This window comes from Rhinichthys klamathensis, unplaced genomic scaffold, assembly GCF_029890125.1.
Source record: "Rhinichthys klamathensis goyatoka isolate OS25496 unplaced genomic scaffold, OSU_Roscu_1.1 h1tg000037l_1, whole genome shotgun sequence".
NCBI classification, from domain to species: domain Eukaryota; kingdom Metazoa; phylum Chordata; class Actinopteri; order Cypriniformes; family Leuciscidae; genus Rhinichthys; species Rhinichthys klamathensis.
The window spans coordinates 529,934-674,112 of NW_026606585.1; the positions used below are offsets into that span (position 1 = coordinate 529,934).

General features: G+C 38.7%; 7 protein-coding genes and 1 long non-coding RNA gene across 12 annotated transcripts; 6 read left to right on the plus strand and 2 right to left on the minus strand.

Moving 5' to 3' along the window:
* Positions 1 to 2,979: 2,979 nt before the first annotated feature.
* On the plus strand, positions 2,980 to 4,790 carry zgc:103759 (U8 snoRNA-decapping enzyme). The gene is made up of 4 exons (XM_056246378.1): positions 2,980 to 3,222; positions 3,556 to 3,596; positions 3,707 to 3,938; positions 4,021 to 4,790. Exons 1-4 carry the CDS (start codon positions 3,094 to 3,096, stop codon positions 4,225 to 4,227), a joined length of 609 nt encoding a protein of 202 aa, XP_056102353.1. The 5' UTR covers positions 2,980 to 3,093; the 3' UTR covers positions 4,228 to 4,790.
* A 3,769-nt stretch (positions 4,791 to 8,559) lies between these two features.
* Positions 8,560 to 42,455, plus strand: arhgap4b (Rho GTPase activating protein 4b). Of its 4 annotated transcripts, none has more exons than XM_056246420.1 (24): positions 8,560 to 8,838; positions 17,348 to 17,866; positions 18,640 to 18,811; positions 22,680 to 22,842; positions 22,994 to 23,056; positions 24,585 to 24,758; positions 24,893 to 25,021; positions 25,741 to 25,962; positions 26,735 to 26,836; positions 26,930 to 27,115; positions 27,660 to 27,744; positions 27,976 to 28,003; positions 28,402 to 28,498; positions 33,045 to 33,105; positions 33,368 to 33,445; positions 34,177 to 34,305; positions 36,505 to 36,610; positions 36,710 to 36,940; positions 37,680 to 37,735; positions 37,934 to 38,105; positions 39,446 to 39,541; positions 39,643 to 39,825; positions 40,613 to 40,679; positions 41,070 to 42,455. In XM_056246420.1, exons 2-24 carry the CDS (start codon positions 17,800 to 17,802, stop codon positions 41,274 to 41,276), a joined length of 2,874 nt encoding a protein of 957 aa, XP_056102395.1. In that variant the 5' UTR covers positions 8,560 to 8,838; positions 17,348 to 17,799; the 3' UTR covers positions 41,277 to 42,455. The 4 variants fall into 4 exon arrangements, with proteins under 4 accessions (XP_056102395.1, XP_056102396.1, XP_056102394.1 ...); XM_056246421.1 differs by having other exon boundaries at positions 8,561 to 8,838; positions 37,979 to 38,105; positions 40,613 to 40,694; XM_056246419.1 differs by having other exon boundaries at positions 8,562 to 8,838; positions 40,613 to 40,694.
* A 646-nt stretch (positions 42,456 to 43,101) lies between these two features.
* Positions 43,102 to 46,630, plus strand: cav4b (caveolin 4b). Its single transcript, XM_056246379.1, has 4 exons — positions 43,102 to 43,733; positions 45,132 to 45,322; positions 45,447 to 45,634; positions 46,024 to 46,630. The coding sequence occupies exons 2-4, from the start codon at positions 45,137 to 45,139 to the stop codon at positions 46,172 to 46,174; spliced, it is 525 nt and encodes a 174-aa protein (XP_056102354.1). The 5' UTR covers positions 43,102 to 43,733; positions 45,132 to 45,136; the 3' UTR covers positions 46,175 to 46,630.
* Positions 46,631 to 47,222: 592 nt separating this feature from the next.
* ikbkg (inhibitor of nuclear factor kappa B kinase regulatory subunit gamma) lies at positions 47,223 to 59,020 on the plus strand. 2 transcript variants are annotated; one of them, XM_056246423.1, is made up of 15 exons: positions 47,223 to 47,501; positions 49,082 to 49,269; positions 49,344 to 49,618; positions 49,716 to 49,787; positions 50,015 to 50,194; positions 51,112 to 51,167; positions 51,351 to 51,398; positions 52,357 to 52,459; positions 52,581 to 52,696; positions 52,778 to 52,930; positions 53,036 to 53,126; positions 54,150 to 54,293; positions 54,408 to 54,544; positions 58,108 to 58,181; positions 58,347 to 59,020. In XM_056246423.1, exons 2-15 carry the CDS (start codon positions 49,086 to 49,088, stop codon positions 58,508 to 58,510), a joined length of 1,797 nt encoding a protein of 598 aa, XP_056102398.1. In that variant the 5' UTR covers positions 47,223 to 47,501; positions 49,082 to 49,085; the 3' UTR covers positions 58,511 to 59,020. The 2 variants fall into 2 exon arrangements, with proteins under 2 accessions (XP_056102398.1, XP_056102399.1); XM_056246424.1 differs by lacking the exon at positions 51,351 to 51,398.
* A 1,003-nt stretch (positions 59,021 to 60,023) lies between these two features.
* Positions 60,024 to 62,587, plus strand: ssr4 (signal sequence receptor, delta). The gene is made up of 6 exons (XM_056246380.1): positions 60,024 to 60,194; positions 60,467 to 60,585; positions 60,677 to 60,751; positions 61,445 to 61,534; positions 61,865 to 61,930; positions 62,118 to 62,587. Exons 1-6 carry the CDS (start codon positions 60,143 to 60,145, stop codon positions 62,220 to 62,222), a joined length of 507 nt encoding a protein of 168 aa, XP_056102355.1. The 5' UTR covers positions 60,024 to 60,142; the 3' UTR covers positions 62,223 to 62,587.
* A 3,950-nt stretch (positions 62,588 to 66,537) lies between these two features.
* sephs3 (selenophosphate synthetase 3) lies at positions 66,538 to 72,965 on the plus strand. The gene is made up of 8 exons (XM_056246425.1): positions 66,538 to 66,973; positions 67,874 to 67,977; positions 68,066 to 68,173; positions 68,370 to 68,524; positions 68,705 to 68,795; positions 68,931 to 69,030; positions 71,159 to 71,371; positions 71,858 to 72,965. Exons 1-8 carry the CDS (start codon positions 66,670 to 66,672, stop codon positions 72,130 to 72,132), a joined length of 1,350 nt encoding a protein of 449 aa, XP_056102400.1. The 5' UTR covers positions 66,538 to 66,669; the 3' UTR covers positions 72,133 to 72,965.
* On the minus strand, positions 72,520 to 73,212 carry LOC130081709 (uncharacterized). The gene is made up of 2 exons (XR_008806715.1): positions 72,916 to 73,212; positions 72,520 to 72,873 (listed from the first exon to the last, which is right to left on the minus strand). It is a non-coding gene; the product is annotated as an uncharacterized LOC130081709 (long non-coding RNA).
* An 8,166-nt stretch (positions 73,213 to 81,378) lies between these two features.
* On the minus strand, positions 81,379 to 104,755 carry avpr2ab (arginine vasopressin receptor 2a, duplicate b). The gene is made up of 6 exons (XM_056246426.1): positions 104,431 to 104,755; positions 88,503 to 88,886; positions 87,191 to 87,436; positions 86,960 to 87,106; positions 84,436 to 85,069; positions 81,379 to 82,465 (listed from the first exon to the last, which is right to left on the minus strand). Exons 2-6 carry the CDS (start codon positions 88,881 to 88,883, stop codon positions 82,263 to 82,265), a joined length of 1,611 nt encoding a protein of 536 aa, XP_056102401.1. The 5' UTR covers positions 88,884 to 88,886; positions 104,431 to 104,755; the 3' UTR covers positions 81,379 to 82,262.
* Positions 104,756 to 144,179: the final 39,424 nt, after the last annotated feature.

A 144,179-nucleotide genomic window follows, 5' to 3' on the forward strand; every position in this document is an offset into this window, starting at 1 on the left:
CAATGCTCAGCCTCTCTGGCTTATCACTTTAGAATGTTTAACTGCTATAAATTTACAGTGATTGAAGTGATAAAATGAGTGTGTGTGTGTGATGAATGGTGACCATGTGCAAACCCACATAACCTCACTTTATCTCTCCATCTATCTCATTGTCTCTTAACATTCTCAGCATAAGCTTCTGCTATCATATTTAGTATTTAAATAGTACATATAACCGGCAATTAAAATTCCCAGCCCCACTTAAATACACCTGCACATCTCCACATTCATTTTATCCTACCATGGGATAATAGAAACCTTGACAGATTGGAATGGGAAGTGGATATGGGTTAATTCAGTCAGAATCCCATGCAGTATATTGCTATGTAAAATGTCTCTTAACAATTCAAAAGCCCAGGGTCCGTATTCATAAAGATTCTAAGAATCCTCTCAGAAAACTCTTAATTTAGCTTAAAAACCTTTACGTAGGAGTCTTAGCTTAAGAGCGATTCGGGAACAATCTGAGAGCAACTCTGAGTGAGGAAAAGACAAAAACTCTCATCTTAGTGAGGAGGCGGGGCTGACCCCGTTGCTATGTATGACACAATCTTTTGAAGACTGTGATTGGTTGGTTGTCCAAGAAGGAAAAAAAAGAGCCATTTTAAGTATAGAGTTTATTCACACACACACGCACATTATATTTATGTATATAAATCCTTTTTTTGGCTTGCTGTTAATTTCCTAAGGTATTTGATTGGCTTAGAATGATACAAATTGTTCCACTCTTTCCAATTACACTGATTGCTGTCTATTTAAGTTGTGGTTTGAATGTTTGTTTTAATATAGCAAACATGGATTAAAAAACAAGAAAGACGAGAAAGCCCGACTGGTCAGAAGAACCGTGTTTACTGGTAGCCCAGTTAGTGGATGAACACTAGGCCATCATTAAAGGAAAATTCGGGCCGGGTGTCACAGGATGGAGCGAGAAGCGGACGTGGGAGCTTATAGCGCAAATGATTAACGGTTCATTCCCCTGCTTGTGCGCACCAGGGAACCCTGCTATTCATAACTGCAGTTTTTTTGAGCCTGCAAGGTGGGAATGTCCAGTGGAAACTAAATGAACTGCGACACAATAAGAGGTTCTGAAAGTGCTGTAATGTTTGTGTGATCACTGCTTACAGAAGGTTGTGACAGACCCAAATCACTGCTGCTTTATTGCATTTTCCCATTTGCCAAATATCTTAATGTGGTGATTACTTTCATTTCTGGCGTTATGGCATTCCTGCGCTGTGTCGGAGATATTAGCGTGTCTCTAATAAGATCAGTCACAAACATGATCCCTGCACGATCTCATCTATAGCGTCTTATTAACTCACTGTCATCTATTGTCTGCATCACATTTCTTGTCATTTTCTCCTCTGCTAAAGAAACTCTTAAGCCTCTTAAAAGTCCTCATCCATACTCCTAACAATTTTGACCTTAAGACTTTTTAAGGGTTAAGATGCTTTCTGAATGACTTTTTTCTTTACTAGGATTTTTTCTTTAATTTTAAGAGTAAACGCCCACATTTCTAAGAATTTTCTTAGAATTTTCGTCACTAGGAGCTACTCTATGCATTAAGATTCTTTATGAATACGGGCCCAGGGATTTATGGAAACATCCACATGGCTGACTCAGAAAACCCACATTAGCCTTATCCAACACGGAAACAACTGCTGGAGAACGTACACACAGGAATATATACCCACAATTCCCTTATAGTTAGTGAATCTGTTAGCGGTGTTTACTGTAGTATAAATGTTGATTTTTGTTGTTGTTTAGTTGTTTATAAATGTTTCCATGTATAAACTTTCTGTATAAACTTGATTATATCATTCTATATTATTTAATACATCATGTTTTCATGTCCCGCTATGTCCAACTGGCACAAAGGGAGTGGTTGTGAAACAAAATATTTCCGCCAGTCATCACCTTGCTTGCAATGGCGATCAGGTCAGAGAGATGGTAGTAGCATCATAGTTTAACTTTAAGCCCCTTTAAGGCGGCTGAAGAATCCTGGCAAGTGCTGTATGGCATGAACAGTGCAGTCATACATTTGTTTTTGTCACAAAGCCCTTTTCCTGATACATGGAAATGTTATGTGAGGGCCACAGCAATTCACTGGTTCTTTACAAACTAATTGGGCATTATGAGACAAAGTCAGTGCATGCGTGAGGAATTAAAAATTGTGGCAGCTTTGCTTTTAAAGCCACACTAGTTTTAGATATAAGAGGTTATTTCTAGTGCTATGCACAGGTGGCATAGATTAAGAGTGACACAAGAGAGAAGGGGAACCACTGTATCTATATTCACTTTATCTTTCTCCTCATGGCTTCTTTCTTTCTTTCTTTCTTTCTTTCTTTCTTTCTTTCTTTCTTTCTTTCTTTCTTTCTTTCTTTCTTTCTTTCTTTCTTTCTTTCTTTCTTTCTTTCTTTAGGAGCAAAATTTAGTTGCTACTGCCATCTATAGGACAACAGACATAGTCAAAGAAGTGACTTAAAAGCTACGCAATGAATTCTTGATGTACATTATATTATGCAATACTGTAATGAACTATAGGCTAAGTATTAATATATTATTAAAAATAAATTATAAATGATTTAGGCTAATAAAAATAAATGATTGTGTCCAAGTCCAACCTTACAAACAATGCCATGGTAACAATGGTTTGGGAGGCGAAATGGGCTAATGCAATTATTATTGCATCTTTAGAATAATTGTGAAATAATTTGGAATCTCTTTCGAACATTTTAAGAAGGTTTCAGACTTTTTATTTATTTAATTATTATTATTTTTTGACAGATGTGGTAAATACAAAAATGTGCACAGTTTTATTATGTTAACTTGTGTTTTATATGGTTTATTGCATAGACATAACAAATAATATGTCTTATTGTCCTGACTAGCTGCGTTCTCAGTGGACTAGTATTTTGAAATGGTCAACGTCAGCTGATTATATGGCACGTTGTTGGTCGCAGTAGTAACAAACACGCACATATTGTTATTGATCTTATCAATACGCGTCATTAAACCTACAGTTAACGGATTTGTTTATTGTTTATCACTCGTCCCGTGATGGCGGAACGGATCACGAGAGAAGATGCGTTGACACGGGAGGGCTTCAGACATGCGTGTCACATTATGCTTTACGGAGACTCTAGTGCCAAACTCTTCGGGAAAATCCCAATCAAACATATAGTTCTGGTAAGAAAGAGTGCGCTTGTTGTGACCTAGGCGACATCTTTTACCTTTATTTGAAGAGTGCGACTACGGATATTCAAATTAAATGACCCATCATAGCCTACCACTGATCAGCTCTACCAAACTTGGATGTCTTTTTCCAGTAATAGCCTAAACAAACACTGTTAAGTTGTTTTGATTGATACTGTGAAGCAGCTTTGATACAATTGTGAAAAGCGCTATATAAATATATTTGACTTGACTTGACTTCACTACGGCAGGTTCCAAAGCAGGAAGTTTTAAAATAACGTGTAAATCAATGAATTTATGAACCTTAATTAAGATTATGTCATTCAGATGCAGATGCGCTTTGATGGCTTGCTGGGTTTCCCAGGGGGGTGAGTTCATCTTTCTGCACGAAAATAAAAAATCAAACTTTAAATGATTTGTCTTAAGTTGTTTATAAATGCACTGTAATTATTCATATATTTTGTTTTTTAATCTGTAGATTGGTGAACCCGTCTAAGGAGACGCTGGAGGCGGGGCTTAGCAGAGAGCTTCACGAGGAGGTGGGCGTGGCTGTGTCGGTGGGCGTGGACGATCACATATCCTCCTGCCTTTCTCAATCTCCATCCTCCCCTCGGCTCATCACACACTTCTACATCAAGAAGATGACAGAGCCAGAGCTGAAAGAGATCGAGAGAGCAGCTGTAACTACAGCCACAGACCATGGTTTAGAGGTAAAAGCTCTGTCTATTCTTTTCATGTGCGTGTAAATGTACTCACAAACTCTTATTATGCAACTTTCTTGTCTGTCCCCAGGTAATGGGTATGGTCCGAGTCCCACTCTACTTCCTTAAGAATGGGGGTGGTCTCCCCTATTTCCTGTCCCACTCGTTCATTTGTAACTCTCGGGCCCAGCTGCTCTCTGCCCTGCACCACTGTAGGCTGCTGTCCCAGGGGGAGCTGGAGAAGGCTGTGAGACAGGCTGAGCAGATGAGACACACACACAGTGATGATCCACACTGACATTAGTTTACACAGCGGTGCCTTTTCACCCCTGGGCCATTACAGCTACATCACAGTAGCCCAACCCCCCAAGTGCCGGTTGAAACACCCTCATGTCCTCACCCTACCTTCAGTTCCTGATTCAGCCTTGTACAGCATGTACTCTCCGTAGATATCCTGTGTCTCAAAGATGCAGACCTGTTTAATAGAACCCTAACCGTTTATCATAATTCCACTAACAATTCATGAGCCCAGGTTCACTTAATAAGATTGTTATTGTTTGATAATAATCTTTTTGCATACGTCAATAGTCCCTGTTCTACAATATTAGAGCATAAATTAAGCAAATTAATGACTCTGAGATGTTGCAATAATTATACCTCAAAAAAATGTAATTTGTTTTTGATCATTTACATATGTAAATTTATTTATGATTTATGCATAGTTGCTTAAGAGAGATGAATGCTATACTTGTGAAGCCATACTGTTTGATGAATTCCTATCAGATCGGTTTATGAGATAGATATATATTTGCAAGATAAATGGTGCATGCTAGTTAGACTAATAAACAGCAGATGACATGTAAGGCTTGTGTCTTTTCCAAATTTGTATCAAAGCTGAGGTTTTAATCGCATCACACTTGCAGTACTTAGAATGGCCACAGAATTGTGCTAGCAGGCTGGCTTATTTGACAGGCTTTTTCACTTTTTCGAGCAAGTCTTTTTCTCTGGTTGTAGGATAAAGCTGCAGTGTGTAATTGTACAAATAATAATAAAAAAAGTATCTGCCATTGGTTAGCAAACAGACAGTCCTGCCCCAAATTCATACCATTGTTTGCACAATACTGCAGACTCAAACAAACAGCAATGTTTCTTTTAATAGAGGTACTTTACACTTTTTTTTCTTTTCTTTTTTTTACTAATGGCTTACTTGTTGTTTTACATAACCTTTAAATTAGTGTTTAAATGTTACCCATCAATAAATGAGAGTGGTGTAACTTTCATTTTAGCTTCCCCTTTTTTTAAGTAGGAAACTGTTTTGCTGAATTCATGACTTTCAGAATTCTCATAATCTTTTAGTCAGAATCTCCATTATTCAGAATTCTTTGTTAACTGACTCATGTGATGGATGCGTTTTCAGTAATTCACTGTTCTATAAAACTATTACGGTAAGATGTGGCAATTTCTTGTGGCATGAAACTTTTTCTGCCTGTTTTCTTTATTTTATTTTATTCTAAACATATACCATGCTATATATTCTGGAAAAATACATCTAACTTCAAGAGAGTCTTCATATACAAGTAAGTGGTCTAAAAGTGTGAAAGTGTTTCCCATTTTTCCCATTTCATTTTATTTTCCCATTTAAATTTTTAATTGCAAATTATTTTATCAGCATCAGAATTGGAGTGAAAGTTGAAATGAAAAATTCCACAGGTTTGTGTGAAACCTGATGTTCATGTTCTCCAGTAGGGTTATTTGAGATGATTCAAAGATTATCTTGAGATTCAATGGCAGCAAGAACATCTGACCCATCTGAATAAAGTCACATGCTGCAAATTTGCTTAAATATTAATTTAAAATATTTCCTATTCATTGAGTTTTTTTGTTTATTTACATTTTTTTCAATAAGCCTCTTTATTTCCAAGTTAAAAAGTGATTTTGAATCTCAGATTTTCAGTGTGATCTATGACTTTTGAACCCTACTTTATGGTCAATACACACGTCTGTGTGTGTCATTGCCATGTTCTACAGTTCATCAGCATCTCCATCTCCGGAGCTTTGTTGATGTGCATAGCAGGTGAAATCAGCTTTGTTATCACCACTCGGCCCTCATTTGCATCGCTGCATGTGCAGTTTTGAGCATGCGAGGCTATGAGTACGTGTTCGAAACCAGAGACATGAAGTAGGTCAAAGCTGTGAGGACTGACTGACCAAGTGGAAACTGAACTGTCCCTAGGGAGGACGGGCCGGGGTAGTACGGGTTGATGCGGGAAGAGGGGAAATTGTAGAAACAATCGTATCAGAGGCATCGCCGACAATGTTGAACTGCATATTGTTACCTGCCGGGACCTGTAAGTCGCTTCTCGTATTGCCCAAATCTGACAACCTGTTATAATGCTCACGTCACATCATGGCTTCCCCCCAGCCACCCTCAAAGTGGAGTCGCCTTTCCAAGCACTCATGGGTGGGGTGATGGTTCCCGTAGACCATTCGTTTGCCACAAGGGAGCTGGAGCATGTGCAACAATCCTTGTATTACATCCATGAGTTTATAAGTCCTTCTTGACCAACAGCACACAGCATCACACATTCATATTGTTTATATGCTCACTGAACGCATGTATAGTTGTGTTGTGAGTGCGCTCTGTTTAATATTGGTGCTGCTGTACTGAATTTCTCTTTAGGGATCAATAATCATCAATCTTTTTATATCTAGTGAGATTGGGCCGCACTGCAGCTGCAGATGTTTCTCTCAGTGTGTGTGTTTCTGTCTGGTTGTATGTGTAATATTGTCTGCGTGTGTGTTTGTGTGTGTGTATGTTTCACATTATAGGATTTAGGGGGGTTTATTTCCCTTTATTTGTCACATCCTGAGGATTTTATAGTGAGAGAAAGAGAGCGAACACAGGCTTAACCCAAGAGAGGAAGGAAACAAGCACAGGAAAGATGGGGGAGGTGAAGGGGTTGAACTTTTCTTTGCGCACTCTTAGACAAAAAAAAAGTTAAATCGGTTTCTACTATAGGGTTCTTGACTCAATTTTAAAGAACTGTTTATGCGAAAAACTATTTGAGTTTTTTTTTTCTGGTGATAAAGTACGTTTACAAGCTGTTCATGAAATGTATTAAAAATAAGTTAAAACAAAATTAATTAAAACTAAATCCATAAAATGATCTTATGATGGGAACCCCTAAAATAATCCATATGATGCACCTGACAGAACCCTTTGACCTTTTTCTTCTAAGAGTGCCTAACTCAGAACAGGAATATTCAATTATTTATTAAATTAAATATTTATTAAATGTTAAATGGTTACATTTACATTGATCTCTCATTTGAGACGTTAAAATTTGGTAAATTTTTTCACACTCTTGTCATTCCAAACCTGTATGACTCTTTCTTTCGTTCTTTTTGTTGGCCACAATGAATCTTTCTTTAGATATTTTAAAAGTTTTTTTTGTTGGCCACAATGAAAGTCAATTCCTAGCCTAGTTTGTTATTTACTTTACCACGTGAGTGCCTTAGTATTTCGTGTACATAAAGAAAGTCATACATGTTTTGAATGACATGAGGATGAGTAAATCTGAGGGAGGGGCTATCGCTTTAAGGTCTTCTCATTTGCATAACTAAAAATGTTCTCATGCATATGCAAATGAAGTAGATATTTTTACAGAAAGATACAAAAATTCATTAAGCCAACAATATTTATGTTTCAACAACTAATGATTGTGGCACATTTACAAGTCAAAACCGACGACCCACACTCAACACTTCTCAGTATCCTTTAGTGGTTGCTGCGATGAGTAAATTGGCGGTTATGTTGGCACCATTTCCTGTTTGGTGCGAACGTATCTAAAAAAAATCGTTATTCACTGCTCTTATTATGCATAACAATAATGGAGCTAATGAGCTACATAAATATGTGCACATCCAGACCAGTGCATACTAGATGGGACAGATAAGCCATTAGCACATGACAGCGCGCGCGTGGTGTCAGCAACAGTAGCCTACGTTCACACAGAAATGTTGCATTTAAGAACGAGACGCAGCGTAGTTGAATAGAAAACAATGACGTTTTAAAAAGTTTAACTTCGACGCTGTAACGGTCAACGGTCCTGCTATGTAAACGGTGCATGTTTACAAAATAAAACAAATAAAACAGCGCAGTGGAGCGGAAAAAACGCATTCTGTGTAAACCGGCCATTACAGTGCCAGCAGCAGGTGTAGTGTATGTGTGTGTGTGTGTGTGTGCACGCGTCGGCCATTGTTTGTTTATCACCCAGCTATAGCTCTTACCCATTCAATCCCTTTTGGATTGGCATTAGCATCAGTTTTATAGCTCATCTGCAAGATCATTAAATAGATTCATGACAGTACATTAATCCTGAACGTGTGTTATGTGTGTGTGTGTGTGTGCAGATAAAGGGGGGCTGGTAGTCCTCGAGCACAATGCAAGGTCATAAGAGAAGCATTTCATGGCCACAGAGAGGGGGAATATTAGGAATGAGAGATGGAACAAAACGGGAGGGGGGAAGTCTAAGAGAACAAGACAGCATATTCATATCCATCCCTGTATTTATAGTAAGCCTGCGGGGAGGGGGCCGAAGAGGGCGTGGCTTCGGTTATGACATTCTCTCTGATTGCCTGAGAGCGGAGGAGACAGAGAGAGAGAGGCTGTGTTTCAGCATGCATGCATGTGTGTGAACCAAAGAAGGGAGCTGTTTTCTAGCATGCGTGCTTGTGTGTGTGCGCATCCACCTTATTTTAAATGCACTCCTGAGAGAGAGAGAGAGAGAGAGGATCATGTGTGTAGAATGTGTTAGAGGGGGTGAAATCAAGCTGGCTGCATGAAATCTGTGTGACTCAAACACAGTGTTCTGTGTGTTCAGCGAGAGACGGACCCTTGGAGAATGAGGTAAGACTGTGCTTTCTTTATTATTTATGACTGTACATTCACTGTGTATTCCTCTCAGCATGACTGGTTGTATGTTTATGTGTTCGCCCTCCATCTCCTCACACACGCAGTGGAGGCTCACTGACATGTTTGTGTGTGTATGACAGCGAGCATTTCTTAGTTGCATGCATTGTCCACTATATAGGATGAGAGTGTGTGCGTGTTGTACGCGTCCACACATAGGCTATTCGTGCTTTTGCATAAATATGTCTGACTGTGCGCATGAATGCCACACATCGAGAGAAAGACACTAACTGACACGGCTGCTTCCTCTTTCAGGGTGTCTCAGTAGCATTGATCGCTATCAGGCAGTCCGTCTCACCTCTTTCCTTCAGTCTTCAACCTCACAACCTCCCCTCTCACCTACTCTACCTCTGTGGTGTTGTTATTTGCCTGAGGGTTTCCCTGTCTCTCTTTCTCTTCCTCTTCCTCTTGCACAATCTCCTGCCTTTCATTTTCACACTTCAAATCACCCTTAAAGAGACAGTACACCTTGAAATGAAAATTCTGTCATTGTTTAGTTACCCTGATGTCTTTCCAAACCTGTATGGCGTGTCTTTCTTTTGTCAAACATGCAAGGAGATGTTTGGCAGAGGGTTCATGCTGCCCTTTTCCATACAATGAAATTAAATAATGACCAGGAGTTTTAAGGCATCAATCACTATAAAAGTATCATAAAAGTAGTCCATATGACTTGTGCACTATATTCCAAGTCATCTTAGCTCATACTACAGCTTTATGTGAGGAATAAACCTACATTTATTGTGCTCTTTGAATAAAATCTTCTCCGCTACCCTCGCTCTCAAATCTCAGTTATGGGATTTAAATATTCAAATATTAAATGCATAAACATATTCAAATCATATAGTCATATTCAAATTTGGCATCTCACGACTGGTTACAAGACACTCAAGATACAGTTACATTTTGCATCACTGGTGTCAAACCTGAACGAAATTTAAATGGATAATTCACCCCAAAATGAAACTTCTGTGATCATCTGTTCACCCTCATATGCCAGTCCAAATCTGAATGGCTTACTTTCTTCTGCAGAACACAAATGAAGATATTTTGAATGTCTTGTCCATGCCATCAAAATTAATGGGGACGAAAACAACTCTGGATTGTACAGCCATAAAAAAGCACTGAGAGATTTTTTCAAATTATCATCTTTTGTGTTCCACGGAAGAAAGTCATGCAGGTTTGAAATGACATGCGGTTGTTGTGAGAGCTAAATAATGACTTAAATTTCTCACAGCTTATAAGACTTGAAAGACACATGAGTCATCATAGGACCACGTTTATAGTGCTTTTTGCCTTTTTTTTATTTTTTAGCTTGACAGACTGGTTATCATTTTCTTTCTTTTCATGAAAAAGAGAAGTATCATCATTCTGATAAACTTCTCCTTTTGTGTATCATGGATTAAAGAAAATCATACAGGTTCAGAACAATGAGAGGATGAGTTCATTTTGGGGTGAACTAAACCTTTAAATGCAGATATGTAGCAGTTGGGATAGATGCTCCCGAAAGGTGGATTGGAAGATAGATGTATGAGTCTTCAGAGGCAAAACTTGGCAGATAAGCAGGGATGAAACGCAGGGAGAGGCGAGATGAGTTCCTTGCACGTCACGATGTCAGACTTCAGGGGAAGTGCAGGAAAGAATACAGTGACTCAAGCTTCTTAATATGGGATCAGAGTGTGTGTGAGAGAGCATGTCCGTGTGTGTTTTCATGTACACATGCTGAAAAGGAGCGACAGTGCAGAAAGGGAATCGTGATTGTCAGATAAGCAGTCTCATATCAGCATGACCTCTCAGCTCCTACATTTACTGCTCTGAGCTATCCCTCAAAGCTCTGCGATCTATCCATCCTGCCCAGAAGAAAATTGTATTTCTCAGAAGTTGCTCTTTCATTGCTCCAGTGAGTTATGGGAAATGAGACAACATGACAATATTGCTGTTTTTATTGTATTTTTGATCAAATAAATGCTGCTTTGGTGAGCATAAAATAATTATTTCAAAAACAATAAATAATCTTACCGAACACAAACTTTTAAACGGTAGTGTATGAACGGTAGTGTATGAGCTGAGACATTAGCTATACTGTATGTTTCCATCCAAAGTGTGATAACTTATGCGCAAAATTGGAATATTGCATAAAACATTTGCGAATAAAGCAGCGTTTCATTCCCACGTGTTCAAGAGAACAAAATCGTCACTTCCTGGGACATTGGTGCAAAATATCTGTATTAAAAATGGAAGTTTGAGATGCTGCACGATGCGATTGGTCCAGTTATCCAATCACATCCACTGCTGAGTAAAGGGTTTCCATCATAGTTTATGTGCATGTCTTCTTATTATATAAAAATAATATGCGCCTTATTTGAGCACATACGTTTTAATGCGCATTCCATCCAGGTTTTTTTATGTGATATCCCAAAATGTGCATACAAATAGGTGGATTGAAAAACATAGCTACTGTTGAGATCTCTTCTGAGTGAGATTACTGGACCTTTTCCTCAGGAGAAAAACGGGAGACTTAATCGCATTGCTGACTAGGAGAAACCATTGAGATTATACAAAGATCTCATTTGTGATATTTCATTCCTATGGGCAGCAATCAGAGCAAGGCATATCTTAATCAACTTAGTCTCAGGCCATATTTGCTAATTGACTTTGCAGAAATGCACTTTATCATAGTCAGTCCACAACATGTATGTTCAGAATAATACTTACTTTATTGGTGCATTTGTGAAGTCATTTACTTGTAGATATTGAACATTTATAAGGTCTGTGGACAGACACACATTTGTAGCTTCAAGAGATCACGAGTGTCAGGACTAACTGTGTCACGGATGTGGTTTGCATTATCACTGGTCACATCACATGAGTTTCTGTGCTGTTGTGTAGGTATGATGTTGTGGTTTACTGTTGTGTAATTAGACAAGTTGGTTTGTTTCCATTTGGACTTTTTTGAGTGTTTAATGTTACGAGTATGTTGCACCTCCTGAGACCCTGCGGCCTCATATGAGGACATTACATTTTTGCCTCTTGACACAATGATTGTCAAATTTGTAAATCTTAGACATGTTGGCCACATTTAGGGGCACTGCCCACACCATCTTGTAGTGATATCATAACATTACACCAATGTCAGTGAGAAGAAAATGACCCTAACCCTAACCCTAACACTTCTACACCAGTTCCCGAAAGAAAAATGACCCAGGTAAAAAATCTATTCAAATGATATGAATGAAACAAATGTATTTATGTACAATACTGTCTCTATCATCATATGGGGATTAAAATTTGACATATTTTAGTAATAGTAGCACTCTAGGACATCAGTAAATATGAAGTACTCTTTTGAGGACATTGGGACTATATTACGTAATCCCCTTAACTGTCACCATCCCACGTGGGACGTTTGCCCATATATATTTAGAACAATAATATCTTAGTAAAAACCTAAAGTAATATTGACAAACTAAATATCATTTGAAAGCTTACAATCTCTAGTTTTCATATTTGGTGGCTGTTTTTTAAAATAAATTACAGAATAGCAGTAATTTATCAATTTGCAACAAGAATATTTCATATTCATTAGGCGTGTTTAGGCCTTTATTTTGAAATAGGAAAAAAAACATGAAAAATCATGAAAGATTGGTAGAAACCTCAGTTTGTTTTCATGCCAAGAGTTCAAAAGATAACACTAATTAAATGTTATGAGAAAAAAAGGTCTGAAAATTTTTAGAATATAAAGAAAAATATTATGAATTCTCGATTTGTGATGCGGCAGCGAGCTATAACGCACATGTGCTCTTTTTATGTTTATTAGAGGTTGAAATCAAATCAAATACTGCCAAAACACCCATACTATTTCTGAATAGGATGTATACTTAATAAATTGTATGAAATTATGGAAAGACATGGTTCAGATCACTCAAAACATATGAAAATGGAGACACCCTTATATGGTCAGTAAGGAAGCTGGTTGTCCATCTAGTGAAAAAGTTTGGTACTACGCCCAAATAAAATCTTACTGAAAGCTAATTTTTTGAGATATCAACCTAAAATTTGGAACACAACTTGTTTAGATTTTTGGCTTTAATTTTCTAGCAGTTTTAGAGTAAAATATATTTTATAATATATATATTTTATATAAAATATAAATAATTATATTTGTACATTCTATATTTTCATAAACTCAAACTTATATAACTTTTTTTCTGTTTCACTTTTATAATTTATTTCACTTCTAAAATAATCTGGCAAATGTCTTCTTAAAAACAAGACCAACCATATGTCTATATTCCAAAGCATTCTTGAATTACAACCATTTTACAACCGCAAGTTTTTTTTTTTATTGCTAGTACTGTGTCCTCACACAAGGGCATCATATGGTAAATCATAGACCCAGTGTCCTCACATGAGGACATCATTTTCTGCAAAAACTACGTTCCTGTACAAAAACAAATTTTAGTTATTATATTTATTAGGTCCTACTTATCCCAAATAGCAAGAACAATCATAAAATGCACACCAGGCAAACTCTCGGGTCTCAGGAGGTTATAGTGTGACTTGAGTGTTGTGTTGGCATATCGTCAGGAAAGAGTTTGTGGGAGCTGCTGGGAATATATTGTGTGTTTTAGCTGTTTGTTTTGTATGTCCACTACCGTTCGAGCATGGATAAATTAAATTTATAAAAAGTGACCATAAAGAGTTTTACATCGGAACTAATGAGATCTCTTTGCTTTCTATTCATCAAAGAATCCTGAAAATAGTATCACGATTTTAAATTGAATAACATTTTTACCGTATTTTTGATTAAATAAATGCAGAGACTTCTTTCAAAAACATAAAATAATCTTTGACCTTAATGTTATTTAAAGGGATAGTTCACCCAAAAACATTTAGTTGTCTTTCTCTCTCAACAATGTGTTTTTTCCCCTTGGAAGACAAAATGAGATGCAGAATGTAGAAGCTACCCTTTTCTATGTAGTCAAAGTTGAAGTCCTCAGGCTCCAAAAAAGACACACGAGGACCATAAAACTAGTCCATACAACTCATTTTCTATTAGCAAAGTCTTTTGAAGCCATACTAAATCTTTGTGTGAGCGGTCTATCTGTCAAGGCAAACATTTTGCCTTGAAAATCATATTTTACAGCCATGGTTACCATTTACAAAAAAGCGCAGCTTAGACATTCAGCTAATTATCTTCTTTTGTGTTCCATTGAAGAAAGAAGGATTTAGAATAAGTGGAAGTAAATGTATTTCTTCCATATTTTGGAAGAAATATTTGGGTGAGCTATCCCTTTAAATAAATTTTTCGTGATGCATTACATTCAGCCTTTAATATTTGTGCCTTTGTCCGTGTGGAAGAACGCATCACTCCATGGCGATGAGAGAACACAGCGGTGTGTGTGTGTGTTTGCCGGGTCCCTGTGGTGCTTTGCTCTGAGAGATAAGACCAGAGCTCAGCTTCTTCCCAGCCTCCACTGGGAGCGTAAAACAGGATTGATCCCATGGATCTCCAATTCCCCTCAGTTTCTTTAACTCAAGTCAATATAGTAGACAGATCAAGTTTAAACGGGCACATTCACTCAGTCAGGACACCGGAGTGGTTTCACACAGGCATTCTACTGCTGGATCAATATATATGCTTGCTTATGTGTAGCTGGCAGATTTCAAGGGGGCCCACAGCAACAACCTGAACCGGGGCCCTGGATACCCCAAATACTGCCCTGCATATAGGGCTATATACGTGATAGATTTGCTTATTTTCTAAATTGCTAAATGCGTTATGCAATCCGATGACTGAACACCATGGTTTATATATATAAACCATGGTGTTCAGTCATCAGATTGCATAACGCATTTAGCGTTATATAGGTATAGGTATTTATATCGGTACAATATATATATAAATATAAATATAAATACCTAACATTATATCGTGATACATTTTTTAGCTATATCGCACAGCCATGCGATATAGCTAAAAAATGTATCACAATATAATGTTTCATATCGTTCTGTATCGATAATTATTGACAATTTTTATAACCTTTTTTTTTTGTAGAAAAGGTTGAATTTAAAGCACTGTTTTTTTTTATCCACATTATTAAGGCAAACAACAAAGTATTTTAGCAGTCAAAAATAAAATGTAAACAAAAATATCTTCTTTATGTCTTATATTAAGATAAAAAAGTGTTACTTTTTTGGGTTTTTATATATATATATATATATATATGTATATAATATATATACACTCACAGAGATAGAGAAATGCAGCCTTGCATTTTTTTGTTTGCCTGAAGTATCAGATTAGAGTTTACTATTTAAAATGCCTCAACTTTTCTCTGCAAAACAGAGAAACCACTGCCAAGAGTATATATCAAAAAAGCACTGGCATGTGCTGGCATACACTAATTCAATAGAATTCAACCCCATTGTGCACAAATCCGATTCAACTCTTGTGAATCAATAATAGCATTATCATAATGAAGTCACTGCTGAGCTCTGATTGGCTGGCTTAGGCTTTTGACCTCTAAACACTGATGGAGGAAGTGAAGAGCAGACTGTCATGACTGCTCAATGACTGAGAATACATGATGTGCCTTTTGCATGGAATCAGTTGATGAGGAAATGTCGCCTAAAAATAATGGTTATACTATTTAAATTATGGGTAAATTGCAATATTTATTTATGTATTGCCATTGTTGCATGAAACGCTTTGTGCTCATGTGACAGCGTTAAAAGAAATTGGTGCTGGATTTAGTTTGAAACAATTTCCACTCAGAAATTGCTAGTAAATTTAACAAATAATTACAAAGAACTAGCAAGTAACAAATTGAATTAAACCTAAAACTTTGAAGTATAGATATTTTTTTTGTAAAATGTTCTCTGTTTTATTTACATGTTGAAAAATCATTTTGTACTGCAAAGCTGCTAGTCAATTTTATTACATGTTTTACATTATATTATTTTATGATGTATATTATTTTTAAATTATTCAAATTTTTTATTATAATGTTATTTTTTAATTAGTTAACTAATCAATCAATTATTATATTGCATCCAAAGTCCTAAATCTGGGGTTTGTAATGAAAAGCTAATCATTTATTAAATGACAACACTGAAGATAAAAGATTAAATATTTTATTTGTTTACTTGAATGTCAAATGACCATTAACAACATCAGAGAACTGCGAACATGCAAATAAAATATTAATTTAAAATCTCAGGGGGTACTTCATTTAACATTTCACGTCAAAGTGATTTGGCTTACAAAAACGTTTATGAATCCCGGACCTAAAACATGTATGCTATATGCGCACCAACACATGCATACATTAAATACATACATTATTATCTTGAGAAGCCCATATATTAAATATACATTAGCTCACAATTTCTTTTTGCATTTCTCAGGTTATACACAAATAAGAAACCCACCTGTACATGTGTGGTACTTTAAATTCTTAATGCACAGTGCTGGAGCAGCACACTCCCCTGGTCTGACTATGACTGTGTGGGTTTGTGCCAAGAGCCATGATGACTCAGGTCCCTCCACCCTCTCATAAGACCAACGGCCATCACTGGCGCAACTCACAGGAACTCCTGCGCAGTTCAGGCTGCCATTCTACAACAAACAATTAGTCACGTAGCTCGTCTAAGACAGAGTCGGAGCTAAGTCAGATCTTTCAAAAAATGCCTCCCTTCCCTTTCTGATGTGTTTAAGGCCTTTAATTTGAGTTATTAGCTCAAGCTTTCGACTAGTGGTTCTCAGCTCAAAAATGGGTCACAGGTTTGTCTTGATTAGATTGCAGACAGCATTGAAGATGCTAAATGCAAAAAGTAAAATGCAACTAACCATATAATTGTTATGATAGCAAAATAAACAGGCTTCCTAATAAAGAAGTAAACAGTTCCTATATTGTTGGTTGTTGATATCAAAGGCTGTGTGTCCAACCAGACTCTATTTGTGTTGCAAACTGATCTGTCATTTGGTGGAAGCAGCCAATTTAGGCACATGCCAACATGGACAGTTTGCATTGTACAAAAATAAGTACAATTTTGGTACTGTGTTTGGGTTGCCACTTGACGTTCATTGTGAAGTACTGTAAAACTGTTGAGAACTTAAGAGGTTGGTTTTTAGAAATAGTAAAATGTGTGGATACTTAACTTAGGATTGACAGGATGTCTTCATATGAGAATCTTTCTGAATCACTCACACTATAGAAGACAAACAGGATGTGGGCAGGTGCATTCTTTTCGCTTAACCGTTTTCGTCTTCTGGAAGTGCCCGTGACACGTCATATTGAAGTAACGTTTTTTTCTCTCTCTTCCTCTCCTGTCTCTCTCTTATCTTGTATTTACTTCCATAATCCATTTATGGTTTGTTTCTGTCTTGTACATTTGTCTTTGTCACACCTTCTTACCAAACTTCTGTGTTTCTCTCTTCCAGGCAAGGACAATCGCATTTAACCACTGTCTCAGGAAACAGAACTAGAAAACTATCAGGCCCCTGCAACGTTCTCTGCTCTGAAAGCTAATCTTTAAATGCACATGCTCAGTGCTGAGAGAGAATTGCTTTGATTGGAACTCCCTCCGTGTTCACAAACACACACACTCACACACAAACATACACATGCACACAGAGACTTCCCTGTTCCGTTTCTGCTGAGGGCACCGATTGAAAGACTGAAAAGATTTTTCTTTAGAAGCCCAGTATGAACTCAAGACCGAACTTGACATGTTTTTCTATAATGGAAATATAAATCATTTTGCAAAATAAAAACACCAATACGGAATTAGAGTATTTTCTTCGTGAAGAGGAAGGAAATCTGTGCGTGATCATCTCAAACTGTGAGCCACTGGGAACAAGTCAACAGGAGCGCTACACCAGCAAAGGAGACCATGACATCACATGGAAAACTGAGAAAGGAAAAGGGGAGTCTGGCGGAGTATGAGACTCAAATCAAAGGTAAAAGAAATTAATTTGATTCTAGAATATTTAGTAAAGATGTTTGTGCAAATCCTTTAACCGCCATCTATGGCATTGTGTGTGGAAAAAAATGAACAGAATACAGAATTGGACTGTATTCTCTGTTGGCAAGGCGCTTACTTTTAACTAATTGGAAACAGTCCTGTCCCCCTTCTTTTAAACAGTGGGCCAGAGATGTTTTACAATTCCTAAGTTGGGAAAAAATAAGACTTAATTTAAGGGGCTCTGGGTCCAAGTTCACTGTCATGTGGCGTCCTTTCTTAATTATCTTCAAAACCAATTATAACTGTAAATGGACGAACTGATGCTGGTGTCAGGTTTTGCTTATGATTTACTGATGTTATTCTTTCTCTTTTAGTCCTTTATATACACATACAATGTAAAATAACAATGTCTGTATGTATGCTGTGTTGTTGGTTGTTTTGATGTGTGAATATGTTTGTTGTGGATTATTGTTTTAACAAATAAAAAATGGGGAGAGAGAGAAAAAAAAAATAACTTTTACTTGGCTAGGTAGTACAGACTAATGTACATCTCAAAATGTAATGTGTGTTCTATGTGTGAGATGTAGGCCTGCACTCACTGTTATGTATTTATAAGCAGTATTAGGGATGCTGTCTTCCCTCATCCAATCAGCTCTGAGCCCCAGGCCAGAGCCACTAGTGCCAGGAGATGCAAATTCATCCTTTCATGGTGCTTTTTGTGCTGAAAATCATCCATACATGATCTCTTTCTCTTCTATCTTTGTTCAGAGGTGCGTGGTCAGCTATCAGAGCAGCTAAAAATCCTAGACGCGCAGCTGGAGGTCAAGACCCAGCAGCTGCAGGATCTAAGCGAGTACCTGCGCAGACGAGGGGAGATTGAGGCAGAATATGCCCGCTCTCTGGAGAAACTCAGCGAGAAGTTCACAGTGAAGACTAAGAGGTACCCACCCTGCTTTTTGCATTGATGGATGGATAGATGGATGGATAAATGGTCGATGGATGGATGGGTGGGTGGATGGAAGTATGGATGAATGGATAGATGGATGGATAAGTGGTCGATGGATGGGTGGATGGATAGGTGGGTGGATGGAAGTATGGATGGATGAATGGATAGGTGGGTGGGTGGTTGGATGGATGGATGGATGGATAGGTGGTGGATGGGTGGATGGATGTATAGATGGATGGATAAGTGGTCGATGGATGGGTGGATGGATAGGTGGATAGGTGGGTGGATGGAAATATGGATGGATGGATAGGTGGTGGATGGATGGATGGATGGATAGTTGGTGGATGGATGGATGGATGGATAGGTGGTGGATGGGTGGATGGATGGATGGATGGATAGGTGGTGGATGGGTGGATGGATGGATGGATGGATAGGTGGTGGATGGATGGATGGATGGATGGATGGATAGGTGGTGGATGGGTGGATGGATGTATAGATGGATGGATAAGTGGTGGATGGGTGGATGGATAGGTGGGTGGATGGAAATATGGATGGATGGGTGGTGGGATGGATGGGTGGTGGATGGATGGATGGATAGGTGGGTGGATGGATGGATGGATAGGTGGGTGGATGGAAATATGGATGGATGGATATGGATAGGTGGGTGGATGGATGGATGGATAGGTGGGTGGATGGATGGATGGATGGATAGTTGGTGGATGGATGGATGGATGGATAGGTGGTGGATGGGTGGATGGATGGATGGATGGATGGATAGGTGGTGGATGGGTGGATGGATGCAGGGGCGTCATGCAAGCCAAAATTCTGGGGGGGCACAATCTGAGACGTTGCAATTGTTTTCTGACGGGTGATATGGATCATGTTAGGAGGGGTCAGGGGGTTTCTCCCCCTGAATTTTTTTTAATTCTGGCTGCGAAACATACTATTTCAATGCAGTTTGGGAGGGACAGAAATACCTTAACGGAGCTAGCAGCAACCCTCCTCTATCTGAGGACTAAGTTAAAGTATATGTGTATATGTGTATCTTATATGTGCATTATAAGATGTTTTGAAGGCCAAAAAAACTCCTAAAGTTGAGCTTTGACTGATAGGCTTTTCATTTTTGTCTGTCAGTGAAGAAAGTAAACATAGGGTCAACTGATAGGTTGATTTATGAATCATTTTCTCAGACGAATTTATTTACTGAAAGCTACTAGGAAAGCTAGGTAGCCTAACTAAGTTAATTAAATTCATTCACAGTACACATTCATTATTGATCTTATGCCTAATACAGGGCCGTAGACAGGGCTTTATAATCACAGTAGAGGTCCTAAATTTGAGGTGGGTAGGGGGTTCAAATTTTTCTGATATGTGCATTTCAAGACGTTTGAAGGCCAAAAAAAGGATAAGAAATAGCTTTAAAACCATGTCAGTGGGCAGATTATTTGTCAATACCTGCTCTCACTTCTTATCCATCACTCTTTGATTCAGTCTCCTGATCTTGCCTTCCCCTCCTAAAGCTGAGCTTTTTTAATTTACTTAAGGCTACAAATTGTACTATATTAATTCTCAATATGTACACATTCATTATTAATCTTGTGCCTAACAATGAAAACGTCTTTTCCCCTCACAATGACAGTAAACTATTAGCCTACATTACGAGTCACGTTACATAGGCCTATTTTCAGTTCACAATGGCGAAATTAGACAAAAGTATATTCGTGTGCCTGATTATTTTTGTCATTCGTTTAACATTTATGAACTAAAAAAACTGTCAAATATGAAATGTTTAGTTTAGCTACTTACATCTCGCACTTGACTGTACACTGAAGCGTCGAGTCTCACTGCTAAAATTCGCGCTCAGCAGCGTCTGTGAACATAAAGCCCGCCTACTTTGATTTGATTCGTCATCTCAAATATTCTGACATTGACGAGCAGTGACAGACCAATGAGGCTCAGATGAACACGCACGCACACACACACACACACACACACCCTGTCCTCTGTTTCTGACGTGCGCTCTGCTCGGCACCGCTGCGGATTGAAGATGAACAACGCGCTGAATCTGATTATAACAAGACTGAAGAAATAAAAAATTATCAGGGAGGAAAAATCTGAGGGGGCACGTGCCCCCTCACTTTGAATGGGCATGACGCCACTGGATGGATGGATGGATAGGTGGTGGATGGGTGAATGGATGGATGGATGGATAGGTGGTGGATGGATGGATGGATAGTTGGTGGATGGATGGATGGATGGATAGGTGGTGGATGGATGGATGGATGGATGGATGGATGGATGGATAGGTGGTGGATAGGTGGATGGATGGATGGATAGGTGGTGGATGGGTGAATGGATGGATGGATGGATAGGTGGTGGATGGATGGATGGATGGATAGGTGGTGGATGGGTGGATGGATGTATAGATGGATGGATAAGTGGTGGATGGGTGGATGGATAGGTGGGTGGATGGAAATATGGATGGATGGGTGGTGGGATGGATGGGTGGTGGATGGATGGATGGATAGGTGGGTGGATGGATGGATGGATGGATAGGTGGGTGGATGGAAATATGGATGGATGGATATGGATGGATGGATGGATGGGTGGTGGATGGATGGATGGATAGGTGGGTGGATGGATGGATGGATAGGTGGGTGGATGGATGGATGGATGGATGGATAGGTGGGTGGATGGATAGGTGGGTTTATAAATCAAATATAATTTTGTAAATTGCATAAACAATCATGAACAAATCAATATCATGTACGTATGCATAGTTGAATACAAAGAGCTGAAGTGCCATTCTCAAAGAGTACATTTTTTGTGTTTAAAAACATGATGCAGTGGAATAGAACCCCCCCCCCCCCCCCCCACAAAGTTGAACTTCTTTTAACATTACATGGCTTTCGAAACATATGGCTCTATTGTGCAATACGCGAGTGCAACAGTCAAAGATAACCATCTTGCCCATGTTTACAGAACGTAATATTTTTGACGTAAACAAGGTCTTCTCCAGCATTGAGCTTTTTTATTTCTGCAATGATTTGAACGAACAAAGCAGCACTGCCGCATCAAGAAGGTTAAACTGGAAAAATCATTAAAACACCAAAAGGCAACACCTCTTACATCATCATCCCATCTCGTGTGCCTCAAATAAGGCTGCCTGAAGCACACCTATAATTTTAATGCACCGTTTTTGCATTTGAATGTGGATTTTTCTTTTAAATTCAACGAATATTCAAAATTCAAATTTTTAATTTGACAGCCCTAATAGGTGGATGATGGATAGACAGAGTGGCTTCACGCAACAGTTTGTTCAAACACATCATTTTATTCAGTAACCAGTGAGTGAGTGAGTCATTGAATCATTTACTCAACCAATTCGTTCAAAAACACTAATCCGTTTAGTAACACCACTACGGTGTTATGGCTCTGAGATGCGCAACTACTGTGACTTCGTTCTGAAATATTTTCATTGGCCAAGCAAAAGTACATAAAGTAACTGGCAATATCATGTCTAAAATGTGAGCTACTCCATATTAACTGTTTAATTGTATTTTATTCATGAAACAGAAGACTTCTCTCTGGTGATATATGCCAGATTTGCAAACTTCTCCAATCATTAGTCTTCTTAAAACCGCTCATTTCTCACAATCAACTGCAAGCTCGCATTCAGAGCTGCCTTCATTCAAACAACAACCGACTGATAGAACCAAGTTCCCGGCATACATTTTTCTTTTCCAGGATTCCGTTTCACACTGAAGTACGTCACAATAAGGATGAAAAGATCTGTTGCTACTTCTATTAGATTGCGACTTTAACCAACTCTTTCATTGTCTCTGCTCCTTTCTCTCTTTAGGAAGGAGCAGTTGGACCTGTCGGTGGCTCAGTGCTGGTCTGTTCTGCTGACCCAGACCAGGCAGGAGAGTAGAGATCACAGTTCACTGAGTGAGCTCTGCGGCAACACACTCACGCAGCGGCTCTCACACTGCATAGAGGACACACACCGCCTGGCTAAGCGGGTACAGAATCCCCACCATATTACCAGCTCAGACATCTAATTTCTTCCTCTTTCTCTTCCTCTTTTATTTACTGACATGAAACACTCCCACACAAAACACAGCCAAAGCATCTTCCTTATTTTTACACACCGACTCTTATTCTCTGTTTCAGAGCAAGGAGGTGGGACTCCAGATGCAGGATGAGCTCTTGAAAGTCACCACAGAGATGCAGACGGTAGGTCGGAGGCTGTTTTGCTGTGAACATGCTAAATTTACACTGAGCAACACGCTCTAGTGAACTGAAATGGAGTCCAAATGGCATCAGCTTTGAATAACATCATCTCGCTGCGGCCAATGACTGCATGATTAAACTTGACTGAATACCACATGATGCACATATTTGCTCATACATTCACGATTGAATGTGCCTGCATGTCTTTCTATAGACCTCAGTGCAATTTGGTCCATCCTGTAGCACAAAAAGCTCACGTGCCCCCCTGCTTTCCAGAGCTCATTTTTGTCGCTGTGCTCGGGTCAGAGCTGCAAGATCAAGCCCACTGACCCCGGCCGACGGCAGCTGTGTGCTCTCTACCCTCCAGTAGACAAACAGCTTGCCTACCACAAGTGTCTTGGCTCAAGGCTCAGTGTTTTTTTTTGTTTGCGTGTATGTCTTTTTGCAGTCTTAGAAGGTATTTAATGTCTCTTAAAATAAATACGCTAAGCTTGATCATAAAAAATAAAAATAGGGACGTATAAGAGTATGTAAAATAGGACGTAATTGAGTATAACACCTTGGCAAGTAGTTTTTTTTTTATCTGGTTTTATTTATAAATCAAATAGTAATCTTAAAATGTATACCCCCGGTTTCACAGACAAGGTTTAAGCCTAGTCTCAGACTAAAATGCATGTTTGAGCTCTTTTAACTGAAAGCAACTTGCACTGATATATCTTAAAATATGTCAGTCTCATTGTTTTGTCTCAAGATGCACATCACTAATGTTTTTTTCTATGGCACTTTTATAAAAGCTACTTATAAAGATTGTCCTAATTGAAGTTTGAACCGAGGCCTAATCCTGGCTTAATCTAAGCCCTGTCTGTGAATCCGGGCCATGGCTTATTATGGTAAGTAATAAAAAGATTAGACCATGGATTAAAAATAAACTTCATATTAATAATAATAATTTATTGTAATTGTATTATTATTATTATAGTTTTATCTAGTTTTATCCATAGATTTAACAATACGCTTCAAATGTCTGCTGTTATTGTTTTTAACATAATAAACCAATTATTTAAATTCAAAATAATGATGAAGATTAATAATAAGAATAATAATAATTAATATTATTTTTGTTGTTTTTGTTATTGTAGCTTTTTTACCTTGTTTTATTTATACATCTAACCATAAGCTTAAAATATCTGGCTTATTATGTTAAAAACAATACAAATTATTAATTTGCCTATGGAGTAAAAATAAACATTTGTAATAATAGTTATAATAATAATAATAGTCATTATTATTATTATTATATTTTTATCTTGTTTTATTCATTAATCTAACAATACACTTTAAATATCTGGATTATTATGTTAAAAACATTAAAATATTTGCACATGGAGTAAAAATAAACTGATTTATTATTATTTAATTAAATCTTAATTTACACCATTTTCTTTCTCAAGTAGGTTTACCTTGTGTTAAAGATGTTTAGATATCACTGATAAACAAGATAAAAATATGAATTTCTGTGCATCTCTTACAGGCTTTGAAGACTTATCATCAGTACCACATCGACTCTCTGGCTGCTGAAGGAAAGCTCAAAGAAGCCACACGACTGGAGGAGAAACAGACGGGCAAGTCATCTGATCTCGGCCTCATCCAATCAGGGGGGCAGAGGCGCAGCTCTGTGAAAAAAATTGAGAGACTGATGGAGAAGGTAAAAGTGGTAGTTTGTGAAAAAAGAAAGATGGTAACATCCGGAGCTTTGCTCTGTGAAGATGGCACAGGAAGAGCAAGATCTCACTTTATCTCTAACCCCCAGTTTCCACTGTACTTGTGTTTTATTTACAGAGACAAGGGAAAGTACAGGAAACTCAGCTGAAGTGCACTAAAGCTCGTAACGACTACTTGCTCAACTTGGCAGCAGCTAATGCCTCCATGAATAAGTACTATCTGGAGGACATTTGCACTCTGATTGATGTGAGTCTAACACACTTCTGTCCCATTACCATCAGTCTAGACACTCTTTAGGATGTAGTTGTTTTAGTTCCCTTTTCATTTTGAATTGACCTCTGACCAACAAATAGCACATACCATTCTATCTAATGTATTTACTGTATGTGTCCATTGAGAGAACACTAGAGAAAACCATCTACACTACCAGTGAAAAGCATGAACACACTTCTTAAACAGCTTTTGATCTGAAGGTTTATTCTTAAATGCTTTAAAAGCTTTATAAGACAAATATGTATAGGGCCTATGTATGAATTTCTTGACACAACTATTTTTAATGAATGAGTAGGATTACAAAGATGAAAGAAAAGAGCCAATCACAGCTTACCTACAGTACTGTTAAAATCCCAGGATGCACCTCACAAAGTCACTAGATAATTCCCACACTTCCATTTGTGTCATTTCATAGTTTCAATGACTTCACTATTGTATTGTTCTACTTTTTGATAGGCAGTGTGCATCTTTTATGGCACTGATATCTTCTTCTGCTCTCAAGTGAGCTCTGAAATGTGTGTGATGGTTTGTTATTCCCATTGCCTGAGGCACGTAGTACAACATGTCACGTCAAAAACATCACAGCAGGTTTAGTCAGTGAGCATGAATCAGAACATTCATGGTTGCTCAAACAATGACTGTATTTTCTTCATTTTGTCTTTATCTTGCCATCTGGCTAATGTTGAACGCAGTGCACAGATCTGGGGTACCACCTGTCTGTGTCTCGGGTTATACGCGGATACCTCTCCAACAGAAACCGAACACTCCAGAACATGAAAAACGGCTTTCAGCAGCTAGACACGGCAGTGACTGGACTCAACCAGAGCCAGGATAGAGATGCTCTGCTTCAGGCCCACAACACTGCATTTTGTCTGCCTTTCCGCTTTCAGTACCAGCCCCATGAAGGAGACCAGGTAACGCATGAGAGAGACTAAATGCTCTCAGTGCAGCTTTCAGTTGCTCTTGAATGAATGAAATCCTTGAAATACTTTGGTGTTATAATGTGTATAATGATAATATATTAAGAAATTAAACTTTTGTAATGTTTTAATATAAAATATATCTTGTGTTTGTATGCACAACCTAGATTTTTAATAGAAATTCATTCTTTTATTCAGCAAGGATGCATTAAATTGATCAAAAGTCACCATAAAGACATTTATAATGTAAACAAAATAAATACTGTTCTTTTGAATTTCCTATCGGTCAGAGTATCCTGGGAAAAAATCAGTTTCCACAAAAACAATGTTTTCAACCTTGATAATAATAAGAAATGTTTCTTGAGCAGCAAATCAGCATATTAGAATGATTTCTGAAGGATAGTAAAATATATTAAAAATAGAAAACTGTTATGTGAATTTATAATATTTCGCAATATTACTTTTTTTACTGTAGCCTTAGTGAGCATAAGAGACTTCTTTCAAAAACATGAAAAATTCTTTCAAAAAAGCTTTTGATTGTAGTATAAATAAATACAAAATGAAAATGTATAAAACTTATATTGTATATAAATAATAGATTTAATATAATTTTAAAGGCATAAGTAAATACATTTTTTTTTTAAAATTGACACCAATTGTTGTCACCCAAGATACAACATGTTACCGAGATAAAATTGTTCTGGTCATGTGGCCATCATGAGGGGCGGGCGTTATGTAGAATTAAAACATCTGGTGTATGTGACAGGTGTGTGAGGTGAGCGCAGAAGGCCAGGTGAGGTATGAGCTTGAGACCAGATTCCAGCAGCTTCAGTCCAGACTGGCATCCGTTACCTTGGAAACTGACGAGGTAAAATCTATGCTGGTGTACTCATCCAGAGATGCTCATAGCAGCACTATACTTCTCTTTTACGCTGTTATTTTTATTTTTCACTGACTACAGGTCAGTAAGACACTTAAGACGACACACTCAAATCTTCTGGAGAGCGTCTGTGATGATGATTGCATCCCCACCCCGGACGCCTCCGCCGCCCCATCAGTGGAGAGCACAGGTGACGGAACAGGAGCCAAACCCAGCCTCGCCAAACGCAGAGCCAATCAACAGGACACAGAGACCTTCTACTTTACAGTAAGAGCTCTTCCCAACATGGATTGATGTGCTATATGACCAAAAATATGTGGAAACGTCCTTCTACTCAGCAAGGATTCATTAAATTGATCAAAAGTGACAGTAAACGTGATTGAATGTTTTTAACGTTCAAATTAATATATATATTTTTTTCATGTTCAAAAAAGAAAAGATTCTATTCATTAGAGAATCCTGAAAAAATATTCCACAATAATATTAAACCGCATAACTGTTTTCAACATTGTTAAAAATAGGAAATGATTCTTGAGCAGCAAATCAGCATATTAGAATGATTGAGTAACATTTTAAAATATATTGCAATAGCAAACAGTGTTGCAATATTACTACAAACTTTTTTTTTTTATCAAATAAGCAGTCTTGGTGAGCATAAGAGACTTCTTTCAAAAAGATTGGTAGTGTACTGTATACCTTTAGCTTTATAATGTTCATGCAAATCATATAGCAGAAAAGTAAATAGCTTAATGACTAAAAATAACATGGTCATTCATATTCATGTATTTTATTTTGTTTATATTCTTTTTAGAAAGTGAAGGAGAATGTAAGCGGCAGCTCTCTGATCTCCAAACTCGAAGCCAAGCATGACCTACTTAAAGAGGCCATACAGAAAGGTAACTAACCACAACTAATCAGCACAACTAAAGACAGTAAATAAAAGAAGAAAGAATGAATCTAAGAAAAGTCACTATGCCCTTATAAAATATAGGGTAAGATGCCTTATCACAATAAAAGTTTCCAGTGTTATTGTGGCAACAGTGACTTTAGTAACTATGTATTCTGGCAAAAAATGATGTGATTGAGAACCTCTCTATCCTCATTCTCCCTCTCTTTCTCTTTTGCAGCCGAGGCCATTGATAGCGATCCCTCCAGGTACGTCTCCCATCCCATCTGTCTCTGTGACTATGAGCTGTTCACACAGTCATGTGCTGACAACATTGGCCGCAATCCAGCAAACATCTGCTCTTGTTTCCTGGCCGACGGCCTTTGCGTGCTCAGCAGAAATTAAGAAGGCTCCATTGAGAAATGTAACGATCAGTTTAAATGACTCGAGTGATCGAACAAAACACAATCAATTTCATAATGAGGCTAAAACATCTCATTGTGGGATAAATAGAGTGCGTATTGACCCCAAACGGTGTGCATGCTCTAGAGTACATTTCTGTTGTGTTGTTGTCTGTTCTGTGTGAATTACTGTTATGTTAGCATGTTTGCATGAGTACACTGATGCCATAGTGTCACAGTGGAGTGCCGGTGTATATATTTCCCAGAATGCAGCCTGGTAGGGCAGTGCGTGTGCGGAAAGCCAGGCCCTGCTCCCAGTACAACCACAAACTCTTCTCTGGAGACATGCTCTCCTTCATTCAGGTATAGCCCTGCGGCTGACAGCCCTCTGCTCTGTTACAGACAGATTTCTGTAATGTTCTTGCTGTGTTCCTCTAACTCCATTCCCTCCATGGCTTCCTTAACACTAGCGCCTCACTCTCATGTGCTTCTGGTCATGTGTGTTGCATTTGTGCAGTTCTGATATGGCTTTGAGCATGGCCTTCCCTTTGTCTGATTATTGCCTCTGGCCTGTTAATGATTACTCGTGAATTTTGGTGTGACCAGTCGGCTTGTAAATCTACAAGGGAATGTTAAATGAGAACATCCATGGAGATAATGTGATCTCTTCATGCTCCCCGAGTAAGGTTGGAGACATTGGCGCGGTTTGCACGATTGTGTTACTGAATCTTATTTGAAATGACATGCTACGTTATTTCCATAAAGTGACATGGCTGCTTATTAAATCGGGTGAGACAGACGCGCGCGCTCACAGTGTTCTCTCCAGGCATCTGTGTGCAGCCTAACAATCCGTGTGCTAAGCAACAGAAACGTGTGTTCACCTGTGTGAGTGCATGCATATTTTTCTGCATGTGTGTGCTTATAAGATCCACTGTGTTGTTCTCTGAATACTGCATCATTTCAACAGTTATCAAAGCCTCTTGCTCAGTTTCTTGATGCTCGTATTTAATGCCTCTTCCATGTTGTGGCCTATAAAAACAATGTGTCTTGCTTTTCATTGAAACTGCTGGCAAAAGTGTTTTTTTAATAGCCTTGGTTCTGGAATTTCTTCCTTGTTTTCTCCATAGGGATTTGAAAAATAAAAACAGGGAACGAACAGTTCAAGGAATTAACTGCAATCCCATAGAGAATTATGAATCCAAAGGCGCAATAATAAACTATTGACACGTTTACATATTTATATGTGTAAATTATAAGTAAATATACGAGTAATATGAGTGTAAATTTAAATAATGAAATTTAAATATTCACTCATTTATTTATTATATAATATTTATATAAGTATAATAAAATTTGTAAATTAAATTATAATTCTATATAATATAATAATAATACATCTATACTATATTTATAATTATTTATAAATACAATTAAATAATTATAGTTAATTAAAATAATATATATTACATTTTTATTATTATATTCATTTCATGTGAGTGGGTTGCTTCTCTTGAGCCCTTTTGTCGCAATTTCTTTTTCCTTGTGATTGGTGAAGATTTCTGTATCTTTGGGTGTTGTAGTTCTTTACTGGGATTGGAATGAAGTTTAAAATGACACTTGTGGCTTCTACAGAAGTATATATTGCTTTTTATGTTGTCTAAAAATCTATATGGAGAAAACGAATGGGATTTTATTAGCATCATATGATACCTCCTTTGGCTAACTCTCATTTGCCTGTTTTAAAAACTTAGATTAAGAGCGGTTTCAAGATGTAGCCCTCTGATAGCACTGGGGAACTACAGACTTCACACTTTCACGTTTTTTTGAGCTTATACCCTAGCTGTTACAATAGAGCTCAAAACGGCTACTGTATAATACCAGCTGAATTCTGGACCGTCTAAGAGCCATCACTCTTGCTTTCTGTCTTATCTGCACTTGATGTCCTTGGCTCTTTAGCAGTGTCCTTAGGAGAACACTGAACCAGACCACCCTGCTGAAAAGACTAGCTTAGACCAGCATGCATTTGTTTGCTTGAAAATAATGTCCATAAACCATTTTATTTATAACTATATAAGAGCAATATATATTTTAGGTATGTTTTTAACCATTTTTAATCAACATTTAGCCTTTTTGTTTTTCGCTTAAATGGATAGTTCACCCTGAAATGAAAATTCTGTCATTATGTTGTTCCAAATCTGTATGAGTTTCTTTCTTCTGTTTAACACAAAAGAAGATATTTTGAAGAATGTTGATATAACCAAGCAGCATAATATATATATATATATATATTTTTACATCAATGGCTACCACCAACTGTTTGGTTACCAACATTCTTCAAAATATCTTCTTTTGTGTTCAACAGATGAAAGAAACGCATACCCTTTAAGTAGTTCTGCAGTGTGACAAATGAATTAATGAACATACAGAAATTCCATCTAGTCTCTCAGTTAATATTAGGCCATAATTACTGCTTGATAATTATCAAGAAATCTAAAAATAGAAAATTGAATATAGAATATCTGCTGTCACTTCCTTTTCTATGCTATTCAAGCGTGATTTATTGTTGGTCTGAGCATAACAAACATTGAACATAGGTCAAATTGGTCAACCAGCATGGTCTTTCTGGTGAAGCTGGTCAGCGAGGGAAATCTGGATGATTATGCTATTTAAGAAGCATATTGGGGAAGCCAGCATCCACCAGACAGCATATGCTGGTGAGCAGTCATGCTAGTGGTTTCAGCAGGGTGCTCCCTATTCTCTGAGATTCCCACCGTGTGTCTCTCTGTCCCTCTCTATTCCTGGGAGCTCAGGCCTGTAGAGCGCTGCTCTGCCATCTGGCTCTCTTGCACCATGAGAAACTACTTCCTTCTTCCACTTCCATTCTCTCACACTTTTATTCTGTTGTGGTGGAGTGTCTAACAGTGTCTGCTACATCCTGCATTAGCAATGGCTGGTGTATCTCTTCATCTTAAGTGGACAGTAAATCTATGAAATGTGCACTCTCGTTACACCGCTAATAATTGGATAATGCAGTCAGGGCCACAGAATTGCTTTGCCAACAACACTTTTTTTGGGGACTTGATTGGTTGATCAATGGGTGCAGCCCAGTAAAATGAAAAAAAAAAACCAAATTCACGTGGATTGAAATCAGATTTAGGAACATTGCTAGCATCGAGCTATGCCAACATGTTGTTTCTGACCCCTATTCCCTTAAGGAGCAGTTTTTTGTCCTATTTTGACGAATTTCCCATTGAAACAAGATGTTTAGGTGAGATATGTCGAAGTAATTGTTCTTTTTTTTATGATAAAGGATTACATGATTAATGATTATAGGCATTATATCTGCTCCTTGAATAATTCTAGATACTTTTTTATATCTGAAATGTTTAGATTTTTAGAATGCACATTAGCTTATTAACCACATCAACCGTTTAAACTACTACAGTGCATACACATTTCAGATTTTTGGATTGGTCTGAACAAAAATAGCAGACAGCTTGAATAAAAAACCACTCTCTGACAGTAGGTGGCGCTTATGGAACGGCTGAATTAGAGCTGTTTCTCTGGTAACCGCTGTACACAAAGCAGCTCTCCGCTTTTAAACACTTCTTCATTAAAGAGGACCTATTATGACTTTTACATTTTCAACTTTCTTTAATGTTGCTGTTTGAGCATGATAAAGGTCTGCAGAGTTAGAAAAGCACAAAGTCACTCCAAAGTCCATCACGGCAAATGATGGACAACTGTTCACATTTCCCGTGATATTAAATTAAGTAGACTATATTAAATAAATGAGTAAATAAAGTGAAAGTGAAAAGTGAAACAAGTAAATTAATAAAAGAGGCGCCAGTGTAAATGTAGGCTACACACAGGTGGCTTGGAAGACGTGGGTAATATGGTTTATATACATTTCGCAACGCGAAGTGAAGATAAAAAAAAGTTTGCCCAATTCAGAATTTGGCTCAAAATCGGACGAAAATCGCACCATGTATGCCCTTAAAAGGGCAAAATATGGCCTCTTTAAGGCCAATTGAGTCTGTTACTAACTTTGCTTAATGCTGGATATTATTTACTGTGAGCTTTTCAAATCATGATAATCAAATACGGTTTTAATGATAATTAAAATATGCAATGGTACTAACCGTCTGGAATTTTATCATGGCTTATCGCCAAACCTTTCTTGCCTAATGATAAATGTCTTTACTGCCACTTTTGATCAGTTGATCAGTTTAATGCATCCATGCCCAAAACACCCCAAACTTTTGACTGGTAGTGTATATACCTACTAAATACCTACTAGTGTATTTTGTCAATGTCCAGGAGTACACTAGCAAATAAATAACAAAACATGGACTAAACTCTCATTTTGATTTTATGCTGCCTTCAAGCCCATTATTATTGTCCAGCCAGTAGGCCTACTACATTAAAACAGAGCATCCCTGACATGTTGCTTTTCATCTAAACTCCTTGTTCTCTGCTTTTGTCTTTCTCCCTTACCCCAATTTTTCTACCCCTTTTCTGACTGCTTTTGCTTTCGTTTGCTTTTATGTCATTCTCTCCCCATTTTTCATGTTACACACTCCTTCTGGTCATGCCAAACAATCTACTCCTCCTTTATATGTCCCTCCTGTCTCTTTCTTTCCTTGCTTGGCTGGCTGTGGCTGTAGAAGGAGGAGGCGGATGTCGAGGACTCAGGTACAGCTGTTTCCCCTGTCATGCATGCATCTGTTTGTGTGGGTAAATGTATTTCTGTGCTCTCTGGACTCTTTGTCTCTCTATTGGCACATTATGTTTACTATTCTTTTTTTTTTTTTTTTTTTTTTTTCATGATTGATTCCAATACAACTCTGTTCCCATCCAGATGTGCATAATTATTATTCCCTTTTTCCCTCCTTTCTCTTTCTAACAGAGCACTGGGCAACAGATCCCCCTGGTGGTGGAGAGCTGCATTCGCTTCATCAACCTGCATGGTAAAATTGTCAATTGCAAGACAATCCCTTATATTTACATTCTGTCATTTTTCCATAATAATAGGTTTTACACATGATGAAACATAATACTTTTTAAAAATATATATATGTTTGAAATGATTTACAATCACAAATGATGAAAACAGTCAAAAAATAGTGCTAATAGTGCATTTACTGTGAGCACCTTTAATAATGTAGGTAGTATTAATGTAAAGGAGTGAGTATTTATGTGTGTGCGAACATAAATGTGATGTTTTAACAGGTCTGCATCATGAAGGCATTTTTAGAGTTCCTGGATCACAGACTGAAGTCAATCATATCAGGGATGCCTTTGAAAGAGGTACGATCATGTTTAAATGGATGAATACAAGGTGTATTAAAATAAGAATGTCGCATGAAGCAATGCACATTTGGCTGGTAATTATCACAAAATAAAATAAATCACTGTGTTTATCACAGTGTTTATATTGCAATAATGACCGACTGAATGTACACTACCGTTCAAAAGTTTGTAGGTTAGTCAAATTTATATATTTTTTTCAGTAAGGATGCATTAAATTGATCAAAAGTGACCGTAAAGACATGTATAATGTTACAAAAGATTTCTGTTTCAAATAAATGGTGTTATTTTTTATTCATCAAAGAATCCTGAAAAAAATCATCACAAAAATATTAAGCAGCACAGCTGTTTTCAACATTAATAATAAGAAATGTTTCTTGAGAAGCAAATCAGCATATTAGAATGATTTCTGAAGGATCAGCTTTGACATCTCTGGAGTAAATTACATTTAGAAATATATTCAAATAAAAGAAAAGATTTTAAATTGTAATACTATTTCACAATGTTACAAGTTTTACTGTATTTTTGATTAAAAAAAATTCAGCTTTGGTGAGCATGAGACCTCTTCCAAAAACATAAAAAAATCTTACCAATCCCAAACTTTGAACAATTGGTAGTGTATATTATATTATATACAATATATTTATATACAAATATGCCTTTTTTGTTCAGTCTCTTGTCTGATTTCTGTTCTCGCTAACTGTTCTTCTCTCTTGTATTTGGTGATGCAGGAGAGGACCCGCTCACGGACAGTGAGAGTGACATTGATTCAGTGGCTGGGGTTCTGAAGCTGTATTTCAGAGGTCTAGAGAAACCTCTGTTCCCCGAGGAGAGCTTTAGCCGTCTCATGGAGTGTGTCCGTAAGATGCCTTTCATGTCTACACATTAATTTGCATCAGATAACGACATATCAAACCTAGTGGCATCTGCATGCAAATGAAGTTAGAGCATTTCTCAGAACTTTAAGTTTGGGGTCAGTAAGCATTTTTGTTAAAGAAAGAAATTACTGTTACTTTTGATAAATTAAATGCATCTTTCCTGAATAAAAGTATTAAAGACATTTGTTATGTTACAAAAATGTTAAAGATGAACTGAACTGAAATTTGAAAAATGGTGATATAACAGATCTATTTTATTTATTATCATTGGTACAATTATTAAAATGGCAGAATTTGTCAAAAGGGATAAAACTGTACGTTGAAAATGTTGTTTTTGTTACACGGGCGCCGCCATGTTGGATTTCAACATTCGGCTACGTCACTGGCATGGTAGGCTACTCCGTTGCCAACCAACACCAGCAGAGCAGCCATAGCATGTAAATAGTCTGAGGCTAGCTGACATGGCTGGGGAAACAGAAACCAACAGGTCTAGGGGGGGTTCATACTGTATTGCCCCTGGCTGTAGTAATGAATTGTATAGGGCTAAGGCAGCTGGGGTTACGATACATTTTCACAGGCTACCTTTGACAAGGAAACCAGCCCTCAAGTCAAGGCTAGCTGCCTTAAAACTGTCTAGCCCTCCGACAGCCCCTGGATTTCGAGTCTGTAGTGAACATTTTTTAGTGACAGACTATTTAGTAGGCCTGTCGCGATAGTCAATAAATAAATTAATCGCACGACAAAAAAAAATAGCTCGATAATTTTTCCGGCCGCGATAATTTCCATTTGCATGCTTGTTTGTTTTCCTCGTCTCTCTCTCTGTCTCTCTCTCTCTCTAGCAAAGAGACTGGATGACAACTCTAGGTTCCTTAGCGTAGGAAGAGTGAACTAGAGCTTATTCTGCCCGAGCGATATTTCCCGACACTATCCTTGAGACGTGCACCCCCAACGCAATAGAGTGCTGCGCGGCACTAGATCTGATGGCCGAGACTCCGAGTGCGAGCGCGGGCGCGGGCGGTAATGCACTCACTCTGTATGTGCGGGTTATAAATAAAACTCCCGCGAACTAGAAATATCTATGAATAAAACATAAAAACTAATAGATTTTTATTCATCTGTTGCAGAAAAGCAACAAGAACAACTAAAACAAAATATAAACGATTTACAGGCCAGAGTTTCTATTCATAACATTCTATTCATAACAACGCTATAACATCGCGTTGAGTGATGTACGTAGCCAATCACAGTTATATGTGTTGCTTCTGATTGGCCATTGCGTTCAAGAAATCATTTAAGATAGACTCCCTTTTTGGTATTTATTCAAGTGCATTTTTTGTAACAGAGACTGTTCTCTGCAACAGATTGACTCGGGTGCAGTGTCCATGCTCCGGCAGCTCACACACCCACACCAGTCTCTTCGCCCCAAACGATCGTGTGCTGTAGGCTATGTGGAGCCTGAAACTTATCCTCCATGTGGTGGTGGTAGTCAGAAACTACTGGACTGTCCCTCACAGGTTCAAATGCGTAACCCATGCCGTTAAAAGTGCTCATTTTCGTCTGTGTATTAGGACCTGCAGCTGTTGCCTATGCACCTTTGCGCGTCCTACCATGCCAGTGACGTCATCGAAACTGCCAGCGTAACAAGCGCAATTTTTGTGTTGCTTAAAAAAAGCTATATTGATATTTTTAATTAAAAATTTTAGTGTAATTTACTTTTAATTGTCATAAACAACACGTTATCAACGTCGATTTTTTTCAGTTCAGTTCATCTTTAAGCAGCAGAGCTGTTTTCAACATGGATAATAATGAGAAATGTATCTTGAGCACCAAATGATCATATTACAATGATTTCTGAAGAATCATGTGACTCTGAAGACTGGAGTAATGATGCTGAAAATTCAGCTTTGACATCACAGGAATAATTTACAATTTAAAATATATTAAAAACACTTATATTAAACTGTATTTATGCTTCACAATATTGCTGTTTTTACTGTATTTGTTGATCAAATAAATGCAGCTTTGCTGAGCAGAAGAGACTTCTTTCAAAATCATTAAAAAAGTCTTACTGGCCCCAACCTTTTGAATGCTAGTGTATATTGCTTTAAAATAGTTAATGTAATAAGTTACTGTTTTTGAAAGTCTTCATTGATTTGACTATTAACTCTGTGTCTCTTTCAGAGATGGAAAACATGACAGAAAAAGTAGTGCAGATTAAGACGATAGTCTCGACCTTCCCCAGACCCGTCATCATAGTGATGCGCTATCTCTTTGCCTTCCTTCATCAGTGAGTCCTGCTTTTCTTAAAGGCCCACGTAATCATTCCAAACCTGATTATGCTGTGCAGTGATGCAGTGTGTAACCGGTTTTGTTTGTGTCTGTTCAGTGTCTCTCAGTACAGTGATGAGAACATGATGCAGCCGTATAACCTGGCCGTGTGCTTCGGCCCCAGTCTGCTCAGAGGGGTGGAGATGGGTGGTGATGAAGTGACCCTGGCACCTCAGATCAATGACCTTGTCAAGACCATGATCCTCCATCACGAGAACATTTACCCAGGGCCATCCGAACTCCCAGGCCCTGTCTATGAGAAATGTATGACTCTGGAGCAGGAGTACTGGTGAGTCTAAGGCCCTTCTTTAAGGGGTACACAGAAGTTTGAAACACCTGAGCAGCGGTATACTGTTAGCAAACATACTGCCCAGAGCAGTGTTTAGATGAATATGTAAATATGGACGGCATGCTTTCCTCTCAATAGCAAAATAAACACAACAAAAATGACCAGAAAACAGCAGTTAAGCAAGCATCTGATCAGAGCGATATCGATATGTTTGCATCAGCTCTGCAATTCAGCACTCCAGTCATGTCACATTTATTTATATGCCACTTTATACAATGAATTGCTTTAAAGCTAGCAGCTTTGCAGTATCAAACATGAAAAACAGTGTCAGTGTTGCTTTCAGTTAGAATTACAACTTTCTACTGTGAAGCAGTGTGTTCATATTTTTACTCGCATCTGACCTTAACGGACTGAACAGAAGAAATGAACCGGGAAAGTTTGCTTTGGTGATTTTGAACTCCAAACGAATTTCGTTGTGACCTGATTTTGTTTAAAATGACATCACACCAGTTTGTTTTTCAATTTCGCTTGAATGAGTATATCGGGGCCTTTGGAGGGATAGTCATCGAAAAATAACAATTCTGTCATCATTTCATAAGCTCATTGTCTTTTAAAACCCTTTGGCTTTTGGGTGTTGTACAAAAAAGATCTTAATTTTTAAAGAATAGTAAGCAATTCTTGCCAGGATAGTGTTGTTGTTGTTTTTTTACTTTTAAATAACACCAACCTCTTTTTCCAGTGAGCCCATCACAGAGGAGTGCGAGGGAGAAGCTGAACATCCTCCCAGTGAAGATGGTAAGAAAGTACAACATACATCATGACAATTTATTTTTAAACCTTTGAAGTTTCAATTAATCTAAATGTGTCCATGTGTGTGTTCTATGTTGGGTTTTTGTGTGCTGTTGTGCATTGTGGACATTCCATGTCGGATTTTGGCATATGTGGCATTTCTGTTGCCATGCTTTGTGTTGTCTGTATGCATTGTATGAGCAGAGTGCGAGGCTGTGGCCATGTTTGATTATGTTGCACGCTCTGCAGCCGAGCTGTCATTCAAGCAGGGTGACCACCTCCTACTACACAGCAAGGTCTCTGCTGATTGGTGGAGAGGGGAACTAGGAGGAGTGAGAGGCCTGATCCCCCATAAGTACATCAGTATGGTAGAGGGGTGAGACCATATTTACCATAAACTATACGAGGTTCCTTCAAACATTGCATTGGTGTTACTATTACAGCTACATATGAACAATAAGACTTATAGAAAGAAAAGTTTAAATTGTCACAAGCGCCGTTTCAAAACTTAGTCGAAGTTTCAAAGCCTTGTTGCTTACTAGTTACAAAGACAGCATCCTGACCCAGTAAGGGATTGATTTATAGCATAATATGCTTTATAGACAGCAACTCTGTGCTCCACACTTGTGTCTCTTGACTGGATTAAATTGTTCAAAAGTGGCAGTAGGGACATTTATAATGTTTCTATTTCAAATAAATGCTGTCTTTTTGAACTTTCTAATGATAAAAAATCCTGAAAAAATGTATCACTGTTTCCACAAAAATATGAAGCAACACAACTGTTTTCAACACTGATGATAATTCAGCAATGGAAAATTCAGCGTTGACATCAAAGGAATAAATTACATTTTATGTATTACATAGAAAACAGGTATTTATTGTAATAATATTTTACAATTCTACTTTATTTTTGGTCAAAAACCTTACCAACTACAAACTTTTGAACGGTAGTGTAAACATAAATATGCAAAAAATACATAGATTATTTTACCCAGTGTTTGTGTGTGCTATTACACTGAACAATTTTTGTCAATATTTTCAGTGTGGAATGCTTTTGAAACGGCTAATGAGCATAATTTGCTAACCAAATTGATTATTAATTATTTGATTAATTAGTTGATTTGTAAATATCTGAGCACTAATTAATCTGCTTTTATATTACCATGTTTAAAACATGACTGATATGAAGCGTAGGAAATCTGTCAGATATGTCACTAATAGACTTTAGTCAGAGTAGATGTCATATTTCATTTGTCATTAACAGACTGTGAGGGACAGTTCATTCAATATGTCATGCTGAAAATAAGGCTCAAGGTCACATCTAATGTTGTATTGGCAGAATGATCGACATCCAGGTACGCAGACATAACAGGCCTCATTCATGAAATGCAAGAAGAACAAACCTTTACATCCAATCTTGCATAATTGTCTCATTCAATGCACTGCAGCCATTTACGTAAGAATGGATTTATGAATGATTTACACAAATTTGTTCCGCTTGTATTGTTTTATGAATGAGACTCATCAAACGGGCTGTAAATGCATCCCTCACAGCCTTGTTTTTGCATTAAATAAAATATGGTGTCTAAACTGATTAAAGTCTATGGAAGCCAATGCAGAGACATAAAGAAACATATTGCTTTTGTTCTAATACAATATCTTGGTAGCCTTAAGATTAGCTTTGGTAACCTCATCTTGTTGTCTTCTCATCCTCAGGGCGGAGCGTAAGGAACGAGGGAAGAAGGATGACAGCAGAGGGGGAAGCACAGGAAACCTATCAGAAGAACAGCAGCAGTCTGAACAGAGCACCAGGTACATTCTCTCAGACCGCTGGTAATAATGCACCATGGGTGCTCTACACAGCCCCACTGAGATCTTACTGTCTCTGCACTGTGTTTGCTGTCGTTCCCCAGGATGAGAGTGAACAGTGACAGCGCTTCTTTGCCCTGCCGGCAGAGGACCAGCAGTGGAGGAAGCAGTGTAGGTGGAGGCAGCAGTGGGAATGTGAGCCCCATACGGAAGCTCACCCTGCAGGTGCCCGAGGGACGACTCATCCTTCCTCCTCAGTCAGCTGCAGCCGCACGCCAATTCTCAGGGTAGGAGAACAGAAGCTGTTGTTTTGATGGTACCAGCTGCTGAAAGGCACATGCATGAGGCGTGATCTGAGTATGTGACCGCCATTAAACACCAATGAGCTTACAGAAATGAGGTTCAAAAGGATAAAAAACAATTTTACATATATATTATTTTATTTTGGAAGGATGCATTCAGTTGATCAAAAGTGACCGTTGAACCATTTATAATGTTACAAAAAGATTTCTATTTCAAATAAATGCTGTTCTTTTGAACTTTCTATTCATCAAAGAATCCAGTCCATTTTAAAATCCATTTTTATTGGCTAGTCCGCAAACAGAAAATGTCAGAGAATGATCCTAGGCTATCTTTGGTCACAAGACCGTGGCAACGGCCGTCTTTGAACCTCTCTCACTGTACGACGTAGGACCACCGTTTAGGAGCCATGACCACAGAAATCGCCACGATTGGTCATCTTTCGTCTGGAACAGCCCAACACCGTACAATGTGTACCGGGCATTAAGCTGCAAATTAGAATGATTTCTGAAGAATCGTGTGATACTGAAGACTGGAGAAATGATTCAGCTTTGCGTCACAGTAATATATAATAAAATATTAAAATAGAAAACGGTTACTTTAAATTGTAAAACTATTCCACAATATTACTGTTTTCCTGTACTTTTTGATCAAATAATTGTAGCCTTGGTTTGAGCATAAGAGACCGATCCCAAACTTTTGAATGGTAGTGTATGTTGTTATAATAAGTCATTGAAAATGTTCCCTTCAATATGCCTTTTTTTTTCTTTTCAGTCATCAAGAGCGCAGACACACTTTGGACAGTCTGAGGCCAGTAGGAGGAGCAGCAGACAGACAGACGGTACATATCGACAAGGTCTGATTCTCATACTGACTGACATTTCACAAAAAGATTTTTATTTATGATAAGCTAACATATATTTTATCAGGTAGAAATTGCTGAGAAATTGTAAAAATCCCCCATGAACTAATACAAAAGGTTTTTGAAACTAGAATCGTGGATTTAGTTGTTAACTATTTTAATATATTTCCACTGTAAATAAAACGGGTTTAAAAACAAGCAGCTTTGTCATTACAGCAGAAGTACCAGAAATATCCTACCTTTGTAAATTACTTGGACAATGGGGGCCTTAGATTTAAATCAGTCGTTCTCAGGCTTTTAGATTCTATGAACATGGAAACCCATATAACAATCCTAATGTTTTAATGACCGATTCTCTCTTCCTCATAGGAGGTCAGTCGCCAGATGAACTCTGTGTTTAGGGAGCTGCTGTCTCGTCAACCTCCTCTGGAAGTCTCGGGTTCGAGCGCTCCCCCCTCCTCTCCCCCTGCATCTGTCCCGTCGGTTGCCTCCGCTGCTGCTCGACCTCCAGTGAAGAAGGGAGGCTTCGGCCTGCGCAGCAGAGGTCTCTTCAAACCCCAAGACCAGCAGGACTGAGGGAGAGGAAGGGATGATATATGAGTGAATCTGAGTATGAGTGTTGGGGGAAGAGCAAACTCATCACAGATATGAATATATTTTTCCAGACATACAGTATATGGTACTCTTTACGCCTTATTAACTATTCGTGTGAGACCAAGTCATTGATCCTAATATTGGTTGTATTTGTGTTTTACTAGCTTTGATAACAGTTAATCTGGTCCTCGGTCAAGAATTTCCTACTCTAATCATTCACCGCAGTGATGTCCAATGTGTCTGACGTTTTTGACTGTAGTGTTGGCTGTGTTCTTTTGGAAAAACATAACTATCTGCTGATGATGTATTCATGGAGCACCATGGAGTCCCTCAAGGCACATAGATTCTGATCGGCAAGTGAATTGTGGGAATGATGTCCATGACAGACAGAGTCCACACTGTAATTTTAAATATAGACGTGTCACTCTGAATGTAGCAAGAGATTTATGAAGGCCACTCAGATGTTTGCGAACCAAGAGATCTACTTCATTATTGGAGTTTTTCTTATTCAGTTTTAAGTGTTTTTTTGTTGCTTTTTGATATTATGCGTAGCTCAAGTAGTTCTAGGTACAACATGATGAATATTAAAATGCTCCAGTGTTTTATTTTTAGATGATTAATTTCTGGGGTTTTTTTTGTATCATTTGCTATTTAATGTTTTTTTTTTTTTAGTTTTAGTTTTTTTTACATTTAATTGCATTACTATTTTTACATTTATTTGCATTACAATGGATTATTGTTTGAAAAGCATTCTGTCGTAAAGGAACCAGCACATATGCATGCAATGTGCTGGGATGGTCTTTCGTGGGAACAGGTGGGACGGCCAAAATAAGCACAGCTCTGTAGCCTTTTTTTATCCCGCCGGCTCCATGTGAAAAAGACAACTGTGAAGATAAGTGCCACAAAGCAGCTCAGGAACTGTCCAACAGAGAAGTGACTGGAGAAAAGAACAAACTGTGAAAAGGCACATGTAGTCACAGGAAGTACAATGGCACTCACTTCCTTTTCGCTGCACATATTAATGCCTCTGGTTACTGGTCTCCCTCGACTTCCACCCCGTCACCCATACCTTCCCCTTAGCAGTGTGTGTCTCTGGTAGATGATGTCATCATTGATATGTGGATTACAATATTATCAAAATAAATTATAGATTCTAAAATACTGCCGACTTGTCAAATATTTCATTCAGAATAATTACTCTTAAAATGTTATATAACTTTTATAATTTATTAATACATTAAACTAGATTTTTTTTTATATATATATTCAGTTTTCATTTTATTTTAAGTTTAAATAGTATGTGTTGTGTTTTTTTGAGTTGGTATTTCTATTTAGCTTTATTCTATTTTTATTTCATATTAAGATATTTTAGTACTTTAACTTAAACCTGTATTTGATCTGTTTTAAATTTCTTATTTTCATATTTGATTTTATTTCAGCTTTATTTCAATGAAAACTATTTTTATTAGTTGAGCAATACATTTGTTACAGTATTTTTCTATCTTTATTTAAATATTTCATGTTAGCCAAAATTAATTAAATAATATTAATAGATACAACTTTTGATTTTAATAATGTAGTAGGCCTAAATGTTGGAATTAACATTAACCAAGATTAATAGATGCTTTAGAAGTATTTTCATTGTTTATGTTAACTAATGAAGTTAATTGATGTTGACATATGGAAACTTATAGAAAAGTGTTACTAGTTTTGCTTTTAGTTTTACACTGTGTAATACAATGACATACATTTTAGGTAACACTTTATTTTCAGTGTCCTTGTTACATATGTTACATGTACTTACCATAGTATTAACAGTAAATGATGCATAATTACATGCAACTAACCCTCAACCAAACCCTAATCCTACCCTAACCCTATAGTAAGTACATGTAGTTGCTTAATATTACTCAGTACTTCAATATATAATTACACTGTAACAATGACACCTTAAAATAAAGTGTAACCCATTTTTAAGTGTCTCTTAACTGTCCAAATATATTTTTAGGGCCACTGTATGTTTCCTAAAAGAAAAAAAGAAAAGATCTAGGCTTAAAATTAGCTAGTATGAGAGGAAACTGTCTGTGAGCGAAGAGGGTTAGCCTGTCCGGTAACCTGATTAGTGGTGCCCTCTCCATTCCTCTCCCCAAAATAACTCTACGCTCAGCCTACTAATTCTTCACTGGGTACACACACTTCCACAAACTAGACTATGGCAAAGAACACAAGGCAGAGAGAGTGAGGTCACGCTGCCTTACTGTAAAACGCTCCGCTCCATTCCTTCTGATGTCCAACAGAATGATATAGGCCATATATTCATCTGATGTGGATGACGAGACAGTTTATGAAGATTTGCAGTGTCTGTCTGACCGATCAAAATAGTCATAAACTACTGACAACTAGAGTTTATTTTTGGACCAGGACTGAATATTGAAAAGGGTAAGTGATAAATATTAAAAATTGCTAAAAAATATATATTTTGCATCCCATTTATATTCCATTTAAAATGCAATGCATGTAGGCCTATGTCAAATCTTTTTTTCTACACATTCTTTTCAAATTGATTAATGAAATGTCCCATTTTGTCATCTATGCTCATATGCCATACAGTACTGGTGGGTTCATGTCATCGCTTCTCAGTCAGACAAGCATGTATGACAGTATGATGCGTAATGAGTATATGTATTAAGCAAGAGTTGTCAGGGTGTGTCTTGTCTGGCTTGGGTTTGTATTTGTCACATGTTGCCTAATTTAGTGGTTGTCAAACGGGGCCTCAGCACACTTCCAAGAGGAGTGCAAGATGGCTCAAAATGATTTAAAATGTAGTAATTACACGTAATTACAAGACTTCAACTTCCAGAGCTTGTACTTGTAAGCTGGGAATTTTCTGTGAGCTACTTGTACCAACTAACCGCTGCAGATTAATTTAGGGCTTAATAGTGTTGCCATAGAAACGCATACTTCCTAGTTCTGAGGACTTGAACAGCTCCGAGTCGAACGTCACGTGTTGTCATCTCGAAATTACAACATGCTGGGAACGCAGTTGGTTCTCATTATTTTGGTTAACCTGGACATAGAGTGTAAGGGGATTTTAAAAGTGTGATTTCTAGACCTGGAAAAGTCTTGGAGTTAATAAAATAATTTTTTATACATGCATGTAGGCCTATACACAAGCTCTATCATATTGCGTAGAAATGGTTATTTGTGAAAAAATAATGTAGGCTATAAAAAAAAAACCTGTGTATAAACTAGAAAAGTTATGCAAATTCAATGGTAATAAAAAAGGAGCAGTTATCGGGATTGTTAGATTTAATTATTTTAATTATTTATAGTTATTTTAATATGATGCTACTACTAGTAGTTTATGTGAATAAAAAGTTTGAGCAGCTTTGTCATCATCTTAGATATCTTATGGGTCTTCAAATAATGTCTTTGACAACCGGGGCCCTGCAGTCAAACACTCTCAGAACCACTGTAGTTTGTGTAGTTTATGAACTAAAATGTTTAATTTAACATGTTTAACCCATGCTAAAAACCTGATCTATTCATATACACTGTAAAAAAATTATTGCTGGTTTAACTTTAAGCAACCTGTGTGACTTAAAAATGTAAGTTCATTGAAATTAAAAAATTTAGTTAATAGAATTGAGATTGGTTTAATCAACAGAAACTCAAAATATCATGTCATCTGAACCACATAAATTATCTAAGTTGATTTGACAAAAGTAAAAAATGTGATAAATCATGAAAATAATTTACTCGGCACTGTACTGTTTGCTGAAATGTTTGTTGAAATTTCACTCAAACAAAGGGTCAAGGGTGTGATCTGCTTTGCAGTCAATATGATGCGAGACGAGTATTTGGTGGAGTGTAATATTGATGATGATGATGATGAAGATGATGAAGAAGAAGACTATGATGTGAAGAAGATCCAGCCGTCTCCGCGTCCTCCACCACAATTCTCCTCCACCCCTTCCCTCGCTCATGTTGAGATCAGGGATCCCTGTGGCGTCAACAAACACTTGAAGGTGAACGCAACGTCACTTCTCATCCTGAGGATGGACATTCAGGATGTTTTACAGTAGCCTACATTAAATAAGAATAACCAGGAATAAAATTCACGTAACTTTCTGTTCATTGTGACACCATCAGGTAGAGTTTAGCGACGTTTTGGCAGAGCCCGCGCCCACACACAGCTACGACCGCGTGTGGGTGTACAGCGGGATCGCCTTCGAGTCCACGCGGCTGTGGGTGTACCGCTGCCTGACTGCGCTGTGTGCGGTTCCCCTCTCCTGCCTCTGCGGCTGCCTCCTTGCCCTGCTGGCCTGTATGCACATCTGGTAGGCTCTTTAAAAAAAAAAAAAAAAAAAAAAAAAAATATATATATATATATATATATATATATATGATTTAAAGTAAAGTTTTTTAAAGGGATATTTACCCAAAAATGAATATTCTGTCATCATTTACTCACCCTCATGTTGTTCCAAACCTGTATAGTTCTTCTGTTGAACACAAAAGAAGAAGTTTTGAAGGTCTGGAGCCAGACAGTTAAAGATAGCCATTGACTAGTATTGAAAAAGAAAAACTTCTTCTTTTGTGTTCAACAGAAGAACGAAACTCATAGGTTTGGAACAACATGAGGGTGAGTAAATGATGACAGAATTTTCATTTTTGGGTGAATATCAAAAATATTGTCACTGCTTCTATTTTCTTCTTCTTGTCATAGGTGTGTGATGCCCTGTATTCAGGTGTGTCATACCTGCCTGCCCTGTGTGAGGTCACTGTGGATAAGTGTAGTTAATATCTTCATCACTCCATTCTGCACATCTGTGGCTCGCTGTTGCAGTGGCATATATGTGACGGTCTCCAAAGAGTGATGAAACACAATTAAGGAGGAATTTGAGGAAGCTTGTTAAACTGCTTTCCGAGTCTAAATTAAAACGACAAAACATGAATCCTTGGAATCCCTGAATGGATTTTTTTTGTTGTTGCTCTTTTGAAGTTACAAAATAAAGCATGTATTCAAAAACAATTTAAAGAAGAGGATTACATGCTATTATAGCCTGTAGATTTTTAATTATATAATAATAATCGTTTTAAATTATCTTAATGTAATAACATTTTTGCATGCCAGAAGATATTTTGTATCTTTCTAAGCATAATACAAAAAAGAGCCTCACACAAAATATCAATAACTTCATTTTTCATATAGTCTGTTCTGTTTATATTTTTCTGTTTGATATGTGTAATTGTCATGTATTATCTATGAAGCAGATGTCTATTTCGATGGTTATCATACATGTATTTGAATAAAACAACCACTTACATTTGTACATTCGAGTTGTCTTATTTATCAAGTTTTCAATAACATTTTTATTATGTGAATATGCAAGTCAAAAGTATTAAAAACTTTTTATTTCGTTTTCTTGTATTTGTGAGGTCAAACTAAAAACGTTTGTATAATGGTTTTCGTAAAAGAAAAGAACACCTATTCAACAATCTTCATTATGACAAGAACAGTCAATATTGGCCTACTTTTCACTTCAATTGCAGCACATCTATCCTATTACAATTTGTTTCCGCACAACAGGTGAAAGTGCTGTAGTGGATTGTGTTAAGGACTGGATCATTTTATAGCCCAAAACAGAGATAATAATTTTGTGATCATTTTGATTGCAAAAGAACTTTGCATAAATGTAATGGCACAAATACAGATCCTTATTATTAGCCTATTAGAAATGTAATAATAATAGCCTAATAATAATTATTATTATTGTTGTTGTTGTTATTGTGTATTCTTTACCAAAAAAACATTTTAAAAATGACCTGAAGACATAAAAAAAGGTTTAAAACCTCATTAATAACAAAAACGCCTCTGGTGAAGAAGTCTCATGTGACTTTTTACTGTCATTTGTCTTCCCATAATTCCTCTACCCGGAAGCAGTGCACAGTGTGATGAAGCGCGGAAGTATCGCGGGGGAATTCCTCGACAGTCTGCACCTGTCTGAGCTTTTCTGGATGTTTTCATCTGATTTACTATATCAGGCTCGATTCTGATTTTCCAGCTCGGTGAGGTTGAAGATGTTGGTCGACCTGACCGTCTGCGGTTGACTATAAACAGGGCCGTGTTTCTTTGGCGGAAGACCGACAGGCAGTGGATCAGTGTTAGCGGTAGACTTATATACTGTAAACGGCTTAAATAAGGTAAGAATTACCTTCCTATTACATCCTACGATATATTTATCAGATAATGTATGTGTATATAATGAGTCAGAATTGTGTTGCTATGTGGTTTTGCATGTTTTAGGGTTTAAATGCACTGATGCTAGTTCGTTAGCTGAACGCGTCTGTAACGAGCCTGTAAACAAAACATTGAGTCTCGCCTTTCAGAAGACGTGAGAAGTTGTTTAAAATAAACCTGTCGATAAGAACTAAATATGAGGTCAATATAAGACTCAACAGCGTCTTTAAGCTATGTGTTTGTCTTCAGCGTGAACACCGCAATGAGAAACAGTGAAATTATCTTTCTTTTTGGGAAAGGAATCATGAGATGACTGTTTTTCTTAATTTCAATATGATTTAGAGTGATTATTTTATTTTAGATTTGGCGTTTTTAAGGGCAGAAGTGTCAGTGAATAGCCTAATTTAATGAGCTGTTTTAGCATTTGTTGTAAAGTGAAACCGAAATTCATCCATTAACTGTTACACTTTACATTAGATGTGAGATTGTAAGATAATTTACATTTAAGTTTGTTAAAACCATTACCATTTAATTGTGCATGAATAAACTGTACCTAACTGTAACTAAACCATGAAATATCAGGGAATGTTAAATGTGTCATTTCCAGCACTGAAAAAGTCTGAAATTAATAACATTGAAAAAAACAAAACTCTTATAAATATTATTGTTATTGTTACAATAGTTTTATTTTAGTTAACTACATTAGGATATGAACTAACAATAACAAATATTTAACAAAGCTATTTATTTATTTATTTGATTTACTAATACATTAGGATTAAAAGTTATATCTGTTAATATTAAATAGATCTGCTCTAATATGAACTAACAATGAACAGTTATATTTGGATTAACTGTATTTTTATTAACTTTTATTGATTATATATAAATCAATAATATGAATAGTTAACTTTAATCATTCACTCTCAAATGAGCAGTGGAACATTTTATAGCCCAAAACAGATTAAAATAAATTTGCGATCATTTTGACACAAAGACGAATAATAATGAATATTCATGACCAAAGTTGAATTTCAAATGTAGTTATGATAAAGTTGTTTTTCTAGGTGCTGTTCCGTTCATTTAACACGTACACATGGTAATTTATTGAAAGGTGAAGAACCACCATCATGCCTTCCATGTCAAACTGTTAAACATATTTCACTGTACTGCACAATTGTTAATGTAGTACAAAAAGACAAACATTTTTACTCAAAGATATGTTTGACTGATGTATTTAAAAAAAAAACCACCTGGAAAAAGAATCATCTTAAATAGTTATTTTGTTAATTGTATTGTTTATTCCCTTTATTGATTGCTGCTGACATGGCGTTAAAAGATCATTTAAAATAAATAAATATAAACTGATATTTAATATCTTTAGCCATGAATCATAAACAACTGGAAAGGTAATGGTGATTCAGAGCTGCCGATGTTTATTATTGGCTTGTCCTCTCTCTCTCTCTCTCTCTCTCTCTCTCTCTCTCTCTCTCTCTCTCTCTCTCTCTCTCTCTCTCTCTCTCTCTCTCTCTCTCTCTCTCAGGATCATGGTCCAGCCGCAGCCGTCAGGTGGTTGCACTCTGCAGTGGGAGCTGACTGGAGAGGAGACTGTGGGTGCTGGAGGTCAAGGGTCACTGATGGCCAGTTCACAGGGGTCTCTGAGGGTCCCTCCTGAATTAGCGGGAAATGAAGTGGTCCATAGGCTCATAACAGATAATCATCAGCTACGAGGTGAGACGATGAGATCTATGCCAGACTCATTGCCTATTGAATACAATGCATAAACAACTGTAATCGTTCCACAGAGGCTCTGAAGCGAAGCAATGATGCCCTCAAAGAGAGATGTGAAGAGATGGAGGGGTGGCAGAGGAGGTCGCGGGAGGAGCGAGAGTTCCTGAGCTGTAGATTTCGTGAGGCCAGATCTTTAGTGCAGCGGCTGGCGCAGGAAAACCAGAGCCTGTTAGGACAGCTCAACCACAGCATCGGTCCATGTGTCGGCATCTCTAAAGAGACTGGAACTCAGGACCAAGAGCTGAAGTGCACCAATGCAAACAAGAATGCCCTCATGGACTCACCAGAAGTAGGTTCTTTTGTTAATCCTCTGTCATAAGGAACTTGCAGAAAGTTCTCAGTTCATTGAAATAAAATGAACATCCCGTTTTTGTTTCATCGCGCAGGTATTAAATGAAGCTGTACTGATAGACCGAGCTGAAGGAGACACTGACAGACACACAATGCCTCAAAGTTTGGTAATTTACCAGAAATCTTATTCTCAAGATGTGAAATGTAACATTGGTTTTTTTTTTGTGTGTGTGTGCAACATCTGCAATCTGCTTTGACTTCTTTTTGGTGTGGTGTGTTTGTCCTCCTTTTCTTTACTGTGTTAAAGTACAGTCCAAACATGGCTAAAAATAATGTAGTTTTTTTAATATAGCCTATTTTTACTTTAATCTTTACAAATCTCTTTACTCTTAAGCCTGCTGAGGGCTCTAATGAATTTCTGAAACTGCTGAAAAGCCACAAAGAGAAGCTGGAGGAAGGGATGAAGGTGCTGAGGAAGAGGAATGAGGAGCTGGAGAAGGAAAAAGCAGAGAGTGAGAAAGAGCGAGTAAATCTCCTTGCCACGGTGGAGCAGTTACACTCCAAACTCACTCAGGTAGAGCATTTTATTTCCACATGTTTATTGCTACAATTAGATGTGTCATATGGTCAGTTGACAAGTAACATGTCCAACCCCTTTTCTGTCATTTACATTGTGTAACCGCTCATTGGAGCGTATTTGGAGTTAGTTCTGCAGTGTCTTATTAAAAACTGCATGTATAATATTTATACAAAAATGTTATTTAAAACAATACTAGATGAAGCTACTGTTAAGTTTGGGGTCAACATTTTTAAAAGTCTCTTATGCTCACCAAGACTGCATTTATTTGATTAAAGTAAAAATAACAATATCGTCAAGTCACATTTATTTATATAGCGCTATTTACAATACAGATTGTTTCAAAGCAGCTTTACAGAGATAACAGGAAAATAATGCAAAAAAGTTTTTTTCCAGAAGAAAATAGCGTCACAGTCCAGATATAAATATATCGTGAAATATTATTAAAATTTAAAGTTATATATTTTAAAATGCAATTTATTCCTGTGATGGCAAAGCTGAATTTACAGCAGCCATTACTCCAGTATCTAATATGCTGATTTGGTGTTCAAGAAACATTTCTTATTATTATCAATGTTGAAAACAGTTGTGCCGCTGCATAATAAAACCATGATACATTTGATACATGATACAATTCTATTAACTGATGAATAGAAAGTTATTTTGAACTGCATTTATTTGAAATGGAAATCTTTTTTAAATTGTAGCCTTTAAAATGTCTTCTCTGTCACTTTTGATCAATTTAATGCATCCTTGCTGTACAAAAAATATCATCTTACTGACCCAAACTTTTGAATAGTAATATAAATGTCACACCACAGGACACTGTTACTGGTCACTGTTCAGAATTTTGGCATACTTTGGTTTAGTTTAGGAACTAATGAACTACTATTGATTCATCCTCTCTTTATCAGAATGTTACAGAAGAGTCAGTCCAGCAGACATGCGCTCTCACCGTTCCTGCAGAAAGGTACTCTCAAATATTCAGTTTACTCTGCTCTCTTTCCCTACAGGTGATAGTGATGCTCCTTTAACTTTGCATGCTTGGATTGGATTGTAATAAATCTCAAGGTGCTTTGCTTCCTTTCTTTTAATGTGAATGGTTTGGAATCTCTCTTCTCTGTCTTCTGTCTCGATTCACGTGTGTGCTTAGCCCTCACTTGGCTAAACTAACTGAGCAGCTTCAGGCTACACAAGGCAGGTGAGGGGAAAACGTATCTCACTGTATGTGTGCATGAGTGTCCTTCCCCCTCATTCGTGTTGCAAGAACATTGTTGTCTGTGACTGGAATGAGACATGCACTGACTAGCATAACTAGTATTAATTCAGGGTCGGGAGGATTGTTTTTTAAGGAAAAAAAAGTAAAACTTTTATTCAGCAAGGATGCATAAAAATGATCAAAAGTGAAAGTAAAGACATTTATAATGGTACAAAAGATTTATATGATCTTTCTATAGATGGAAATGTATAGAAGAAAATATTTTTCTACAAAAATATTAAGCAGCACAGCTGTTTTAAACAATAATAATAAGAAGAAATGTTTCTTGAGCAGCAAATCAGCATGTTAGAATGATTTCTAAAGGATCATGTGACACTGAAGACTGGAGTTATGGCAGATAAATTACATTATTTTGAATTGTTATGTTTCACAAATGACTGTTTTTACGATATATTTGATCAAATAACTGCAGCCTTGGTGAACATAAGAGATTTCTTTCAAAAGCATAAACCCCAAACAATTCATCAGTAGTGTGTGTGTGTGTGTATATATATATTGTTTTATTCATAATTATAGCAATAAAATGTAATATTATACATATTTGTTTTATTTATTTATTGATAGATTTTTAGTTGGACCAAATGGTGAACATAGTAAATGTGGCCCAGCATACATGAGAGCTCAATGTTGTCCTTGCATCTAGGCAAAGGGAAAGTTCTTTGAAGAAGCTAAAATATAAGATTTTGATTAGTTTAACATTTAGTCACTAAATTTCCCCCACACTCTGTTATTTGTTTTGTTAGTTTTCATGACTTTACAAATGTAGAAAATACTGATAATAAGGAATGAATTGATGTGTCCAAATACAAGTGGTAGTACTTTCGGTGGTGAACTGCAGTAAGATGACCGGCGGTGTCTGTCTGTCTTTGCTGGGATGTAGGTACAGGGAGCTCCAGGAGAAGCTGGACTGTCTTCAGAAGAATTCTGCTCAGAGAGACAGAACTGAGGCTCTTCTCAAACAGAAAGAGAAGGACTTTGTTCAGGTACATGAGCAAAGATACAACATTTGATTCCTCAGGCAAATGCCACTTCTTTCTGTGTTGAGTTATGGCAGCATTTGCAGTAATTTGAGATGAGGGATCATCATCATCTTTGTGTTTGTAGCTGACAAAGGATAGTGAAGCTCTGAGAGCTCAAGTCACGTCCCTTCTCGGTGAGTTGAATGAACGACAAAACTGGCTGGAGAAAAGTGAAGCAGAGAGACGGGTATTAGAGGATAAGTGAGTGAATCTCTTCATCCTTGTGCATGTGTTTGATTATGAGAGTCGGCAGCTGTGTACAAGACCTGTTTGATCTCCCAGATTGGGCAAGAAGACAGAACGCCTGCAGACTTTAGAGAGAGACATGGAGCAGCAGAAGAAGCAGCACAGTGTGACAGTGGACAATCTTTTATTGCAGACACAGAACCTAGAAACTGCACTGAAGAACGAGAGGCTCGTCATAGTGGAGGAGAGGTGAGTTCAGCTGGATGGAGAGGCCCTTATCAAAAGCAGCTTCCCTTTTTTCATTGTTACAGTTGTAACAGTAACCCACAATTCCTGTTGCTCTTCCTCGTCTAGGAGGAAGCTGGCCCAGCTCCAGCATGCATACACATGTCTGTTTCAGGATTACGACAACAAACTTAAAAGTGAAAAGCAAGCCAATCACAGGGTAGGTAGCTGCTGTTTGTGCTCTACTATGTTGGTTATGAAACTCTAGTTAGCAGCATGAAAAATATATATTATGTACAGAAAGTGAATAAAGGTTGCTGCCATTCTAATGAAAGCTGCACTCTTTCGAAACTCCCGTTATGAAGCTGTCTACGCTGTGCAATGGATCTCTTTTTGACTTTGTGTTTATACTTTGTTGGTTACAATGAGTGGATTCGCGAGCGTGCAGAATTCGCGTTGTTGAGCGGATTCTGACTTACTTAAACACTTTTGATTGGCCATTGCGTTCACATGCTCAACAGATATGTCTGTGATTGGCTACAATGCTCAACACTGCAAAAACATGTTGTAAATAGAAACCTTTGACACTGTTCAGTATTTTAAATACTTATATTAAGTATTTATTAATAATTTAAATTAGTTTTTGTTATGTTTTCACTTTTCATAACATTTTTAGTTTAGATTTTTGTAATTTTAGGTGCTTTTGTCATTTTTATTAGTTTTTTTTATTAAAATAATTTTATATTTAGCTTTTTCTTATTTCAGTTTTAACACTTCAACCTAATCTTTTTAGGTTTTAGTAGTTTTTTCATCTAATATTTTATTTTATTTGAGCTTTTTCAATTAATGATTTTTAACAGTTTTAGTTAACAATAACAACACTGGTGCATCCAAGATACAGAAAAAAACATGAAACAAATACAAAATCCTCGTGATTGTGTGTAAAAGTCAATAAGCCTAAATTTATATTTATTAATAATTTATGATATTTTACCTCACAAATTAGATTTATATTGATGTTATATTTAAAAATAAAAATGTTTTAAACAATTTGTAAAAGTTTTTTCTTTTCTTTATGGTGGACACTTATTAGTCATTTACCCATCACTTAATCTTAAATGCTTCAAAACTAGAAAACTGTTACGGTTTCATGTTTGTGGTAAGCACTTTTGCAAATGGGTCAGTGCATGGTTTGCACTATATGTGGTTAATGGAAAGTGTATGTGTGGTATTTCCATTTCAGAGTGGAGAGGCAGATACTCTAGCTAACAGGTTAGCAGAGGCTGAGAAAGCTCTGGCCCTGAAACAGGATCACATCGATAAACTCAAGGAGGAAATGGAGCAGCTGAGAGCTACATTAGAAACTATACCAGTGCTGAATGCTCAGGTGAAAAGAACAGCTCATTCAAATAATCACTTACTTTGTCTTTGTTATAAATACTCGTTCAACATGCATGCTGCATATAGTAACAAACACAATCGCACATTTTCTTTTTTGCAGGCAGAGATCTTTAAGATGGACTTCCTGGCTGAAAGGGAAGCCAGAGAGAAACTCAATCAAAAGAAGGAAGAGTTGCAGGAGGAGCTAAATAAGGCACTAGTTGAGATAGACAGACTCAAGCAAGAGGGAACGTCACGGTATGAAAAGAGATGGAAGCAGTGAACAATTCTTGATATTTGGGTACCATAATGATTATTGACTGATTTAAAGGCATAGGTCTCCCAAAAATTCAGCCTCATGTCGTTTCAAGCCCGTAAGACTTTTGTTCATCTTCAAAACAAATGGAGATATTTTTGAGCTACACAACTACCACTTTCACGCTTCAAAATGCTCATAAAGAGATCGGAAAACTAATCCATATGAATCCAGCGGTTTAGTCCAAATTTCCTGAAGAGACACAATCATTTTATATAATTAACAGATTGAATTTAGTTTTTTTTATATTAGTATATAAACATTCATCAACGCATACATCAGTTATGGTAAACAGAAGCTCAAGCATGTTCGCTTGAGGTGCGAGAACCAATAAGGTTCGTTCTCGTGTTACGCAGCACGCTTGAGCTTCTGCAAGAACCAATGAGGTTCATTCTCGTGTAATGCATCATGTTTGAGCTTCTGCAAGAACCAGTGAGGTGTTAAGCAGCACGTTTGAGCTTCTGCAAGAACCAATGAGGTTCATTCTCGTGTTATGCATCGTTTGAGCTTCTGCAAGAACCAATGAGGTTCATTCTCGTGTTATGCATCATGTTTGAGCTTCTGCAAGAACCAGTGAGGTGTTAAGCAGCACGTTTGAGCTTCTGCAAGAACCAATGAGGTTCATTCTCGTGTTACGCATCATGTTTGAGCTTCTGCAAGAACCAGTGAGGTGTTAAGCAGCACGTTTGAGCTTCTGCAAGAACCAATGAGGTTCATTCTCGTGTTATGCATCGTTTGAGCTTCTGCAAGAACCAATGAGGTTCATTCTCGTGTTATGCATCGTTTGAGCTTCTGCAAGAACCAATTAGAGTTGTTTCGATACTAGTATCGGAAATGCCGCCGATACCAATAAAAATTCTGGCATCGGTATCGGCGAGTACTTCTACCCATGTACCGATCCGATACCCTTTTTTTTAAACAACTAGTTATGCACGCTAGCTTTGCTTAAAGGGATACTTCAGGATTTAGAATTAAGCTTTGTATTAGTAGAAAACCTGTAGTATTTTCAAATTACCATGCTTTACACCCTCATATTCCCCTGAGACGAGAGATTTATGTATTTTTTGTCTGGAAAAAATCCTCCGATGACGCAAAAATCGTCATTTTGCGTCATCGGAGGATTTTTTGGCCAGAAGCTAAAGACTACAGCCAGTAGAAGGAGCTGTTCCGAGTAGTAGGGGTTACCATTCATCCTCTTTTTCCTCATGTCCGCCCGTCGAGATCGTACAAAATGTCCGGGATTCAGCTTTTGCTTTCTGCAGTCACCATTCATTGTTTACATGCACACCTTTTGTTTCAATCCAACTGAATTCATTCTGATTGGTGAATCTGAATGTAGTGTTTACATGAACGCTAAACAAGTGATCGGTTGATGTGCGTTTTAACATTGCTAAGAAAATTCCCGCTCCTCCGCTAGAGATACGAGACCGGTGCGTCTCACAGGTGTCTCTCATCGGTAATCACGCCCTCGGCCTCGTCCTGCTCGCCACAGTAAACATAATGAATGGCGACTGTAGAACGCAAAAGCCGAATCCCGGACATTTTGGGTGATCTCGAAATCCTGGGCAGACTCATCACTGAGACTCACTAGTAGCCTAGACTTGTTGTTTAACTACTGCGCTCTGTTACCGGTAGGCGTGGCCTCCTAGGGCAACGAAGCAAGTGCATTCTGGGAGTTGATGTCTTTCATCCACATAAGCCAAAAATAAATTTTCTGGCTTTTCTCAGTCTAGAAAGCTCCAAATTCAAAAATAATTTCACATTTCTTCTACATAAATGACCCATTTTAAATACACATTCATCTTTCCGGAGGTGAGGTATCCCTTTAATGCTGCAAATCGGAGATCAATTGTTCTTCGCTGCTCTAAACAGTGGTTGCTTGTGGCAACACAGGAAGTGCTGTTGCCACAAGCAACCACTGGTTAGAGCAGCGAAGAAGAAAGCGCGCGCTAGCAGTGTATCCGCTGTTTGGCAGTAGTTAAGACTGGACCAACCAACCAGTAAAACGCCGACATGTCTCATATGCCATACTGCAGTTTCGAGGGGTGGCACAAGATTAGCAGCTTCAACATTTAATAAAGCGCTTTAAGACGCGTCACCCCGCAGAACACGATGGCAAGGGCAGAGAAGGATGAGGCGCGCCAGAATCAACCATCTCTGGAAGCTTCATTCAAACGAAGAGAAAAGTTTTCAAAAGACAGCCAACGAGCGATAAATATAACCGACGAAATTATCGAGTTTATTGTTCTGGATGACCAGCCGCTGTCAAAACTGAAATGCCGTGTATTTAACAAAATTGTTTCTGGACTTTAAGTTATAAAGAGGTTATTTTCTTATATTATTCATATATCGTTTTTTTAGATTCCTAGATTTATTTGTTGCACTTTTTTTTATAAAGTTATATTGTAAATTTAAAATACCTTTTTCAATTTAAAGTATATTAGATGTGTGGCTGCATTTTAAGTTCTTTTTCACTTAAGAAAAATAAATAAAATATTGCTGCGAAATGTATGTCAGATAATAAAAATACTCTAGTTCACTGTATGTATTTGTTCATGTTTAATTAAGGGATAAGTCTGAAGCACACCATAAAATAATTCTATCAATTCATACAGGGCTAGTATGAATTGCAGCTGTATAGATACACACCCAGGTATCGGATCAGTACTCGGTAACGGTCGATACCCTGAGTCCAGGTATCGGGAAGGGAAAAAGGGTATTGGAACATCTCTAGAACCAATAAGGTTCATTTTCATGTTACACGGCAGCACGTTTGAGCTTCTGCAAGAACCAATGAGGTTTATTCTCGTGTTACGCAGCATGTAATAATATCATAATATCTTATTACTAGTCCTCTCCACTAGATATCATCCTCTTTTTTACCTTGCACGATGTTACAACAGGGGAGGCATGGACGTGGAAGTTAAGTTAAACAAGTGCGGTATTAATATAGCTTCCACACTGCACAAACCCTTGGATATGCGCCTAATATCGTACATTTATCTAGGTTAACGATAGAGCAAGTGGTCATGTAAAGGGGCTAATGAGAGGCTACTACTTGCATGTTTTGAATAAGTCATGTTTGAGGTCGCACATCACCTTTTTGTGGTCATTCTTTAACCTCTCGAAATGTTTCCACACTTTGGATTTTCTGCCCGACATATTACCGCATGGACCAGCCATGTTAGCGATCTGTCACTGCGTGACTTGGCCAATTCCTATGTTTTTTTCTTCTGGGACTAACCGACTAATTCTTCTCGTCGACTATGAGGCGGCAGCCCTAGTGCTTAACATGGTGGATGCAGGTGTGCCTTACAGTGTGAAACACGTTCCGGACAGTTGAATGAACTGTCACTGTCCCGTTCGGACCAGTGCTGCATGGTCACAAAGTTGATCATTTGCACTTGTTTTTAAGCCAAGTCAATTTAAACATTCAAGATGTGAAAGAGAACGAAATTCAACAGAAAATGTCTAAGAGTTACATGTGGATGTTGTCTCTTCACAGAGCTCGCATTGAGGAGATGCAACAGAGACACTTGGAGAACTTCAGGCCTCGACCTCACCCGCCCCCTCCAACTGGTAAAACCCCTTATTCAGATTCTTCATGTGCTAAACTCTTTCCTTCATTTTGAATGTACATTGTACTGGCTACATTGTAAATGTAACAAGCATCTCTTTAAATACTGTTGTATTACTTTACCTGAACATGTTTGGGGTCTCAACTTGAAATGTCTGCTTTTGAAGCACCTTTCCCAGGAGCAGCCATGTTCAACCCAGCCCAGCCGCCATCTGCACGCAGAAGAGATGATGACCAGGACGAGCTGCCTGATTTCCGCTGCCCAAAATGTATGTACAAGGCTCCAGACATGGATACCCTGCAGATCCACGTCATGGACTGTATCCAGTAGGAAGAGATGTTCAGGTGTTTTCATGACACCTGAGTGAACTCTAACCACAACAACAAAAAATGAGAAGAGAAAATCAAGAACCTGCTAAAGACAAGACGAGAACTGTCTGAGGACTCTGAACATTTAATCCTGCTGCAGATTGACTTGAAGTAGACAGATGTTTAGCAGATGTTTTTATCACGTGGCTATAGAGCTGCCACTATGTTCCTGTACACTTGGTGTGTGTATCTCTTTAAAAAAAAGCTCATCTGTACTGCCTTTCTGTGACAGCATAGTGTAATGTACTGCACGTGTGAATGTTTGTCTGCTTTACGTCTGCACACATCATTGACAGTGACAATGTTTCCTTTATACCTGTGGTATTTGTTTCTCTAGATGTATGCACTCTTGAGGATTCATGCCCGCCTGTGTTAATATTGTGTATTATCAGCCAAAGTGAGTATGGGAAAAACAACTTTGTACAGACTATTGTTATGGAGAGATTTACTGAAATAAAGGTATGAATATAATGAGGATCTACTCTACAGTAATTGATATAATGTCAGTTATTCACTTTAAATGAATGCTGAGAAACTCCATCAAAAGAAAGAAGAGTTGCAGTAGGAGCTGAAAAAGGCACTAGCCAAGACAGACTCAAAACAGAGGGAGCCTTATGATACAAAAATAAATGTTATATTACTATGGATTTTTAATATTAATATTTGCACTGTCAATTAAAAATTCCTACTGAAATAATAGTACATTAATTGTGGAAGTTTAATCCAATTTAACTGCATATGTTTTAATATTTGCTAATAAAATCCTACCATTGCAATTGTTAAAATATCAAACGTGAAATTTATTTGTTTTATTTTAATTAAACATTTTTAACAACCAAAACATTTCACAAAATTTGAGGTTAAATATATTTCATATTTATTTAACTTAGTGTAAATATTGCATATGAATTAGATTACAGTAAACAATAAATTTGAATTAGTGCTGTCAAATTGATTAATCGCATCTAACATAAAAGTTTGTGTTTATATAATGTGTATAAATATGATTAAAATACTATATATTAGTCTTAAGTATATATGTCTGTGTGTGTGCATACACACAAAAATATATATATATAATATGTGTGTATACAGTGTATATATATATACACAAAGATATATATATATATATATATATATAATATACATATAAATATAATAATATACTGTATATACACATATTATGTAAACAAACTTTTATGTTAGATCAATTTGACAGCACTAATTTTAATACATTAAAATTACAATAAATATCAAATATCAAAATATCACTTTGTCCTGTTGGTTACGATTCATTTTCTTACGTGTTCAAATACTTTTGGGCCACTGTAGATAAAATACCAATGAGATGTGTCTTGCTGATGCCCCCTGGTTGTGGGTTTTGAGCATAGACTGTAAGGTTGTGAGCCACTGTTCTAGACAAAAGACCTGCAGTACCGGCGGCTTTCACCAGAGGGCGCGCTCGATATCATACACGTCATTCTTCCGTTGAGGTGACGTGTCTGTCTGTGTCTCATTGGGTGGACGCTGCTGGTGTTGCTCTCTTTCCTAGGTTTGAGCGAGTAGAGGTGGATTCAACTGCCCGGAGATCAACATGATTCGAGTTATACCAGCAATTTTGGCTTTATGTCTGAGCTTATGTGCAGGTACTTTGCCATTTCTTTCAATTAATGTTAGATATACATCACCATTCATTCTCAGCTTTCAGTCTTTCGTGTATTCGCTTAACGTTATCGATCAAACAGGCTAACAACAAGAAGATGTTGCGAGCTACATCGAATTGATTCCGTTTTTATCACATTAATCCATTATACATCTTTATAACTAGCGTTTACTCGAATCCATTCAGCGACTAAACTTGGCATGTAGCTTGTTATTCATAAAGACTGTACGTGTGACCGGGGTTTTCTCTCCTCAGCTGAGACTTGCACAGACCCAGTCATTTCTCCGTCTTCATACACGACCACAGACGCGCTCATCTCTTCTGAGACTGTGTTCATCGTTGAACTGAGTCTGGCGTGTGCAAACGGAGCTCAGGTGAGTGGGCTGACGGTGCTTTACAGTTACTTAAATGCACGGGTCATTGGTACAGAAAAGTGGACTGACCCAGCTTGTGTTTTGGTTTTAGAGTGTTGCCCTCTATGCAGACGTCAATGGCAAACAGTTTCCTGTGACCAGAGGCCAAGATGTTGGCAAATACCAGGTACAGTTACATGGGTTTTATAGGCATAGTTCATCCCTAAAATTCTGTCATCATTACTCAGCCTCATGTCATTCAAAAACCCATAACTCTTCCGTTGAATGAAGATCTTTTTGATGATCTCTGAGAGATTTCTGATTCTGTCCCTCCACTAAAAATCTATTCAAATATTCAATCCATGGCCTCTGTAAAGGCATGATTGCTTTATATGATGATTTAATTTAGGCTTTTATTCACACCTAAATGTTTATCAGCAAACGTAGTTAAAGCGCTTGGAAGCGCTCTATACTAAACGGAAGCTCAACCATACTTTCCTGATTCACAAGAATGAACCTCATTGGTTCTCGCGGGCTTCCGTTTACCATATTTGAGAGCTCAATGTACGTTTGTTGATCATATGTGAATAAATGCACAATTAAATCTGTTCATCATATAAAGCAATCGTGTCTCTTCGAAATACTTGGATTAAACCATTCGATTCATATGGATTTCTTATGAACTTTTTCAAAGTGTCAGGGTTTTAGGTAAATAGACTTTCAGTGGATGGACAGAAATCTCTCATATTTAATCAAAAATATTTCCATTTGTGTTTCAAAGATGAATGACAGTGTTGTAACAGATTCATTAAAAGACCTTAAAGTTAAATGTAAGATCCCTCTACATATGTAACCAACTGTTCCACTTATCTTTGTCCAGGTCTCATGGAGTGTTCCTCACAAGCAGGCCAGCTCTGGCACATATCAGGTCAAATTCTTTGACGAGGAGTCTTACAGCACTCTAAGAAAGGTTGGTGAAATTAAGGAATGATTGATTTAAGGTATAGATCACTTAAAAATGAAACTTCTGTCATTTACTTATCTTCATGTCATTTCAAATCTGAATGACTTTTTCTTCTGCGGAACATTAAAAGATTTTGAAGGATGTCTTTTTTGTCCACACAATGGAAGTCATAGGGCACCACCAACATTCTTCAAAATATCTTCTGTTCTGCAAAAGAAAGTAAATTGCACAGTTTGGAACATGAGGGGGAGTAAATGACAATGTTAATTAACGATTCCTTTAACATACTTGATGAGACTGTTCAATGGCGCTGATGAAATTTTTTAATTCTTTCAGGCTCAGAGAAACAATGAAGATGTTGATTCTATCAAGCCTTTGTTCTCTGTCAATGTGGATCACAGGGTGAGTATGCATACTAATCTTCATTGACAACAGCTACCGTTTCTGTAATGAAACTAAGAACAATCTATAAACTTGCATTAACTAAAATATACCCCCACACAGGTTAATTTTGCTACTACTTGTTTACTTTCCATGATTTGTCTCTCTCTTTGTTTATTTACATAATATATCTATATATGAATTGCAGGGTGCATGGAGTGGTCCCTGGGTGTCCACAGAGATCTTGGCTGCCCTTATTGGCATTTTGGTCTACTACCTGGCCTACAGCACCAAAAGTGCTATCCAAGCTTGAGATGAGAAGAAAAGTCCATTTTCCACCATACTTTTCAAACTGGTCTTCTGGCATTCCTCCTGCCATTTTAATGTGCAGAGTTTAGTGACATGGATACCTTGGCTGAAACAAGAGATTGGTTTGTTGTAGAGCTTAAGTGAAAGTATCGGCTGCTGAAGTGGTGTTTTTTTTCTTTTCTTTTTTTAACAGACACTCAAGAATTTAAGACTTAATTTTTTCATCTATGCTATCATTATTAAACCTCAAAAGGTCAAAAACCGAGGTGATTTATCTGTGACTCATCATCATAGTCCAGTTCTGTATGTTGAAACGTCCCAAATATCAATGAAATTCATTGAATATGGGAATAAACATCTTTTCTGTAAGTTTTCTTGAGTCATTTAATTTTTGATGAAGAGCTTGTTTAGTTAACCACATTTACCCCATTAATATTGAGACATCAATAAAGGCAGAGAAGCGCTCCCAACCGCATGACGTAGAATCATGCTCTCCTGCCCCAGCAGACAATCACACACTCAGGACGCACGCTTCTACCTCAGATTCCTTGACATTGCTTTGACTTTGCTTTTCAACCCTGAAGAATCAAATTTCTCTGAAAAATGCAAAAATAACTAATTTCCACTTACTGATAAAATTTAGTGTTTTCAGTGCAAGAAGAATGTAAACAATAAATACCGCTTTGTGGCTCTTAAGCAATTATCGCTAGTTAAAACATTAAAACACAGCATGCCACAGGAAAAGTGTTAAAAAGAATCGCATCCACTACAAATATTTATATTTATTGAATATAAAAAATGCTGTAATTTCTCAGTAATGATTTCATGTAGGCTAATTTAAGTGTTTAACTCAATTAATGAGAATGGCATATTTAATCTAACTTTATATCGAGTAAAACTTAGTTGAAATCATTATTTTATTTATTTAAACTTTTATTGTGAACATGCACTGTATAGGCTATGATTAGGATTCATAATGAAGATGTATGGTTTTCCTTCATCTGCCGTTATAGATAGTAGGGGTGTAAATCGGACAGTTAATCACGATACGATACGATATCGATTCTCTCAGCCAGCGATATGATATTTGCCGATACCTCAAAAAATTCTACGATTCGATTAAGGGCTATATCGATCGATTAATCGATATTTAGATATTATGTGCTAAGTGTACACAACCGGTTACGTTTATTAACTCACAATACATCCAAATATATATAACATGAATGTTTAATTAAACTCTTTGAAAATTGCACACCCTCTCCCAATAGGCTTTATGCCCAGCTGCACTACTTCCTGAACTTCAGCCAGCTCCTTGTTTCCTGTCTGACATTATTGGACAAACTGATTAATCCAGGTGTGCCTGACCAGTAACAAATACCAGGCACACCTGGGTTAATCAGTTTGTCCAATAATGTCAGACAGGAAACAAGGAGCTGGCTGAAGTTCAGGAAGTAGTGCAGCTGGGCATAAAGCCTATTGGGACATTTACAAGTTAAAAAAAAACATGATAGCCTTATGAAAATGAACAAGAACGCAGTTATCTGTTTTTGCAAATGAACTCTTCTGTTATATTAAAGTTCATTGAAAGGATGTATATATATATATATATATATATATATATATATATATATATATATATATATTGTGTGGCAAAAGCAGATAACTCCACATTTCATGTTTCAGAGTTAAACAAAGCCAAGTATTTGCTATGATACATAATAAAACACTTGGTTAATCTTTGTAACGCTAATCTCCTCAGCTGATATTGACGCCTGTCAAACTTTGTTGTTGTGATTAACGTACACGCAATACAGAGAGCTTTTCACTCACCACTAAACGTACTGTTTTAGCAATATTCCGTGACAAAGTTTCAGCTTTTATTTTACTTTTACGCCCCGAATATCACGGGTTCATCAAGTTCGCTGAAATCCATCCTCGATCACTTTTAGTCAGCTTGACGAAACTCCTCTCAGCTAGCGCGTATTTTCAAAGTGACAAGCAGCCTTGTCACCTGACCTGAATACTGCGCAGTGATTTGCTAAAACAGACTTTTCGGGGCTTGTTGTTTCTGCTGTAAAACATGAACTCGCGATGATAGTGGAAAATACCGGCTTCTGTGACAAAGGGTTCAGTCAATCTTGTCAGGCGTCTATTTCAGCGGAGAAAAGCTACGTGAGGATGTGGAGTGTGTCAAAATAAAGGTACCGTACATCGATATTTTATGTGTGGTATCGATGCATCGTATCGTTAGACGTTTGATCGATACATCGATCCATATCGATGTATTGTTACACCCCTAATAGATAGGCTATGCGTCAGTTCCACTAAAGGACCCAACGTGCTCGCTTGCGCATACATTTAAGAAGGGATGGATATTTGCTTCAAACTAGTGATAGGCTTGGTGAGTGAAATTTTATTTGTATTATCTTTCTGTATATGTATAATTTTCTTTACATTTTCTGGCTAAAAATGACCAAAAAGACATTTAACTCCAGCTCACCATCGGGTGTCCCCCCCAAACTGCTCCGTCTCGAAAATGTTCGTACGCATGGGTAAGAGTTTGCGTGTAGGTGTGCAAATTTCCCCGTTATGCGTGGGAAGTGGCGTACGCCTCTTTCAGGGTCCGTTTTGTGCGTACGCAACGGTTATAAATGAGGCTCCTGGCCTTTATGGCAGAGTGCCCTACTGACTCAAGCCTCTCCTCAGTGAAGACACATGAAAACCCACTTGGAATTTACAAAAAAAGCATCTAATGCCGGGGACACACTTAACAACTGTAAGGCCGATTCTGAATGTAATGTGATACTTAAGACTGATCATGCCCAAACGCGCCAAATCAGTGACAGTAGCGTTCAGTCAGTGTTCACAGAGCGTTAAAAATCTGCTTCAGTCGTTGAAAAGTCTGGACGTGTGTTCAGTTCAGTCTTAATGTTTCAGCTAGACGTTAAGTGTTTCGCCGGCTTAAAGGACCATCTCAGACTGTGAGAAATAATATTCTCTGGTCTGATGAACCTCAGTTTCAAGAATCATGTCTGGAGGAAACGAGGCACTGTTCATCACATGCACAATATCCAAACAAGTGTGGTGGTAGCTGCATCATGCTGTGGGGGTGTTTTGCACATACTGTCCATGGTTTTGCAGGGGCTGGGGAACTCGTCAGGGAGGAAGATAAGCTCAACGCAGCAAAATATAGAGACAGCTTTAATCAAAACTAGTCCGGAGCACTCAGAACCTCAAACAGGGAAGAAGGTTCACCTTCCAACAGGACAATGACCCTAAGCACACAGCTAAGACAATGCAAGAGTGGCTTATGGACAACTCTGTGAATGTCCATGAGTGCCCGCAGCCAGAGCTTGAACGCAATCGAACATCTCTGGAGAAACCCTGAAAATGGCTGTCCATTGACGGTCCCCATCCAACCTGACAGAGCTTGAGAGGATCTAAGAAGAAAGGCTGAAAATGGCCAAATGCAGATATGTAGTTTGTCACATCATACCCAAAAAGACTTGAGTCTGTAAGGTGCTTCATCTAAGTACGGAGTTAAGGGTACAAATACTTATGCAATTTACTAATTTCAGTTTTTCCTTTTGTAATAAAACATTGTCACAAATCTGTTTTTTGCTTTGTCATTATGGTGTATGGAGTTTGGATTGATGTGAAATAATAGTAATTTAAAGTAGTTTAAAATAAGGCAGCAACAACAAAATGTGAAAAAGAAGGGGTAGGATCATCTGGCAGTGTAAGGGTGAGAAGATCTCACTTTCGTTCTCACTATAGTTTAGCAATGACCTTAGTTTACTGTCATGCTCGCATGTTTCTCGTCAAAAACTAACGTTCTGAGAACCAAAAATTGTTAGCTGGGTGAATACTTTCGCAAGGCGCCACTGTTCGCACGTCACATTCATATATTCACTACCTATTTGCAGTATTTTATATATATATTTTTGAGGAAGCAAACGAAACAAGGCCATGATTAGTTTCGAGGATATGGGATTGTCCATAGTACATTTGCATCAATTCCAACGTCTGATGCACCTTCCTTCATGGGCAGAACCAGAATAGGCGGAGCTCAAGATAGCAGACTATGCCTATGTGACGTTTATTTCTGAGGTGGGTGAAGTGCGACCAGTTAAATGAAAAATATGCTAGCGATAGTTCAGTTTGGTGCAAGATTGATTTTTCTACTCTTTCTTTCTCATGTTAAGTATGTTCTACTAATAATTTGTCTGTCAGCGACGAATTATCTTACTTGTGCCATAAAGTGACAACAAGCTCCCCTCTGCAGGATGAGTTGGTTCAGTCCGCAAGCACGCCGCGTCCATACTCGTTTCTATGACCAAGCGTGTAGAATAAAACACGCTCTCTGTTTCTTTGAGGCGACTCACGTTTTCTCTCACTTCGCCGTGTTTCACCACCTGAATGAGTAATAAATACAATTCAGCATAGCCATGTCAGTTTCCGAGCCACAGCCAATGGACTCCGGCGGAGCGGGAGGGTATGGAGCCTTTTACCCGGCGGGATACCAGGCGCTGCAACCGGAGGAGCACGGCCTAGATCGCGGCTTCCGACTCACGGCCTTTTCCGATATGAAAGGATGAGGGTGTAAAGTCCCGCAGGAGACTCTGCTCAAACTCCTGCAGGGACTAGAGCCTGACCGCCCGCCCGGAGAGGACGGCGGCTCGGGGACGGGTGTTGGAGACGAGACTGCTGATTTCGGGCAACTTGTTTCAGTTCCCCAGGGTCCTCGACTAGGTAAAGTATGAGCCGCGCGCTGACCTGTCACACCATCGCTGTCAAAAAGCGAGCACTGATTCGTGACACGTTCGTTCTTTTGAGTCGGATCTTTTCAACGAATCGGTTCCCAATAGAGCAATTAGACCCAGAAACCAGAGTTTGTTGGTAACGTACTGATAGTAAGAGCATTTGAAGTTAAGTGAGGTTTTGTCTGATAGGGCGAGAAGTAAGTAACTTAAATAGCCAAATAGCATAGTTTTTTTAACCAATAAAACGTACGGGAAATATATTTTTGACTTGATTTGTTTAATAGAATTATATAAAAATAAGATACACGTAAACAATCTTACTTATGGAAAAACCTTAATAAGTTGTTATATGTGGTCAGCGTATGGCTTTATTTGGATGTAAAAAAAACCCACTGAATCAGTTTTGTGAACTGGGTCGTAGAAACGAATGGAAGAACCGATTCAAGGAAATGAGTCAGACTTCCCCATCATGGCTTTTAAACTGATATAAATAAGCATTTCTTTGCTAAACCGGTTGATTAAGCAAATAAATGTTTATTTATTGAGATGGTTTTTGCTGTAACGTTTTGGATATATATATATATATATATATATATATATCATATAACGTCTGGGTTAGTAAAACTCTTTGATTAACCTTTGACTTATGTCCTGTTAATTAAATACTACTGGGAAGTATAATGCAATAATGTGAACTATGGACTTAGGCTTCAAGTCAATGTTTACCACTGAAAATTAGATCACAATTAATTTCTTATCTTACCATTGCAAACTGAATGATTTTTATAAAGATTTAAGTCCCCATAGTATATGATTAGCTTCTATAAACATGCACTTTGCACATGATTTTCCAGTGAGTGAAAAATAATTTCACTGTTCTTGACTGCAGGTATTGGAATGGACTCATGTGTGATCCCTCTGAGGCACGGGGGTCTCTCCCTGGTCCAAACCACAGATTTCTTCTATCCTTTAGTGGAGGATCCTTACATGATGGTGAGTGAAATCTTATTAATGTTTCGCAAAAGTTAGCATGCACCTCACAAAAAAAAAATGTGTCCAACTCATGTCCATTCTTTTACAGGGACGAATTGCCTGTGCAAATGTTCTGAGTGATCTGTACGCTATGGGCATCACAGAGTGTGACAACATGCTCATGCTTCTCAGCGTCAGTCAGAAGATGAATGAGAAGGTGCGCTGGAATCTCTCTGCTTTCATTCTCGCTGTCGTATAATTTTTGGTTTTACTTTTTAAAGCTAATGCAAAAATGTAATTTTCAGTATATATGGACAGAATGTTTACTACATTTTTGCATGATGTTTTTGCAAAATCAGAAAGCCGAGCGTGAAATGGCTTATTTTGTTTGTACTGTGCTGATGTTCTCTCAGGAGAAAGAGCTTGTGATGCCTTTAATGATGAAGGGCTTCCGTGATGCGGCGGAGGAGGGCGGGACTTCAGTAACCGGGGGACAAACAGTCATCAATCCCTGGATCATCGTCGGGGGCGTGGCCTCCGTTGTGTGCCAGCCCAACGATTTCATCATGTGAGTGTTTCTGTCTGGTTTCTCATGAATCAAAGGACTATCTGTACACTTGTTTCTGGATGATCTAGTTTTTCCTAAACAAACATTTACCACAATTTCAAAAGGAAATATTAATTGTCTGACAATTCACATTTTGTTTTTGTTTTGTAAATGCTCACATATGTCTGTGTATATATGCAGGCCTGAAAGTGCTGTACCTGGAGATGTGTTGGTTCTCACTAAACCTTTGGGAACTCAAGTAGCAGTGAATGCCCATCAGTGGCTGGATATAGTGAGTATACATTTTCATCTGTGGAATAATTGCTTGTGCTGTTCTTTCTCCCTTTCTCCTTTAAGTTATGAAGAGATGGCAACCTCATCTCATTTCTCTCTGTATCTCTTTTACCTTTATGCTTAATTTCTTCAGCCTGAGAAATGGAACAAGATAAAGTTGGTGATTTCCAAGGAGGAGGTGGAGCAAGCTTATCAGGAGGCTATGCTCAACATGGCCACCCTCAATCGCACTGGTATGTCATTGCATAAGCATTATTAGCATGGATTATTTTTAACAATGGGGCCAATATTCATTACACACACACACCTCCTAGTTTTGCACCTCTGTTTGTACTAGATCAAATGGCCTATATGCGTACTTTCAAATGATGAGGAAAATATAAATATCTTTTGCAGTACTAATAAAGAAAGATGCATTTATTTTTCATTTGTTGCTTAATTTAATTACTACAAGATCTCTCTAGGCATATACACTACCATTCAACAATTTGGGGTCAGTAAGATTACAGTTTCCAAAAGCATATTAAGCTGTATTTTCAACATTGATAATAAGAAATGTTTCTTGAGCACTTAATCAGCATATTAGAATGATTTCTGAAGGATCATGTGGCGCTGAAGACTGGAGTAATAATGCTGAAAATCCAGCTTTGCCGTAGAGCTCTACGATTCTGAATAAATTGATCACAATTTTTTTTTGTTTCAAACAAATTCATTACGGTTCTCCCATAAATAACCTCTATATTACGTTATTTTGTTTGAATTAGGGCTGCACGATTCATCACAATTTACATGTAGTCGCACTTAAATTGATTTGGCTTATCATGATTTTGAAATTGCAAAGGCTGTGATTATTGTTTTTATGCGCAGCTCGTCATTGATGTACGGCTCTGTAAACGCTGCTCCATCTGAAAGCACTGTAAGTTTGGGTCGCTTGCTTAACGTGAATTTGAAAAAGCAACACGCGTCAAACATCTTTCCTAACATGAGAAGCATTTATGAACCATGTCCAACAAAAGACAACATTTAATAACATGCTTTTACACTTTCATAACGACAGTTGAGCATCCTTCTGTGAGATAATGTGGCTTCTTACACAGAATAAGGCAGTTGTGTGTTTATTAGTCATGTTTAATCAAAGCGTTTCAATCTTCTGTTTATTCAGCTACAGTATAGGGATTTCCAGGAATGATGTGTGTTATTAATATACTTCTGCGGCGGGGCATATTTAGTGTGCCCTCTGGCGTTCAGATGAAGCAGCATTTACTACCGATCAGCCGTGCTGCACTGACAAGCTGCGCATAAAATAATCGCAGCCTTTGCCAAATCGCGTGTGGTTTCATTGTGATTAATTGTGCATCCCTAGTTTGAATGAATGATTCAATGACTCTTAAATACGTCACTTTTTTCATTACTGGATGAATTGGTGTTTATGAATGAATCTTTTGAATGCAGTACTTCTGTGATAATTTGAATATTTGTAACACTGAAATAATGATACTGTGATGTTGAAAAGAAAGACTGTTTGTGAAGCTGTTTCATATCGATACATGATAACTGCTTTCTCTGGGTCAGCGGCAGCGCAACGTGCCGGCGGGCTTTAGCATATCATTAACAATGACCGCTGTTAAGCAGTGGAGTCTCGAGAAGCCAGGTTATCCCGGTACATTTTTCTGTTGATATGAAAAATCAAGTATATATAGCAAGTGATTTATGTATATGATGTATTACGATGTTATGATGAACAATATGCCTTTCTCCACTGACGTTCTGAGTTGTTCAAAGTGTTTCTAAGGATACTGATTTTTAGAAGGCAGCAGATTATTAGCTGTTTGATAATGAAGTAAAAAAAAATGTTGTGTCCGCCGTTGTAGAGAGCGATACATAAAACGCATCACCAATCTGAAACATCGACTTGTAGGCGAGGTGGGGCTCATTTGCATATTCATGGGTCCACCACGTATACTAACTACATGAAGCAAGAGTGTAGTTACATTCAAGCAATTTGAAGGCTTGAGTAAAAACAAACTCCAAGGAAAAAACTTTAAATATGCCATTTTGGTGATCATCGATTTTTCGAGTTTTAAGGAATACAATTTTTGACAACAGGGGTACTTAAAAATATATTACAATAGAAAACAGTTAGTTTAAAGTGTTATAATATTTCATAATACTACTGTTTTTACTATATTTTTGATAAAAAAATAAACGCAGCCTTAATGAGCTTAATCGACTTTCAAAAACATGAACTAAATCTTACTGTCCTTAGACTTTTGAACGGTAGTGTATAAGGTAATTTCATCAGTTTTTACAACAGGTTTTACATTGTTTTTAAATTCTTTTTCTCTCTCTCCCTCTGTCCAGCTGCAGCCTTAATGCACAAATTTAATGCACATGCTGCCACAGACATCACAGGCTTTGGGATCATAGGTCACGCACGGAATCTCGCCCAGCAGCAGAGAAATGACGTTGCCTTTGTCATTCACAACCTTCCCATTATCTCCAAAATGGCCGCAATCAGCAAAGCTGGTGGCAACCTATTTGGGCTTTTGCAGGGCACCTCTTCTGAAACCTCAGGTGAGAGTCACAGCTCTGTGCGATTGTGCAAACACAATCGTTTTACAGTGAACTAAGAATTATTATCATCATAACTTTGCAATTATGCACTCACTGTTAGTCTGTCGTTCTCCCTGCATCCTCCCAATTGACAAGTGAAAAGTAATTTAAAATGTTCAAAGATTTGTATCTTTTATTTTCTATACGTGTTGTAAATAGTAATAAATGAACGGTAAATTGAAGAATTAAATACTTACTAAACAGCTAAAATATATTAAAATACAGTTGACTAACAATATTGATATTCACATTTGTTCAAATTAAATTTAATAAAAATAAATGCACATGGGTTAACAATTTTGCAATTGGGTTGCAATTATTAACATTAACATTAATAATTAATTTAATTAATAATTTATCAATTCCTGAAAATGAACAATCCTGGTCAGTAGAGATCCTGGTCTACAAGCTCTTGGGTAGATAAAATCTTTTTCCTGCCTCTCTCAGGTGGCCTGTTGATCTGCTTGCCACGGGAGCAGGCAGCCCGGTTTTGCGCTGAGATGAAATCCAGTCGTGTGGGTTTGTCGGGAGCAGTGGGGCAGGATGGAGGGGTGGGCGATGGGCAACAGGCTTGGATCATTGGCATCGTGGAGAAGGGCAGTCGCTGCGCCCGCATCATCGACAAACCTCGGATCATAGAGGTCCCGTACCGTGGCTCTGTGGTCAACGCGCAGGAGGCGAGCAACAATAATGCTAGTCCTCCTCAGGTTCAGCAGACATAACAACTCCACAACGCCACAGGGGGTCTCTCAGTGATCATTATTCTTTACCCCTGACCCTTACTATGATGATCGATTTGAATGTGTGTGCTCATAACAGACATGGTGTTTGTGAAGGACAGAGCGTGTATGGTTACTCTTGCTGTCCATTCCTTCCCCCCGTTCAACCAAAGGGTTGAGAGCAACAGACCAAAAATATTTTAACTGACCTGGTGGGAGATGGAATGGACAAGCTAACGTATTTTCATCTCTCATTCTCTTTTCCAACTCATTCTTTCAAACACACACACACACACACACACACACACACACACACACACACACACACACACACACACACACACACACACAGCTCCACTCTGTTTTCTTTTTTTTCCCCTTGGTTGACTGTTTTTCAATGTTTAACAGCTATTCTTTAAAAGAATAGTTCACCAAAACCATAAAAGCTAACTTAAGTTATTAACCCTTATGTTGCTTTAAATCTGTATGCTGCTATTTGCTAATTTTTGTTTTATTTTTGTTGAACACAAAAGGAGGAATTTCAGGCAGACATTTTTCTATAAAAAACAGTGAAATCGGTCCTTCTGCACTATATTTCAAGTCTTTTAGAGGCCACTGCAAAAAGTGATTTTGTCTTATATTCCAGTATGAATATCAAATCATTCTTAAATTAAGAAACATTTTCTTGAGAAGCAAAAAAACATCTTGTTTATGGAAAAAGTATAAAAAAGAAGTGATTTTATACTTAAAACAAGAGAAAAATGTTAATGGGGTAAGAAAAATAACCCTGTTTTTGTAGTTTTCTTACCCCGTTGGCTGATTCGTTTTTCATTTAACTCACTTAATTTTGATACATTTTTCAGAAAACAAGACAAAATCTTATATTTATGTTTCTCAAGTCAGTGTATGAATGCTTTGATCTTTTTCTGACTAAGAAAGTGAACAGACAACATTTGTTAATATTTGTGACCTGTTAACTCGAGATTGAGTTAGCAAGTAATTGTAGCTGTATGGAAAAAGGGCTGATAGTTCTGCTTTTGTGTTCCTCTGAAAACAGCATACAGGTTTGGAACAACACAAGGGTGAGTACCCTAATTAATGAAATAAAACTTTTGTGTTGTTGTGGAAATGAGAATGAAACCATATCCAGTTTCCAGAGCTTAATTATTTCTACTTGATGGGGTGGAGGCTTTGAGACCTCACACTAAAATGAAGCTGGGTTTACAAAGAAAACATTCCAATGAGTTCTTGATCAATTGGATGCTTTGAATAGCAAATATACTTAATGACAATCAGACGTGTTTTTTTTTTAAGCCATCTGACAAACACGTGTCAAAGAAACACTATCACACCAATGTATCCTGGAGCCTGAGTAATCATAAATGTTGGATTAGTTGAGATATTTAGTGGTACAATCAATATTTATTTTGTCAAAAATGTATCCAAATTTCAAGTGCTTTTAGTTGGTGTTTATCTTGTATCCAAGCAGTCTGATTCATCCATCTGTTTTAATAGGACATTCTTGTAACATTCAATTATGTCTGGTAAAATTAGGTTATAATGTTCTGTCTTGTGGGTCTTTTTCCTGAATAGAGTGACCTTACACTAGTTAAAGTAGGTTAGAGCGGTTCTTCATTCATAATAATATGGACAACATGCGTCTGGTTTTAGGGGCAGCAGTTAATTATGAACGATTGTGGTGAGACATATGGATGATCTTTTTCTTCTGTTGATTTTGAACAGAAGATAAGGTAGTCTGGTTCTCCCTCTTGTATCTGAGAAAGGGTTGAGCAGCTTTCTCCGGTCCAGCGGGTGAGCCCAGAATGCCAGTTGTGCTGTTTGAATGGCTAGGACAGAACAGCAGTGTCCACAGTCCTCTTTATGACACCTCTCTCTTTAACCCCAGCTCATGGGACAGGTGAGGTTGATGTTAGATAGGAAGGGATAGGCTGAACTGCCACGTTCATTCTCCTGGCACTGGTTTTGTCATTGCAGTTTTCATTCATTAAACCAATGTGACTCAATAAACTTGTAATTTCTCAAAACTGACTCTTATTATTCATTGAAGCTTGACGCTTGTTTCATGGTCTCTGTTGTTGACTGTCTTGTGTTGTATGTAGTTCACCACAATGTGTCAGCAGAGTGCAACACTGTAAGATGGAAGTCTTGGCTCTGTTCTCTTTATGCATTGGCTTGTCTCAACAACATTATGTCATTCTGCTTTAGTTGACATCCTTTTAAACTCAAATGTAGTAATTGACAGCTGAGTGTTTGATAAAGAAAGCACTTTTAAGCGTATGGCAACAGGCAATTGTTTTTTTGAGCGAGGGGATACTGAAAAAGAACGAATGAACATAGTTGTCAGAAATGTGCATGATCAGAAACAGATTTTTTTCATCTTCTGCCAGTAGGCAGATGTAGGTTGAAACGTTTGACTTTCATAAACTTTGAGGTAATATGAAGAGAGTTTTCATTTGACTGGAAAGTAAATACTAATTTCATTAGTGGCAAATAAACATCACTTGACTTCTATCTTAAATTGCATTTGCTGTTGGGTTCATGCAGAGAAAAGCAGAGTGCTGGAGAATACATTATCCATTTAGAGAAAAATGTCTTAATTGTCCATTTGTCATCTATCCCTCAGAATAATTAGAGACTGTTCCAATGGTTCAGTGTGTGTATCAGCTCGATATGAAAACTTATAGGAATTTGTGAAGGCAGAGTTCTTCCCATTTCTACCCTGTCCTTTCACTTTTAGGTGTTGTCTTCTCTTCTTGCCTAAATCGGCAATTAGACCACTAAAGATAATCATCTCTCTTTTTATCGACCTAAAACATTTTGTTTACCAGTTCTTCTCCTGGTATCATCTGGTTTGATTCGATTAGGAAAGGGAGAGATACATAATCGCTCACTCTGGACATATTTTGTTTTCCCCCCTCACATTCTGCAACCCCTCTTTTCTCTTACATAATGTCCTTTTTGGTGCAGAGTCTTTTCACGGTGAGGAAATACTTTAACAGCTTCTGATTCCACTCATTTTCTGTTCACTGACTCTGTCACCATTCCCGGTCTAAACCTGTTCAGCAGAAACCTTGGTGGACCAATTGTTGCACTGTCCATTGGTTCTCTTTGTACAGCGGAGCATTGAGTGTTTGTGATCATCACTGATTATTCCATTTTTGTGTGTTATGATTAGGGATGGTATATTAATTTTGAAAGCTTCCCTGCTGTTGAATTTATGCTTTCGCTGCCAAATCTTCAGTCCTACAGCAAAACAAATCTTATTTTGTTGTGAATGTGAATTGGCAGTTTGTAATTAACATGATGCAATAATTTTCGTCCCAACGTGCCTCAAGGCCACCACCATCGTCCCTGTGCCGAAGAAGTCCACGGTGTCCAGCCTCAATGACTACCTGCCCGTCGCACTCACACCCATCGCCATGAAGTGCTTCGAGAGGCTTGTCATGATCCACATCAAGATCCTTCTGCCCCTACACTGGACCCCTTACAGTTTGCATAGTGCCCCAAATGCTCAACAGACGACACCACACCCTCCACCCAGCTCTCACTCACCTGGACAAAAAGGACACACATGTAAGAATGCTGTTCAAAGACTTCAGTTCAGCATTCAAAACAATTATTCCTCAGCACCTGATTGGAAATCTGACCCTTCTGAGCCTGAACTTGTCCCTCTGCAACTGAATCCTGGACTTCCTGTCTGAGAGACCTCACAGTCCGGAACAGCTTCTACTATGTGAAATAGTAATGTCCAAACAAATCAACGGAATTGCTTCCCTGTAACTGATACAGACTTAACTGAACCGATATAGACTTTCATCGAAACTTCGTACAAGGTTAAAAACTAGTTCAAATGTGGCCATTGTGGACATATTTTCAACATCATTTATGGTCTCATTTAGACAGAATTACTTTCACTATTGCTGTCAGATGATCTTAGTGAGAATTAACAGAAGTTTAGATGTTGATGTTTCATTTGAAGTGTCACCATTGTGGTGATCAGTGTTTGCTGTAGTTGGGCTCTTGGTCCCCTTAATTTTTACTTTAGCTTTTCTTTGGCTGCTGTATCTCTGTGTTTGTATAACACAGTCGATGTTGCAAAGAAAGTCAAGAATAAGTAAGATCAGGTGTTATCAGCTTCATGGTAAATGGACTGCATTTATACAGCGCTTTCACAGACCCAATGGCCACCAAAGCGCTTTACAATTTTGCCTCACATTCACCCATTCACTCACTCATTCATACACCGACGGGCGACGGCAGCCATACAAGGCGCCATCCAGCTCGTCGGGAGCAGCTGGGGTTAGGTGTCTTGCTCATGGACACCTCGACACTTGGTCAGGTGGAACCGAGGATTGAACCACCAACCTTCCGGTTTGTAGACAACCCACATGAACCACTGAGCCACTGCCGCCCCTTCATGTTGATGTTGATGTTGATGATGAAAGCTTTACAAAACATTCATCTAATGTTGTCAGACACTTTCGCATTTCTAGCCACCACCATGTGGATCTGCAATACTGGCACCAATAGCATTTTTATGATCACTTATTTAGAGGTGGATAAAAATTATGTGCATACGATGTTCAGAGCAAACATATGTTGTCACACACAGACATCAAGATTTTACATATGATTCACAACAATGGTGACAATAAAAAAAATGGTCATGCTGCAATGCATGGTGGGTAGCTTTCATAGTTCAAAACTCATCATTGATTCCCAAGCTTTTTTGTTTTGATTGTCACCATTGTTGTGATTCATATCCAAAATCATGATGTCTGTGTGTGACTACATAATACATTTGCTCAAAACATCATGTGCACATGCTTTTTATATTTTAAAAATATTTCTTATTCTATTGGCACCAATATTGCACTTCCACAAGGTTGGTAATGCCAAACATAAATACAATTTTAAACTCAACATTTGAAACTTGATTTGTGATGATTATGTCATCATCAACATTGAACTGATAACACCTGATCTAACTTTTTCTTGGCTTTCTCTGCCACAACAATTGTGTTATACAAACACACAGTTACAGCAGCCAATGAAAATTGAATGTAAAATCTACAGGGACCAAGAGCCCAACTAAAGCAAACACTGATCACCACAATGGTGACACTTCAAATGAAACAAATATCTAAATATCTAATAATCTAAATATCTAAACTTCTGCTAATTCTCACTAAGATCATCTGACAGCAATAGTCAAAGTAATTCTGTCTAAATGAGACCATAAATGATGTTGACAATATGTCCACAATGGCCACATTTGAACTAGTTTTTAACCTTGTACGAAGGTTCGAAGAAAGTCTATATCGGTTCAGTTAAGTCTGTATCAGTTACAGGGAAGCAATTCCGTTGATTTGTTTGGACATTACTATTTCACATAGATTCTATCTGATTCAGTTGTGTTGTCACAACACAAGGAGCTTACATAGATTCAACAAATTCCATTAATGTTAATAAAAAAAAATGTGCTTGTGTGGAACCACTGTCCATAATTAAATTGAGTAAGTTTTAAGAGTCATTTTTTTTGAGTGACAGTTTAAGTTAATTAAATGCAATACAATAGTGTTTTGGTGGTAAAAGAAATATATGTGTGTTACTTTAACAAAACATACTTGGGTAAAAATAACAGAGCCACAAAACCATTTTTTTGAGTGCAACTGTGGTGGGTCTCATCAGGAAAGACGATGAGTTGGCATACAGAGAGGAGGTGCATCGGCTAACGGACTAGGGCAAAGTCAACGTGGACAAAATAAAAGAGATGGTTGTTGACTTAAGGAGAGCACGTAACAAGCTCTTTCTGCTTGGTGTCCACTTGGTGGGGAACCTCATGGTCTCTCAATACCAGCTCCATAGCGAAGAAAACCCAGCAGCGTCTCTACTTTCTACAAAGGCTGAAGAAAGCCCATCTCCCACCCCCTCATCCTCACTACTTTTTACAGAGGGACTGTTGAGAGCATTCAGAGCAGCTGCATCACTGTCTGGATCGGGAATTGCACCATCGAGGAACGCAAGACCCTGCAGCAGATAGTGCTGCAGCTGAGAAGATCGTCAGGGTCTTTCTTTCCTACATCACAGACATACAGCGTGTACACACGTTGGATCCGCAAAGTTATCTGTATTGTAAAAGACACAGACACAGACCTGAAATGATAATAAAGCTACTCTGACTCTTATAGTTCCAAAATTTTAAGTTACCAGTTAAGTCTGAAATGCTGAGCTGTATGATTTAAAAACCATTAGTTGCAAGATTCTTTATGTCAGCAAAGTATACTTTTATAACTGAAAGATATGCAAATGAATCAAAATGACCTGTTTGATTAGCATTGATAGTGTCTGTAGTATGCTACCAATTCATTTGTGAGTTCTGTATGGAGAGCACGAGCCCCTAAGGATCTGCATAGATGAACCACAATGACTGCCTCTGATGTAAGTGCATTTTTGCAGCCAATCTCCAAAAATACCCTTTGCAGCTGTTCTCAGATCTCCATTTCTAGACATCAAGACTGAGTGGTGTAACAGTCAAAAAGATTCATCTTTTTCAGTGGGGGTTTTATCTTGTCAACAAGGGAAGCAAGATAGTAGGCTGCTATATATGGGGAAAAAAATTCTAAGAAAGAAATTAAATTTTATTCAGTAAGAATGCCGTAAATTAATCAAAAGTGACAGTAAACACATTTGCAATGTTTCAAAAGATTTTTTATATTTCAGATAAATGCTACTTTGGACCTCTGCTCCAAAAATTCCTGAAAAAATATTTTAAAAATATATAAAATATTTAGCATCTAAGCTGTTTTCAGCATAATAATAAGAAATCATTAAGCACCAAATCAGCAAATTTGAGTGATTTCCGAAGGATCTGAAAATTCAGCTTTGCCATCACAGGAATTACATTTTAAATTAAAATAGAAAACAGCTATTTTATATTGTAATAATATTTAAAAACATTACAGTTTTCACTGTATTTTTGATCAAATAAATGCAGCCTTGGTGAGCATAAGAGACAGAAAAATCCTACTGACCCCAAATCTTTGAACGGTGTAGTGTGTATTCATATATAATTAGAAGACTGTATTCAGTAAGTTGTAAGCTAGTGTTCCATTCTGAACATATCCAGTCTCTCTGTCCTCTATCCCATGTGACCCTTTAAGGCATGCTTGATTAACCAGTTAACAGGGGTTAACGTGCATGTAAGAATGTGCTGTGCATTACAGTTAATCTTTTCTTTCTAAGTGGGATCTGATGGTGATGATCACATCAGGCGTCTCCCAGTAGCACTCAAACTGAGATTTCAGATTAAGAGAGATAGCCTATTGTAGTATCTTCTAATTAAACTGGTGAAATTCCCCTTAAAACAGGTGGCTCTTCTTATACAGTCATCTGAAGAAAGTATTATTTTCTCATCTGTGATGCAGAGGCAAAAATAGCCTGTCATGTTTTTGTGAAGTTTCTTTGCATAAAGGAAAGAGACGGGTACATGCAGTCACCACTTTTGACCCCACACTTTTGGCACCCGTCTGCCTGTCATCTCCCAGTCAGCAAAGGCAGGGTAGACCGAAAGCAAATCCACAAGCATATGGTTGCATTGAAAATCCATATCATAATGCATTTTTTTTTTATTTTTTTTTAGCTCTATTGTTTCATAAGCCCCTCCAACAACATCGAGTCGTTCACATGCCACAAAATATCCGGGATAAGTAGTAGAGGCTGACACGAGAGCCAGACTCGACTGACTACAGTCAATTCTCGTAAAATTATAGCTGTGCAACTAATCTCAAATAATGTTTGCAATGTATTTGCACTTCTCATTTGCATCATCTCAAGTTTAATTCACCGAGCAACTCCGCTCAGTATTTTTAGTTGTAAGCATAAATAAATAGATGGAACCAATAAGGAGTAAATTATTCTCGATTTACTGCGAATAGAGTATTTGTACAATGGTATAACTGAAAACATTTTTGAAAAACATTTTACAATCATTTTCCATTTGTATATCAACCAGTGCAACAAAATAAAGAAAAACATTGCCATTGCTTTGGTGCGATTAATTAAATGACCTCAACAGATGTGACGTTGTTAAACAATTCAAGTGAGTTATGCATATATTTCCTTACAGTACATCAAGACTGTAGCTGGTGTTTAACAAAAGTGTGTTTTTGAGGCCTATGAATGTGAGACTTTTGTTATACAAGTTTATATAAATATACAAGTTACCTGATGAGGATGAAGCAATTAAAAAGGAAATAAATAAAGAACAACAAAGTAATATAAAAAATAATTTATTACATTGTCAGTCATATTTAGGTACTGCATATCTTATGTATCAAATATGTGATTTATATTCATTATGCATTGAGGATATTAAAAAGGTCATTAGCTGTTAGTTTTCTCAGAATAGTTTCAATATGATTACTACTAATATCTAACGGTATAGTAGTTTACAGTTAATCAAGGTCATTATCATGGAGAGAAATAGTACATTTGTACCAATCAAAATTGATTGTTCAATTATATGATTTGTAACCAATTTCTTTGTTAAATGAGGAAATATTAATGCATTTCCGATCTCAATCCTTTTGTCATCAAGCATGACATGTGATAGGCCAAAATATTTGGGAAAAACAACAACTATTTTCTCAAGCTATGAGAGTAAGGCTTTCCTAAAGAGTGAGTTTTCTTCCAAATCAATTCTAAAATGCTTGAAAAGTGTTTTGAATAAATACGTGATATTAGCACTCAAAAGTGTGAGATTGAACTAGTCCTAGAACTTCCACAATTCTACTGAATTCCTAATTGCACTAACCAAGTACCTCAAGAATCTGTGCGTTACAAACATACATGTACATATGTATATAATACTTTTCTTTATAATAAGGCGCTTAAGTTGCAGTGTAGTACATTTTTTCTTAATCCTTTTACACTTCTTTATTATAATGTTATTTTTTTCTGTACAAATAAGTTACTCTGAATCATGTGAATGGTCCCGATTTCAAATGAGACAAAATAAAACTTTTAACACAAAATCAAACAAAGAGCAGAGGTAGAGAGCTAAAAGAGTGACAAACTTGTGGATGAAACTGAAATTGGTGTGATTCGTTTTTACACAATGTAGAGATTTCAACTGTAGCAGTTGCTCTCGAAATGTTGCTACCTACAATACGTATACCTGTATATTGCTGTTCATTTACCATTACCCTGTTTCTTCTGTAAAAAAAAAGCTGTGGTCAAATGTAGATTTCTGCCTGCTGTAATCCCTTCCACTGCAGCAATTCTAATCATTTAGCTAGTACTCAAATACTGTTAACCAATTCAATTCACAGTGTCTTTCTTTAGATTTGACATATAATTCAGAAAATCACTAAGCTGCCACTGTGTTTGATTCCCATGTCATGATATTTTCATAACATTCTTGCTGGTGGTGAATATGTTCCCCTAAACTTCTGACGATCTAATTCGCAGCATCTTGCCGCTGGTCTTGTGCAGCTATCTCGAGTATATCCAGATAACGTTTTGTCCATTCTGTATGTGTTGTTCACATGCATTCTCCACACTTACTTTGTACGGTGAATTCTGATATAATCCTGTGATGCTAATCTATGAAAACACTCGGTTGAGGCATGAAAGAAAGATGGAGAACAATGGAGGACCTCTGATCCTTCGCTTCCTAGCACATCCCCCTCCTCTTCCTCTTGATTCATCACTCCAGTCTGCTTTCGTGTGACTGAACGGACAGCTGTCTGTGAAATGCACTAGGCATGGCGATGTGGTTTTGTCTTTCAAACTGATGCAAGTTGTTATTAATGGATCAGTATCTGCTGTTCATATTGTGTAACCACCATGTTTCTGAATCTCTAAAGGACATGTGTGGACATTACCCCAGTCCTGCATCAAATGGCGCACTTCATGCACACTTGTGGCGCGTGCCTGTGAAGTTCATAAGATCGTAGGGTGAAAGGCTGTTCACGAGGACAAATGTATCTGCCATTATGCCACCGAAATGTGGGCAAAGAGTAGCATTTGGGAAAGGGTCTAGCCCATCACATCAGTGTTTGCCATGTGCTGGTGTGTGTGTGTGTGTAGTAGTAGAGTCAGGCCAGAGGTCAGTATAATGAGTCCTTGGTGTTGGTTGACGTGTGAGTTGTGGTTGAGTCGTCCGGCAGGGAACCTCGACGTGGGGATCCGGTTTGGCAGCGCAGCAGTGCGAGCAGCTCACGGGACACACTGCTGGAGAAGGCTGTGTAGATCCACGGGTTAGTGCAGGAGTTTAGACTGGCTAGCAGCATCAGGATAGTAAAAGCAGCCCCTGTATGAGAGATAAAAGTCAACTCAAAGCCATTTGTGTGTATTAGTCTACTGCATACTGCATATATACATGTGTAAATAAAAGTCTATGAGATCATCCACCAGGTGAACATCTTAAAATCGCTTATAATAGCTTTAAAGACTGCAACACAAATGAAAATAAGAATTCATATATTATGACTTTGCAGCAGTGACATTAACTGTAATTACTTGTACAGAAGCTGTAGTTTTTGTAAGGAAAAAGGCCATAAATTAATTACAAACTAACACAGTGAATTTGCATATAAGACATATTTAATACACTACAATTGAAAAGTTGTTGGTAAGTTTTTTTAAGAAGTCTCACTGTTCACCATGGCTGCATTTAATTGATCAAAACTACAGTAAAAATACTAATATTGTGAAATATTATTATAATGAAAGTGTTATTTATTCTTGTGATGGCAAAGCATCATTACTCCAGTCTTCAGTGTTACAAGATCCTTCAAAAATCATTCTAATACGCCGATTTGCTGCTCAAGAAACATTTGTGCCGCTTAGCGTAATCTTTTTTTCTGGATTCTTTGATGAATAGAAAATTCTAACTTTCTATTTGAAATGGAAATATTTTGTCACAATAATGTCTTTACTGTCATTTGTATAATCTGACTGAAAAACAAGTGAGGTGGGGGGATAGAACTTTAAAATGCTGAAATTGTGCTGATTTTCATAGTGATTTGGTTACCAGGTGGCTGGTCAAACTGTGCAGAAAGTCCAGTTTAATACAGAGGTGTAAATACCAATGAGATTACCCAACACTCAGGCGAGTGAGCAGGTGTTTTTCTGTTTATGTGTTAAAGGGAAAGAAAGCAGGGGACAGTTAAAAAAAAGAAGAGGAAAATAAAAAGGGACACATTGAAAACATGATTGATTATTTCTGCTTCTGGAGGTCTCTCCTCCCACAGACTTTAGTTCCAGCCAAGCTCTAACACACCTGCCTGCAATTTCCCAGTAAACTTGAAGACCCTGATGAACTGAATCATGTGTTTTTGATTGTACTTGGAATGAAACTCTGCTGGAAGGTAGATTTCCAAGAACAGGCACCTCTGTTTTTGAGAGATTCCTGGAGAATGTGTTGATTGTTTGGTTATTTAACACCACCCTGCTAATGGCAAAGCTGAATTTTCAGCATCATTACTCCAGTCTTCAGTGTCACATGATCCTTCAGAAATCATTTGAATATGATGCAACAGTCAGGTTCCATAAGGAAATTGATTTTTAACAATAGCTTATAAACTTTTAAAGACAGACCTACTGTGAGCTACGAGGTTGTTAATCCATGGTATTTGCCTCTGCTGAAGCTGTCATGTCGCATGATTTCATCTTATTTAAAAAAAAACGCGTTTAACAGTGGAATTCCTGGTGAAAAACTACATCAGCTGTTATTCTGTACAGAAAATTACACCAATCAGAGAGTCAAAAAAGCAACAGCTCCAAAATAGCTCTTTAGCTCCGCCCACTGCCATGAGGTACTGCAAATTATGTAATCGAGGCGATCTCTCTATGCTCTCAAAATACTGAAATGTTTTTATATATATGCATATTTTGCAATAGACTTATTGTTTTTATACATATAATCAACATTTGTAAATGAGTAGTCTTATATTTCTCAATTGTTTTTAAGATTATGCTGTTCGCAATGCTTCATGGGATTGTAGTTCTTTCCCTCAATAAAACCAGTACTACAGTCTTGTACCTTTGTGTTTTTGTCTGATTTTCAAAAACTTTTTCTGAAAACCAAAGTTTCAGTGTTGTGATTCATGGCTTATAACTCTTTAATGAAGACTATTTTATGGGAGAAATGAAAAAAAAAAAAAAGTTCTTCCAGAACCAGTGCAGCTGAAAAATGGGGCGGCACTGTTGCAATATGTTGTGTGACTATACAGGACATGTACATACATGTATGTATATCTACAGTAGTTAAAGTCTGACCTTGGTTTGGTGGGTTGGGGTCCCAGGCTGCCCATAACTGAACAATAAAGAAGGGAGACCAGCAGATGGTGTAGACCAGCACAATGACAAGAGTCATCCTAACCGTCTTAGACATGGCCTTGGTCACACCTGGGAGAGGTGGCGGGTGCGAATACACTGTCGGAATGGGAAAAGCATCTGGAAGCACATCTGGCCACAGTTCAGAAGTTCCAGAGCTGTTTGGAGAAACGCTATTGGCTGATAATGACTGAGAATGGGAGGGGTCTGAGAGATGGTTGGGGGTGTTTTGCTGGTGAGTTGTGATGGAAGGGGAGGAGCTGTCTGAAGAGGGGCGGGGCCCAAAGCAGGGCTCACAGATAGAGCTCCTGCAGGGTAAAGTCTGAGAGTAGTCATCATATAGGCTTGAGTGGGACTCTTCCTCTCTGGCACGATGTGAGGAGCTGCAGTGAGCTTGACTGAAACTGCTGTCAGCATGGTGAGTGTGTCTGCTCTGTCTGTTTCTCTCTCTGCTCCTTCCCCTGCCCCCCTCCCGCTGAGCAAAGTGGAAGAAGACAGAGTTCCTCTTGAATTCCGCCGTCACCACCCGCTCTGACTTCAGGTAAATATTGTCATGGATTTCTCTGAAGATGCGAACCTGAGATGAAAACGAGATATATCAATGTAAAAACAGTTCTATTATGGTACAGAGTTGTGTGCCGTTAAGAATGCTTTTAACTTTTAAATTCCAGTTAAGTTCCTGGATTTAAATTGTAGCTTTATAGCTAAATTCAAATCTGTGGCTGTTTTGAAAGTATTAAAGTTAATTCAAATAAATATTCCTAATCTGAGAAAATGATGTTCTGCATTGAAATAACACAGACAAGTTTTACAGAACATCCCATAGGAGATGAATTGGAGATTTCTGTGAACAGTGTTATTTTTGATAAACCATGCTAGTAAAGTGGTAAAAATGTGTTGGAAATTTGTAAAATAATATGAATAATATTTGAAAGATATTTACAATAATCCCATAAAACTATCCAAACGCAGCTCCTCCAAAGAGCTTGTCTGAGAAAATTATACATGGCAACAGTTGGTATCTTTGTCAGCAACCACCAGCGTTTTTGATAATTTTCACTAAAATTGAATGGCCCCCAGAATATTTTGTTCTATGAATATCTGAACATGCAATATGTCAAAAGAAAGAACAGAGCCTGTGTTTTTTTAAACGTTTTATTCTAGCTTAATGTATTCTTTTTTATCAACACTTGAATGTGGGTAAGTTTCATAAAAAAGCAACATTTTGAGCAAAAAGTTGAGAGAAACGTGTTTTTGTAAAAGACTACATCCAGATCGAATTCAGAAGTAGATCGAGTCAATCAATACCCCACTGTGTCCTAACCAGACGCGATGCTAAAAGATTCCAGCGACAAATAATTAGTTTGTCCACACTAGACGCAACACGACTGCGAGATGCGTCAAAATCAATCAAAACCCACAGCCAATCAGAACAGCGTGTGGGCGGGCTCTCGCGGCAAGCGCACAGCACCAGAGTAATCTTGACGGCACTCGCAAGAAAATGCATAAGTAGGCTACAAAATCAAATTCACAAATATTACACCATTTAAACATTATTAAAAATAATTTGCTAAAACAATCTTTGTCAAAGAATACACTTGGAGCACTAAATGATATTCAGTCACATTGCATGCATTTAACATTAAATAAAGCACATAAACAGTACCTGAGATTATCATTGCCATACTTTGTGTTTGTTGTTCCAGCGCGACGTCGCAGAAAAACAGAAACCGTTTCTAAAATAGAATCATCGCGTGTCGCCGTCGCGGCTGGTTAGGACAAAAACTCTGATTAACATGGAAAAGATACCTTTATATCGCGCGCCGCGTGTAGTTAGGACACGGTGTAATGCTTGCACAAGATAGCTCGCCCTGTAACACCCCGATAGCTCGCCCTGGGTAGACATTTCATTCTGTAACATTAGGCAGTTTTTAATTATATGTTGCTTAATATTGATGACCACGTTATTGTACATATGCATCTGCTTACATATTCTATTGCTTGTTTCTGCTTCTTCTTCCCATGTGTTTTGATCAGGATATTCAGTAGTACTCTTTCAGAAGATATCAAATAGTGTCCCCTAGCGTATAGGCAATGGCAGGGAAGCGTTGTCTCATAAATGGCGGGGAAAGAGTTAAAATTAGGACTGGTCAATATAATGCTTTTAAGGTGAGGCTTAGTCATTTACATTTATGCATTTGGCAGGCGATTTATCTAAAAATGTGTTGCATTGCATTTAAGGTATCCATTTTATCAGTTCATGCATTGGATCGAACCATGACCTTGGCATTTCTAGTGCCATGTTCTTTGTTTTAAACTAAAGGAACACTACATCAAAATGAGTCAAAAGAAAGCCAAAATTCTAACTGCTGAATTCTGAATATCACCTATTAATTTCCATTAAACATGCCAAGACTTTGAGTAGGGAGTGAGAGATTGAGAGAGAAAGATAATGAGCTGGAGATACCTGACAGACAGTGATGATTAAGGCTGGCAATATGAACACAGCCACAGTCATCCAGGTGACGTATGCTTTAAGACCCCATGGCTCAGCAAAGTGGCCCCAGCATTCAAACACCCCAGGGGACACCTCTGACCGTGAGAAGATAAACACCTATGTATGAGCGAGCAGAGAGTCATGAGCTTGAACAACATATTAAATAAATCAGTCAGGGATGATCTGAGATTTATTCCTCACCTGTGGTAAACTGAGCAAAAGGGCCAGGCCCCATGCAACCATGATAGGGGTGTTCCAGCGAGAGGGCGCGCCCCCGCGATACGCCTGCATGGGGCAGCAGATGGCATAGTGCCGATCCACAGTCATGGCCACGATCATATAGGATGATGCGAACATCCCGACAATCTGCAAATATTTGACGGAGCGGCACAGAGCGTCAGGGCCATGGAAGTGCTCAGTGATGTCCCACACCAACTGTGGCAGCACCTGGGGACAAAATAAAAACATATAATTAGAATTTATGATCATGCAACTCTAGATGGCACATCATTTACTACACGGCACACGCTGATTGGCCTCTGCCGATTCTGCAGCCAGTGAGATTGCTTGCACAACATTTAAATAGTGTGGTTCAGTGTTCGCTGCAAGCTGGTCCTGCAGTGCGCTATCAGAGTTCCTCTGAAACCCTCCACCTCCACCAGCTCCACCCGTCTAGAACTGCTAAGGGATTTATGTCCAGCAGATCTTACATGCTCACTTGCTCTGAAACTGCATGTGTATGAGATCTTGTCCACCAAGACCAAATAACGTTATCTTATCTATTAACATGCTAAAACTATTTCAAGAGTTGTCATGCTTGAACTGCCATTATTTTATCATGACAAACATATTCTTTTCCACATTAGCAGATAACATCTAGGGATGCATGATTTTTCTGATAAAAAATGTGATTGAGATTCAAATTGAGGGTGTTTGTGTTTATTTTTTTAAGTTTCAGGTCTGCTGTGCTTGCAATTAATGCATAAATTGGCCAAAATGTTTGTCATTATATAAATATTATAATTCTCATTATTATTTTGATTACTATTATTACTATTAAATAAAAATGTTAAACAAAATAAGAAATATTACTGTTGTAACATTTCACCGTTTTTTTGTGTGTAAAAAACGTAAATTGTATTTAAGAAAAATACAATATTAATAATTTTATTTTACAGTAAACTGTAAAATTACAATACTAATACTATATTAATCTTTTCAAACGTTAAATCATATAAAAGAACACAGTGCTGCACTTTACTCTAAAGCACGCTGCACACTTAATTAAATTTCAGCCTTTGCACAAAAGCCATATCACAATTATTTTGATTAATATTAATTTTTCAATTTATATAACTTCCCTGCTGACACATCATTACTCCCACGCCTGATACGCCAACTGCATTTTAATAAATGTAGTCTCACTATATGTTTCCACTCAGGTCAATGATTACTCATTACCCGCTCTCTTTTCTCCGTACTCATCATTTTAATAGTCTGAAGAGGCGGTTACCTGAAAGAAGGCCACTACCAGGTCAGCCACGCACAGATTGACCATGAAGAGATGCATGGGAGCATGTTTCTTCCTACGCAGCAGCACCCACAGCACAAATCCGTTACCCAGAGCAGTGAGAGCAAGCACCAGCCCCAGCACCCCAATCTCCGCCTGGGCCAAGGCTTGGTCCCGTACCCGTGGAGGGGCAACTGGCTGCATTGTGGGCCTCATGGTGGTCCATGTGACGTTCTCTGATGGAAACAGCCAGAGGAAAGACCCTGTGGCCCCATAACTGCTGCTGAGATTGAAGAGGGAGCTGGACAGGTCTGGTGGCCCCTCCATCTCCAGCACAGAGCGATTGGGCTGACCCAAATTCTCTTCCCAAGAGGCCATCCTCATGACCTACAACAAGAAGGACAGATGTGAGAGGCAAAACTAAAACATTCTAATACTGATCCCTCGCTGGCCTAAATTGTTAAACAAACAGTTGTAAATCATTTTAATAAAATGAGGTCAAATGAATTTCATTTTGTTGGCTATTTCTGTAGCTCATCTACGCGAGTAATGGTGGCGTCTAAATCAAATGAGAACATTAGGAGGATGTCTTCCATATCATCTCAAATTAAATTCTCCATCTCCACTTCTGTTTTTGGGGAGGTTTAGAGAAAGCTCTTAAAATACGTTAAATCATTGTGTATAAACAGAAAGCAACTCATTATACATGTACTCAAACTTTTGAGGGTAGTTTTGAGGTTAAGATAGATTGTTTTATTTGTCCTCGAGACGAGAGGAAATTTGTTTCCACCGTAGATGCGCACATAACATGTTAAATTATCGACATGTCATTATACACATATCGTATCATATTTGTTTGAGAGAAAGAGGAAATAAAATTAGATAAATGTATTAAATACAGAGTTAAATCGTAGTCTTTCAATTCCGAACACTGCGATCTCTTCATAAAACATAAATAAAAAAACCTCAGTTCTCTTTGTATCTGCCTCATTAAGATGCTGCGTGGTAATGATGACCAGCTGCTAAGACACATTTAAGCAAATTTATTTAGCAAATATCTGAAAGGCAAATCTGAGAATCTCTTGGTATTGACTCATCCTTTATCTCCAGACTCAGGAAAACATATTTGCGGTGAGACTGAGAAAAAAACGAAGCGATATGCATGGGAACAATTATGGTTTTAATCCCTCTTTTGGATATACAGCGTATAACTGAGGCATGGATGGGAGGAGGGGAGGAGGGCAGGAGGACTGGCTTTCAGGGACTAAATAGAGAAGAATGCAGACTTTATAATTATTATGTGCTGACATACAGTGTATAACTAAAATGAAAAGTAAGTTTTGTGTTTGCTTTTACTTACATTAAAATTCATTTTTGACTAATTTACTGAATATGCTCATAAATGTCATGCTTTTAAAGTATTTTAAAGCAATTTACCTTACATGCATACTGGTATTAAGGAAATATAGTAAATCAAATATGAGTAAAAGAGTGAAAGTGCAAAAGCATTTAAGAAAACAACATCGGATAATAAATAAAGGCAGAACAGTGTGGGTATAGTGAAGAGTGCTGCCACTATAAATTAGGAGAAAATTTGTATCTGTATCAGTAAGTCTTACAAAAGTGGATATGAAAGATTTATTAACATCTTTACATTTATGTGGAGATACACTGGTCCGTGTGTTGGTTTCGGGGTCCGTGTACCTTCGGATAATTCGTTTTCTCGTTTTTGTCTTCAAAATGAAAAAACGGGGGGAATTTTTTTTATCACATTTATCACATATTCGACCCTTCTCATAAACATAGAAAATTAGACCTAAATTCACCCATGCGTGCCATTAAATATTAGTTACTCTGGGTTCGGCCCGAATTTGGGGGCTCGGAGCCCTCCCCCCGGACAGCACGCCAAATACGCATTAAACTTTACTCCCTCTAATTGTATGTAAGTGTGAACTCGTGATTTTACTTCGCATCTTCAATACACAATTACCCTGGCCTAGCCTACATATTTGGCACACTGCCTGTTTTATTTAACTGACCAACTATCAAAATCTGTGTGGCAAAGCTGCGCGAAATTAACCATGCTTTTACTACAAATAAAACCCCAAAAAACATGGTTAATATTAAACCATGGTGACCACAAATTAACCTAATAGTGTAGCTATTTCTCTGGCGCTCATAGTTAGTCATAGTGAACCTATGTCTACACAGAAGACTGTTTGTGTCAGGCCATTATTTAGTCTGGCAGTTTGATGAGAAAGAGTTGAAATGTATGCAATTAACGCTTTAAGAATCAGTACAACTAGCAGGATGACTGTTATTCTGTTCCACGGAACTGGGGAACAACTGGGGCATGTTCAAGATCACAACGGTGCGCAACGTTTTGCTACGGTTTCCGGGTTGAACGTCATGTTTCCTGGAAACGGCTTGCACCGGTGTGCAACCAAGGGGGTAATCCATCAGCCGGAAGTTGAAGCTGCCTCCGGGGGCCGCCATTGTAGCTGGCTATCACCTGCTGTTAGCATCCCATTGACTCCCATTCATTTTGGCGTCACTTTGACAGCGAATAACTTTACATCTGAGGCGTCCAAAGACTCCATTTGTCCATTATTTATTTTTAAAGAAACACGACAATGTATAAAAGGCTCCATTACTTTGTATCTTACGTTATGCCCCCGTTGAAGCTATTCTTGTAAAAATAGGCTAACGATTGCGTCATAACCACGGGACGCTCTGTCGCACAGTAGAGAAATTACCGTATAGACAGAAGTAGAAGCTCGTAGGCAATCGTTTACTGTCTATGAGGCAATCGGGTGGACATGGAGGCATAAAGTCAAGGGAGAAGCCCATAGATAGAGAGTTAATAAAAGCAACGGGACAAAATATTTCAACAACAGATTTGTTTCAGATTTCAATTCAGATTTGTTCCGGCACAGCTACTAGAAGGTCAGAACGGTTGCTCACGTGACAACTACTCGTCAAGCTCAGTTTGAGCCTGCGCAGTGCGCTTGGCTATCAGGAAGTGAGTGCCAAGGGGGTAATCCATCGACCGGAAGTTGAAGCCGGCCGGGTGCCGCCATGTTGTAGCAGAACTTCACTTGCGTTAGCATTTCCATTGACTCCCATTCATTTTGGCGTCACTTTGACAGCGAATAACTTTACATCTGAGGCGTTTAAAGACTCCATTTGTCCATTATTTATTTCTAAAGAAACACGACAATGTATAAAGGGCTCCATTAACTTCTATGTTACATTATGGCCCCGTAGAAACAGATTTAGTAAAAATAGGCTAACGATTGCGTCATAACCACTCGACTCTCTGTCGCGCTGTACAGAAATTACCGTACAGACAGCAGGAGAAGCTCGCAGGCAATCGGGGGGACGTCCCGTCAAGGGAGAAGCCCATAGATAATGAGTCCATAAAAGCAACGGAATACTTACTCCTGCTCACTCACGCCAAAGAACTCTTTGCTCAAGTTCCCCGTCTCTGCAAGATTAACGTTGGCAATTTTCACGCACAGCTACTAGAAGATTAACGTCTGTCAGACAGGTTGCTCACGTCATCAAGCTTAGTTTGAGTCGGTTTGAGTCTGCGCGTCAGGAACGGAAGTGCTCAAAAATCGCTAAAAATGGGCTTCAACTGTCTCAACTGAGTTCCAATGAGATGGCTCTGTCCACTTCTTATACTGTCTATGGTGAGTGCCCATGTTAGGCTTCAACTCTCTCCGTTGAAATCAACGGGGTCGCTGTGTCCATTTCTTTTACTGTGTGTGCAACGGGGTTTGAGATGCGTTTTCTCTTGTTTGGTGGGCGTGTCAGAACTGCAGTCCAATCAGCAGCAACATGTATATAAAGCACACGGTATTAAAGAGAACTCGCACAATGGAAGTAATTTACAAATGTGTTCGATACGCAACAAGGATATCAGAAGACATGTTTGTTGTAAGTATTATTGTAAAAATATAGGATATCAACATAATGATGTAGTTGTTTATATTTTTAGCTTCATTGCAAGTGTGTGACATTTGGTATAGAAATAAACAATGCATGTAAAGTGCTTTTCCTAAAAATGAGAAAGAAAATACAGGGTATTAATAAAACATTATAGAACAACAAGAATGTGAGGCTAAATAGATGTTTTAGTCTTTATTAGGTAAGATGTGCTTCCATTTCAGTTTCCACAAATCCCTTCACTCGATTGGGATGTTCTCTTGTGTTCTGGGCGGCAAGTGCAGTAACTGTAACATCGGGCATATTTTGTAGTATTAAACATATTTATACCGATTTCATCAGGCTCCGAAAATTCTTCACAAAGAACACAAAAAGCCTTCTCAGCTGCTGTAGTTGCAACTCTTGCATCATCACAACAGTGCGTTCAACGCATCACCGTTTCTGTTTAAAAAACGTTCTGCAACGTTTTGTCGGCGCTGAACGCAGCCCAGATGCTTGATGTTTGGTTGACCAATCAGTGGAAAGGGGCGTTTAATTCCTGCACATGTAGAGATCGAATATTCAAGCTTTTTATTCATTTTGGATGTGTGTTTCTAGTTGGTGAATAACAGCGTTTTCACCGCAATTGTTTTGACTGCAGTGATGGTCTAAATGAGGTTCCGGGTAATAATTTCCCCCTTAGAAAGTCCGTGCTCGCGAGGTAGGCCTAGCACTTTTTCAAAGTTCAGGAACTTTCGGGGGTGGGACTTGGTTGATTCACGCAGTATTTTATTTCAACTACCATTTTTAAAAGTCTGGCGGTGCGTGCAGCCTACAGTTGTTTGCAATTCGCCTTTGGCTAAGCCACACCCTAGAATGTAGATTGACCAATCACAACGCAGCCAAGAACGAGCTCCCACAGTGGTCCGACACTTTTTCACAGCGCTCCATTGACTTTAACACAGGCGTCTCATATTTTTGGTCTCGGCAGGCTATTGCCGTCGTAGTTTTATCAAAAATATGGTTAAACGTTGTGCCTGGGGCATTTGTAACACAGATACGCGTTTCCCAGAGAGGTTGGAGGGGGGTGTCCATTTTTTCAGGAAGTCAAATCCTGACAAGTGTCGTCTAGCTAGCACACGGTGCTAATAAATACAACGTTATACTCGCGTAGTCCGTTGTTTTGTAATAACGATTATAGAAGTGAATAGAGACCTACCCAGCTTTGCATGAACAGTGTTGCTCCTTGATATTGTTAGTCCCAGCCTCCGTCTCGATTAGTAGGATATGCGGTGGTTCATTTTTTGACTGTGACCGGTATGCTTTTGCCTCTATTTGGATGCCTTGTTGTTCCTTGCGTTTCACCTGTTTGTCGTTAATATAGCCTTCGAACGTATATTGCAGCCCCTTTTGCCTACTTCTATCGGACACTTTATTTGCTGCTTTATAAAAGTTTGATACATTTTCAGCAGGAAGAGCCGTCACAGCATAAGCCATGTTGATACCAGAGCCCATATGAAGTTTGTTTGTCGGATGTAGCAACAGTAACTAAGGGGGGCGGGGCTTAGCCAAAGGCGAATTCGAATCAACAATGGAGTTTAAAAAACACGACCTATGGGCCGACGTCGACGAGGTTCAGGGTTTATTAAGCTTATAGGAGGACGAAATACAGCTGGAACTGGAAAGTCTCGCGCAATCATACGTTACCGGACTAATTTGACAAATCTTCACGGTAGTTTAGACCACGATGGAAACGCAGACAGCAACTGGTCTGGGGGGGAAAACGTTCCTGGGAGAAATTGTTGTTTCGGTGGAAATGCGTCTAAACAAAGTGTGATTAAAACTAAAATAAAAATATGAAAAAAACAAGAGATTTGTTAAAACAAGAAAAATTATTCGAAGGTACACATTACGATGTGCTCTGAAACACTAGTTGAAAATCCAAACGCAGTTTTATTAGGGTTAATCCAAAATCGTAATCCATAAAACAGGCAATGGTCAAAACCACAGGGCAAACTATCCAGATAATAACAGAGTCCAAGACACAGGCAAATCCAGGGAGACTAGGCAGGAAGTCAAAACCAAACCAGAGGTAAACAGAAGGCAAGCGCTCAGAAATGCAGTGTGAAACTTACGAGACTTCACAATGAATACACAAGAGTTATATAGGTAGAGTTAACAAGGGTAATGAGAAACAGCTGAAAGTAATCAGGCATAATGAGTTCAGGCAATGGGTTACAGCCAGGAAATGCCTACACTATACCCAGCTACAAAATATTTCTATTTCAAACAAATTTTGAACTTTCTATTCATCAAAGAATCCTGAAACCGTATCACTGTTTCCACAAAAATATTGAGCAGCACAACTGTTTTAAACATTGGTAATAATAAAAAATGTTTCTTGAGCAGCAAATCAGCATATTAGAATGATTTCTGAAAGATCATGTGACACTGAAGAGTAATGCTGAAATGCTGAAAAATCAGCTTTGCCATCACAAGAATAAATTCAATTTAAAATATATTCAAATACGCTCCGACGGAACGCAACACACGCGCGCTTTCTCGACTCAGCACCACAAAGAGCGTTTATCGACTCCATTTATCGAGCTGTCAGAGCATTAAGATTGGGTTTTCCATGTTGTCTCTCAAGGGTTTACGGTCGGTAATTTGCCACTCTCCTTCGGGATCTCTCTCTCACTCTCTCACTCTCTCCCTTTTTCTTTCACTTTCATTCTCTGTCAGTGTTTTGTTGCTTTAGTCTGTTACATGTATTCCGTGTAAGTGTAGTTCACCTGTATACATAGTTTTCCTTTATTAAATACATTATATTCATTTGATTGACTGTCTCGTGCACATTTCAAAGTCCCTTTAATGTTGCGATCGAGCTAAGTGCTTTACAAATTTATTGATACTTAAATAGTATTGTTATAGAACAGGAAAGTTAATCCTCGTGGCCAGAGGAATAGCTTCTCTTGAAAGTCTATAAAGGAGGCTAATTTTTGTAATTTTTGTAATAAAAAAAATATAAAAATAAACAAATTCATATTTAATTATAATTCTTGTGATTAATAGTACAATTGATCTATTTTTGCCGACCTGGATGGAGAACTGATCATAATCCGTTGTGTTCGGCTGTCCATACAGATCATGATTCGTTATTAAAAGCATATTCCCTGTATCTGAGCTAATAGGAATAATCCCGAGTATCTACTCCTTAAACGTGTGAATGGTAGTGTAAATCATTTGAATGCTTAAAAACTGTAATTGATTTTGTGTGGTCGTCCTTAGCATTTGTTTTCCCTGATTTTTTCCTTCATTCTTCTGGTGTTTGTAAGCTCATGTGTGCTGTTTTGTCTTCCATAAGTGTATTCCTGTCGCTTTGTTTGATTTATCTGTGGATTAGTGAGAATGGAACCAGAAAGCTCTCGAATGCAATTTGTTTTAAAATTAGCTCTTGATTCAAGCCCAAGTCTGTGCGACCTGCAATATTTCATTCACTTCATTCATTCATTCTCACTCACTCCTCCTGCGCTCTCTCTCTCCATCTGGAGTGGCGCTTTTCATCTTGTGTTTACATAATCAATTCACAGCAGAAATAGCCTCTTCAGAGCTGGAGTCCTAATGAAATTAATGAAGGTCTTCCTTTGACGTTGCCTGCTGAAAACCCGTCAGTTGCTTGCTGTCAGTTTTGTCGTCTGTTCGCACTCTTTGCATATCCTGACTACTTTCCATTACCTACTTTGATACCTCCTGGGAAATTACAGAAAGAGCCTCCTCGTGTGCTCTGGGTCTTTAAATGTTTCTGATGCACAAGCGCTGGCACTGGCTATTCATCAGGAGTCTGAAAGCGGCTCTGTTATTTGCCCCTGCTGGGCACGTGTATATGAACCGCTCAGTCAAGTCTGCCCGTTGGAGAGATAAATCCCCAAAATAAGATCTTTCATATCTCAATTGTTTCTCCTACAGCAGAGAGATTACAGGGAGAGCAAATGGAGTCTCCATCTCAGATTTTGCAGGAGACTCATTTGCTCTCTGTAATTTCACTGCTGTGTAGCAGAAACAACTGAGATATGAAAGAGATCTCATTTTGGTTCCAACAGAAATATCACATAGCCTAGGGTTTTAAAATGAGATCGCAACAATATCGCACAGTGTGGTCAGATTTGTCTAATGTAAGAGATTTTTAATAACTTGTAAAACACTGACTGGTCAATTGTGTGAATGTTTTTTTTTTAATGATCCAGTATTTTTACCTGAAATATATTTGTACATTTTTCCTTATGGAATGTTATTGTTATGAAATGTGAACAGTATTTTATACTACAATCTCCTTTTTTCCCATCCTGGGATTGAGGACTAAATTATGTGAGCTTTGCTATCTGCATGGATTGTATAGCTCTAAACTCTTAGGCTATGTCTACATTAATCCGGATAGATTTGAAAACTGAGTTTTTGTTTCAAAACGCACTCCGTTCGCAGTAGCATTTTCAAGCGTTTTCCAAAAGTTTCTCATCCACACTGAAACGTCGGAAAACGCTACATTTGCCTTACAGCGCATGCGTAAACCCTCATAAAAGCTCACTGAGATTATACATACAGAACAAGGCATAATCAAGTTATCGCGCAATTCTTCTAGCAGGATCAATTTATTTAGCAAAATATTTCACCATTCGCTGATGCGTCCAGGTCGCACTCGCTCACCATTATATGTTTGGTCTAAAACGCAACTGCTCTTTGCAGGACTGTGATATGAAGAGTGTGCAAAGTAACCTATTTTAGCAACAGTGTGAAAGTGAATAACACATAACAGGCACAATCATGAATATTTATTGGTACAATATGCTTCACATGACTAAACATGCGTCATCGTTTTCAGATACCTCCGGTTTCACAGTCCACACTACATTGCGAAAATGCCATTTTCAAATTTATCCACTTTGAAGAGCGTTTTCAAAAAGCTTTGTTTTCATTAATAAAAACTCTGTAGTGTGGATGGAAGAAAAATATCCGTTTTCAAATGAAAACGTATTAGTGTGGACAAGGGCTTATCAACAAATGTCTCATGTCAAGTCAAGTCAAGTCATCTTCATTTATATAGCGCCTTTAACAATGGAGATTGTTTCAAAGCAGCTTTACAGAGATAAACATACAATTTACGGTAACAGAGATTGTTTTGGCTTTATAGCGATTTTTGAATAATGTTATTTCCAGCTAAAGTTGGTTTTGATTGATTCACTTCCCGCAAAATTATCATTTGTTATTACATTAGGGGCTACAAAGACGACGGCGTTCTCTCTAAACAGGCTTTAAACGCGAACCTGTGACCTGATGGCGTTCACATGCGCATTCAAAATTGATTCTATAGTTAAATTCGTTTGAATATGTGCGCGCAGGTTTGTAATTTCCCAACAAACCATGCCTAAACAAACTATTTGTCTTGCCTATAAATTTAAATCATATGTTTTTATTTCTCCTAAAGATTTTAGAAGAAACATGAGCAAGGAAAGAGCAACTTCTGAGCAATCAAAGAATTGAGCAAAACCACACCAAACATGTCCTCTGTCTCTTCAACCTTCATCTGCTGGTTATCAGGCGGACACTAAAAATATTTCCCGTTTCCCGTGGTGCTCTGCTTGGAGGTCAAGGGGGTAGATTGAAAGAGATGAGAGTGGAGGATGTGAAAGCCAACTGAGCAGCAGTGCACTCATCCATCTCTCGCTCCCAGTTTGTATCATCTCTCTGTCACCTCTGCTGTTCACAGTATCTGATTTTTACGTAAATATCATCCTTTCAGCAGATCAAGCTGTCCTTGACAGCTTCTATTCCAGGTCAAAAGCAACTGCACAGTTACAGTAACAGTTCTCTTCACTTCATCAAAAGCTGAGCTTCAGATGTAAGCAATACCTTTCAGATGCTGAATGACGCTCAAATAGTCATTTTAAAAGTGATGGTGTTCTGTGCCAGTCCAGGGTCATATGAGAGGAGGAAAGAGCGTTCATGGCACAGCAGAGGGGTGCACTGGGACTTGAGTACATGACCCTTTAACGGCACTTTCTAAAGGTGCCTTTTGCCATCAAATAAATAAATAGAGGTGAAAAATAAGAGAGAAAATACTAGAAGACAAGGACAGAAATAGAAGAGAGAGAGAGAATACAAAAATGCATACTGCAAATTTAAAAATTGTAAAATGATTTGAATTGGTATGATTGGCATTTGAAAGTCTGCATAAAATCTATTTTAATTTTGAAAAATATATTTTCTTAAGCCACACTGTTTAAGATGTGTATTTGAACTACATTTTACCCAATGTAGTTCAAAACCGGAAAAAGTATGATTTTATAATGGGGAATTGAAATGGGTCACAGCGTTTCTTGGTTTCCTCAGGTTTTGTGGTCAGCGATATCTAGTGGGTTGCACTACTTTTTCTAGTGTCAACTTTCAAGGTACCTTATGTCACTGGTCAAAACTGGTCAAATACAAATCCTGACTGAGAAAATAGCTGATGACAACATGGCTAAGGAATGATATGGAGCTATACTCATCTCACAAAAACAATTAACTAATAAGGTAAATTTAAGTTTATTATTGTACAGCTTGTGTGAAATGAGAAAGTGTCTCATAAATGCTAAAGAAAATACTACATTTGATAATATTCATGTTGAAAATAGAAAATAGGCTTAGAAGGTCCATCATGATGATTTCTTTTGATGATCCTTCCGCCACTGAGTATGTGTGGACCGATCTCACACTGAGCAGTGATGAAGTGCAGATAAGGAATTTATCAATGTACGTCAGCACATCAGATCAGCGTGTTATGTGGCTACACTGGAATCTGTGTGCGTGCGTGTCTGGTGGACTAGGTGAAAAAGACGTGTAAGGAAAGTAATCCCTAATTTATGAACACCCCCCAGGAATGCATCACAGCAGGAGAAGCTACTGTATAGTGCAGCATCGCTATCTGGAAAGGAAAAGCAGGATAGACAGAGGAGAATAGAGGGAATGAAGGAAAAGTGCCAATTAACCGCAGTGGATCTTTTTTCAATATAATTGTCTGAGTCACAAAGAGACCATATTAAAACTTCATGCTTGAAAACATGATAATCAGGTTTTAAACAAACTCATGATAATTATCAAATAAATGTTTCCTTCAGATTTGCAATGTTGATAGTATAATTTAATTAGAAAATAATGCATTTTCATAAGGCATACAACTTTTGAATGCAACTGCACACATCTAACTTTGACCAAAAAAGTCATTCTACATAGTCCTGGCTGTTTCCAAGAAAAAAACACTTACAAGTATATGTCGATCCTTCTTTATTATTATTTTGTGTCTTTGTCAATCACAGGAAAACAGCCACACCACAGGAAGGATGACTGAGTGATCCACCTATTTTCATCTGTTAGCTCTTTTGTTTATCTAACCCATTTCCGCTGTCTGTTTGTCCTTTCATGTTTCAGCTCTGTTCTGTTCACGGGTCAGAACCCCAGAGTCCTGCCCAAGAACACACCCGCATTCCTCCAACACTGAGAGACATTTTACCAAAGTATGTATAGTATAGTATAGTATAGTATAGTATAGTATAGTATAGTATAGTATAGTATAGTATAGTGAGGTACAGTATAGTTGTGGCAATTTTTTTGTGTGCAAATATTCTTAATTTTACAGTTTTTCAGGTATTCGTGTGTGTGTGTGTGTGAGAACGAGGACATGGAGATCTTGGAAACAGGTTCATGCTCTACTGGCTGGTCTACATATACTCATTAACTCATTACATATATCCCTGTTTAAACAGATCACAGTGCAGTCTTTACAAACACCCCGAAACCTTGGAAACAATGAAAATGACACAATCGAAACTACAAAAACAATACGAGCAAACAGTCCATACCTTTTTTATCCTTCTTTATTGTGCATAGTCCGGGCCATACACAAGGGAACCATAAGTGAATACATCATCAGACATCGATGGACTTTGAAACCTCTCAGGTTCACAGAGTGTTTGGGTTTGTTTACTTATAACAGGATTCTCTCTGTGATTTCAAAGTTCTTAGTGAGGCACATTAACATTTAGGCATGAATCCAGCCTATGTTAGTGCAACTCTGGTAAACACCGCTGAAATTTGGAACAGCTGTGGGGCACTTGGAACCTAACTTGACCTAGTATTTGTTTTCTCTCAGTCCAAAAATCCATAAAGCTTTGTAAGGTTTCAACAAAAGCAGGTCACACATGTTGACTCAAGACAACTGAGATTCCAGTTTTGCAGAGTTAACAGGTTCCATTGCATAGCTACTTTTGTCTTCTAAATCCTGGACAATTAAGCATGCAACGCACTGAAGATTTGAATTAATCACTGCATTTAGTTTTTGTTCTATGGATTAATGCATGGAATGTTAAAGGAGCTATGTGTAAGAATTTTATTTAATGTATTAATAGCTTTTTTATTGACAATATGTGAACAGCTTGTAACAAAATAAAACAATAAAAAAAAACAAGACCTTTCCCGACTTTCTAGGTTGTCTTTGAAAACCTGTAGACTGATTTTTATGTGAAGCACTCGGGACATTTTGCCGGGAAAATCAAAAGGATGTGATATTTGCACGTGCTCCCGAGAGCCTCTCTTCCATTCAGTCACACGAAACGAATGCTAATGTTCAGGATAATGCCGAAAGAGCTATTCTGTTTAATGACCTCACATTCCCGTATTCTACACTCAACTAGCCACTTTATGTACACTTTTGGTGCACCTTGCTAGTACCCGGTTGGGCCCCTTTACCAGCAGAACTATCTTAATTCTTCATGGCACAGATTCAACAAGGTGCTGGAGACCTTCCTCAGAGATTTTGGTCCATATTGTCATGAAAGCATCATGCAATTTCTGCACATCCATTGTTAGCTCCACATCCATGATATAAATCTCTCGTTCCCCCATATCCCAAAGGTGATTTATTGGATTGAGATCTGGTGACTGTGGAGGCCATTTGAGTATAGAGAACTCAGTGTCATGTTCAAGAAACCAGTTTGAGTTGATTTGAGCTTTGTGACGTGTGTTATCCTGCTGGAAGTAGCCATCAGAAGAGGATACACTGTGGTCATAAAGGGATGGACATGGTCAGCAACAACACTCAGGTAGGCTGTGGTGTTTAAGTGTGGCAAAAAAATATCCCCCCACACCATTACAACACCATTACACCACAACCAGCCTGAACCGTTGGTGCAAGTCAGGATGGATCCATGCTTTCATGTTGTTAATCCCAAATTCTGACTCTACCATCTTAAGTGTCGAAGCAGAAATAGAGACTCATCAGAACAGGCAACATTATTCCAATTTTCTACTGTCAATTTTGGTGAGCCTGTTTGAATCATGGCCTCTGCAGGTTCCTGTTCTTACCTGACAGGATTGACACCTGAGTGGTCTTCTGCTGCTGGAGTCCTGTATCTGCTTCAAGGTTTGTTGTGTCGTGCGTTCAGAGATGCTCTTCTGCAGACCTCGCTTGTAACGAGTGATCATTTGAGTTACTGTTGCCTTTCTATCAGCTCGAGCCAGTCTGGCCATTCTCCTCTGACCTCTGGCATCAACAAGGCATTTTCACACACAGAAATGTCACTCACTACAGTTGCAACATGACATCATGACTTTGCGTAAACATACACGCCACTTTCAATTCAAGTGGCGTGTTATCTATACGCATTTTGAAATATCCGCGTGTATGTCCACGCCGAAATCTTTTGCGTGTATGTCTACGCCATTAAATGTCCGAGTGATTCCGCGTGTATGTCTACGCCGTTAAATGTCCGAGCGAAACGAAGCAAAATCTATATCTACATCTGTGGAGCGATATTTCTTTTCCTAGGATGGTAGGAGAAGACTCATAAATGGTATTAACCCCAGTGACGGGTAGGTTTAGGGACGGGGTTGGGGTAGGTCATATATTTATATATGCATAATACAGTAATATAACGTTAAGTCAAAGGCGTTGATAAACACGCTGAAAAGCGATTATGCGTGTTGATAGCACGCCAAAAATGGAAATACGAATTGGCGTGTCATACATACGCCATTTCATGAGATCAGTCTGACAGTTCTCTGTACAGATGGTTGTGTGTGAAAATCCTATAAGATCAGGAGTTTCCGAAATACTCAAACCAGTCTGGCACCAACAACCACGCCATGTTCAAAGTCACTTAAATCCCTTTCTTCCCCATTCTGATGCTCAGCATCAACAGCATCATGCTCATTCTTGAACTTCAGCAGATTGTCTTGACTACTGTAGATGCCTAAATGTTTGCTGTCATGTGATTGGCTGATTAGATATTTGCATTAACTAAAAAGCAGCTGAACAGGTGTACCTAAAGTGGCCGGTGAGTGTTAAGCCCTTTTAAATGAAAATATTTGTAAACCTACATATTTTATAGCCTAACATGAAATTCACATAAGATAAGCCAAAGTTCCACTTCACAAAATCATTTAGAAGGCAATCAATCACAAATGTGTTCACCCTACATTATCACTATGACCAAATGTCCAGCAAATCATCGGGCGTTCGTGGATAAAGCTTTTCATGAAAGACTGTAAAGCATTTTAGAGTCCTAATTAAGAGGAAAATGAAAAGCATCAAGTGCAATCAGTGCCGCTCTGAAACACACGGGCCTCCATGTGTACGGTATATGAGAGTGACGGATGTATAGCGACCTTTCCAGCTGACCTCAGCCATATAATTCCACCATTCAGAATGTGTGTTTACCTCAAAATGAGATGAAGCGAATTAATTTTATGAATACTTTGTGTGGACTATATAAAGTATTGTTCACATTGTGTTCTACAAGTTAATTATTTTAGCACTGTACTGCAGATGACTCTGAACTGACAAGTGAACTGTGATTTATCCTAACTCTATAGTGGGCTGCTGGACCCATGCATACGCTTTAACTTTACCTGTGACAAAACAGAAACTATTCTGCCCATATTCTACACAGTAAAAAAATCCCGTAAGATGTATTGGCAAAAACTGGGAGCTCTGTCTTTGCCAGAAATTCATAAATAATGATGGCAGGTTTTCAGGCATATATTTTACTTTTAAAACAAAATTTCATTAACTAACATATATTTAATATATCACTTGAACTATTTAAACATTACATGATGAAACAAAGCTCATAATGTTGAAGTTCTCTATGAGCATTTACTAGCTTAATATGTAAAGAGAATGCGCAATGTTACCCACACAAACACAAAAAGCATGACATTAAAATAATACATCAAATATTAACTAAGCAACATAAAATGTTACATATAGGCTACCAAGTAAAATATGATTAAATGTGATGTACAGAGAATTACATCCTTTTACTGTTTATCATATGACTCACTTTTTACTAGCTTTTATCAATATTTTAGGGATTTCTTTGACAAAAAATATATTGTAATCCATAGATTATAAGGTAAGGTCATATTTTACTACAAATAACATTTTTAAAGTAATTTAAGGTGTAACTTAGTAATCCAATGCAGTTTTTACTGTATTTTACATCATTTTCCTGTTAAAATTACTGACATTTTAAAAATGTTAAAGTCATAAAGTGAAAATGTATAACTTCACGGGATTTTATTTAACACATATTTAATGTCCCTTTATCCTTTAAAAAAATTGATCTCCTATAAAGTAAAAAAAATACATAGGTCTATGGCAATAGTTAACTTTTTGGGGTTAACAAAATAAAAATGCAACATATTGGCCCTCAGATAACCTTCAGATAATTTGAAAAAGACATACAATTTTATATCATTTGCAATTTTCGTTTGTATTATTTTTAGCCATTAGGAACAGCAGGAACGCTATTTATTCCAATGGTCAAACACTCAATACATAATCCTAACCAAATATTTGTATTCAACATTAAAATCATGTTTGACATTGTAGTGTCTGAAGACAGCACGTGAGTGTCATAGTTTAGTGGTGCGCGCTATATGTGACCGCTGATTGATTAGCAGCACTTACCTTCAGTCAGCTTTTCTTCACTGTAAGTGTTTCAATTTGCGATATAATCCACAGTTTTCTTCACGAACTAAGCCACATATTGCTCTGTCCATGCCACGTCCACGCCTTCTGTCTTGACTCTGAATGTCTTTTAGATATCCACCGTTTACCATTGTGATTTTGCTTAGGAACTATGTAAAATAATTTAAGTAAAATTTGCTTCTGTCCGTCCAGCTGTCAGACAGAAAAGCAAAGTGCGTCTATGTCTTTCTCGTGCTCTGTCAGTTTCAGTTATGTCTCAGTATATACTATGATCTAGTGAGCGCACTAAACGTATTTTGTGGGCTACTTGTGTTCCTCCTACTGTCTCCCTCTCTCCATGAACTCCTCCCCTCATTAGCCTTCATCCACACTCCAGCTGCTTTAATCATATACAGATCAGTGTCATCTATATGGGGAAATGATACAGAATATATATACACTTAATAAAATTATGGCAACAGATTACAAGCAATATTATTAATTAAAAACACATCTATGTATAGAATTATGTATCAATCATGTAAGCTTCTTAAAATAAATAGTTTAAAATGAGTCACTGTAAATAGATCATTACAAAAAAAAAACTACAATAATTGAGTTAACCGAACCACTATGTTTCTGAATAGAAAGTGTGTTACACTTTCCTATTTACATTAAGTAAATAACATACAATTATAAAATATTTGTTTATGCACGCCAACTCAATAAACTTAAAATTTCAAGTAAAGGGAACAAACTCATCCTGACATATCAAGACAATAATGTGACAAAATCAACAACAACAGTGTAAATACACTTGCAAACTGTCAAATATGAACTATTCATGCCCCAGTGCATACTGGGATAAGGCTGAATGGGTAATGCCTGTACATTTAAAACAGCTTGTTTGCATTTTGTTGGATTCATTTAGTAATTCCTCATTTTTGTTCAAAAAGGATCATTATGCCTTATGCCGTCGGTGTGTGAATGAGTGAGTGAATGGGTGAATGTGAGGCAAAATGTAAAGCGCTTTGGTGGCCATTGGGTCTGTGAAAGCGCTATATAAATGCAGTCCATTTACCATTTACCATTTATGAATAGATTTTTCTTCCAGACATATTTAAATGGCTTTAAATGAACCCATAGTCAAAATGCATTTGAACACAATTCTGTTAGTTTTCACTTTCATGAAGTATACAGAAGCACAGAATATGGATTAGCTAAAAGTTAATTTTCACTCACTGATATCAAAGAAGAACTAAAAAAGGTGTTTCTTATCAGTGATTTTACAGATTCAAAAATATGTGTGAAATGCAAACCTGGTAATATTGAAGCTGACTTAAAAAGTTCAAGAACAGGCTTTTTTGTGTGTAGTCGAGCCTGTTTGATTGTCTCCAACTGGTTTGGACATGGTGTCACTGAGGTAATCACAAGTGAAACACTCAAGTTGTCTAATGCACATCGGTCTCATTGTAATCACAAGTCCTTTGTGTATCCTGTTTCTTGGAACGGTAAAATCTATTGCAAAATCACAGGAGTGAATGATGACTCTGAAACTCAACACTCTTCATCCATCTTGATAATATATGTGTGTGCAAACAGCACAGAACAAGAAATCCCATGTTTTTCTTTTCCCTCCAGGAGGACAAAATTAGACCTGACAGGCTCATTATACAACGAAATTAATCACATTAAAGGACTGATTAAAACATGGAAGAGATTACACACTTACACTGAATACATAAACATGAATGTGCTCAGCCTCCGAGCGTTTCTAACACCTGCTCCTCTGAAAGGGTTTAAATGGAAGTTTGAGCAAATGACCGTCTCTCTTTTCCCTGCAAGTGAAATGAGCTCAGAACTCCATCCTCAGCAGTCTCAGAGCTTGAGTCAGCCAAAAAATAAAGAGTGACATAAATCCCTTCCCCCCTTTTCAAGCTCTCCCTCAGTCCTAATCATTTTTCCTGATGATGGAACAATGGATAGATAGATTAAATGGTTAGGATTGATAGAGAAGAAGTAAGAGTGGGACTGATTTGAATGTTTAAAAAGTAATTAATTGCATGGGTAAATGGAATACAGAGCTGATTCATGGTTCGGTTAGCAGTGACCCTCTGTGCGATTGTTTTGCTCTCACAGAGAAACCGAGGCGGTTTGCAGTCAGTGCGAACGAGTCTGTTCATTCTCCCTGCAGAGGAAGCATGAGTGTCCCCACATATACACTAGCATGGCACTGAAAGAGGGAGAACGCGACATGCCGATTACTTAAAGTGTGTGTCATTGCGAGAGAATTCAAGCTTTGTGAAACTTCCCTTCAACAGACCAAATCAAGTTTCAAACCTATTACAACTTGTCCCAAACAAGCCGGTCTATTATAGCTGAAGAAAGCTCTCTGTTAGTGTTCCCATTCACTGCAATTGTAGTGGCTCTGCAAGCACAGACACCCCCGAAAGTATGCGATTTGAAATCTGCCATATTTGTTCATGTGGATTCGGCTCTGGCCAATCACTTGAGCCGTAAACGCCATGCGTTTCTGAGCTGCAGGGAAATGGCATCATAAAAATGCTGATTGACTTATTATTTAAAGCCTGTCACTCGTCTATCGCTGTGATGTCAAAAGCAGTAGAAAAAAAAAATCTATTTCATGCTCCAGTCCTCCAAAAATATGTCAAGTCACCTTTATTTATATATAACTACATACTGTTTCAAAGCAGCTTTACAGTGACAAACAGGAAAATAATGATTCAATAGCCATGCTTCCACTATCGGGCCAAAAGCGAGCGTGCTAGTGCGTGCCAGGGCCAGTCGCGTTTCCACTGTCACTTCCGGGGCTTCCTCGGGGCCGACGGCCAGTCTTTGGTAAGTTACTAAAAAAAAGTAATCCACAACAAATTACAAATTACTACTTTAAAATTGTAATTTGATTACATTACTGATTAATGCATGTAAAAAGTAATCAGATGACTAATTAATTTACTTTAAAGTTACTTTGAAAACCTATCAAACCTACAAGAATGTACTACAAAGTGAAACGTACTCGGTTACTAACGTAACCTCGGTTCTCTTACGAGAGGTTCTCTCGTATTGTGTAAGTTTAGCTTACGCTACGGGAAAGATTCATCTTCTCGAGATATTGAAGCCAAAAAATTATCCTTAATTTTGTATTCATTGTCAACGCAGTGCAGCAGCTAGCAGACCTAGAGCAGGCAGTCTTGCGTGCTCATTGGCTGCCCTGCGGGCATCTGCTGCAGCCTACCAGTGACCCCGGCGTGACGTCACGCCCAATGAAGGACGCCCGCGTCTTCATAGCATCATAGCCCGCCAGAATGGGCGTGGCTTAGCGTATAAAAGAGGGGGCTGTAGGCTGAATTCCCTGGTTTTCGTCGACTGAAGCGAAGTCGCTCGTGGCGCGAGCACGGCCGGTTACGCAATACTCGTTCCCTCTCTAGAGAGAACCGAGGTTACGTTAGTAACCAAGTACGTTCTCTTACGAGAGGTTCTCTCGTATTGCATAAGTTTAGCTTACGCTACGGGAACTTTTTGTCAACGCCGTGCGCGCCAAGCAACCACCCATGAGTCGCCGAGGTTTCTCGGGGAACCCAATAAGTGGAAAAAATAGGTGGCCAGCCACGCGGGCCATCACTCATACATAAGCACACATAGGGAATACAGAGCAGAGCACTGGTCTGTATAAGCATATAGCACATCACTACTAGTGCAGCTCAACCAGGAGAGCTGAGTCACGTGAGAGTGGTCTGAGCATGATATATCTGGGCAGAACGCACAACTCGCTTAGACTGACAGAAGTTTAGCCTGCAGGGCGGGAACTTCTAGGTTATAGAACCTGACAAAGGTAGACGGGGAGCTCCAGCCCGCTGCTACACATATGTCGTGGATAGAAATCCCGCTAGACCACGCCCACGATGAGGCCATGCCTCTAGTGGAATGAGCCCTGATGCCCAGAGGGCATTGCAGACCTTTTGACGCGTAAGCGGCCGCTATAGCGTCCACTATCCATCTGGACAGAGTCTGTTTCGAGGCAGCGAGACCTTTGGTGCGCCCACCAAACGAAACAAAGCAAGCTGCTCCGTGTGCCTGAAAGAGGCGGAGCGCGTAGTGTAAAACCTCAGCGCCCTGACCGGGCAAAGGAGATTCACGTCTGTCTCACTGTCTGACGCTGGTAGAGCCGACAGTGAAATGACTTGCGCTCTGAAAGGAGTGCCCATCACTTTTGGATCATTCAGCCCGAACTCAAGACACGTCGCACTGATTGACAGGCCTCGAGGACCAAGGAAAGATCCCACATAGGAACCGATGGGGGGCGCGGCGGATTCATCCTTTAGCTCCCCTAAGGAAGCGGATGACCAGCTGATGTCTTCCCACTGACTGGCCGTGCGTCGATTCTGCGAACGCCGCCACGGCCGCCACATGAACTTTGAGCGTGGATGGGGACCTCCCTTTATCCATCAGCTCTTGTAGGAAAGTGAGCAGATGCGCAACCTCGCACGTCCGCGGGTCCAGATCTCTGTCGGTGCACCACTTGGAGAACACCGACCATTTAGACGCGTAGAGCCTTCTCGTGGAAGGAGCTCTAGACTGCGTGATCGTGTTCATCACTCTTTCTGGCAGGGCAACGAGTACCCGTTGATCAACCATGCGTGCAGAGACCAGCGCTCTGGATGGGGATGCCAGATCGAGCCGCGAGCCTGAGATAGGAGATCTGCCCTCACCGGAATCGGCCACGGAGCTGCATGTGACAGCCGTGCTAGTTCCGGGAACCAATTCTGATTCTCCCAGTGCGGAGCTATGAGGAGCACCGAGTGGCGCGTTTCCCTGATTCTCTTGATCACCTGTGGTAACAGGAGGCGGGGAAGGCGAGAGCGAGGCTCGAGGGAGGTTCTCCGGCGAGCGCGTCGCTGTGGCCACGGGTTCCGGCTGTCTCTGGGAACGGCGCTTCTTTTTGCGCGGTCTCACAAAGGGCGGAGTGACTGCTTCCGGGTTGAAGGCTTCGAGTCGAGCCCGCAGGGTCGACAGCGGAAGCGCTTCACAGAACTCGCAGCCCCCGGATGCGAGGGCGAGCTCCGCGTGTTCCTGGCCCAGGCAGAGAGCGCAGATCACGTGGCGGTCTCCGACGCTGAGCGGGGCCCTGCACGAGCCACAGGAAGTGCGTGGCATCTTGAAAAAGACGCTCGCTGCTCTTTTAGGAGTAATGTGCTAAAAGAGAATACAAACAGAGTAAAAAGGATACGTCGCCGGATAGCGTAGCTCGCACGGATGGCTGAAGGTGGCGAAGACGGCCGGCTTCCTCAGCGCTGTCCTAAGCTGGCTGTTCGCTGTTCGACGGCGGCTTCTCTCAGATCCAGCGATGCGAAGGGCTTCGCTGAAGAGACCAAAATCAGGGAATTCAGCCTACAGCCCCTTCTTTTATACGCTAAGCCACGCCCATTCTGGCGGGCTATGACGCTATGAAGGCGCGGGTGCCCTTCATTGGGCGTGACGTCACGCGGGGCTCACTGGTAGGCTGCAGCAGATGCCCGCAGGGCAGCCAATGAGCACGCAAGACTGCCTGCTCTAGGTCTGCTAGCTGCTGCACTGCGTTGACAATGAATACAAAATTAAGGATAATTTTTTGGCTTCAATATCTTGAGAAGATGAATATTTCCCGTAGCGTAAGCTAAACTTACGCAATACGAGAGAACCTCTCGTAAGAGAACTCGGTTCTTTCTTTAATTGAATATTGACTGAAAAATATTACAGAAAACAGCAACTTGACTTAAAGATCCAATGCATTTCTAGAACTTAAACTTAACATTCTCAACATATAGCCTAACAATGAAAACTGTAGTCTTTTTAAAAGTGTCTGTACAGTATGTCTTATCTAGCTACAACATTCCTTGCTGTGTGTAACATGCACTGTAGCCTATATGTGTGTGCTAGCTTAACTGTGTTTGTGTGCATTAAAGACAGAAAAAAATACTTTAAATTAATAACACTTGAAAACAGTATATATATATATATATATACATTGCATATTTGAATGCTTAAGTTGTTTTTTAGTATACATGTTGCCTAGCCTGGTTAAAACCAGACCATTCTCAGTTGTAACTGAGTTATGGTCTGGCAAAGCGTCATAGACAAATCATTTCCAGAGGGGCGTCACCAACGGACGTCGCGGATAGACCTAAAACCAATTAGAGCGATGAAGGAGATGGCGTATGAAGAGCGGCAGAAACATCTCCGAGTGTTGTTCTTTGCTCGGTTTTTAACAAAAAGGAAACGTTCAAATCGCTTAAAACAGACGCGATAGCTGATTCGAACGAGTGATGTTTGACGGCGGCATCCATCTTTGTAATGTAGGCTTAGGCTACAAAATCTGCTTCAAAATCCCAGCGCTGTCGTCATCGTGTAAAGCCCGCCCCACCGTTTCTGATTGGTACCTCGATTTCGACGGATTGGAAATGGGCTTGAATGAGCTCTTTGCCAGACTAACTTTCAGAGCAAATCTAAATTTGCCGGAAGTTGTCTGGGTTTTCCCAGGCTACATGTAGCCTACTCCAAAGTGAAAGTCTACACTACTACAGGGTACAAGTTTATTTTTACTTTTCATTTATTTTACTCGTCAGTAAAATAGCGGTTGTATTTCATCAAAAGAAGTTTCTCAAATCGCTTGCTGGAAAGTCTGTTTCTCTTTGGGGTAAGCACAAGACTCCCTAAACTGAAAAGTCTTTCCACAGGAGCACTCGATGGTGTTGCCAACACGATCTCACGAAAGTGCGTAGCCTATCTATAGCACGAATTTTATTTCTCGTGCCATTTATACGCCAAAAATGGTTTTTGCATGTATATGATACACACTGTAAACCCCTTGGGTAGGATTAGGGATGTGGAGTGGTATTACACGCAGTGGTATTATAGATATGCAGTGTTGTAGCCTACTTGAGTGAGATGACTTTAATGTTTGGGAACGACTGCGATTCTACAGTCGACAAGGGCAGCATTTCCTCAACCACATACGCTGCTACACCTCTCTTCACCTGTCTAGAAGTTACCTTCCCTCCCGATCCTGAACAAAAATCCAATCTTGTTTAGGCGAGGTTGCACCGCTCTCATCTCGGGAGTGGGTATTCTCCTTGGCGACGAGTTTGGTCACAGAATGCATTCTGTTCAAGTGCTTCAACAAATTGCTGGTCGAGTTAATAGCGGTAGAAAGTTATTTAGAAATTGCGACAGTTTGCATTTAACAGTTTTGTTTTTACGCTCAATGAAATCAAAATAATGTTTATATTTCCACTTGAAGAAACAACAACCACACTCGTCTGCGTCCATTTTAGCAGCACGCGTTCTCCGATTTTATTTAATATTTTTTCTTAACAATAAGTTTGTAACGCAACTAACTTCATTTTATTGACATCAGTAACAGTAATCAAACATACATTTTAAATGTAATGAGTTACAGTGTTATCAACACTAAAAAAAATGATATGTTGGCTTTACTTAATTTTATTTCGTCAACAGGTTCCACATAACTAGGTTATGTTAAACAAACATAATTTGTTATGTAACTTCAACATAATTTGTTCATGTAACTTCAACATCATGGAATTAAGTCATTTTAAGCAACCCTATTAAAGTAGTCTCAAAGTGATTTTTTAAAGGCTTCCTGACATGATTCGGGTATTTTTTATATTCATTCATTCATTAATATTTTATTTATTTTAGTAACACATAATTAAATTGTTAGACTATAGCTAGCTATTTGCTAGCAGTAGCACATATTAGCATCTTAAATGCTAAGATTAACATGCTCAGCCAAACAGTTGAAATAAATAAATCAGTCCACAGCCAAACAAAATGCTCCACTCTTCTCCACAATGGTAACCCACTGTAATTTAAATGGTGCTAATAATTCAAATGTAATTGAACATTAAACACAATTACACACTATCAAGTCGTCCCCTTTTGTCATTTTCTCAAAAAAAACATAAAATAACACTTAATTTTAACATTTATTCTCTCTTAATTCAACCATATGCAAAGCATGCTGGGCACTAACAAGCACCGCCCAGTTTTAGTTAATGCAACACAAATCAATCATGTAATCCAACACAAGTGGATTAAGTAAACTTAAATGTTACATATATTTAAAGGAGCTGTATGTAAGAAATGTATTTCAATTAATCATAAAATGGCCCTGAAATGTCACTAGACATTAAGAAATCATGTACATTTCAAATACTTATATCACTGACAACAGTAGTCTGGCCAGGATATTGTCATTTAAAAAGTGCAGTTGCAGCCCTCAACTGATGTTGATGTTGTCATCTTGTGTTTTGGTCTGATGCTCCACCCTCCACCTATCTACCAATCACGAAGTCAGTAGTGTTGCGGCATCCGGGTTGCCAGCTCTGCTCTAGTTACCACAGCTGCAGCTCGTCACGTTCCTGCTGGATCCTGCAGCCGATCTGGCAACCTCCAGTCAGGGAGGAGGGGGAGGGGATACTGGATACTACAGTAATTTGACAGTGATTGCAGTACTAGTTTTGGCCACAATCTTACATACAGCTCCTTTAAGCAGATTGAACACAATCAAATTAAGTTCGGGCAAAATGGCAGTTGGCTCACACTATACTGCCACCCTCTGGATGCAAGAATTTTTCACTTAACATAAATGGTTTGTGTTTAGGCAACGCAATAGGATTTTGTACTGTTAAGTTGAGACATAATTACGTGGACCTTACTAGAAAAAAAACATTTCAAGTCAAAAAACACAATTATTATAAGTAAACTAAATATAAATATATTATGTAAAGTGCACAACCTAGTTCATTTTTTTGAGTGAAGAAAAGTAATTAGAATACAGTAAAACAATACCCAGCTCTGCCAACGGCCATAGGTTTTTGGATCGCTTTGGACTAAGGTATTCAGCGGGCCAAAAACCCCTGGCCATTGGTATCAAGGAAGCCAGAACTGAGGCTTGAGGAGTGGTTATGAACAAAGGTGGAGTTTAGGAGACGGGTAATATTTATTATAAATATAAACACATATGTTTATGGAAAACAGACTGCTTGAAGAACGTAAACAAATATATGATTATTTATTTGATTTAATGTTTTATCTCTCTCTTCCCTGTGCCTTTGTTGATAGGCTACCACACTAATGCATCTGCATATGTCATAGATTAGAAAACATGCACTCCGGTTTTTCATGAGCTCCATCTGTTGCTCTGGCTGAAAGGATAACAGTATATTGAGACGGGAGAGATCGCTCAAACCTCCTCAGATCGCATAATGTAAAATTAATAGAAATGCTCACTCTTTCTTACTAAAGAAATGTCACGTAAACATGATATTTTATCAATATTCTTCTAAATGTGTAAGCCTTTGGACTTAAAAGCCTTAATGGGGATGTTTTGTGCATTCCTGTGATCGTAAACAAATGGAAACAGGTGCAACTGAATTTTATGTGAAATGGTAAATATCCGTTTGATTCAGCATTATTGATGTGCACTCCTGACACAAATTAATATATTACTGTCACTGTAACCTTTTTATTGTTAAACATTGGTCAAATATAGATGCTGGTATCTTAAGCCTTTAAGTAAAGACCAAACGTTCACTTCTGTCATGCTCATTTTGCGATCTAGTTTTCAGTCAGCTGGTGTGTTGTGTGAAGTTGTTCTATGGAGGCGTATTAAGGGTGGGTTTTAGAGTAGCGCTGCAGGGCTACTGGCCCGACAGTGGAAACTCAACTTGATTTTGGCCTCAGTGCTTGAGGACAGAGGCTATTGGCCCCACCTGGCACCTTGCTAGCCCTGGCTCACATTGGCCCGACAGTGGAAAAGCAGCTAATGATGCAAACAGAATTCAGTTATGTAAAGCAGCTCTAAATTCAATTGAAATTATTCAATTTGTGTTGATTCAGTTAGGTTCAATAACTGTGTAAAGTTATGGAATGAGTTCAAATCATCTATAAAGCAGCTCTGTAGAAAACAGTGCTGTCATCATCAGCTCAGTTCTTATCCAATAGTGTCAGTGAGTCTTGCCGAGTCAAGTCAGTAATATTGCCGAATTGTATGTGTCCCCAACAAAGCAAGCCAAAAGGAGACAGTGGCAAGGAAATCAAAGTCCATCAGTGACATAAATGGAGAAAAAATAAATCTTGGAGGAAACCAGGCTCAGCGAGGGGACCAATTCTCCACTGACCAGAAGAAAGAACATGTTGTGGTTCAATTCCAGGCTGCATCACAAATCAGATTGTGGATTGTTATCATTCAGAATATTTCATCCAATTCTTTCTGCATGAAGATCGAGGTACATCATGCCAGCATATTTGAAGCTGTCCATAGGGGTCTGTGCAGAGGACTTGTCTGATTCTCAGGTTGTCTTCGCTGAGGATCTGTGACGATGTCTAGTCGACGACGTCTTAACAGGCGTTCTGTCCCTAAGGCTCATCTTGTCATCGTCTCTGCTGATATTCAGCGCTGTTGTCTCTGGGTGCAGGTCCACCATCTGTCACAGGTAACAACATCTCTAATGTAATGAATAATTGTGATTTACAAATTTCTTTTTGAATGGCCATCAATGGAGAAAGATAACTATAAAGAACTAGAACTAGACCTTAGCTTTGTTTACATTTAGAGCTGCACAATTCTGGATAAATTGAGAATCACAGTTTTCAAATAGAGATCACGATTCTCACACAATTCTGAACAGACAAGAGACAACTAAACAAAATAACACTTCATTTATTAGAGGTTCTGACAAAATTTGAATTACTGCAGTCTATTTAAAATGTTTAATTAATCTATTTAAAAAATTGAATGAATGATTCAATGACTTTTGAACGATATTCTTAAATTAAAGGCACAATATGTAGGTTTTTTTCGCCACAAGAGGGTGCAGTTTCCAACAATAACAAAGGCGTAGGTTTATGATCAGTGATGAGCTGAATGATGGGACTTGCTGTCAAGCTGATGGATCTAATAATGTTTATGGATGAGTACAAACATTCATGTTTTTTAACATTACAGTGGTATGAAGCAGGTCGCGATTGCTAAAGAGACAGATATCACACGCGAGTCCCGCGGATATAAAGGAATAAGGACATTTAATTCTACCGAACTACCGCAAGTGCTGGATTACTCACACAGGTCAGTTTATTAGACGAATTAAATTTGTGAGGTAACGCAGTGCTGCTTCACTTGGTCACTATCACACTATCATAAGAAACAGAACGTTATCATCTGTAGGTGTGGAAGCTAATAAGTTATCTTTAGTTATTCTTGGTATGAACTGGCCTTTATCCTGTGGTCTAAATTTTGCTAGTCTGAAAATATTTACACTGTTATTTTGTCATTTTTGTTTCATTTGGCTTGCAGACCGATATCTACCTTCTTGCTGCAGTCTCACCATGTGATCAGAATTCAAATTGAGTTTGGTCAGAGGTGAGAGGTATATCAGCTCCCTTCACCATTTCTTAAAATGCTGCTCTCTGCAAAGAATAAGACGGCACATATTATGTCGCTTTGAGTGGTGTGTTCACTATTAAGGAGCATTTGGTACACACATGGACTAAGTATGAGTTGATTCTCTCAAGGCGACATATCCTTTAGGAGGGGAACTTGTCTGTCTTCACAGTGGATTTAGATCAAAACCTCAACACTTCCTCTCGTTCTAGAATTCATCCTAAAGTCCCTTGTAAATTCTATGCTGGAGACCATCTTTGGCTCTCTTCTAAAGTTTCAGATTCCTATTCTGGTGTCCAAGGATGTGTTAATAATATTATGAGTACAATTTTTCTGAGGACTGAAAAATATGTTTCACGATAAACTGATCTTTTGGGTGTTGTGGTTGAGGAACTTTGGTGTGTGAAAGCCCAGGGGTTTATTAAGGACCAGATTTGTTCCAAGTTTTCATGAAACCCAAAAGTAAGACTCAGGCGGCGAGCCAAACACACATGAGCTGAGATGAGAGAAAGATGTGGAAAACCAGAAAATCAGTTGTTTTTCTTATATTATACTTCTGCTTTCTATTTCCCTGTTTTTCTCTCCTTGCCCCTTTATATTTTCCATTAAACAATGCCTTTCAGCGGCTATATTTTGACATCCATTTTTCATCACCCCGGTCTTACATTTTTCACCACTGACCGAAAAATAAACCATAAAATACACTCACCGGCCACTTTATTAGGTACACCTGTCCAACTGCTCGTTAACACTTAATTTCTAAGCAGCCAATCACATGGCGGCAACTCAGTGCATTTAGGCATGTAGACATGGTCAAGACAATCTCCTGCAGTTCAAACCGAGCATCAGTATGGGGAAGAAAGTTGATTTGAGTGACTTTGAACGTGGCATGATTGTTGGTGCCAGAAGGGCTGGTCTGAGTATTTCAGAAACTGCTAATCTACTGGGATTTTCACGCACAACCTTTTTTAGGGTTTACAGAGAATGGTCCGAAAAAGAAAAAACATCCAGTGAGCGGCAGTTCTGTGGGCGGAAATGCCTTGTTGATGCCAGAGGTCAGAGGAGAATGGCCAGACTGGTTCGAGCTGATAGAAGGGCAACAGTGACTGAAATAACCACTCGTTACAACCGAGGTATGCAGCAAAGCATTTGTGAAGCCACAACACGCACAACCTTGAGGCGGATGGGCTACAACAGCAGAAGACTCCACCGGGTACCACTCATCTCCACTACAAATAGGAAAAAGAGGCTACAATTTGCAAGAGCTCACCAAAATTGAACAGTTGAAGACTGGAAAAATGTTGCCTGGTCTGATGAGTCTCGATTTCTGTTGAGACATTCAGATGTTAGAGTCAGAATTTGGCGTAAACAGAATGAGAACATGGAACCATCATGCCTTGTTACCACTGTGCAGGCTGGTGGTGGTGGTGTAATGGCGTGGGGGATGTTTTCCTGGCACACTTTAGGCCCCTTAGTGCCAATTGGGCATCGTTTAAATGCCACGGCCTACCTGAGCATTGTTTCTGACCATGTCCATCCCTTTATGGCCACCATGTACCCATCCTCTGATGGCTACTTCCACCATGTCACAAAGCTCTAATCATTTCAAATTGGTTTCTTGAACATGACAATGAGTTCACTGTACTAAAATGGCCTCCACAGTCACCAGATCTCAACCCAATAGAGCATCTTTGGGATGTGGTGGAACGGGAGATTCGCATCATGGATGTGCAGCCGACAAATCTGCGGCCACTGTGTGATGCCATCATGTCAATATGGACCAAACTCCCTGAGGAATGCTTCCAGCACCTTGTTGAATCTATGCCACGAAGAATTGAGGCAGTTCTGAAGGCAAAAGGGGGTCCAACCCGTTACTAGCATGGGGTACCTAATAAAGTGGCCGGTGAGTGTATAAGGACTGTTGAGCTTGCCAGTGAAAGCAGCATTAACAGTTCATTTAGGCTTTTCCACTTCAAAAATGTCTCGATGAAAAGACAAATCACACATTAAATATCTTATTTATTTCTCAGACAGCAATGAGATCAAATGGAAAGCAAATGGAGTCTCCTCAGATTTTTCTCCTGACAAAACATTTAACGGCATGTACGATTTTTAATTATTATATTTAATTGTAAATAATTATTACTTTTTAAGTAGCACATGCATTTGCCCCCATTTGTGCGCCCATGGGCGTGCTGGTCTAAAATCGAGGTGTGTTCAGGCGCATTGTTGGTGCATTGCTATTTTGAGGCAACTGAAATAGACTGCGCCATTGACCAACTGAACCCTGGTCTAAAGTCAATGGGGCAGTATTTTTTTTGTTATTTAAAGAGCGCGTTAGTAATGTGTGCCCATAGGCGGGTGCAACACGCGCACACACTCTGCTTATTACACACACACAGGGACGCAGCAGCACACAAATATGCCAAATATTAAAAATAAAAGGATTGTAAAAGATTATTATAGTGTACATAAAGCAGCCCGTTCTCATCCCAAGGCGTCATACAGGTGACGCTTTTGACATTTCGTCTAAATCCGACGCACATGGCATCCTTTAGTGTCAATATGAGACGCAGATCCCAAGGCGTCATAACCGTAACCCTACCCCAGAACCTAAACCTACTCATAACAGTGCGTGTTATATTGACGCTAAAGGATGCCATGTGCGTAAGATTTCGACGAAAAGTCATATGGCGTCAGCCATGACAAGAATATAATTATCAAGTGTATTTATAATTTTAATATTAGTGCTTCATTGCTAATTTATCTGGACTCTACCATCCACATTAAAAGTTGAACTATGCTCTGACTCTATATTGATTCATATATTTTCTCTTATTTTTCTCTTTGACCACGTTCATAGAAAGCTGAGAACACCATTGAGTCTCATGAGCTATGAATAAAAAAAAAACTGTTGAGCATTAACTGATTCATCTGGGTTCAGTCCAGATCCAAACTTATGTATGTAATATATATAACCCATTACTGAGCTGTAGTGATTGTGTGTGTTTGTGTATGTCAGTGTTTTGCCATGCAATACTCCATATGACAGAGGGCCTTTTCATAATCATCAATTACTGGAACTGGCCACAGGAATCCTCAACCACAATACGCTATCATTCATTATGCCAAATGGTTTATAACCAGGAATCCTCAAACAGACATAACTGAACCGCTATCTTAATCACGAGGGGCCCTTAAACACACGTGAACAGCTCTCTGCTCATGAGAACAATGGGGGTTATGAGCAGTGGTCCTATAATATATACAGAGTACATATAGGTTAGGGTGAAAGGTTCAGTTCAGGGGCTGCATACGTTATTAGATGCAAATTCAGGGCTTTAAGGCTATTGGTCAAGTTGCGGTCACACATGTAACTACATAAACAATAAGGTTTGATTGACAGCGAGAAGGGATGACTGCATCTGGATCTGGATTACAGCAAGTGCATCTGATTAAGTTCTGAATCCTTTGAGGAAGGTATGAGGGGGAGAAAAACACTTGGAACGGGATACTAGAGTTGGGTGCCAAGTTATCACAAATCCAGCTATAGGCTACAGTTCACTGGACATCTGGTTTAAAATAAACTTATATTACACACATTAATGCACATCAGTGCTGCTGCTGTAAGACGGACTTCAAAGTTCAGGTTAGATGATGCATCAAATTCTATGACATACATTCATGACACATAGTGATCTGTAAAGAAAGGCCAGAGCATTGTATTCATTCTGTTCTACATAGAAAAAAGCATAAACATAGTGTAAACACACTACAGTTCCAAAGTTTAAGGGTCAGTTAAAAAAAAAAGGTATACTTTTATTCAGCAAGGATGCATTAAATTGATCAAAAGTGACAATAAAGATAATTGGACACTCAAAAAAATGACTCAATGCCCTTCATAGATATGACACATTTAAATTCATTCACTTTACTTAAACTTAAACATATCTAATTAGGAGTAATATGCATTTATATTTAATGAGTTTAACATAAAATATTTAAATAGTGTCTATGAAATTCACTTAAGTTTGATCAACTCAATTTAGTTCGATTTAGGAAAGGGGAGCCTTCTGAGCATGCATTCAAAAAAATATTGTTCAGTTTAATTAATTAAAAGAGCTAAAGTAACATAATTTTTTTTTAAACATTTTGTCACAACTTTAACTGTATTCAATCAACCTAATATATTTAAAACTGAGGTTCACCTAATTCATTTGTGTTAAAACTGCATTAATCATTTTTGTTGAAAAAAAAAACTGGGCAGTGGATCTGTAGTTCCCAGCATACTTTGCAAGGACTGCATTAGGAGAGTAAATTTAGGTATTAAAGTGTTATTTTATGTTTTTCATCAAAGGGAAAGGTGTTGCTAGTTAATATTAATGTTTAATGGTCAGTTATGTTGGACATTTAGAGGAGTTTCTGTAATGTTTTTGAATTTTGTGGTTACGCAGAAGAGTGGTTCCTGTGTTAGGCTGTGGGCACTCATACTCAGTGAGCTATGCTGATATCATGAGTGACACCAGGCTTTTCTTATTTGTTAATTATATACATTGTGTATAATGTTGAATGATACTGCTTATAATTGATTTTCCAATGACATGTTTTATTTTAAGTTTGACAATCATAAAAAAGTTTATTTATAAATGTATCAATTTCATTTAAACTGTATTTGATCAAATTGAGTTGGACCAACTCAATTTTGTGGCCCAAATTAAGTTGGACCAACTCAATTACATTGATTTCTGAAGAATCATGTGACACTGAACATGTGACTTCAGTAATGATGCATACAATTTATCTTTACCATCACAGGAATAAATTATAAATATAATTATAAATAAAATACATTTTAAAATATATTACAATAGAAAACAATTATTTTAAATTGTGATAATATTTCAAACTTAGAGCCAGATTTAGGCTACTAACAGCTTGCGCCAATGCAATTCCTCTTTTGGTGTTAAAAAAGGACAGGGGCGCGGGAAGATGTTTTAGGTTGGGGGTGCTGTTTTTTTTTTTGGGGGGGGGCACCACTTTTGAATAAGAAACAATATCAAGTTTATAAAACACGTCAAAACTCCACAAATCACAACAAGCGTATCGGTGAGAACACTCGTTTAAACAGCATTCACAAACCCGAACTTGACTGCATATCACATTTTTGACATTATTGATACTCCTTTCAATCGTAATGCAACAGACCGGTCTACGGGACATAAATTAAGCCTTTAAATAAATGGGTTATTGGGTTGTTTACACTGTCATATACAATAAAAGAGCCGGCACAGCGACAGGAAATAGAAATGAACACAAAAACCCTGCCTATACCTTGCCTACCTTACACAACACTGACGGTGGACTTGGACTCAGGAGTAGAGTGGCTGTGGACGAATTTAATTTTAATGTTTTTTGAGCGGCTACGGACGAATTCTTCCTACGCGCACACACAATATGACGTCACACTCTGCGTGTATTTTAAAACAAACATAATTTAACCTGCCACATTAAGGCACATTTTGACAGGATGTAAGGTGGCTCTTAGCCAAGGTCGGTTTACTTGGCGCCATGACCAAGTACTGCGATGTTTGGCTTTAGCATTGGAAGGCAAGCGCAACATGACCAATAAGTTGCCGCCTGTTCTAGCAAAACGTTGCACACAGAAGACAATATTCCTCCGCCCAGGCGAGCAACCACCAAGAAAAGGTGTTAACACCAATTCTCGCCCAGGACAACTGGAAGCTGCTAGGGACTGGAAAATGATGGCTGATCTTGATCAACGGCTTATTTTTCCACCTGAGATTGCCACCACTAACTTCCGACCAGATATTGTTTTGTGGTCTGGATCAGCACGCATAGTTCAACTGATAGAGTTAACAGTGCCATGGGAGGATGCGGTAGATGAGGCATATGAGAGGAAGAAACTGCGGTATGCTCATCTGGCCACTGAAGCAGAACAGCGAGGATGGAGAGTCCAGGTTTATCCAGTGGAAGTGGGTTGTCGAGGTTTTGTGGCACACTCTACAACCCGGTTCCTCAGAGACGTCGGATTCAGTGGCCAAGAGTTGCGTCGCACAGTAAAGAACTTATCTGAAGCAGCAGAAAGGAGCAGCAACTGGCTGTGGTTGAGACGGAAAGATTCTGGCTGGCTGTGTACAGACCGCCACGCTACGGTTTCGTAGAATTCTTGAAAAACTTGAGTCTGTTTGTTTATTTGTATGGTTTGCATAGTAATTACAGTTATTACATTCCTGTGTATATTGCGTGAATGACGGGTGGTTGGGCAGATATTGTGTTTTGCGGTAGGTAGTATGCCATACGGAACCGTTGCCACTGAAACTGCATTAACGCACCAGTGGGCCTCGACAGCCTTAGTCAGGTTGGCGCGTATGGTCGGGTTGCGGAGAGATTGTGAGATTGTGGTTAGGTCTCAGCAGCAGGAGGGATGTAGAGGTCAGTAAGCTGGGCTGAGTTGAGTGGGGTGACTCTGGGACGCCAGAGTCACTGTCGAGCCCTCTTGAGGTGTCGTGGGCTAGTCGACGAAACACTGAGGACGGAAGGTGCCCACTTGAAGACCCTAGAGATGTCCCCTACTCGGCTCAATCCAGACGGTTGTCGTGCTGGTCCACTAGGGAGACCACACTGTAGTTGCAGCCGTTGTGTGTACTGACGCACCAAGTACACTGCAGCCGTTAACGCCGGACAGAAGGAGATTCACATCACCATATGGAAAGAAGCGTAAATGGATGGAGAGATGGAGAGAGAGAGATGCATAGGTTACTGTAAAGCTACGTCTTAGCTTGTGCTTATCTTGGCGAAAGCCGAGTACAAATCAGCATGAGGTTTAACATCTACTATAACATATAAATAGTCCTAACACTTTTTAAATAGCCCACTTAAAGTGTTTTACAAATAAATTACTAAATGCTTAAAATGAATAAATGTAAAAGAAAACTAAAATATGTGTTACATTTACAATCCTGTGAAAACAGGGGGTGCTGCAACATTTTTCTTTCCTTTATTGTGAACTCTCTTTTTTGTCATTGATTTTTTGCAAACTCACTTGATCATGGTGACAAAATCCACAGGAAACACCCCAGTCTTTAGCACATGAACTGATGTCCTATATGTCCTCTAGCTTCCCTCCGATCCTCTCAAACCTGCTATCACACTCTACACACATATTTCACACCCACCACTTTCCTTTTTCTTTAATGAAAGACGGATGTAGGTATCCCAGAACAGCTCTCAGTGAGGTGCATTAGTCATGCTTTGATTAATCGTTATTATACGGCTTAATTAAAAGGAGCAGAGTGTAAGTGAGCAATTACATCAGACCGCTCCTACTCGACTGTCATCTTTACCATTCTCTCACCACCTCACAATACCCTCATTACGATAGTTCCACGTTTGGCCATTTTTCTTCTTTCCCCTGATAACTTATTCTGCTCTCCTCAGTCAGCGCTGTGGGAATTGCAGAAGCAGCTTTTACCCAGGCCAGTCTGAGAGTATAAGACAGCGTGCTCAGGGTCAAAGATGAAGAAGGGCCAGGGCATTTGCCCAGCCCCCCATGGCATGGGAGAAGGGCTCCTAATATTTGTCAACTGGCCTGCTGTATAGCTTTGTGTTTTCACATGTCACATAAGCAAACAGAAAGTAATATAAATATAATGTGGAGAAAATTTTTTAACTATTTTAAATAAATAAATAAATAAGTTCAAATCTCTGAAAAATTAGTGGAATTCAGGTAATGAAATGCTAATGCATTTCAAAGCTATGCTTTGAAGCATAAATTATAGGTTTTAAGTGAGTTACATTTTGCACATTTGCAGAGACAATTTTAAATAAATATTGTTCTTTTGAACTTTATATTCATCAAAGAATCCTGAAAAAAATGTTTCATGGTTTCCACAAAATACAGCACAACTGTTTTCAACATTAGTAATAATAAGAAATGCTTCTTGAGCAGCAAATCATCATATTAGAATGATTTCGGAAGGATCATGTGACTCTGAAGACTGGATGCTGAAAATACAGCTTTGACATCACAGGAATAAATGACATTTTATTACAATTTACAGTATGCAAAGCACATGGGCTCCAAATAACACTGAATCCCATCAGTGGCGGCTCCTGTATTTTGAAGTAGAGGAGGCACATTAATTGTAGTGGTCTGGGGATCCTCTCCCAATGATTTATTGTTATTATTATTATTAACTGCACGGAATTATAAAAAACACACGAAAATAGATGTTCACTCCCACCTATCCTTCTGTCCTGTTAAAAGTCTGTGTTAAAAGAGCGCGTTCGGCCGTCTGCTGAAGCTGAATGCTGTAGCCTATAAGCCCAACTTTGGTGTGGGGTCTTTGTTCAGTTTTAATTTGTAGCTGCTGCTCGGATGGTATCTTGGTAAATTTGTTGGCGATCAAATATTTAATATCTTTACTCTCCAAAATTAAGGTAGTTGCTATAGATTATCAGTGAAAGAAGTTTAAACTAATATTATGTAATTTACCTCTCGATGAGTGGTTGATATACCAAGGGAGGCTACACTCAAACCACTCAAATTTTTTTTACCAATGGAGGCAAAAGTCTCTGGCTATGAATTTGCCTCCCCGTCCGCTTCCCTATCCCCCTCAGACTCGCCTTAGCACAGTTTTCTGAACAGCAGATTCGGCATGTTCAGGCAACAGCAGCGGTGGTTCCGACTTCACTAATATTTTATGGTGTTACAATGGCGAAATTAAATGACTCTGAGACATGAAATGAAAAACTGGGCATTTTATTAACATTAAATCATCCTTCTCCCATTTTCCACGTCAAAATTTTGGGTAGGCTGTGCCTCCCTTGAGGAGCCACCAGTACTAACCAGCAGAAACCAGTCAGGACCAACATGGAAATTAAGAGTGTGTGAATCACAGCGGGCGTTCATGACAGGTGTTTCATTATCGCAGAAAAGTACAGTATGGATTCTGGCATATGTTGTCATGTTACATAAGCAGAATTCATATAGCTATTGTTAAATGTGCAGTTTAATGAAGGGAAGCCTAGAAAATACTGCGTAACTGGTTTAAGTTGTTCAGTGCAGTCTCATTGAAGAAGTAATGACGTGGGCCGGGGAATACAGTTGTCCACAAGGATTTAGCGCAAATGAGTGGAATGGTAAAAGAAGCAGATGGCTCACACTGCAGGTGCATAAGCCGTGGAAAACATAAAGGTTAGCAAAAAGAGAAGGAGAGGAGAGAGAGAAGTGATCATGATGAATGGAGCAGGCAGTAAAGGAGAACACTCCTGAACCCAGGAGAATCTATTCTGATGCATCTCAGGTCTCCAGACTGTTTTTCTCACGTACACCACTGAATTAAAAACACTGAGATGGAGCGAAACCAATATTTATAAGCATAGTGCACAGCTTCAGGCGTGAGATAAGACTTTTTTTTTCTGGAGAGTGTGATAAAGACCCTTTCGTTTTCTGGATGGGCAGTGTGGAGTTAATTTCAGCTGATAGAGCTAATTAATTACCATTCTGTTAGCATCATTAGCATACGTGTGGGTGAGGGCCCATGCTAATCATTCAGTTCCTTGCATATCTGTGTGGACTTAACCAAATGACTCTCTCCATGAAGAGTTTTGTTTTTATCAAGTTATTTGCGACTGGGTCGTCATGAGCATTAAAAGTGCCTCATTAAGGCAGTTCAGTGTTTCTGTCTCCAATTTTCTTTGCTTTGTCTCCGTATGTCGCATCCTATTTACTGTCGGTCTGAACTACAGATTTTTGTATTTGCATTCGACATCCTCTATCAGGGTTGACATCAGTGTGTGAGTAGTGAGCAAGGCCATGATGTATTTCTCTAGCAGATTGTAAAAGCTTTATTAAGGACTCCACTTTGCATTTATCCTCATAATCTGCAATTATGTTGTCACGGAAACTGCAATTGTGAAGTGGCACGTCAAAGGATACATGTGGAGCGGTCATGTCATGGGCCTGTTGGTAGGAAGGTCATTTGAGAGCACCTGGGGTGAAGCATCCATGCATAAAAGACTAAATTGAAATGCAAAAATAAATCTTATGAAGAGACATATTTTTCTAAACATATAATGTCTGCCAAGTTTAATGAGGTCCAAATCCGTTTCCAGCTGTAGGATTTTAAAAGCCGTGCACCTGGTGAGGATGTTGAACGTGACAGAGGAATGTGGCAGTGAGGAGGAAATGGACAGATGGTGGAAGACATTCTTAGAAAGAGTAGGAAAGACAGGCAACCAGATAGATGGATAAATTGATATATAGATGGATAGATGTAAAGTCTCACAGTCCTGTTTAATATTTCCCAGCAAAGAATGCTTAAGCACAATACAAGCCAAGAAAGACATATCCAATTATATGCAATCTCTCCAAGGATCACTTCATTATTACCGGTATTATTATTACACCAGGCAGTCAAAATAGCATGTTGTGGTAGGACAGCCCGTTCTCATCCCAAGGCGTCATCTTAAGCCTAGTTCACACTACATGATTTTAAAACGTCGGGCTGAACTGTCCGGTTCACACTACATGACTTGCTCTCTGTGAAATCAGGAGTGTTCAAGTTGTTGAGCTGTTCACACCACACGACACAACGTGATTGATCCGCAACAGGAGGTAACGCACTACACGAGTTGACAACAACTCTGTCACCCAACGATTCAATCTTGTCTACAAACCACGTTTTGTCACAAAAAATCACGCGATAAAACGAACCGGAAATGACGCGAAACATCACGCGCGCTAATACCCAGTGAAGAAGACGAAGACCCATGCCTTGCTCTGATTGGAGCAACCCATGCCTTGCTCTGATTGGCTGTAGCTCATGACATCACTGGGGTTGAGTCGGGCGACAGCTCTGGATATCTAGCATGCTAGATATTTTTCTGGGCTCGGCGACGCGTCTGCGAGGCGTCAGCGAGCGTCTTCGATGCTTTGTTGGCTCTTTCATACTAACAGATTGGCGAGCGTCCATCGTCCGCTAATCCCCCGCGATTTGCACGCGATAACACCCTGACCTGTCGGCGAGCTCAACGATTTGCAAATCGGGCTTAAATCGGGCTTATAATCCTGTAGTGTGAACTAGGCTTAACTGACGCTTTTGACCATGCGTCAACATGCCGACGCACATGGTACCCCTTAAGCGTCAATATGAGACGCGCCTCCTAGTGGTCTAACCCTAACCCTACCCCAGACCTAAACCTACCCATAACGGAAGCGTCATCTAACTGCAGTGTTGGGGAAAGTTACTTTGAAAAGTAATGCGTTACAATATTGCGTTACTCCCTTAAAAAGTAACTTATTGCGTTACTTAGTTACTTTTTTAGAAAAGTAATGGGTTACGTTACTTTTGCGTTACTTTTTTTCCACCTGGGCTGGGCTTGTTTTTTTATACCAAAAAAGATATATTTTTGGACAAATGTAAAGACCCTTTCACACCAAAAGTGAAATAATAAGCCTCAGAATGAAGGAAATGCAGATTTACTCCTGTACAGTAGAGTACAGTAGTGTTCAGTAGAGGGCGCCGCTCAAACAAACCTTTCAGCTGCTGCTGTTCTGGGTAACAGAAGAAGAGGATACAGGAGAAACAAATTTAACACTTACTTTACCAATAAAAACATATAAAAAAATCTATAGTCATTTTTGCTTATGGTTTAACTGAAAAATCGGAGGTCAGAAGCAAGTACTTTGGTCAATAAAGATTAAATGCATACATTTTTTATTTTTTTTATTTAACATATTAGGTATTGGAGGTTTGCATAGTGTTCTGATTCTGCATTTCACTGATTTTATTCATTTTGACGAATATTGAATCTTTTTTGTGCAAGTGAGATGAGTAAATCCACGCTTACATTTAATCTAGAACTATAATAATTCAATTCAATTCAATTCACCTTTATTTATATAGCGCTTTTTACAATACAGATTGTATCAAATCGCTTCACAGTGATAACATGAAAACAATATAACAAAAACAATATAACAATATAACAAAGTTTGTTTCTAAAAGAAAATTGCATCAACGTCCACCTAAGTAAGGCAGATCAATAATATTATTGAATATTAAATGTCCCCAACTAAGCAAGCCAAAAGCCAAGGCAACAGTGGCAAGGAACCAAAACTCCATCAGGTGACAGAATGGAGAAAAAAACCTTGGGAGAAACCAGACTCAGTCGGGGGGCCAGTTCTCCTCTGACCAACGAAGGAACAGTGCATGATTCGGGCAGCATTACAAGTCAGATTGGAATCGGAACATTTAGAGTATTTGTCCATTTCCATCTTTTGGAAGTCGAAGTAGTCACGCCGGTATTAAGACGAGTTGTTGAGGATCAGTGCCGTCCACCATAGAGGGTCCATATCGCCCGTGCTGAGTCGTCACTTCACAGGCTTTGTGATTGGAGCATCTGAAGTCTCCGTGAGAGGCTGGATACAAACTGGGGCTGACGAACGACATTTTCTCGGGACTCACGTCCCGAGATAACAGCAGAAAAGCAAAAAGGGAAAATAATTAGCATAGCTGCTGTTCATAGTGATGATTTCCATAACACAGTCGTAAATGATAAAACATGAAGACAGTGACTCTTGCATCCCAAAATCACCCCCCTCCGTCCCCCACTCAACTCAGCCCAGCTTACTGACCTCTACATCCCTCCTGCTGCTGAGACCTAACCACAATCTCACAATCTCTCCGCAACCCAACCATACGCGCCAACCCGTTGACTAAGGCTGTCGAGCCCCACTGGTGCGTTAATGCAGTTTCAGTGGACAACGGTTCCGTATGGCATACTACCTACCGCAACACAATATCTGCCCAACCACCCGTCATTCACGCAATATATACAGGAACGTAATGACTGTAAATACTATGCGACCTATACAAATAACCTACAGTCTCTTCAAGTTTTATAGTATTAAATGCATTTGATCTGATTCAGCAGTGGTATAAAAGGTAAGCATTATGTAAATGCTTGGCTAAAGAGATGCGTCTTTAATCTAGTTTTAAACTGGGACAGCGAGTCAGAGCCTCGAACAATATCAGGAAGGCTATTCCAGAGTTTAGGAGCTAAATGTGAGAACGCCCTCCCTCCTTTAGTCGACTTAGATATCCTAGGAATGACCAGAAGCCTCGAATTTAGTGATCTTAAAGAACGCGATGGATTGTAGGGCGATAGAAGTTCCATTAAATACACAGGAGCTAAACCATTTAGGGCTTTATAGGTCAGTAATAGTACTTTATAATTGATACGGAACTTGATAGGTAGCCAGTGTAGAAATGATAAAATTGGTGTTATATGATCATATTTTCTTGACCTAGTAAGAACTCTAGCGGCTGCATTTTGCACTAACTGTAGCTTGTTTAATAATTCAATTCAATTCAATTCACCTTTATTTATATAGCGCTTTTTACAATACAGATTGTATCAAATCGCTTCACAGTGATAACATGAAAACAATATAACAAAAACAATATAACAATATAACAAAGTTTGTTTCTAAAAGAAAATTGCATCAACGTCCACCTAAGTAAGGCAGATCAATAATATTATTGAATATTAAATGTCCCCAACTAAGCAAGCCAAAAGCCAAGGCAACAGTGGCAAGGAACCAAAACTCCATCAGGTGACAGAATGGAGAAAAAAACCTTGGGAGAAACCAGACTCAGTCGGGGGGCCAGTTCTCCTCTGACCAACGAAGGAACAGTGCATGATTCGGGCAGCATTACAAGTCAGATTGGAATCGGAACATTTAGAGTATTTGTCCATTTCCATCTTTTGGAAGTCGAAGTAGTCACGCCGGTATTAAGACGAGTTGTTGAGGATCAGTGCCGTCCACCATAGAGGGTCCATATCGCCCGTGCTGAGTCGTCACTTCACAGGCTTTGTGATTGGAGCATCTGAAGTCTCCGTGAGAGGCTGGATACAAACTGGGGCTGACGAACGACATTTTCTCGGGACTCACGTCCCGAGATAACAGCAGAAAAGCAAAAAGGGAAAATAATTAGCATAGCTGCTGTTCATAGTGATGATTTCCATAACACAGTCGTAAATGATAAAACATGAAGACAGTGACTCTTGCATCCCAAAATCACCCCCCTCCGTCCCCCACTCAACTCAGCCCAGCTTACTGACCTCTACATCCCTCCTGCTGCTGAGACCTAACCACAATCTCACAATCTCTCCGCAACCCAACCATACGCGCCAACCCGTTGACTAAGGCTGTCGAGCCCCACTGGTGCGTTAATGCAGTTTCAGTGGACAACGGTTCCGTATGGCATACTACCTACCGCAACACAATATCTGCCCAACCACCCGTCATTCACGCAATATATACAGGAACGTAATGACTGTAAATACTATGCGACCTATACAAATAACCTACAGTCTCTTCAAGTTTTATAGTATTAAATGCATTTGATCTGATTCAGCAGTGGTATAAAAGGTAAGCATTATGTAAATGCTTGGCTAAAGAGATGCGTCTTTAATCTAGTTTTAAACTGGGACAGCGAGTCAGAGCCTCGAACAATATCAGGAAGGCTATTCCAGAGTTTAGGAGCTAAATGTGAGAACGCCCTCCCTCCTTTAGTCGACTTAGATATCCTAGGAATGACCAGAAGCCTCGAATTTAGTGATCTTAAAGAACGCGATGGATTGTAGGGCGATAGAAGTTCCATTAAATACACAGGAGCTAAACCATTTAGGGCTTTATAGGTCAGTAATAGTACTTTATAATTGATACGGAACTTGATAGGTAGCCAGTGTAGAAATGATAAAATTGGTGTTATATGATCATATTTTCTTGACCTAGTAAGAACTCTAGCGGCTGCATTTTGCACTAACTGTAGCTTGTTTATTGAGGATGCAGGACAGCCAGCTAATAAGGCATTACAGTAATCTAGTCTCGAGGTCATGAATGCATGGACTAACTTTTCTGCATCAGAAACAGATAGCATGTTACGTAATTTCGCAATGTTTCTAAGGTGGAAAAAGGCTGTTCTTGTAACATATGAAATATGATTTTCGAAAGACAGGTTGCGGTCTAGTATAACTCCCAGGTCTTTTACCGTAGAGGATAAAGTAACAGGACATCCTTCTATATTAAGGTTGTATTGTAAGCAGTGTTGGGCAAGTTACTTTTAAAAAGTAATTAGTTACAGTTACTAGTTACTTCTTCCAAAAAGTAACTAAATTAGTAACTCAGTTACAAATTTTAAAAGTAACTAGTTACTTAAGAAAGTAACTATTGCGTTACTTTCAAGTCAAATTAAATTTTAAATGCTCAAATGTGACCCCACCTCTACCCCTATTTAACGGATTTTAACACATGTGCATGTTCAATTATTTATGATAAATCTGAATTTTATAATGAAATGGACACTTAATACAATACATTATTAACAGAAACATGAAACATTGTACACACATCTAAAAAAAAAATGTTGCCGGTGGACAAAGTGAGACTAGCCTCCAATCAAATGCCATGTATGTAGATATTATGTTTATATAGTGGATCAATGCAAATAACACAATAGATGTTTTGGAACTTTTGATATTTATTGCCCCTCAACAGGCCACAACTGGGCAAAATTAAATTAAGCTTGTTAAGCTGTGGAGTTATATGTTCTCATTAACTATATTATTTTATGTTTCTTACTGTTATTTTGTTTTTACTTTATGCTATTGACGGTTGTATACTAAAAATGTGCAAGAGTTCATTGTGCGCATGTGTGAACAAATGGGGACTTTTATTTTGACTCAGCTTGTGTTCCTTCCTTGAGATGAATGTCGGGCTGCTGCTCCCTCGTGCACTGATGTTATGCCAGCGCATTGAGATGAAAACTAACAAATAAATAACACTGAGAAATTGTATCTGGATTGTTCTTTAGTGGATGGATGATCGCAACATATTGTGCATGGACATGACGGACGGAAATGAAAACTTAACATAAGCAATATACCATTTAGAGAAGGCTACTTTTGGATTATTTGGGCTCGTCGGCATACCTGTCTCTCGTTGACTGACTGGCTTGTGTTGTTCGTTGTGTGTCCTGTCCTGTCCGACTATGCGTTATGATGGGTCGTTCGCGAATGAGCGTTAGTGATGATGGATCGACTCGTTCGCGATTCGCGAATGAGCCGACTCTTTTAGGTGAACGTCGGTAGCTGGCTCGCATATCTGAAGAGCCGACTCTTACAAATTTAGCCTATAGAAATTAAATAATTATGTAATAAAAATTGAAATATTATAGTCAAAGTAATTTAAAGAGCCGTTTGTGAGCCAAAAGAGCCGGCTCTTTTCAGTGAGCTGAGTCAAAAGAGCCGAATGCCCATCACTACTATGCGTGCTTTAGAACACCCGCCCAACTCTACCTCTGATTGGCTTACAATGACATTTTACTCTACCTCAGCCAATCGTCAGCATGTATGCGCTTGTCTCGTGCTCCCTCTGCCCACTAACCAAGGAAGAACAGTAAAAAAAGTATTTGCCTCTCGCTCGGAGATCTAGTTGGTCTGATGAAAAAAAAACAGCTTCATCAGTTATAGTAACGCGCCGCATTTTTTGGCAGTAACGGTAACGGCGTTATTAAGATGAGAAGAGTAATCAATTAGATTACTCGTTACTGGAAAAAGTAATGCCGTTAGTAACGGCGTTATTTATAACGCCGTTATTCCCATCACTGATTGTAAGTGGTTTTGTGGGTAGTTTTTTGGACCAACAAGTAATACCTCCGTTTTATCTGGATTTAGTAGCAGGAAATTACCCGTCATCCAGCATTTTATATCTTTAAGACACTCTGTCAATTTTGTTGAGTTAGTGTTTTCATCTGGCCGTGATGAAATATATAATTGAGTGTCATCAGCATAACAGTGGAAATTAATTCCATGTTTTCTTATAATATTACCAAGTGGCAGCATATATATTGAGAATGGCAGAGGGCCTAACACCGATCCTTGCGGCACTCCATAATCTACTGACGTTATCTTCGATTTTTCCCCATTTAAACAAACAAAATGGTAACGGTCCGATAAGTACGATCTGAACCAGCTTAATGCCTGTCCCTGAACACCAGTGTAGTTTTGTAATCGATCCAAGAGTATTTTATGATCGATAGTGTCAAACGCAGCACTAAGATCGAGTAGAACTAGTATTGAGATACAGCCTTGGTCAGAAGCTAAAAGTAAATCATTTGTAATTTTAACTAGCGCAGTTTCTGTGCTATGATGCGGCCTGAATCCTGACTGAAATTTTTCATATATCTCATTTTCTTGCAAGAAAGAGCACAATTGAGCGGACACAGTTTTTTCTAGTATTTTAGACATAAATGGAAGATTTGAAATGGGTCTGTAATTTGCTAAGTTATTTGGATCTAATTGCGGTTTCTTAATGAGAGGTTTTATTACTGCCAGCTTGAATATTTTTGGAACATGACGAGTTAATAATATTAAGAAGAGGCTCTTCCACTACAGGTAACACTTCTTTCAGAAATTTAGTTGGTATTGGATCTAATAAACATGTTGTTGGTTTAGATGCAATGATAAGTTTATTTATCTCTTCCTGTCCTATATTTGTAAAGCGGTGTAGTTGTTCCAGAGGGGCCATAGTTGAGGCTAAATCATAAGACACCATAGAGGATTGTACATTTACAATTGTGTTTCTGATGCTTTCTATTTTCTCATTGAAGTAGTTCATAAAATCATTACTACTATACTGTAACGGAATATTTTGCTCTGGTGATGTCTGTTTATTTGTTGGTCTAGCCACGGTGTTAAATAAAAACCTTGGATTATTTTGGTTATTTTCTATTAGTTTGCGGAGATGCTCTGCCCTGGCTGCTTTTAGAGCCTTTTTATAACGTGACATACTGTCTTTCCACGCGATTCTAAAGACCTCTAAATTAGTTTGTTTCCATTTACGCTCTAAGTTACGAGTTTCTCTCTTGATAGCATGCGTAGCACTGTTGTACCATGGTGCTTTAGTTTTCTCTCTAACCTTTTTTGGTCTAATTGATGCAACAATATCTAATGTCCATCCGGCCGGGGGGGAGGTCTTGCTGTCATCCATCGCAAAGACCTAATTGCCACCCCCCTCCCACTGCCAGAGCTGACCACATTTGAGTGTCTTCCATTTAAACTCAGATCACATAAAGAAGTAATAACAATACTCCTCGTCTATCGCCCCCCAAAACCACACCCTGGATTTATCTCTGAGCTGCATGATCTACTCACATCTTTCTGTGCAATAACCCATAATACACTCATTATGGGAGATTTCAACCTTCATGTTGACTCCCCCACAAACCGCCCTGCTGCAGAGTTCCTTGAACTCCTGGACTGCTTACATCTCACACAACATGTCACAGTACCTACACACACAAAAGGCCACACTCTTGATTTAGTCATAACAGACACCGCCCCCATCTCCCACATGAGAGTCTATGACTTGGGCGTGTCTGACCACAAGATTATCTCCCTGGAACTGCCCCTAGCAAGTCCCTACCATAAAACAAAACGTCAAATCCGGTTCAGAAATTTAAAAGCAATAGACACTAACCTCTTCAACCAAGACATACAGCATATTTCACTAGTCACACAGTTCTCATCAGTTAATGGCTCTGTTGACCACTATAATTCCAGGCTTTACAATATCCTTGAGTTACATGCACCAATCAAAACGAAAATAGTTACTTTTTCCAGGTCAGCCCCTTGGTACACAACAGAGCTCCGGAGGATGAAAACGGCTGGCCGTGCCCTGGAACGGAAATTCACCTCCAGTGGCCTACATGTACATAAACAGGCCTACCGTGAACACCAAAAATCATACTCCAAAGCACTCATCACAGCCAGGTCTCAATATTTTTCTCAAAAAATCTCAAAGTGCATTGGAAATTCAAAACAGTTGTTTGCATCAATAAATTCTCTTCTCAAACCCCCCACATACGCACATTCCGACACCAGTACAGACCAGTGCAATAGGTTCATGGACTTTTTCACCACCAAGGTGGCTTTAATCCGGTCCAACCTCTCTGCCACAGCTTCACCCTCCTCCGAATTTAGGACCATAAACCCATTAAACACATTTTCTGTCTTCTCGGGCATTTCTCAGTCGGAGGTGGAGTCGATCATAAAGTGTATGAGAACCTCCACATGCTCACTGGATCCTCTCCCCACATCATTATTAAAATCCAACATAACAGCCATCAGTCCACTGATCACAGAAATCCTCAACCAGTCACTCAAATCTGGTCAGGTCTCTCCAGCTCTCAAAACTGCAGTTATTCGCCCCCATCTGAAAAAGCCGTCACTTGACCCTGAAATCCTGGCTCATTACAGACCCATTTCAAACCTGCCTTTTTTGTCCAAAGTCCTGGAAAAAGCTGTTGCAGCCCAACTCCACAATCACCTTCACATCCATAACATATATGAAAAATTTCAGTCTGGTTTTCGAGCAGCACACAGCACGGAGACAGCCCTGGTCCGCGTCATGAATGATCTACTTACGACTGCAGACCAGGGCTTACCATCTCTCCTTCTCCTACTGGACTTGTCGGCCGCCTTTGACACCGTGGATCACAACATCCTGCTTCACCGTCTCCAGTCTATGGTAGGACTTTCTGGGACCACACTAAGCTGGTTCCAGTCTTATCTCACAGCCAGGACGGAGTATGTGGCTCTAGGAGAGTCCCAATCATCACCCCACACAGTCAGTTGTGGTGTGCCACAAGGGTCCGTCCTTGGTCCAACCCTTTTTACCATCTATTTACTACCCCTCGGTCACATCATCCATAAACACAAAGTTCCATTCCACTGTTATGCAGACGATACACAACTATACATAAAAATGGACCCCACACTCCCCTCAGCTCTGCCATCTGCATTTCAGGTTTGCCTGGAGGAGATAAGGGCATGGATGGCAGACAACTTTCTTCAACTAAATAGCAGCAAAACTGAAGCCATCCTGATCGGTACCCCACACCAAACCCAGTCCTCCTCCCTCAGCAGTATATCCATTTTTGGTCACCACATTGCCCTGTCTACCTGTGTTACAAACCTTGGAGTCAGACTTGACTCAAATCTCACATTTGACACTCACATCCGTCACCTCTGTAAGGTCTCCTTCCTCCACCTCAAAAATATTGCCAAACTCCGCCCCTCCCTTTCACAACCAGATGCTGAGAAGTTGATCCATGCCTTTATCTCCTCCAGGTTGGACTACTGTAATGCCCTCCTCGTCGGGACCCCTGGCAGGAGCCTGCAAAAGCTCCAGCACATTCAAAACTGCGCTGCCCGGGTCCTGACGAGGAGGCGCAAATATGATCATATCACTCCGGTCCTGAAATCCCTCCACTGGCTGCCCATTCAATACAGAACTCAGTATAAAATATGTCTCCTTACCCACCAGTGCATACATGGAACTGCCCCTGCCTACCTCAGTGAACTCCTCACCCTACACACCACCTCAAGAAACCTCCGCTCCTCCACCTCAACTTACTGCCTGCACCAACCAAGGACAAAACTCTCCACCATGGGAGACAGGGCCTTTCAGGCAGTCGCCCCACGGCTCTGGAATGCCCTCCCAGAGCCCCTAAGGGCCCCACAAACTCTTGAGGCTTTTAAGAAGGGCCTAAAGACTTTCTTATTTCTAAAGGCCTTTTAACAGTCATGGTTTAAATTTTTATTTTATTTCTTTTAAGGTGTTTTATTGCTACTGGTTGATTTTGTTATATTCTGGAAATTGTTCTTAACTTCTTTGCTACTGTTGCACTTTGAGATTTCTTTGAAATGTAAAGTGCATTATAAATAAAATTTATTATTATTATTATTATAATGTACTAGAGAAAATGGTGCTCAAACTGCTGGTCATTTCCTCTAGTTCATCTGTTTGTTTGGGTTCACTGAGCAGCTGAGATAGATCATGTTTACACACAACGCCTCTGCACTTCGATTTGTCTCAACATTAGGACAGAAGAGCTGTCAGTCAATAAAGGGGAAAACAAAGTAACTTGCGTTACTTATTAGAAAAAGTAACTCAGATATTTTGTTGTAAATTTTAAAAGTAATGCGTTACTTTACTAGTTACTTGAAAAAGTAATCTGATTACGTAACTCAAGTTACTTGTAATGAGTTACCCCCAACACTGTCTAACTGACGCTAAAGGGTGCCATGTGCGTCGGATTTAGACGCATGGTCAAAAGCGTCAGTTAGATGACGCCTTGGGATGAGAATGTGTTGGGTAGGACGAGAGGAGAGGTGTGGATGAATGGATGGATTTGTTTGTTCCATGTGTGATTCAATAACATTTAATTCCTTTGAACCAAACCATTTCCTGAAGCTTAAAAAAAACAAGTGAGCTACATATATATTGATCATTGCTTCTTCTTTTACCATTGAGACATCAAATAAGCAATTAGTTTTCAGCAAATAATGAAAGCCTGGTTTATTACTCTCTCTCTCTGGTTTTGTTTAGGCAGTGTGTCTCACTGCTTTTGGTGCCAAATACAAATTCAGACAGGCGACTGGAGCAGTCGATATCCTGTCTGCAGCCACATGAATGCGCAGGGTAAAGCGGGTCCTTTGAGGTCAAGAGATGGTCTGAGAGAGCAAGAAAACGCCTGTGCGTGACACTCAGGGAATGTGCAGAATGGAAGAGAGAAAAGAGAGAATGGACAACAGATGAGTACAGACGAATATTAGAGACAGAAGATGAATCAATGTGAGGAAATGTCATATGGTGAGGAGGGAGATGAAGGGAGCAGATATTGTAATACTGGGGTGTAAATTACTTTCCTGTTTACCAGTGGGAAACGAACAAGGAAGCATAAAGACTGTAAGTTTTAAGGGTTTGTACGTGTACTTTTATACAAAAGTTCAATAGACAAGAAGTTAATACTGGGTTACTTCCTAACAAAACCACAAATCATACGTTGTACATTTGCACAGTGGGGTTGCTGAGCAATTTAGTGATTTTGAATTAATCGGTTGAGGAAAGGATTAAACGATCGCTCATAAAGGAAGACACTTGTTTCGCTCCTGAATGAATCAGTGTTTTTGAACAAATCAGTTGAGTAAATAATAAAATAAATAGCTCAGAATGGCAGCCACTGAATTTATCGTATTGTTATATGGCAGAATTAGTAAGAGTTATATTCTGGTATGTGGTTCCGAATTCAGCAACTCACTTGTTTAGCTCCCCAATGAATCAATGCATTTGAACGAATGTGTTGAGTGAACGAATCGAATGACTCATAGGGCCCTATCTTGCACTCGGCGCAAATGACTTTGTACACTGACGCATGTATCATTCCTGTTTTGCACCCGCGCAAAGCGGACTTTTCCCTCCACAGACACACGTCGGTTAACTAAGAAATACACTTGCGCTCCCCGGGGCGGTTCAGCGCAAAGAGGAGGCGTGTTCCGGCGCAAACTTTCCCTCATGCTATTTTGCTGTTCTATAAAACAATTGCGCCACTGACCAGAAAAAAACTAGTCTAAAGTCAGTGGCGCGTTGTTCATTATGCTATTTTAAGGGCGCATGCTTGGCCATAATCAATGTAGCGTGTGCACAACGCGCATACACGTTGATTCTCTCATCTAAGCAGCAGTTTTCATTTTTGCAAATCATACATTATTACGATAGATAGATAGATAGATAGATAGATAGATAGATAGATAGACAATTTATTATAAAAGCATGTAGCTTACACATTTACCCAAATTATCATACGCCTGTTTAACAGAAGTTAATTTGGGTGGGTTTCTCCATCCCCAATGTCACTTCTCTGTCTTTTACGGCCCTGACAAGAACGTTGCTCTCCTCGGCTGTGAACCGCTCCTGGCGCGCGCCTGGCAAATCCGCCGTTATAATAGGAATACGCTTTAGAACAAGCGCGCCTGCTCTTAAAGGGAATGTGAGATGACGCTCTGATTGGTTTATTTCACGTTACGCCCAAACCACACCTATGAATAATGAAGCTACTTCAGACCAACCCCTTTTAGATTTGCGCCAGGCGCAAGAGGCATTTATCCCACCGGGCAAATAGCAACAGCGCCGGGATCCGCCCACAAAGTTACTTGCGCTTTACGCTTTGACACTTGCGTTTCAGATCGTTAAAATAGGGCCCATAAAGTCTATAGGTGTGTTTGACTTGAAGCGGCGCTGCGCAGACCGATCGGTGTATGACATCAAAGTACCGCGAGAGCATTTCGAAAGCATAGGAAGCCGTCTCGCTCCCGCGGTATACTTTGATGTCATACACCGATCGGTCTGCACAGCGCCGCTTCGAGTCGAACACACCTAGTCACTTGCTGCAGCCTGTAGAAAAAGTCACAAAAAATCACAGACAGACAGTCTGTTTGGAAAACACCAGCACAGACAAGCAGTTATACAAACAGTGAAAAGCCTCAGTGCTGTTGTTGGACTGTTATATCAGCAGTAGCACAATACGAATAATTATATTAAAAATAATGGCAGATTGACTTGCTGGGGTTGGGAACTCTGCCGTAAAGGCCAATGCACCCTGTTTATCTAAGACACCCTGGTAACTCTAAACACATGCATAGCCCACATACAGTACATGCACCAACTAAGCACAGCATTCACAGTGACATAACAGTCAGATGTCTGCCAAACATGTTTAGAGATGAACACAGATTCCAGGGGCGTCATGCAGGACTGGCTTTCTTCTAAAGCTAATTTCTCTCTCCAGTTTAATGGCCACTTCTGATGTATCCTGTCTGTCCCTCATTGTTTCTCTCTCTGTTATGCTGCCCTGCAGATATGTGGTTCGACAGGTGTCAGCACACAGCTGCCAGTATGAAACTACAGCCCCTGATATCTGTCCCAACTAATGATCCACAACATCTTTCATTACACTAAACACTCACACGCACATTTTGAGGTTCCCTCCTTTGAAATAATAAGCGGGATCTTAAAGAACGATTAAACTCTGCATTAAAACATAAAGTTAAATTAAATGAATGCTAAACAGAAGTGCTGTCAGGAGGATGCGGTCATCTGTGAATGAGCGCATGAGTGATTGAATCTGTCCAAATCTGTTTCCAGCCGTAGGATTATAAGAACAGTGCACCTGGTGAGGCTGATGAAGGGGACAGAGGAACGGTGTGGAAAAACAGACAGATGGTGGCAGACATTCTTAGAGAGAGTGGGAAAGGCAGGAAGCCGTGGAAGGAGGGGTAGGGAGATTGGAAAAACAGCAGCTGTTTGGCACTGAGGAACCGGACAACATAAGATGCTAAAATGAATGCGCACGGCCTATGCAATGTTCTTACATAGCAGATCTCACAGTAAGGCCTGTTTCTCACTGCATGCAAAATTGACAGGCTCATACATTAATATTAACTGATTCCTCACTGCCCACGTAACGGAGGAATTATAAAGAGAGGAATCCTAATGAATGGAAGATACTTAATGCACTACACTACGCTCTTAAAAATAAAGGTTCTTTATTGGCATTTATTACACGGCTCTGTGGAATACTTGATTCTGATTGGCCGATCGCACCATCCAGCGGTATGTTATTCCCTGATAACAACCGCTGAAAACATAACACAAGCTCATCCGGGTTACTGAAGTCAGCAGCGCTATACGCTTGCTATAGGAACGTTCTTTCTTCATGGAAGTTTTGCATTTGGTGAGCTAATAAAATATTTAAACTCAGTCAAATCAATATTTTGTGTACAGTTAATTAATTATGTCATCCAGTATCATGGACTCACTCTCTCTTGTTTCATACAAACGCAGCTGCTGCCATTTTGTGACTGTTTTGCACACTGTTGGATTATAAGAAACAGGTAAGATTTTAAAACAGTTTAATCTCAGATCAATATCTCTTATCCCCATAACTATTTATGGGGTGAAATGCTGCTGTGTAATAAGTGGTACACTTTGCGTTTAAAGAGCTGATAAAATATTTTGACTCAGATCAATATTTCGTGTCTAATTATTTACGGTACTTATGTGGCAAGTAACCATGTAATAAGCGGGATAATATCTCAGAATAAACCCCGACAGGGTGACCAGGACCCCGACGCAAAGCAGAGTAGGCTAAGTATCCCTTACTTATGGTTCCGTGAAGAGCCTTTAACATCCAAGAATCTTTGCATTGCACAAAAGATTATTTATAGTGAAAAGGTTCTTTACACTAAGACAAAAATGGTTATTTTAATAACTGTTCACTTAAAGGTTCTTTGGGGGACCAAAATGTCTCAACAATCTGTGGCATCGCTATAAAAAAACCCTTTTGGAATTTTTTTTTTTAAGAGTGTAGGCCCTACATGGTTTTAGTCCCACACTGCAGTTAAAAGATTCTATTACTTTTATGATTTTTGATGACGTGCCTTAAACGGACTGTGTAACAAATACATTTTCAGCACCAAGCTGATTTTGCCACACACAGCATGCTGAAAATATAGTGAAACGATATTCGTCTAAACAATGTTTTGCAATGTGTCTATTGAAAGTGATACAATCGACTGCACTACTCGTACATTGTTTGAAAAAAATACATCTGTTTGGGTTTGATCCAAGTTCCAAACTGAAGTTTTCTATTCAGTAACGCTGTTTGAATCCAGTGGTTCTCAACCTTTTTGACTCCAAGGGAATATTTGAAGGTTAAGATATTTTTAATAGTTCTGTTGTAATGTCAAAGGTGCCTTCAACCCTTTTTTATTCACAGAAGCTATATTAAAATAATTAAATTAAATAATTAAAGGTACAATATGTAAGATTTTTGTAATAAAATATCCAAAAATCACTTGCACAGTGTGATATACCCAAAAGTTCCAAAAGATTTTTAATTTCAGATAAATTCCCATTTTAAATAATGGCTCGTCCCTGGTCATTGTCGCCTGCCAATGACGTAATATCCCCGTTATCCCTGGTTTCCGCTTGTACTGCCATAGTAACCATGGCGACAGACGTGGACAACTGCGTTACGTTACTGTTGTTGTTTCGTTCAAACATTATGGACCATGGCAAGCAGACTTTAGGACAAAAGGAGAACTAAACCGAGGATCAATATCAGCATGGCGTTTTTGAGATGCCGAGAGCTCCACATCCGCGACTAACTTCGACTTGACAGAGACGCCGCTCTTGCATGTACTTTATTAGACAGATGAGCAAATGTACATAAAACTAATCAATGCTATATAGCTCAACATGGTGAAATGTTAGAATATGATAAGTATGTTATTCTAATGTTGATCTAGCTATAGTCTCATACAGCCAACAAACTAGCACATAAAATAACATTATAACTTTCAACACACTCAAATGCAGTTTAGTGTGATAGTGTAAAGTTAGACCAAGTGAAACAGCGTTGCGTTACCTCACAAGTTTAATTTGTCTAATAAACTGATGTAACGAGTTAGCTCAAAGGGGAAATATTAATAATCAATCATAACTTGTATATGACATGAAAATTTGGGTCAGTTAATTGGATTAACTTGATGTAGCTAAATTAATATTACAATCAGTTAATCAGTTCGTCCAACGAACTCTTTTGATTATTCATTTATTCTAAGAAAATAGTATCTTTCGTGGCCACATAAAAATAATAATTTCTTAGCATGTACAGCGCTTAGAGCATGTAACAAGATCAAGATCGTAAAATAAACTTTGCTTGCAAGCAGAGGATCAGAACCAAATACATATTGTGCACAAGTTTTATTAACTAAGTCACAAACACATAACTAACATACAAACAATTACACATACTTGGGTAGATGGTTAAAGTGACAGAATGGAATCGGAAGCAGGAAATTAAACTATGGAGAAGATCCATTTAACTATGAAAAGAACCATCAGCTTATCATTTTCAGAGCACCTCATTAAATTGATACTTGCATGGCCTGTGCAGTGGACACAATTCTAGAAGTTGTTGAAAATTTAAGTTGTTGGTTCTATGAGTGTCAAATGTTGAAGTTGCCATTGTTTTCTTCTCAGTTGGATGAAGAAGATATGATGAACTTGCATGGGTAGTTCGACTCTGTTCTCATGGCTGGAGTGCAGATTGTGGCCTGCCAGCCTCGGGCCGGAGAGGACAAACAGAGCAAATGGTGGGGGTTGCGATGGACTTCTTCTGCGTTGAAAGAAGACGCTGTGCCAAACTCCTGAGGTTGTCCTTGATTCTGTTGTGGTTGAGAAAGTCCTCTGAATGAGCACATGGCTGGTTATGAGTTAAGGCCTGCTGCCCTGGGGTCTGGTGTGGCCCCGCAGGACAGCAACCCAAATGTAGGAGAGAAGGCCAAGAGAAGGAGGGCTTGCGTATTGGCCATTTAAAGCCTGAGAAAGGTCCCACCTTTCAGGGTTGGTTCAACCAATACGAAAGGGGGAATTTCTAAGCGGGAGTTTCCTCTGTTGGGAGGATTTATGAGTCTTTGTTTTAAACGTGCTCATTTGCATGTGCAGCAGGATTGGTTTGGTTGCTGATGAAGAAACTATGAAAGATTTTTGTAATACTAATATGTTGCGCATCTATCGACATATCATGTACACAATCATTTCGATCTTCAAAATACCAATTTATAGAGAACAAACATGGTACACATATGATTTTGGTTAACCATAGTATGCAAGTCATGTTTCAGACCAGAATAGTTTAGAAGAGAAAATGAAGACATAGGCCAAACCACATAAAAGGAATATCATGAGATGGAAAATTACATACATGTTAATACATTTATCACATGGTTATATACACTCACCTAAAGGATTATAAGGAACACCTGTTCAATTTCTCATTAACACTAGAACTCCCAAGGCAGTCATTTTGACTGTTTAAAAATGTTGCTTAGTTGAAATAAAACCCATGTAACTATAGGACCCTTACTTTTCCTAAATGTGCCTACATTTTATTCTATCATTGTTATTTTATTAAAATTACAAGACACAAAAGAGTTTTGAGTATTTCCACCTTGAATGGCCATAACAGTCATACTGACCGTGTCGGTTGCTCCTTTTTCCCGCTCTTGAAGATGTATCACCGTTGACTAGCAACAATTTCTCTTGTTGTTTGTTTAGTCTATTGCAAAGCTGAAATCTAGCTTTAGCTTCGAGCTAAAACCAAATTGAAAAGAGAATATCAGAACAATGTCAGCAAGAAGAATGACTGCCACAGAGGCTTTAGCCAAGCTTCAGAGCCTTGATGAGGCTGAGTGGTTGTTGGTTAACTAATACATTTTTACATAAATCATAATTAAAATGTAGTGTTCTGATGTTTATTATTACCTATCCTAACATTACAGATCC

Coding starts and splice junctions, on each gene's coding strand:
- zgc:103759 (XM_056246378.1), top strand. CDS start 3,094: ATGGCGGAACGGATCACGAGAGAAGATGCGTTGACACGGGAGGGCTTC. Junction 3,597..3,706: donor TTGCTGGGTTTCCCAGGGGG/GTGAGTTCATCT, acceptor TTTAATCTGTAG/ATTGGTGAACCCGTCTAAGG. Junction 3,939..4,020: donor CCACAGACCATGGTTTAGAG/GTAAAAGCTCTG, acceptor GTCTGTCCCCAG/GTAATGGGTATGGTCCGAGT.
- arhgap4b (XM_056246419.1), top strand. CDS start 17,800: ATGACATCACATGGAAAACTGAGAAAGGAAAAGGGGAGTCTGGCGGAG. Junction 26,837..26,929: donor TTACCTTGGAAACTGACGAG/GTAAAATCTATG, acceptor CACTGACTACAG/GTCAGTAAGACACTTAAGAC. Junction 36,941..37,679: donor ACTCTGGAGCAGGAGTACTG/GTGAGTCTAAGG, acceptor CTCTTTTTCCAG/TGAGCCCATCACAGAGGAGT.
- cav4b (XM_056246379.1), top strand. CDS start 45,137: ATGATGCGAGACGAGTATTTGGTGGAGTGTAATATTGATGATGATGAT. Junction 45,323..45,446: donor GCGTCAACAAACACTTGAAG/GTGAACGCAACG, acceptor TGACACCATCAG/GTAGAGTTTAGCGACGTTTT. Junction 45,635..46,023: donor CTGGCCTGTATGCACATCTG/GTAGGCTCTTTA, acceptor TTCTTGTCATAG/GTGTGTGATGCCCTGTATTC.
- ikbkg (XM_056246423.1), top strand. CDS start 49,086: ATGGTCCAGCCGCAGCCGTCAGGTGGTTGCACTCTGCAGTGGGAGCTG. Junction 50,195..51,111: donor TACACTCCAAACTCACTCAG/GTAGAGCATTTT, acceptor TCTCTTTATCAG/AATGTTACAGAAGAGTCAGT. Junction 54,545..58,107: donor AAGCAAGAGGGAACGTCACG/GTATGAAAAGAG, acceptor GTCTCTTCACAG/AGCTCGCATTGAGGAGATGC.
- ssr4 (XM_056246380.1), top strand. CDS start 60,143: ATGATTCGAGTTATACCAGCAATTTTGGCTTTATGTCTGAGCTTATGT. Junction 60,752..61,444: donor AAGATGTTGGCAAATACCAG/GTACAGTTACAT, acceptor ATCTTTGTCCAG/GTCTCATGGAGTGTTCCTCA. Junction 61,535..61,864: donor CTTACAGCACTCTAAGAAAG/GTTGGTGAAATT, acceptor TAATTCTTTCAG/GCTCAGAGAAACAATGAAGA.
- avpr2ab (XM_056246426.1), bottom strand. CDS start 88,883: ATGAGGATGGCCTCTTGGGAAGAGAATTTGGGTCAGCCCAATCGCTCT. Junction 87,437..88,502: donor TGGTAGTGGCCTTCTTTCAG/GTAACCGCCTCT, acceptor TTTTGTCCCCAG/GTGCTGCCACAGTTGGTGTG. Junction 85,070..86,959: donor TAATCATCACTGTCTGTCAG/GTATCTCCAGCT, acceptor TTTTCATCTCAG/GTTCGCATCTTCAGAGAAAT.